We start from the raw sequence: 123937 nt of genomic DNA, 5'->3' as shown, positions 1-123937 counted from the left end.
GAGTGTAGAGCCAAATTAATTGTTCAAAGAAAAAACAAATTTTCGCTATTGATTGTATTGAACAGGTAAATGACGTCAGCATATTTGTTCCTGGAGCCACTAGTATGCACAGTAACACAGCAAGGTTATTGCTGCCATTCACTGAGCAATCATCCCATGTCAGGCCCTGTCCTAAGCACTTCACATACAGTTATCTTATTTAATTCCCACCACAGTCCTTCAATAATTATGTAATTGTCATATTTCACTTTTTCCAGCAAAGGGAGAAAGTTGTGGACCAAAAGTGGAACCTAGACCTACCCACTGCAAAGCCACACTCTTAACCCAAGTTGTCTCTTGCCCACAAGTGGGGAGAGACAGAGATGAAAAGTCATTGATTGTGCCAATAATAGAGACCCCAATTTTAAGAAACTTATGACACTTTCACTTTGCATTTTCAAGAGCAATTTTTCATCACTTAAACTGTATTTCAATTATAGCGTATACACAACATTTCTATTTTGTCAGCAAAGACATTGTCAAGTTATAATTTACAGAAAGCTTTAAGATTTACATACACTTTATTTCACATAATGAGTGACGGGAAGAGTCAGGGTCCATATGGTGACTCAAACACATTTGAATTATTACTTTATGACTCTATTAAAGTCTTGGACTCTCTTTCCAGTAAGTAGAAAAATTGAATAATTTCATTTTGACCTCTCTGACCCTGTTAGTTCTTGGTAAAATTCCTGACATATAGTTAAAGAGTGAATGAAAAACAGCAGGCAGAAGGAAGAAGGCAAAAACAGAGACTCTGACATTCTGACAAGTGAGTACATGGATTTTTTTTAAGAGTTCAGAATGGGCTTTATTTGTCAAAATTAAATAGAAATGTCTATTCAAATACCTTGACAGTATTTTAAATTGAGTTGTTTGTCTTTTTATTCTTAAATTGTAAGACTTCTTTATATTTTGGATACTAGTTCCTTATCAGATATATGCTTTGTAAACATATTTTGTATTCTGTCCATTGGCTTTTCACTTTGTTGATAGTGTCCTTTGAAGCACAAAAGTTTTTATTTGGATAAAGTCCAACTTATCTATATTTTCTTTTATCATTTTGTGTTTTGAATATGGCATCTAAGAAACCATTGCATGATCAAAAGTCATGGAGACTTATGACTATGGGTTCTTTTAGAGTTTTATAGTTCTAGCTCTAAAATGTAGGCATTTGATCCATTTTGCATTAAGTTTTGCATATGATGTGAGGAAAATGTCCAGATTTATTCTTTTGCATGTGGGTATCTAGTTATCCCAGCACCGTTTGTTGAAATTTCCCCATTGAATGGTGTCATCATTTTGTCTAAACCAATTGACAATAAATATGTGGTTTTATTTCTAAATTCTTAATCCTATTTCATTATTCAATTTGTCTATCCTTATATTTATACTACATTGTCTTGACTAATGTAGCTTTGTAGTAAGATTTGAAGTCAGAACGTGTGAGCCTTCCAACTTTATTTTTTTCTGGATCACTTGTATTTCTATATAAATTTTTGGATTAACTTGCCTATTTCTGTGAAAAAAGGCAACTGGGATTCTGATAGGAATTGCCTCGAATCCGCAGATCAGTTTAGGAAATATTGCTGTCAAGTCTTTCAATCCATAAACAAAGGATATCCTTCGAACTACTTAGGTCTTTAATTACTTTCAAAGTTGTTTTGTAGTTTTCAGTGAACAAGTCTTACACTAATTTTATTCAATTTATTTCTACGTAGTTTATCTTTTTGTTGTTATAGTAAATGGAATTATTTTCTTAACTTAATATTTGCATTGTTCATTGCCAGAGTATAAAATACAATTGAGTTTGTATAATGATCTTGTTTCTTGCAAACTTGCTGACCTCATTTATTAGCTCTAACATTTTTGTTTGTTTGTCTGCTTTGCAGATTCCTGCAGATTTTCTATTTAGAAGACTGTGTCACCCACAAATACAATTTTACTCTTTCCTTCCTAATCTAGGTGCCTTTATTCATTTCTCCTAACAATTGTTTTGGCTATAAACTTCAGTACAATGTTGAATAGAAATGGTGAGAGTAGATATATTTATCTTGCTCCTGATCTTAGGTGGAAAAGTTTTCAATCTTTCACCTTTAAGCATGATCTTAGCTCTGGACTTTTTGTAGATGCCCTTTACCAGGTTGAAGAAAGTCCCTCAACTTTTAGTTTGTTGAGTGTTTTTATTGTAACAGAGTGTTGGATTTTGTCAAATGTTTTTTCTCATCTATTGAGATGATCATGTGGTTTTATTCTTTTTTTTTTTTTTTTTTGCGGTACGCAGGCCGCTCACTGTTGTGGCCTCTCCCATTGTGGAGCACAAGCTCCAGACGCGCAGGCTCAGCGGCCATGGCTCACGGGCCTAGCCACTCTGCGGCATGTGGGATCTTCCCGGACCGGGGCACGAACCCGTGTCCCCTGCATCGGCAGGTGGACTCTCAACCACTGCATCACCAGGGAAGCCCTGGTTTTATTCTATTACTGTGGTGTATTACATTGATTGATTTTTGTGTGTCAAATGAAACTTGTATTCCTGGGGTAAATTCCATTTGTTCATAGTGTTTGATTCCTTTGAATAAGTTACTAGATTCAGTTTGCTAGTATTTTATTGAGGTTTTTTACATCTATATTTATAAGGCATATTGTTCTGTAATTTTCTTGCTGTGTCATTGTCCACCTTTAGTATCAAGATAACACTGGCATCATAGACCTAATTGGGAAGTGTTCTTTTATCTTTTAATTTTTTAAGACTTTCTGGATGGAGGAGTCAAGATGGCAGAATAGGAGGAGGCAAATTTGCCTCTCCTCACAAGTACATCGAGAATACCTCTACAGATGGAACAGTTCTCACAGAGGACCTGCTGAACACTAGTGGAAGATCTCAGACACCTAAAAGTACAAGAAAAATTCCCACACAACTGGGTGGGATGAAAGAAAGAAAAAAAAAAGAAAAGAGGAAATGGGAAGGGACCAGCACCCCTGGCGGGGAAGTGAAGGTGAGGAGAGGTCCCCACACTCAGAAAAGCCCATTCACAGCAGGGAATTCAGCTGAGACAGCAAAGGACCTTCAGGGAATCAGAGAGGAATGCAGCAATCGGTCTGTGGAAGGCAGGACAAAGTAGGAACCACACATATGGTCCATGCCACAGCCCTGCACACCTCCCAGACTGAGTCATGTGTCTCCTGGTGTGGAGGGGTACTGGGTGCTGGAAAGTCGCACTTGGAGAGTGGACCCAGGGAGGGGACAGCTGTTGGCTGTGAAGAGACGGTCTGAAGGGACAGGAGTAAGGAGTTCTACAGCCAGGAAAGTTTTTGGAAGAAGCCCGGGCCACTATCGAAGCAAGGTGCCGTTGTTGAGTGGCGCATAAGGGGTGGGGCTGCTATTGCAACCCCCTCCTCCACCCACTAGCTCCATGGGCATGGGGAGGGGCACCCCTCAAGCCAAGGCCTCCTCTGACTGCACAGGCTCCGGCAGGCTTGCACATGCTGCCCATGCCAAGGCCTCCTCCAGAATCAGACCTGGGCACCCCAGTCTGAGACGGGAAGCCGCCAGTGCTGGCAGGGGCTGAGTGCTAAAGTGTGGGGTTATGAGAGCAGATCCAAGTAGAGGACCACTGTTGGCTGTGCAGAGACAACCTGAGGGGATGGGAGTGAGGGGCTCTGCAGCTGGGAATGTTCCTAGAGGAAGCATGGTCTGCCTTGGAAATGAGGTGCCATTGTTGAGTGGTGTTCAAGGGGTGGCACCACCACTGCGACCCCCTTCCTGACCTACCAGCCCCTGCCTTCACGGGCACTGAGAAGCACTCCCAACAGAGCGAGTGCTCCCCAGTATGTTGCAACTTCCTGCCAGTCTCTGTCACTGGCATTTCACGCACACCCCAGTTGTGCCCACCTTATCCCTACCCAGCCTGAATGAGTACGTGCCCCAATGAGCTGCTGCTTTTGACACCTCTTGCCTGGGTGGGGAACAGAGGCCTGAGGGTGATGCACATGCAGAGGTGGGGCCAAAGCCAAAGCTGCGCCCCAGGGGTTGTGAAACTAAGGAAGAGGAACCGAAATCTCTCTGTGCAGCTGTATAAGCCATGGATTAAATCCCCATGATCTGCTTGGTAAACCCTGTGTCTGTGGAATACTTGAATAGATAACAAGTGCTCCCACAACTGACACTGGACTAGCTTTAGCAGCTGACTTTGGGGACAAGTACACATGGGAGTTGGGCGAGGTTAGAGTCTGTGCTGCGCCCACAGTGCTCATAACAGTTCCAGAGACCTAGAGGTATTTAAGACCCAAGAGGGGATGTGAGGGTTGGCTGTGGCTCATTGTGAGTGCAAGGATATTGACAGCAGAGGCCTCAGGAAAATATTATTATTACTATCATTATTTTGTTTTGTTTCATTTTGTTCTGTTGTTGGTTTGGGGATTTTTAATTTATTTTTCTTTTCTTTTTTAAAATTTTTATTAGATTTTTATTTTTCTATTTTTATTTTATTTTTTTGTTGCTTTGTGTTTTATTTTTGCTTTTGGTCTTTGTTTTGTTTTTTGCTCTTTTTGTTCATTTTTGTGTGTTTGTTTTATGTTTTCTTTATTTTAGTTTGCTTCCTGTTTTTGTTTTGTTTTTGTTAATTTTGTTTTTATTGCTTGTTTTGGTTATGGGGCTCCTCTGTTTGTTTGGCTGTTCTCTTGTTTTTTGTTTTCTTTGGGTTTTTTGTTGTTTTTGTTGTTGTTTGATTTTGCTGTTACCATAGGTCTTGGGTTTTGTTTACCTGTTTGTTTTCTTTCTTTTTTTTTTTTCTTTTCTTTTTGGCCAAACCATGCAGCTTTCCAGGTCTTGGTTCCCTAGCCAGAGGTTGGGCCTGAGCCTCCAGGGTAAGAGCACCGAGTCCAAGACGCTGGACCTCCAGAGAATTCTCAACCCCAGGGAATATTAATTGGTGTGAGCTCTACCAGAAGTCTCCATCTCAACACCAAGACCCAGCTCCACCCAACTGCCTACAGGCTCCAGTGCTGGACGCCTCATGCCAAACAACCAGCAAGACAGGAACACAGCCCCACCCATCAGCAGACAGGCTGCCTAAAGTTGTACTAAGCTCACAGACACCGCAAAACACACCACCTGATGCGACCCTGCCCTTCAGAGGGACAAGACTCAGCTCCACATGCCAGAGCTCAGGCACCAGTCCCTCCCACCAACAAGCCTACGCCAGCCACTGGACCACCCCACCCACAAGGGGGCAGACACCAGAAGCAAGAGGAACTGCAACCCTGCAGCCTGCAGAAAGGAGACCACAAAAACAGTAAATTAGGCAAAATAAGATGACAGAGAAATATGTTGCAGACAAAGGAGCAAGGTAAAAATCCACAAGACCAAATAAATGAAGAGGAAATAAGCCATCTACCTGATAAAGAATTCAGAGTAATGATAGTAAAGATGATCCAAGATCTCTGAAAGAGAAAGGAGGCATGGATTGAGAAGACACAAGAAACGTTTAACAAGGACCTAGAAGAACTAAAGAAAAACAGTGATGAACAACACAATAACTGAAATGAAAAATACACTAGAAGGAATCAATAGCAGAATAATTGAGGCAGAAGAATGGATTAGTGACCTGAAAGGTAGAATGGTGGAAATAACTGCCATGGAGCAGAATAAAGAAAAAAGAATGAAAAGAAATGAGAACAGTCTCAGAGACCTCTGGGACAACTAAACACACCAACATTCAAATTATAGGGGTCCCAGAAGAAGAATAAGAGAAAGAGAAGGTGTCTGAGAAATTTTTGAAGAGATTATACTTGAACACTTCCCTAACATGAGAAAGGAGATAATCACCCAAGTCCAGGAAGCACAGAGAGGCCCATACAGGATAAACCAAGGAGAAACACACCAAGACACATATTAATCAAACTAACAAAAATTAAATACAAAGGGAAAATATTAAGAGCAGCAAGGGAAAAGCAACAAAGGAATCCCTATAAGGTTATCAGCTAATTTTTCAGAAGAAACTCTGCAGGTCAGAAGGGAGTCGCAAGATATATTTAAGTGATAAGAGGGAAAAAACATAGGACCAAGATGACTACCCGGCAAGGATCTCATTCAGATTGGACAGAGATATCAAAAGCTTTACAGACAAGGAAAAGCTAAAAGAATTCAGCACCAACAAACCAGCTTTACAGCAAATGCTAAAGGAACTTCTCTAAGCGGGAAACACAAGAGAAGAAAAAGATCTACAAAAACAAACCCAAAACAATTAAGAAAATGGTAATAGGAACATACATATTGATAATTACCTTAAACATAAATGTATTAAATGCTCCAACCAAAACAGACTGGCTGAATGGATACAAAAACAAGACCTGTATATATGCTGTCTACAAGAGACCGACTTCAGACCTAAGGCCACATACAGACTGAAAGTGAGGGGGTGGAAAAAGCTATTGCATGCAAATGGAAATCAAAAGAAAGCTGGGGTAGCAATACTCATATCGGACAAAATAGACTTTAAAATAAAGACCATTACAAGAGACAAGAAAGGACACGACATAATGATCAAGGGATCAATCCAAGAAGAAGATATAACAATAGTAAATATTTATGCACCCAACATAGGAGCACCTCAATACATAAGGGAAATGCTAGCAGCCATAAGGGAGAAATCGACAGTAACACAATAATAGCGGGGGACATTAACACCCCACTTACACTAAAGGACAGGTCATCCATACAGAAAATTAATAAGGAAACATAAGCCTTAAATGACACATTAGACCAGATAGGCTTAATTGATATTTATAGGACATACCATCCGAAAGAAGCAGAATACACTTTCTTCTCAAGTGCACACAGAACATTCTCCAGGATAGATCACATCTTGCGCCACAAATCAAGCCTTGGTAAATTTAAGAAAATTGAAATTGCATCAAGGAAAAATTGATAATCAATTACAGGAAAATTGAAATCAATTACAGGAAAAATACCCTGCAAAACATACAAACACAGTGGGGCTAAATAATATGCTACCAAATAACCAATGGATCACTGAAGAAATCAAAGAGGAAATCAAAAAATACCTAGAAACAAATGACAAAGAAAACACGACAACCCAAAACCTAAGGGATGCAGCAAAAACAGTTCTAAGGGGAAAGTTTATAGCAATACAATCCCACCTGAAGAAACAAACAAACAAAAAAATCACAAAAAAAACCCTAACCTTACACCTAAAGCAAGTAGAGAAAGAAGAGCAACCAAAACCCAACGTTAGTAGAAGGAAAGAAATCATAAAGATCAGAGCAGAAATGAATTAAATAGAATTGAAGAAAACAATAGCAAAGATCAATGAAACTAAAAGCTGGTTCTTTGAGAAGATAAACAAAATTGATAAACTTTTAGCCAGACTCATCAAGAAAAAAAGGGAGAGGACTCAAATCAATAAAATTAGAAATGAAAAAGGAGAAGTTACAACTGACACCACAGAAATACAAGGCATCCTAAGAGACTACTACAAGAAACTCTATGTCAATAAAATGGACAACCTGGAAGAAATGGACAAATTCTTAGAAAGGCACAACTTTCCAAGACTGAACCAGGAAGAAATAGAAAATATGAACAAACCAATCACAAGTAATGAAATTGAACCTGTGATTAAAAATCTTCCAGCAAACAAAGTCCAGGACCAGATGGCTTCACAGGGGAATTCTGTCAAAAATTTAGAGAAGAGCTAGCACCTATCCTTCTCAAACTCTTCCAAAAAATTGCAGAGGGAGGAACACTCCCAAGCTCATTCTACAAGGCCACCATCACCCTGATACCAAAGCTAGACAAAGATATCACACACAAAAAAGAAAATTACAGGCTGATATCACTGGTGAACATAGATGCAAAAATCCTCAACAAAATGTTAGCAAACAGAATCCAACAACACATTAAAAGGAGCATACACTATGATCAAGTGGGATTTATCCCATGGATGCAAGGATTCTTCAATATATGCAAATCAATCAATGTGATACACCATATTAACAAACTGAAGAATAAAAACAATATGATCATCTCAACAGATGCAGAAAAAGCTTTCAACAAAATTCAACACCCATTTATGATAAAAACTCTCCAGAAAGTGGGAATAGAGTCAACCTACTTCAACATAATAAAGGCCATATACGACAAACACACAGCAAACATTATTCTCAATGGTGAAAACCTGAAACGTTTCCTCTAAGATCAGGAACGAGACAAGGATGTCCACTGTCACCACTTTTATTCAACATAATTTTGGAAGTCCTAGCCATGGCAATCAGAAAAGAAAAAAAAATAAAAGGGATCCAAATTGGAAAAGAAGTAAAACTGTCACCGTTTGCAGATGACATGATACTATACATAGAAAACCCTAAAGATGCCACCAGAAAACTACTAGAGCTAACTGAATTTGGTAAAGTTGCAGGGTACAAAATTAATTCACAGAAATTGCTTGCATTCTTATACACTAATAATGAAAGATCAAAAAGAGAAATTAAGGAAATTATCCCATTTGCCATTGCAACAAATAGAATAAATTACCTTGGGATAAACCTACCTAAGTAGGCAAAAGACCTGTACTCAGAAATCTATAAGATATTGATGAAGGAAATGAAAGATGACACAAACAGATGGAGAGCTCTACCATGTTCTTGGATTGGAAGAATCAATATTGTGAAAATGACTATACTACCCAAAGCAAATTCAATGCAATCCCTGTCAAATTACCAACAGCAGATTCAATGCAATCCCTATCAAATTACCAACAGCATTCTTCACAGAACTAGAACAAAAAAATTTCACAATTTGTATGGAAACACAAGAGACCCCAAATAGCCAAATCAATCTTGAGAAAGAAAAACGGAGATGGAGGATTCAGGCTCCCTGACTTCAGACTATACTATAAAGCTACAGTAATCAAGACAGTATGGCACTGACACAAAAACAGAAATATAGATCAATGGAACAGGTTAGAAAGCTCAGAGATAAACACATGCACCTATGGTCACCTAATCTAAGACAAATGAGGCAAGAATATAAAATGGAGAAAAGACAGTCTCTTTAATAAGTGATGCTTGGAAAACTAGACAGCAACATGTAAAGGAATGAAATTAGAACTTTCCCTAACACCATATACAAAAATAAGCTCAAAATGGATTAAAGACCTAAATGTAAGGCCAGATACTATAAAACTCTTAGAGAAAAACATAGGCAGAACACTCTTTGACATAAATTGCAGCAAAATCTTTTTTGAGCCACCTCCTAGAGTAATGAAAATAAAAACAAAAATAAACAAATGGGACCTAATGAAACTTAAAAGCTTTTGACAGTAAAGGAAACTATAAACAAGACAAAAAGACAGTCCTCAGAATGAGAGAAAATATTTGCAAACAAAGCAACTGAGAAAGGATTAATCTCCAAAATATACAAACAGCCCATGCAGCTCAATATCAAAAAAACCAACAACCTAACCAAAAAATGGGCAGAAGACCTAAATAGACATTTCTCCAAAGAAGACATACAGATGGCCAACAAACACATGAAAAGATGCTCAACATCACTAATCATTAGAGAATTGCAAATCAAAACTACAATGAGGTATCACCTCACACCAGTCAGAATGGCCATCATCAAAAGATCTACAAACAATAAATGCTGGAGAGGGTGTGGAGAAAAGGGAACCCTCATACACAGTTGGTGGGAATATAAATTGATACAGCCACTATGGAGAACAGTATGGATGTTCCTTAAAAAACTAAAAATAGAGCTACCATATGACCCAGCCATCCCACTCTTGGACATATACCCTGAGAAAACCATAATTCAAAAATATACATGCACCCCAATGTTCATAGCAGTACTATTTACAATAGCCAGGACATGGAAGCAACCTAAATGTCCATCAACAGGGGAATGGATAAAGAAGATGTGGTACATGTATACAGTGGAATATTACTCGGCCATAAAAGGAATGAAATTGTGCAATTTGCAGAGGCATGAATGGACGTAGAGACTGTCATACAGAGAGAAGTAAGTCAGAAAGAGAAAAACAAATATCATATAATATTGCTTATATGTGAACTCTAGAAAAATGATACAGATGAACTTATTTGCAAAGCAGAAGTAGAGACACAGATGTAGAGAATGGACTATGGATACCAGTGGGGGAAGGGGGTGGAATGAATTAGGAGATTGGGATTGACATATCTACACTATTATATATAAAATAGATAACAAATGAGAACCTACTATACAGCACAGGCAACTCTGCTCAATGCTCTGTGGTGACCTAAATGGGAGGGAAATCCAAAATAGAGGGGATATATGTATATGTATAGCTGATTCACTTTGCTGTACAGCAGAATCTAACACAACATTGTAAAGCAGCTGTACTCCAATAAAAATTAATTAAAAAAATAGTTTCTGAAGGAATGGTGTTTATTCTTCCTTAAATATTTGGTAGAATTTGACAGTGAAGTCATCTGGTCCTGGACATTTTTGTGTGGGGATTTTTTCTGAAATACTAGTTCCATCTTCTTATTTCTTATAGGTCTATTCTACTTCTTGATTTGGTTTTGGCAGTCTGTGTTTTTCAAGGAATTTGTCCGTTTCATCTAGGTTATCTAAATGTTGGCATAAAAGTCTTCATAGTACTCCTTTATATGCCTTTTTTATTTCTGTAAGATTAGCAGTAGTTTGGAATTTGATTATATAAGTTTTAAATCTAGAAACAAAACACTGAGATATTTGTCACTTATTTATCAAGAAGAGCCATGAGATACAAAGACCTCTCTGGCAGAGTCCAGGGGAGAGTAATAGTAATAATAACATATACAACTAATACTGAACACCAACAAGAATTGACATCCAGAAGAGACTTTACTCCAGTGGATGAGCATGGCATCAGGAACTTCTAGGCACCAACACAATATAATGTGGGAGTTTAGTCTGTTTTCAAGTAGCATTTCTGATAATGATTGAGAGCATTGTAAGTGTCTGAGTACAAGTTACGTAGGGGCTTAGATTCTGGTCCAGACTGGGAACTTAGAATATATGCTTCTTCACTTGTAGCACTTAATGCAAGACAGAACAGCATTCAGAACTGTAACTGAGGTGAAATCACTGAGCAAAAAATCATATGAAATATAGCCTATGGGAACAGAAAGAGATGAGAAACTGGGTTCAAAATCCAGGCTCTACTAGAGGATGAAAAATTAAATTAGCAGTGTCTCTGTAACAAAAAGGATTCTCTAAGCTTATAAGCAGCAGGAAGCCAGACTCTTAGAATTGAGATCAGAGGAAGAAACTGTTAAAAAATAAAATAAAAGGTTTGGGCCTCAGTTTAAAGAGTAGACTCCTTGGCCAACAGGGGCCCTTTGTTCTAACAAATGTCTCTAAATTCACCTCCTTTTTTCAGTTACCATGGAGATGGTAGTTGTAAAGACAGTCTATCCTTCTATCACAGATCAGGATCTCCATGTGCCACTAACATTTAATCAAACCTTTTTTCTCTCCCATCTTAAAACAAACAGCAAATAAACTTTATTAGACTACTCACATAATCTTCCACCTACTGTTCCTAGCTTCTCCACCCCACCATGGCCAAACTTCCTGAAGTAATTTCCTGCCTCCACTTCTTTCTCATATATTTACTTTAGCCTATTTCAATCTTGCCTTCACCTTCCTCTTCCCAACTCCACTGAAATAGTCCTTCCCAATAATCTTATTGCTGCTAAATGCAGTGAACACTTTAGCTTTTCCTTTTCCTGGATATCTTTTCAGAATCTCCTTTGTTGACCACACCCTTCTTACTGAAAAACTCCCTTGTGTTCTCCTACTTTTCTTGTCATTCTTCTTCAGTTTCTTTTACCATTTCCTCCTCCTCTGACCTTTAAAGATGAACTTTCTCAGGGTTTGATTCTAGAATCTCTTTTCTTATCATGCTTCAAACTCTTCTAGGAAATGTATGACTTTAATTCTCATCCACATACCAGTGACTCAAAATTGTATACCTCTCACCTCACCTTTCTTTTGACTACCATACCTGGACTTCTTACAATTTTCTCAACCACATCTAGAAGTGAATCATTCATTTTTCACTCTAATGTTTCACTTCTCTTCCAATGTTTACTACCTGAGTAAGTAGCAGGGCCATTTACCAAGTTATTCATTCAAGAAACCCCTTCCTCTCTCTTCCTTTCCATCTTTTCCAACCAACTGCAAAGTTCTGTCTCAATATCATAGGTATTTTTTCAAATCTTTCCATTTCTATCTTTCATACCACCTCCCTAGACTGAGAAGCTATTATCTCACACCTACGTTACTGAAGTACCCTTATTACCAAGTCTCCTCACATCCACTTTTGTCCCCTTCAATCCATTTTCCAGGAAGCTTTTAGAGTAATCTTTTGGAACTGCAAATGCCTGTCTGTAATACTCCTACTTAAAACCCTTCAGTCTTATGTTCATTACACTTAGGATAAAGATCAAATGTCATAATACAGTCTATGAGGTCCTGCACTGTCTGCCTCTACCTACATCTTCCATCTTGTCCAGACCCATCTTTCTCTTACCACAGTTCAGCCACAATGACCTTCTTTCAGTTCTTCAAAAATGTCACTACTTTCTGCCACAAGGACTTTGTACCTGCAGGGAGGCGCACTCTCTTCTCTCCCCTTACACACACACACACACACACACACACACACATTCCCTTTTAAGCTTCAGTTAAAATTGTCACTTCCTCAGCAAAATCTCCGATTTTCCAGAGTAGGTGCGCCCTCCCATCACAGTCTCTCACTGTGCCGTACTTTTCTGAATAGTGCATATCTTAACTGTAAATCAATTACTCATGTTTTTGTGCATTGTCAGTCTCCATTGCACTATAAGATTCAATATGCTTGTAAGATTTATGTTTGCCTTGTTCATAACTATATCCCCAGCAACCAGAAGAAATCCTGGCCCACAATTGTCTCCCAAAAAGTATCTAATGATTAAACAAATGAATAGATAAGAAGAATGAGTCCATTTGTAGTCCTATTTGTGCTTGGGTACTTTCCATTAGTTTGACTAATTCAAACTCCACCTGCTAGAGGGAAGAAGACATAGAATAGGGCTATCTCAAGAAAGGTGGAAGGATGGGTATCTCTAAAACTAGTCAGGGCTGAGACTTCCAAATTGAGAATTTCCATGCCCAGAGGAAAAGAGGACAAGAGAAGACAAAGGCTGGCATATAGTATTCTTTGTTTTTCTCCTAAATGAGGAAATAGCTGGCACTGAGCATGTGAGGTGAAGGGAAACCGAACATGACTTTGAACTAATAGGCAAACTAACTAATAATATATGAACACCTTAATGTGTATATAGACCAGGCAATAAACTATAATGGTGTTTCCTATGCTTGAGAAAGAATGTCATTATCTGTGAGGAAGAACAGTGTTGGAAACCAAGTGATGTCAGAAAAGGAAACTGGCAGGCATACTGCAGTTCACTTAGAATCTGAATCAAGCCTTCATCCAGCGGAGCTCAGGAACAAAAAGCATTTTTCTGTGAGAATCTCTTCAAATGAAGAGCTTCCCTATAAGTTCTTTGCCTTTTCTCCTTGTGTGTGACCTTGGGATTTGGACTGCAGATTAACCTAAAGGTTTTGTCTGTTATGAGTGTCTGACTCATAGAGTAATTCATCTATGTGTGGCCATTTTCCTGACTTTACACTTATTAGGAACTAATCTCAGGAGTCCTATTTGCTGTTCTCTGAACCTGATTTCAGCTTTTTCCTTTCTCTTACTCTGAGAGCTGGTTTAGAACTTGCCTTACTATGCAATGGAGATAAAATACTTTTAAGAGATCACTCTTTTGTTCACACAGTTCCCATTGTCTAGCAGATCCTTATCCTTCATTTAAGCTACCTGAAAAACTTATTTTTAAAAAATCAGAAGTCCAGGATTGTATTTTCCAATTAAGAATTCCAAGAACTCCTTAAGGCAGAATAAATTGCTTCTTCTTCCATATACTTAGAGTATAATATAATTCTATGTGTTACTGTACTTGTGGCATCATACTGGTTACTCCTTAAGTCAGTGTCTGGATTGCCTTCTAAATCTGAGTTGCTTAAGGACAAGGATAGTAATTCCTTATTTTTCATTGTAATATATATCTTCCAGCCTGTGGTAAGAATTAAGAGAGAAAATATGAGAGGTAAAAAATTTACCATGATGCATTCCACATATTTTCCCTGGGAAGGAAGAATTTAAGACAAGAATCTGGACAGAAGTATCTAGGAACATATTCTCTTTTTTAAAAAAATCTCACAGTTAATTCACAAGTACCTATTTATCCCCAACCAGGTAACCATCAGTGAGCCAAGAGATATGAGGGATGAAAGAATTAAGAAGCTGTGCTCCATAATGGTTATAAATGGTGGTTACAATGAATAATTATACCACCATTCATTATCTTTATTTAAACCATCTCTATTTACTAAGAAATTAATTTTAAGAAAACATTATTCATCATAAAATGTACTTAAAGAAATATTTGCATTGTTATCCAGCCAGATTAAATGTGCTTTTGTCACCTACCTTAGAAAAAACAAAGTAATACATTTTGCTCTACCATATAATATTGGGACTTCCAAGCTCTGAGCTCCAGTCTCCCCAATGTAAGATGCTGAGATTAGTTATGTCTGAGATCCTTTCCGCTTAAACATTCTGTTGCAATATTCTGCTGAACACTTTCTTTTTTTTCTTTAACATCCTTATTGGAGTATAATTGCTTTACAATGGTTTGTTAGTTTCTGCTTTATAACAAATTGAATCAGCTATACATATACATATATCCCCATATCTCCTCCCTCTTGTGTCTCCCTCCCACCCTCAATATCCCACCCCTCTAAGTGGTCACAAGGCACCGATCTGATCTCCCTGTGCTATGCGGCTGCTTCCTACTAGCTATCATTTTACATTTGGTAGTGTATATATGTCCATGCCACTCTCTCACTTCGTCCCAGCTTACTCTTCCCCCTCCCCGTGTCCTCAAGTCCATTCTCAACAACTGCATCTTTATTCCTGTCCTGTCCCTAAGTTCTTCAGAACCAATTTTTTTTTTTTAGATTCTATATATGTGTTAGCATACGATATTTGTTTTTCTCTTTCTGACTTACTTCACTCTGTATGACAGACTCTAGGCCCATCCACCTCACTACAAATAACTCAATTTCGTTTCTCATTATGGCTGAGTAATATTCCATTGTATACATGTGCCACACCTTCTTTATCCATTCATCTGTCGATGGACACTTAGGTTGCTTCCATGTCCTGGCTATTGTAAATAGTACTGCTATGAACATTGTGGTACATGACTCCTTTTGAATTATGGTTGTCTCAGGGTATATGCCCAGTAGTGGGATTGCTGGGTCGTATGGTAGTTCTATTTTTAGTTTTTTAAGGAGCCTCCATACTGTTCTCCATAGTGGATGTATCAATTTACATTCTCACCAACAGTGCAAGAGGGTTCCCTTTTCTCCACATCCTCTCCAGCATTTATTGTTTGCAGATTTTTGGATGGTGGCCATTCTGATTGGTGTGAGGTGATTCCTCATTGTAGTTGTTTTGTTGTTTTTTGTTTTTTGTTCTTTTGGTATGTGGGCCTCTCACTGTTGTGGCCTCTCCCGTTGCAGAGCACAGGCTCCGGACGCACAGGCTCAGTGGTCATGGCTCACAGACCCAGCCGCTACACAGCATGTGGGATTTTCCCAGACCGGGGCACGAACCCATGTCCCCTGCATTGGCAGGTGGACTCTCAACCACTGCACCACCAGGGAAGCCCCCTTATTGTAGTTATGCTTTGCATTTCTCTAATGATTAGCGATGTTGAGCATTCTTTCATGTGTTTGTTGGCAATCTGTATATCTTCTTTGAAGAAATGTCTATTTAGGTCTTCTGCCCATTTTTTGGATTGGGTTATTTGTTTTTTTGATATTGAGCTGAATGTGCTGCTTGTAAATTTTGGAGATTAATCCTTTGTCAATTGTTTCATTTGCAAATATTTTCTCCCATTCTGAGGGTTGTCTTTTCATCTTGTTTATGGTTTCCTTTGCTGTGCAAAAGCTTTTATGTTTCATTAGGTCCCATTTGTTTATTTTTGTTTTTATTTCCATTTCTGTAGGAGGTGGGTCAAAAAGGATCTTGCTGTGATTTATGTCATAGAGTGTTCTGCCTATGTTTTCCTCTAAGAGTTTGATAGTGTCTGGCCTTACATTTAGGTCTTTAATCCATTTTGAGTTTACTTTTGTGTATGGTGTTAGGGAGTGTTCTAATTTGATTCTTTTACATGTAGCTGTCCAGTTTTCCCAGTGGCTGTCTTTTCTCCATTGTATATTCTTGCCTTCTTTATCAAAGATGAGGTGACCGTATGTGCGTGGGTTTAGCTCTGGGCTTTCTATCCTGTTCCATTGATCTATATTTCTGTTTTTCTGCCAGTACCATACTGTCTTGATTATTGTAGCTTTGTAGTATAGTCTGAAATCAGAGAGACTCATTCCTCCAGCTCCGTTTTTCTTTCTCAAGATTGCTTTGGCTATTCAGGTCTTTTGTTATTCCATACAAATTGTGAAATTTTTTGTTCTAGTTCTGTGAAAAATGCCATTGGTAGTTTGATAGGGATTACATTGAACCTGTAGATTGCTTTGGGTAGTATAGCTATTTTCACAATGTTGATTCTTCCAATACAAGAACATGGTATATCTCTCCATCTGTTTGTATCCTCTTTAATTTCTTTCATCAGTGTCTTATAGTTTTCTGCATACAGGTCTTTTGTCTCCTTAGGTAGGTTTATTCCTAGTATTTTATTCTTTTTGTTGCAATGGTAAATGGGAGTGTTTCCTTAATTTCTCTTTCAGATTTTTCATCATTAGTGTATAGGAATGCAAGTGATTTCTGTGCATTAATTTTGTATCCTGCTACTTTACCAAAATCATTGATTAGCTCTAGTAATTTTCTGGTAGCATCTTTAGGATTCTCTAGGTATAGTATCATGTCATCTGAAAACAGTGACAGCTTTACTTCTTCTTTTCTGATTTGTATTTCTTTTTCTTCTCTGATTGCTGTGGCTAAAACTTCCAAAACTATGTTGAATAACAGTGGTGGGAGTGGGCAACCTTGTCTTGTTCCTGATGTTAGTAGAAATGGTTTCAGTTTTTCACCATTGAGAATGATGTTGGCTGTGGGTTTGTCATATATGGCCTTTATTATGTTGAGGTAAGTTCCCTCTATGCCTACTTTCTAGAGGGTTTGTAACATAAATGGGTGTTGAATATTGTTGAAAGCTTTTTCTGCATCTGTTGAGATGATCATATTGTTTTCATTCTTCAATTTGTTAATATGGTGCATCACATTGATTGATTTGTGTATATTGAAGAATCCTTGCATTCCTGGGATAAATCTCAGTTGATCATGGTGTATAATCCTTTTAATGTGCTGTTGGATTCTGTTTGCTAGTAGTTTGTTGAGGGTTTTTGCCTCTATATTCATCGGTGATATTGGCCTGTTGTTTTCTTTCTTTGTAACATCTTTGTCTGGTTTTGGCATCAGAGTGATGGTGGCCTTGTATAATGAGTTTGGGAGTGTTCCTCCCTCTGCTATATTTTGGAAGTATCTGAGAAGGATACGTATTAGCTCTTCTCTAAATGTTTGATAGAATTCACCTGTGAAGCCATCTGGTCCTGGGCTTTTGTTTGTTGGAAGATTTTTAATCATAGTCTCAATTTCAGTGCTTGTGATTGGTCTGTTTATATTTTCTATTTCTTCCTGGCTCAGTCTCGGAAGGTTTTGCTTTTCTCAGAATTTGTCCATTTCTTCCAGGCTGTCCGTTTTATTGGCATATAGTTGCTTGTAGTAATCTCTCATAATCCTTTGTATTTCTGCAGTGTCAGTTGTTACTTCTCCTTTTTCATTTCTAATATTATTGATTTGAGTCTTCCCCCTTCTTTTCTTGATAAGTCTGGCTAGTGGTTTATCAATTTTGTTTATCTTCTCAAAGAACCAACTTTTAGTTTTATTGATCTTTGCTATTGTTTCCTTCATCTCTTTTTCATTTATTTCTGAACTGATCTTTATGATTTCTTTGCTTCTGCTAACTTTGGGAGTTTTTTTGTTCTTTTTCTAATGAACACTTTCTTATAAGCTATTTGTAGCATGCAAAAATCATCTTAAAACAAAAGATAATTCAAGGTTCTTGTTATACATTTTCACACCTAATATAATACTGAACACAATAATAGATCCACAGTAGCCTCACAAAAAAATCATTGATTTAAATTATGAAATCATCACTGCTTTGTTTAGCTTAGAATGGTTACTCTTTTTTCTCAGTAAATCTATTTACTGTATGTGTGTTCTAGTTTATTTTTCCTTTTCTTCCATTTGTAGTGGTGGCTTTCTGCTTACCCACAATATGTCACTTTCCTCTCCTTGACTAAGCCATCTCCTCTCCTTTTGGTGGATTCCAGGAAGTCTTTTCGGGTGGCTAAACAAATTTAAGAATTTATATAAGCCTTCATCAAACCAGCAAAAGAATTTGTCTCATTCTAACGGGTGGCCTGAAGAGTTTAATGGAAAACAAAATCATTTAAATATGCTTGGCTTGGACAACCCATTTTGCTCAGTCTTGGTCGATTCACAATGCTACCTTGCCAACCACAAATTTCCTTTCATTTTGCACCACGATATTTTTCAAGATTTCACTGTGAGAAATCTTCTATGTTGTCATTACATTAAGTAATGGATGAAATTAGATATTGAACAATTCAGTTTTATTAATTAATTTCTTGATGAATTTAATACTCCTAGAGAAACTCAGTGCAAAGAGCAGTGTTTTAGGGAGAAAATGCCATTATCATAATGAGATTTCTTCCTTTGACACAAACCATTAGGTGGAATCAATATTTATGAAGCTTTTATCCTGACGTATAATTTGTAACTCCTGCCAGGGTATGACTTTTTAGCTCAGCTGTTCTTAAGTCCACTAAATACTGTAACAGGATGAACTCAGAATTATTGCCACTATTGGAAGCTTTGCTAGGAAATGTGAGTTGAGAGGAAAATAGTCCCTGGAAAGTGAGTTATGTAGAAGCAATCAGTTTTGTTGACTTCTGAGAGTCAACTCCATACTTACCTTTGTTATGAGACATCTTCATCAAGCATCCCTTACAACTCATGAACAGATTAATGTCTCTGGGGAGGGAAAATTTGAGACAAGAAGTGGGACAGTAGTGTCTAGCAATATATTCTCTTTTTAAAAAAAATCTCACAGTTATTTCACAAGTACCTATTTATCCCCAACCATGTAACAACCAGTGAGTCAAGAGACATGTGGGATAAAATCATTCAAGAAGCTGTGTTCCATAATGGTAAGAACCTATTACTAAGATTCAGAATGCCCAAGTTCAATCTGTGATGCACCACTTGTGAATGTCATGATAATTGGTGAGTCCTGATTTCTTTATCTTCTTCCTCATCTGCTGTTCTTCCCAGTATTTCAAGCTGATGGTACAATCAACAACTGTTCATTGTCTGTGGAGTATTATATACATGTTATTGACCCACACCAAAGCCCTCTGGAGTTGTAGTTTTCTGTGTAGCCAGACATAGAATAGGATGGGACATATTCATTTAGGTCCAGCTTGGTGAAGAATATATTTCAGAAGAGAGACTTAGCTGATGACTTTAGAATGAAATCTAGTAGAGTTCCTGAAACAGCCTTCATCCAGTGAAAGGGATTTGAAAAATAGTTATGTTGGTTTTCTTGACCTTGATTGGGAAAACTCTGAAGAATGTACTTCACTGTCATCCCAAATTCCCTAGTGGATTTTACTCCAGTTGTCCACGATCGTATCTTGCTTGATAACATACTCTATCGGCTTTCTTCCCTTCCTAAGCTCACTTCTCCTCTCCCCATCAGTCTCTTCTGGTATTTCCTCCCCAATAAACTACCTATACTTGAATCCTTGTCTCAAGGTATGCTTCTGAAGAAAGAAAATTAAGACACCTCTAATAAAATATAATATTCACATATTGTTTTTAACCTCAAAACTCCATTGTACAGAAACTCAACAAACACAAGATATGTGTGTACTGCTTACCTTTTCCCTCACTTACCATATAAGACAAAGAAAAACTACATTGCTGTAAAAACATAAAGAGCACCAATTAACTTCAGAGACATATTCAACCTGCTCACTGATTTCATCATCTATAGATTAGGTATAAAGACGATTTAACTCTAACACATTTACAATTTGCAAATAATCTATTTGGGCTAGTAGACATTTGGTGCTATCTAAAATATCCATCAGCATATTTGGTCCATGCCAAATGGCTTTGGACAGGATCAAATAGTTCTAAAAATATAAGGACATTTTGGCATAGACCAAATATCTAATGGACCAAATGTCTTACGGACATTTTGGACAGGACCAAATGTCCTGCAAGGATCTACTTGTCATGTATTTTGTTAGTTTATGTCTATTCTTGTTTTATCTTGTATGCAAGTCAGAAACATAAAATAGCCACTAGACTCCATTGCAGTTTCAGAAATTGCCTAAAGCACCGTGGAGATATTTATAATAGTTCAAAAGACCTGCTTTGGGGTTCTTTAGCTGCTTGAGCACTAAATAGTCCCCTCCGGTAAGCATGGGGAAATTTCATGCTTATAGTTGCTGCAGATTTCTCATTAACTAATTCCCTAAAGAAGCTTTGCTTCACCTCTGGCAGACCTTTCCTCTCCAGCACATGAGAGACGGGCTACTGACAGGAACGAGAGTGCAACCCATGAAATTAAATGAACGAGAGACTCATAGGAATTATGTGAAGAGAAAGAATCAGCAATCTTCACTTCCCATTTTAATTAGCTAATGAACGCCTGGACAGGCACTGAGTCATTTATTGAGGCAGAATTCTGTTCCGACCACTCTGTGTGAATACAGAATCATAGATTCTTGGAACCTGAGCTTGCTTTGAATACTAAGCTTGACTTTGAAGGCTCTCCATATCTAGCCTCAACCTATCCCTATAGTCTAGCCTCAACCTTTCCCTATAGTCTCCTTGCTGACCACATTTCCTCCATATTCTAGTATACTGTGTTTTAGCCTGGGCACTTCAGAAAAGAAAACCTGAGGCAAAATTACATGCTTATGTTTTTTTGGAGGGTACTGAAGGGTGACAGAATATGCCACCTTAAAATATGCCATTTTGACATAAGGATTATTTTGAGCTAAAGACATCTGAAAAATAATCAGGTGAAAGAAGGGCACTGTGACCTCCTCTTTTTCTTCCTGAAAGCAGGAGATAAACCCACTTATGGAATACGCCCTCCTAATACCAAGAGGAAAGTAGCATTCTTAGCACTGAGAGAAGCCTATAAAAATAAACCTTGTTAAACTACATTTATCTTTCTGGTCACTTTTCTACCCAATGAACTATCCTAGTTCTAGCCCCACTACCTTGCCACATTTTCACCATTTACTACTCTTTGCCCAATACAGTATATAGATGCGTTCAAATCTAGCTGCTTCATTGGGTCTTCATTTACTTATGAGGGCTCTCTGTCATGTAAAACTCATATTAAATTCACTTTTATGCTTTTCTCCTGTTAATCTGTTTATGTCAATTTAATTCTGAGTCCCAGCCAAAAACCCTAAGAGGTTTAGAGGTACCATTTGCTTCCTGAATGGTACAAAGGAGCATGAGACAAAAAGGGAAAGTAAGGCATGGAAAGAGGGGAACCAAATACAGAGTAATGTGTTGCTGTGCTGGCCACAGTCTCCCATTACTTACCTGAGTCTTGCAGGATATATCTGGACTCTCTGCAAGGAATCACTGCACCTCAAAAGAGTCCTTGGTGGATTGGTAGGGCAAGGGATTCTCTGTTACCTCCATCTCATCTCTTGGTCTTATTGGTCTCTTGGTCTTACTATCTTATTGGTCTACTCCATGGAGTGTTCCCTCTCCTGAACATTCAGGCTGTGTTATTTCCTGAGGCTTCCGGTAGGGAAGCTAGAACCTCCTCAACTTCAATTCACCAGTAAGCCATGGCAGTTGTTTCTCCTTGTTAATCAGTATGAAACCGAGCAGGGCCTTGTGAGGCTCTTGGGCATGGAGGCCCTTTTGTCCCCCATTTCTTGTAGGCAAGACTTCAGCCTCCATAACGTTCCCTGAGTTCCAAAGGGCAGATTCAAACAGTTTCTTTCAAGGTAGGAACAACCAAGAAACCACCTGAACCAAGATTAAAGGGACCGGAGAAGCTCATCAAGGTTAGGAGACTGCCCACCTATGATGATATTTAGGGAGTACAGGTCCTGCTCACACCTTAATCTTGTCAGCAACCCCACTCTCAAACTATTACTATAAAACCCTTCACCAAATCCACCCAGGTGGGGACACGTAGTTTTTGAGGGCAGGGACCCGCTGGGTCCCCCTTTGCCTGGCAAAGAAATAAGGCTATTCTCTTCTGCTTCACCCAAACCTCTGTCTCCCAGATTAGATTCTGCAATGGTGTATAGAGGCTGAGATTTCGGCCTCAAGTACCTTATGCAGGGGGTCATTCATTTGTGTTTGTGGGAGAAGTAGAAATAGTTGTACCTTTATCATCATGGGAATGGCAAGAGCTATTGCTAAAATCTCTGTGGCTTGGAAGCAAGTGCTAGGGCCAGGGATAAAGGTAAAGAGGAGCCACATAAAGATGTGACAGGGCAGCTTGAATTGCAACATGGACCCACTACAGAACACTCTCTTGTACAGGACCACAAGCAAAACGTGCAGCCTCTAAGTCACAGTTAAAGGTCACAGTAGTATTGCCATTTGCTATAAATGTTACTGCCAAAGTTTAAAGGGGCTCACACGTGCTATATCTCTTTTGTCATGTAGGAGTTGCAAGAGGCAAAATCATATTTATTACTTTCATTTAAAGCAATCTCAATCTTGCCATTACTGAGAATTAGGGTTGAATACTTCTTTGTTGGAGGAGGCTTTCTTGTGCATTGCAGCATGTTTAGTTGCTTCCATGGCTTCTATCCACTTTAGCTATTTCCCCGACTTCTACCCCTGATGCCCACTAGATGCTACCCACTCACCTTGATTTTTGAAAAACAAAAATGTCTCCAGACACTGCCAAACGTCTCTCGAGGGCAAAAATTTTCCCCGGTTGATAACCATTGCTTTAGAGGGAAGGACTCAGTGTGCCCCAGATCACCAGACCCAAAACACATGACTCCTGAATCTTTGTAGGGTCTCTTTCCACTTTCTGGTATATATGTGTCTTACTAAAGTATTGAGAATACTTGTTCACTCTTGCTTACCAGGCCAATCAGAATGATTAGAGTGATGTCATCTATAGATAGACCATTGGGATATTCTGTAGAATGTGAGAACGATCATCATGGTCAAGACACTTGAGGACTAGATCCCGAAAGAGTATTGCAGTTAACATAACCATGTAAAGGCAAACTGTGCTTGATCTTCTATGCTAAATGGATCGTTAATTTGATAAGAGCACACCAAATGTCAGAGACTGGGTTAATAAAGATAATAATTAGCTATTGGGAGTCAATTCTCAATGGGTATCTCACATATCTGCATAACTTGTAAGCAGAGACACTGACTGTTTTTTTTAACATCTTTATTGAGTATAATTGCTTCACAATGGTGTACTAGCTTCTGCCCCACAATAAAGTGAATCAGCCATACATATACATATATCCCCATATCTCCTCCCTCCCTCGTCCCCCTCCCACCCTCCCTATCCCACCCCTCCAGGTGGTCACAAAGCACGACTTTCTTTATTCTAAACTATCTTTCAAAGGATGATTGTATAGTAGACAGCTTTGGAAGACAGAGAAAGCATCCCCTTTCAGAGCCAACAGTAGGTTTATTTACAGTCCAGTCTAAGAAAGACAGTATCTCCCATCAAGGCAAAGGGCAACCAGGCTTACTTCCCATTATAAAAGATTCAGGATCCTTAAGCTTGAGGTTCCTTTCCTATAATACACCCCATTGAGTGTGAAGGAATCACCTGGTTGTCTTTGTATCATCCTGTGTGAACTGGGGTTTGGGGAACTGGCGCAAATGTTGATACACTGTCTACTGCTATTTCTGTAAGTAATACACTATTTTTGTCTCTAACCCAGGAATCTCCTATTTTCTGCCAGTGTCCAAGAAACTGTGACAGTCTAACTTATTAGCTTGCAAGTGGAGTAAAATCTCACACTTCCCAGTTCTTGATGTCTTGTAGGATAGCAATAATTGGAGTTATAATCTGGTTAAGGTTACAGCAGTCTCCCATCATCCACCATGACCCATGGTTTTTACAGAGGTCAGACAAATGAATGGATCAGAAAAATGCTCATGGCTAATTTTGCTACATCTTTTATATATTTGATGGTGGCTCAAATCTCTTCAATTCCTTTGGAATGTGATACTGTTTCTTACTTATTGTTTTTGGGGTGTTGCTATAGGAAACTGATTTAAATTTTTTTATTCTTTAATTGGTGCTAGTATATAAAAATACAATTGATTTTTGTATATTGACCTTGTACTCTATGCCCTTGTTAAATGTATTACTTCCAATAGTTGCTTTGCTTCTAAATAGTTTCTATGTAAATAATCATATCAACTATAAAGTTGACTTTTTTTCCAATCTGAGTGAACTTTATTTTCTATCCTTCTTATTTCACTGTGGAGTGTTGCACAGTAAAATGTTGAATAAAAATAGGGAGAATTGATATCCTTTCACTGTTCCCAACTTAGGAGGAAACAGTGCAATATTTCACCAAGCTCTTTATTTTTCATAGATACCTTTTACAACATTGAGGAAGCTTCCTTCTATTGCTGGTCTATTCCTGGTCTGGTAAGAGTTGATTTTCTTAAAATTATGAATTGCTGTTCCATTTTGTCAAAATTGTTTTTGATAATCTCTATTGAGATGATCAAGATGTTGAATTACAGTGACTGATTTTTAAATATAAAATTAATTTTACATTCCTGGGAGTAGCCTCAATTGTTGTTTATGTGTTTTTCCTTTTGTATATTTCTATTGATTTACTAATATTTTGTTGAGAAATTTTGCATCTATCTTCACCAGGGATGTTGGTCTATATTGCTCTTTTCATATAATATCTCTATCAGGTTTTGTACTCAGTGCTATGCTAGACACATAAAATAAATTGGGTCATGTTTTCTCCTCCTGGCTTATTCAAGTCTTTCCACACCTAACATCATAGCACTTTAATTTCATTTTTGCATCCATTACTTTGTGCTTCTGTTGTCATGAATCTTACTTTTACACACTTTATAAACACCACCTTATAATGATTTTTTTTTGCTTTAAACAATAAGTTGTCTTTTAGAGAAACAAAGAAAAAAAAGAAAAGAAGTTAGTCTTCTGAAAACCTATCCTCACATTTAGATCTTCTTTCTTTCCTTTAAATCTGAAATTCCATTTGTTGTCCTTTCCTTCAGCCTCTTGAACTTCTTTTAGTATTTCTTGTAGTGTAGACATGGTGGTTACAAATTTTCTGAGCTTTCATTTTTCAGAAAATATCTTTATTTTATTTTTATTTTTGAAGGACAATTTTGTCAGGTATTGAATACTCATTTGACAGGTATTTATTATCACTTTACAGTTGTAATTTTATTATTTTCTGGCCTGTATTGTTTCTGGTTAGAAAGGCAACATTTATATAACTTTTCCCATGTATAAAATATGCTATGTTTTTTTGGGGGCTTCCCTGGTGGCGCAGTGGTTGAGAGTCCACTTGCTGATGCAGGGGACATGGGTTCGTGCCCCGGTTCGGGAAGATCCCCCATGCCACGGAGCGGCTGGGCCCGTTAGCCATGGCCGCTGAGCCTGCACGTCCAGAGCCTATGCTCCGCAGCGGGAGAGGCCACAACAGTGAGAGACCCGCGTACCGCAAAAACAAAACAAACAACAAAAAAATGCCATGTTTCTTTAGATACTTTGAAGATTTTCTGTTCCTCTGTGGTTGCTGTCCATTTTGACTAGAGTGGTCTAAGTGCTTTTTCTTTGTATTTCTCCTTCTTGGGGTTTCCTGAGCTTCTTGGACCTGTAGACTGAGGTTTTGAAATAAAATCTGGGAAACTTTCAACCATTATTTTCTCAAGGTTGTTTTTTTTCCTGCCTCATTGTCTTCCTCTCCTCTCCTGGGTCCTTATGTACCTGTGTTATAAACAGTATGGTATTATTCCACTAGTACCTGAGGCCCTTGTTTTTTTAATCTGTTTTCTGTTTTTTCATATGAAATAATTTCTATTCATCTGCTCTCAAGTTCACTGAGTCTGTATGTGCCATCTCCAAAATATTATTAAGTCCATCAGTGATTTTTTTTTCACTTCAGATATTGTACTTTTTGTTTCAAGGATTTCCATTTATGTTTTTGGTTTTAATCTGCTAAAATTCTATATCTGTTCACTGTTTTTTGTGTAAGTTCTATTTCGCTGAGAGTTTCTAGTCGTTTATTCATTATGACCACATATCTTGCTTTAAGTCCCTAAAAATATTTCTAATAACAGCTAAAAATAGCCTCTTTACGTCCTTGCCTGCTAAATTTAACATCTGGGTCACCTTGGTGTTTGTCCCCTCTGATTGCTTTTTTCTTGATTATTCATCACATTTTCCTACTGCTTTACATGTCTAGTAATTTTTGGTGGGAAAACTTTTTTTCCTGAATATTTTGAATGCTACTTTGTAAGGAGTCTGATTAAATTGACTTTTTTTTTTTTTTTTAATGATTGTTGAGTTTTGTCTCGGCAGGTGGTTACTTGCTAGAAGCTCTTCTTCTGTCAAAGCTTGGTTTTAGGCTGTGTTAGGTTAGCTACAGAATATCCTTTGCAGGTAGGCTATCCACAAAACTTATGGCCTCTTTGGTAGCTTACCTGAATACCAGATGTGTTAATGAGGTCTCTCCACTCTGAGTGGGTCTTTAACATTTCCCAGCATCTAGTGCCCTCTAGAGTGCCCATTCCATCCTCTATTCTGTGGAAACTGCTTTCCGTTAGGCCTCATAGGGTTTCATCTGGCAGATATGCAGTGCAGGCTTTGACCAAGGACTTGGGAACTCCTGTGTGCAGCTCCTGCTTCTTCAGTCCCCTACCCCACAAGTTCTAATTGTATCAGCAGCCCTGTACTCTATTTTATGCCTCCCCAGAGAGACTCTGCTTGGACTCCATTCCCTTTATAAAAGTTGGAAAATTGTACAAAGCTACAAAGTTAATATGAGCATAGGAGCCCACTTCATGTATTTCTCTTGTCTCAGGGATCATACTCCCTAAAGCCTAGGACTTGTCAACATTGCCGCATACATTTTCTCCAGCTTTATACTTGTTTATGGATGGAGGACATGTTTGGAACGATTTACTCTATGCTAGCAAGAAGTGCAAGTATAAATATGCTTTTAAATTTGAAATTATGAAATATGTAATATTTTGTATGTAAAGAAAAAAATGGAAAATTTTCCATATTTGTCTCAAATATGTGGCTTTTCAAAGAACTGAAACTTTACAGATATAATTGAAACATACTTTTTTGATTATTTATTGCTATATAATATACCACTCTACAGCTTCTTAGCTTTAAATAGTAACATTCATTTCTTTGTTCAATATTCAACAAATTGGCTCAGGTCAGTGAGGACAGCTTACCTCTGTCCCACCCGGCTTCATCTGGAATGTCTCAGCTGGGTTTTGAAGATCCATATCCAAAATGCTTGGCAATCCTCTTGGTGTTGGCTGTCATTTGGGAGCTCCACTGGGGTTCAGGCTGGGGATCTTTATTCCCTTACAGATAGCCTCTCCACATGGCTAGTTGAGCTTCTCACAGCAAGGAGATATTAGGATAGTCAGATTTCTTACAAGGCACCTTACTTCTTTCAGAGCATCAAAACAGAAATTGCCTAGTCTTCTTAATGCCAGAGCTTTCAAGTTTCAGAATATTACTTCTGCCATGTTTTACTGGTCAATGTAGTAACAGATCCAGCACAGATTCAATGCGAGGAGAACTGGACTCTATGTTTTGATGGAGCTCTACAACATCATAGTGCAAGAGGGCATGTGATAGGAATCAATATTGTGGTCATTTTTGCAAATGTAATCTACTACTCACAGTTTCCTGCATCCATTATTCTTTCCCCTTCTCCCACCACTCAGAGGTAGCCACTGTAATCAATGTGTAAACTTCTTATGCATATTTTTATATCTTTAGTACAGCTCTCTCTAGCACTGAACAGCTTTCATACTTCAAGCATTCTCCACATAGAGCCAAGCAAAATAATGAAAAATCTCATAAATGTGTTATAGGACAGGAATTCCCTAGATGTGTTTACCCAAGAATCTACTAAGACCATTACACTGCTGACAGCTTGAGTTACACAGGTTCATCCTGTTTCCTTCTCTCAATTTGAATTTATAGTCCTGCCCTTTTAGTTATAGGTATCATGGGGAAAATAACATGTGGAAAGAAGATTCCTAAATTATGGGTCTCCTGGAGAAAAACTGACTATGTGGTTCATCTTTAAGAGTGGATTCCAATCTTTTCTAGGTTGAAGATCTCCTTTTAATTAAGACCTTCCTCCATACATAATATTTTTTAGTCACCTTTGGTTGAAAAAAGTACATAATCACAGAAAGCTATGCTGATCTTAGTAACATTTGTAAATAAATTTTTGTATATGAATCACAAATGCACTTGAGTTCATTTAAAAACTAGAAATATGCTTTATGAGAGATTTATAATTTATGCAATTTGCAGATAATTCCTTATATATACATACACACACATATATATGTATATATATATATATATATATATATATAAATTAGTGGAACTTATGAAAGTAACTCCAGCATACAGGTATTTGTCCCCCAGAGGTTAGAAACCTTTTAACATAGCTCACACTGTTGAATCTTGCTTTAGCTCTGTATTAGATCATGATCCTCCTTGCACAAGTCAGAACCTATGCCAGTGTGCTTAATATCTCTGGATATGAAGACTGTTGACATCCTACCTTAGTCCCTGCCAAGTCTCTTGGATGAGAATCCCTTGCTCTGGCTCCATATAGATTCACTTTCTTCATTACTGTCTCTTGCCTGCACTCTCGTGGTAGTCATGAAAAATCTCCCAAATGACAGTGGTATCCATACTTATTTTTTATTTTCCTTATTTTTTCACACTGGAAATGTATTTATATGTAACAAATAAATACCCTGTAAACAAAAGTTAGACTTCAGGACATGGAGGTATATAAGCTAACGTTTCCTCTTGGCAAAACGAGATTTCTGTCTTTATGCACAGCCTCAGCGGCCATGGCTCACGGGCCCAGCCGCTCCGCGGCATGTGGGATCTTCCCCGACCGGGGCATGAACCCGTGTCCCGTCTCATCGGCAAGCGGACGCTCAACCAATGTGCCACCAGGGAAGCCCAAGATTTCTGTCTTTTTAACCCAGTTGTTTCTCCAACTTTTTTTTAATGATGTCTACTATCTAGTAAGGTCTAGATTTTTTTCTTAAAACTCAGTTTTTAAAAACATTAAAAAATTTACTTTCAAAAATATTGTTTGATCAGCACGGTCATGATCTGCTTTAATACTTCTTTACCAAATGCTTTATTCAACAATGTATTCAATACATATTTTGTGAACAGCTATTATGTGCCAACACTATTCTATGTACTTAGGACACAGTAAAAATTCACATAGGCAAAGTTCCAATCCTCTTACTAGACTGGACAGACATAATAAATAAACAAATAATATCTGCAGGAATAACTAACTGACTTGGAGAGAAAAAAGAGACAAGATATGGAATGACAGGGATTGGATTACTATTTTAGATAAGGTCAGGAAATGTCTCTCTGAGAAGGTGGCATTTGAATAGATCCTTGAGTGAAATTGGGGAAGCACATCATGAGGTTGTTTGGCAAGGGGTGGGGTGGGGTGAAGGCTTTCCAGGAAGAGGGACCAGTTAAGTGAAAGGTCCTGTCGCAAGAATATGTACAGCCTAGGAGGAAAATCAAGGAGGAAGGGCAAGATGCCAGGGTGAGAGAAGGCCAGTGAGTTAGGGTACAAGAGGAAGGAAATGAAATCAGAGTGCTAGGGGTGATTCTAGCAGATTATGGTAAGCACTTTGGATTGTATTCTAAAGATGAGATACCACTAGAAATTTAAGTACAAAGGAGTGACATTCTCTGACTTGTATTATAAAATGTAGGTGATTCAGCAGATATAGAGAACAATCTAGTGGTTACCAGTGGAGGGGGGGAGGGGCAACATAGGGGTGGGGAATTAAGAGCTACAAACTATTAGGTATACAATAAGCTACAGGGATATATTGTACAACAGGGGGAATATAGCCAATATTTATAATAACTATAAATGGAGTATAACCTTTAAAAATTGTGCATTACTACATTGTACACCTGTAACATATAATATTGTAGATAAACTATAACTCAATAAAAAATTTAAAAATTGATTGATATTTCAATGGGAGTGTGGCTTTAGTGGGTTTTCAGGAGAGAATGAATTAGATACATAGGTTCAATCCACCATCTTTACTGAAACACCCTCATTCATTTTTTAAACTTTGTAATCTGGTTACCGGCTCTCAACTCTACAATTGCTCTTTCCTTGTGAATAACCTAGATGTCAAATCAAAAGTCCTCTTTCCCAGTCCTTGTTGCCCTTATTTTTTCAACAGTGTTTGACACCACAGCCAATTAAACCTCTGAATGAATATGAAACATATGCAGTAGGATACATGAATATGGAACTCACGGGAGAGTTTGGGTTGAAAATATAAATTTTGGAGTTGTCAGAATATTAGGTTGAACCATATTAATTGTCAGTCAAAATGGTTCCATATTGGCAATTTCATTTACCCAAGAGTTAATAATTAAAGCAAAGAGACTGAATGAATTACCCAAAGTAGTAAGAATAGTTAGGAAGGAATAGTTTGAGAACTGAAGTGCTGTCTGAAACACTCCAGCATTTAAAGGTCTAGGAAGGGACTTCCCTGGCGGTCCAGTGGTTAGGACACCATGCTTCCACTGCAGGGAGCTCGGGTTTGATCCCTGGTCCAGGAACTAAGATCCTGCATGCCTTATGGTGTGGCCACAAAAAAAATAAATAAATAAAGGTCTAGGAAATTGGGAGGAACCCCCAAAAAATGTGATATAGGAGTGTGTGTGTGTGTGTGTGTGTGTGTGTTTAGTTTTGGTGTACATTCTAGGGGTGGTCAGTTGCCTAACTAGGAATACAAACTGCAGGTGTTGTAACCTAGGATTTTACCAGAAGGCTACACTCTAAAGAAAATTATGAGAACTTAAGCTATTTTTTAAAATCTTAGATTAATAACAGAACTTTTATAGCATAATTTAATGAATATTAGAAATGCATTTAAAATCGGGGGCACTTGAAATACGTAGATATGTGGATTGACTGAAATATTTTAAAGAAATTCCCCACTCTTGTTTGAAGAGTGTATAAGAACCAAGAGAGCCTTTCAGCCTTTAATCTGTGCAACGATACCCAACGCATGATTCCAAAATTATGGCTGTGTTTGCACAAATCTTTTATGGACTGTGTAGTTAGAGCCTATAAAAGGATAAAGAATTGGGACTGTATTAAGTTTGCAGAGCAGGTTTTATGACTTTGTACCTATGTGCTAATAAATGTGTATATATATGAATTTGGACATACTTTTTTTGTAACCTAGTAGAAACATTTTGGGTGGAGCTGCTAGTCTATAGCTATCTCCAATAACTGGCAGATACCACTATCCAGAAGAACCCTCAAAATGAGCTTTCATTGGTTTGGATAATTTTTGAACAAAGCGGCTAGTGATGTAGAATTGTCTTGGGAGCTAAATGAGATAAGCAAAAATACAAAAACCAAAACAAAAAAAATGTTTCAAGAAGATGAATAGAATCATATCTATTACATGGTAATAGTCAGCCAATAGGAGGAGGGCTGAGAATTGACCACTGGATTTGGCAATATGGAGGTCATCGTTAATTCTAATAAAAACAGCTGTTTTTGGAGCGGTGAGGCTAAAAAGTATGATTGGAATAAGTTGAAGAAAGAATGAGAGAATAGGAAGTGGAGATCATATGAATAGATCAATATGGCTTATGATCTTATGAAGATCATAAGAAATGTAGATATTTTTAAGGAAAACAAAGCAATGACTCTTTGGCATATCTTAACCATATTAGTCAGAGCCTAGGCAAGAAACAGAAGTCACACTCAAAACGGTTTAACTGGAAAGAATAAAATGCAGGGACTACTTACCAAGGCGTGGGTATGGTTAAGGGAACAGCAGTGAAGCCATTACTATCCTAGGCCTGAAGGGGCACTGGAAAGAAATGGTATTATTAGAGACCCATGAGAGCTGGAACAATGGGAAGGAGGGCTCTAGACAGGCATTGTAGTCAGAGGGACACAGTATGACCAAACTTTTGGCCTAGCATAAAGGAAAGGGGTGTAATACACACCCTGATATTTCTCTCCTCCCTTTTTTGATCTTCTGCCAGTGCTGTGCGTTCGTCTAACTCAAAAGGAAGAAGCCACAGGGCAAGGAGGCCCTGGTGACATATTCATAAATGTCAGCCTCCGAGGGCAGAGCATGACAGAGCAGTGAAGACAATGGGTTTTGGGGAGGGAAACAGACAATACTGCTATTATAAATATTCTCTATGACCACAGGAAGTTAAAAAAAAAAAGTCACAGGAGGCAGGCAAGTTAAAAATCCTCACAAAACTACCTTTCTAATAGTACTTCCTTTCTATTTACACATTTAATTTACTGGGTGTTCTTTCTGCCTAGTAATAGGGTTGTCTAACCTTTTCTGAAAATGGTCCAAGAGTAAATATTTTATAATTTGAGTCCTAAGAGGCAAAATTGAAAATATTATGTTATTTCTATAACCACTTAAATGTAATCATTTAAACACATAAAAAGCAGTCATTCAAATCCAGTGGGCTGGATTTGGCCTATGGGCCACGGTTTGCCACCCTCTGGCCTAGAAAATCTTTCTTAATTTTTCTCTGGCCTTAGTCAATGTCAAGTCCAAATAAAACCTCCTACATATGGCCTCTCATACTGTGACTCTGAGCTGTGAGTGACAGAAAATCAACTTTTACTAGTTTAAGATAGTAAAATTACTAGCTTAAATTGAGAGGATGCTGGGGGTAAATCCCAGAATGCAGAGCAGCAGGAACCCCAGCTGCTCCAGGGACCAGCTGGTTTGCTATTGTGGTTTGTGTCTTCAGTTTGGCTTCATTGTCTACTAGGAAGAGCAAACCCTCCCCACAAGAAATAGAATGCTTATCTGTCCTTCTTTATATAATAACCCCAGAGAAGTATTCTGCTTGACCTGTCTCGGTCACACACCCATCCTTAGATGAATGTATGTGGATGAGGGAGGAAGCTTGCTGATGGTGGAGAGGTTCTCCGGTTGTACAAGCTTGTGAGAGGAGGCCCTCCTGAGGAGGGCTTCCCATAGGGAGGGAGAATTCTGTTGCCAGGAGATGCAGACAGGAGATGCTGTCTATTTCGAGGAGATAAAAATGTCACAATTATAGACCAATGTGTGACATGCCAGAAGAGAGGGATGTCTGACACACGTTGTTACCACCCTCAGAACCTAAAAATCACACTTGGTAGACATTCATGCATTTCTGATGAATGAATGACTCAGCTCCCCCGGCTGATTGTGAACACTCTCTTCTCCTAACTGGTCCAGATTTTGATCAGCTGCTCTTTAGTTCTGTAAGTTGTAGTAGAGGTTTTTAACGCCCATGTATTACCTTTCCTCTAATCCCAGGAGGCAAAGAGTGCCCGAGAGCGCCAGTCTCACAGAAAAGCATCCTGTGGAAACAGCTCACAGAATGGGGACTACACAGGAGACAGTAACGACTGTGTTCTGGGGGGCCCGTGCGGCCTTTTTGAGGAAGCCTTCAGCCCCACACCGACAGACACGACCCTTCGTCGAGAGGGAGGCAGGGCGCGGGGGCGGGGGCACCGCCGGGCCCCAGCCTCGGGCGCGCGTCACTCGGCACAAAGGAGACAGCAGGGAGGCGGCCGCGGGAGCCGAACTGCACTCGCCAGCCACTCGCAATTGCGGTTACAGACCTGCAGTTCCCCTCCCCCTCCCCCTCCCCACCCAGGCCCGCCTGCCCGCCCGCCGGCCTTTCTGTCTCCTCTCTCCCTCCGTACTGGCCGGCCCGGGTCCATTTCCGGGCTCGGGGTATTTGGTATCGATCTGGGCCGGGGGCGCGGGAGCAGGTGGCTGCGGCGGGGCAGCTGGGCCGCCAGCCTGCTGCGCCGGGGCCCGTCTCCCGCCGCCTTTGTCGCCAGTCTTTGCCCGGCGGCCCGCTCTGTCCTCCGGACTCGGCGCGCGCTGCCGGCCTGACTTTGCGCCGAGTCGGGCGCTGCTGCTGCTCCTGCTGCGCTCCGGGCCGCGCTCGGTGCCGACGGCCGCCGGGCAGCGGGAGGCGAAGGGCAGCCCGGAGCCCGAGCCAACATGGCTGAAGTCACCATCGACCAATCCAAGCTGCCGGGAGTCAAGGAAGGTAGGGGCCGGGCGGTGGAGCGCGCGCCGGGGCCCCTCCGGCTCCCAGCCCGGCGTCCCTCCCGGCGGGGGCGTCGTCTCAGCGTCCCCAGCGGCGCTCGCTTGGCGCCCACCTGGTGCCGGCCCGCCCTGGCCGGGAGGGAATTGAATTCAGGCTCTGCTGTGGGACCTTGGGCAAGTCACTTTCGTTCTGAGCCTCAGTTTTCTCCTACGTAAGGAAATTGTGCGAGAGAGGTCAGCACCACCCTCATCAAGTGGTTGTGCAAAGGTTCTCGGGAAGAGAAATGCCCTTAGTGAATGCTCCAGAGCTGGGAGCTGTGTCCTAAAAATTCAGGCCCAGTCTAGCTAACTTGAAGGCTAGGAAGTGGGGAAGGGTTGACGCTCAGTTCCTTGTGGAGCCTTTGTTTTGAAACTTGACTCTTTCCCTTCTTCTGTCTACTTTTCCTAGCCCTGCGTCTGGCTGGCTGACTTTCCCACCTTCCTCCAGGTTTAAAAGTTTAGTCTGGGCACTGCCCAGCGCGGGCAGCGGATGGGAAGCTGCTATAAATGAGCATTTTCTCACAAAAAGCACTAAGCAAAGGGGAGCAGGGGACTCACTGTGACCTTGATTTTTACTGGCTCCGTATATTGAGGTCCAGAAAAATCAAGATTGATTAGTATTGGTCTGGCTTGGGTTCTAGCAAGTAGCCCACTGACTTCTTGTTCCTCGTCTTCATCCAGACCTAGTTTTTTTTTTTTTTTTTCAACTGAGATCTTGGGTGCTGGATCGCCTTAATCTTTAGTGATTTTTGGCTGTTATTTTGACCTTGGGAAGCATGGAAGTCCCAGAGTGCTATCCGGGCTTGCAGAGATTGTCTTTGTAGTGGATGTTATTTGTTTCAGCTGACTCTTGTGGTCTTAGTTGTCTTGGGAATATGGAATTGAAAATAAGAATCTTTGCTTTCTTGGAACTGCGTGTTTCATTGCCAACCTGATTTGATTCAAAGGGGCTTGTGGGTGCTCAGGCTGACCCCAGAATCCGAAGAAAGCTTGCCTACTTTATGTCCCAGAGTTCCAAACACTAGGCGATTTTATGTAGAATTTTTAATTGGGCTGGGCCTGTCCTGTTGTTCCTGAAGGATGTTAAGAGTTTAGGCCTGAGATTTTTATCAAATAGTGTTTTTCAACCTTTCAGTTCCTAACCTGGCTTTGGTGAAGATTCTGGCATTCATATGTAAATGAACTTTTCTTAACACTGTCAAGTCTGGAGCCTGAGTGATAGGAAAGGCAAATTTACACTTTGGAAGTCCAGGTCTTTGAGATTGTCCTTAACCTTTCCGGTATGAGAGAGAGAGAGAGAGAGAGAGAGAGAGAGAGAGAGAGAGAAAACAACCTTAATATGTAAAGTATTAGTCAGGTAGTGCTAAGATTTTACCCAGCTCCCTGTATGTCAGTGACCTGAAACAAACTTGAAACTCACTTTCTGTGTATGCATTTATATTACTCTTAGGTCTTCTGGTTTCTAACCGAGACATGAATGGTTTATTCTAGTATATTCTTTCTTAAGGGTTTCAACAAACACTTTCCATCTGTAAATGCAAAATTTTTCCATTGCTAAACTCCGGAGTTTAACACATTTGGATTGCTTTTATTTTGCACAACATGGTGTTTGGCAGTCGGGTTTACATGATATGGTAAAGTGGTAAGGACATTTCTGTGGCTGTTTCATTAAGTTAGAATTAAGTATTGATTTACTTTGAAGGTGGTCCGAAATTGTTGAGAAGATTATTGTCTATGTAAGCATCTGATTTTTCTAGTTCAAAGATCATCAAAGGAAGTGATACACTATACTAGGAATGTGCTAATGGTGGTGTGGTTTTTGATCTGGGAAGTATTCACATCGAATAAAGTGTATCTTTCCCTAATGTAACTCTTAATTATGGCCAGTTGCTCCCTAACGATGTTTCTGGACCCTAATTAAAGAAAATAAAGTTGGTGTCCATGATTGGGTAAAACATACACAAACATTGAGACTTTTTAATACTGAAACTCCAACTCAGTTTGAAAAGGAAGTTTAGCAATAATTCACTTAATATTCTGGCACAGATTTTTAAACTCCAGTTTTAAAAATCTGTCTCCTCTACTTCTCCTATCAATCTAAACCTTTATATACAATTACAATTTGGGATCATGGGGTAGATTCCAATAGAGATTGAGAAGAATAATGCAGTGGATGTCTGTGCTTTCCCACTGCCCTTTTCTTTAGGAGAGGATGGGGAGCCCTGGGACTTTTGTTGTGAACTTCTCAACAGAGGTCATGGGTAGCAGCTGACATCAGGGAAAGAGACTATTTGAAAACTTTTTTTTTCTAGGTTAAAATCGAATGCTTGCTTATTTAGTTTTAAGATGGCCAAAGATATTCAACATTTGGACAGACCTTTGAAAAAAATAACTACAGCAGTATTTTTACTTTGGGAAATCTCTTTTAAAATAGGAGACAAAGGGACATGTGTGAGTTCTTATGCAGTGAAAAGAATTAAGTCTAACTAAATGTCAACACACATTATTTCTGGCTTAAAACCATATTTGGAACATCTAAATACTTTTTGTAATGGAAATACTGTTGCCATTGTTTGGTAGTAATGCTTTATTTCTTCTGAAACATTTGAGGTTCTTTGCCACAAGATTGGAAATAATTATCAGCCACTTTTTATCAGTAGATGTGTAACTCAAATGCATCATGCAATTTGTGAATGCTAGACAAAGGTATTCTCAAATAGACAAAGGTTCCAACAATATTCCGAAAGTTTTTTAGTTTAGATCAGAGCTCCCCCCCCAAAAAAAAGAGCACTTTTCATTAATTAACAAGCTTAGAGTTTTGGTAAATTTTAGCTTCTTCGCTGAATCTTCTTTCTGAAACCACAATCCAGACTCCCCACTTTTTTTTGCTCTCTCCAGTCTGATTCCCATCTTTCTACTTAGTTTTAATTGCTCACCAATCACTAATCTTGCCCTTTCCCCCACCTAACAGAGGTTCCACGTTATCTTCAAGTTTTGGTCTGAGTGCTGTAGCCTGTCCATCAAAGCCATTTCTAGACCCTTTAAAGTTTATTAACTCCTTTGCAGTTTTTTAGTCATTAGCGTTTTCCCACTTTTAGCCATTGAGCACTTATGTATCAACCCTCCCATCTTCTACCAGGGCTAACCTTCTTTCTTTCCTTTCAGCAGTAAGAAATTTTATTATGTGTTATATATCCTTACTGTCCTTCAACTGGAAGTTTCCACCGTCTCCAAAGTTAGTTAACTCTGTGTGTGTGTGCAGGCACGTGTGCACCTGAATGCAGTCACGATTAGCGTCTGAAATTGGTGCACTTAGTAGGACGTTTCTTGAAATAAAGGTAGCTAGGTATTATGAGAGCAAATCCTTTTTCTTTCGTGAAAGACAAAAGTTAATACATTTTCAGAAGTATGCCTAGAAAGCACTGATTCATTTTAGGTCCAGGACACCCCAGTGGCATAATGGGGTAAATTAAGTTAATGGCATAAATCCAGAACTTTAAGGGGAAGAATACAAAATTATGTCTGGTGCAGTGAGTAAACCAAGTAGTCCCAGAGATCTAAAGCATATCACACGCACACTAGGTACCTAATGCGATGGTGATCTCTGAGAGGTGCATTATCTGGCTCCAGGGCAAACTCACTTTCTGTTTTCTGCAAAATTCCACAGCAGTTTTTTGTTGTTGTTGTTATTGTCTTTTAATGAGACCACGGCTACATCTTGAGTTAGGAGGTTTGTGTCTTGCTTTTCCTTACCCTCACCTGGCTTCAGGTCTTTCACATAGCCAGCAAAGATTCAGCAAATATTTGAATGTGTGAATGAATGAATGAGTAAATCATGAATACTAGATGCTCCCTTTTAGTTTAGGAATCCTACCTCTGGCATAATTTCATATTCCTTCTCAGAGCATAAGCTCTTTTTTTTGTATTTTATTTATTTATTTTATAAATTTATTTTTATTTATTTTTGGCTGTGTTGGGTCTTTGTTGCTGCGAGCAGGCTCTCTGTGGTTGCAGCGAGCGGGGGCTACTCTTTGTTGCTGTGCACGGGCTTCTCATTGCAGCGGCTTCTCTTGTTGTGGAGCACGGGCTCTACGCGCACGGGCTTCAGTAGTTGTGGCAGGTGGGCTTAGTTGCTCTGCGGCATGTGGGATCTTCCCGGACCAGGATTCGAACCTTTGTCCCCTGCATTAGCAGGCGGATTCTTTTTTTTTTTTGGCCGTATGCGGGCCGCTCACTGTTGTGGCCTCTCCCATTGCGCAGTCTCTGGACACGCAGGCTCAGCGGCCATGGCCCACGGGCCCAGCCCCTCGGGCCCAGCCCCTCCGTGGACCGGGGCACGAACCCATGTCCCCTGCATCGGCAGGCGGACTCCCAACCACTGCGCCACCAGGGAAGCCCTAGCAGGCGGATTCTTAACCACTGTGCCACCAGGAAAGTCCTCAGAGCATAAGCTCTTAAAGGGCAGAGATAATGCCTTTTAACCATGGGCATCATGTATCTTAGTGCCGCTATTAACTTTATAAAAACTTTTAATCTATTTTTCTAATGTTTTTTTCTTCTCTGATCTTCGCTGTGGTGGAGAGGCAGTCCTGTAGAATTCAAGGAGTTTTTGTAAAGAACCCTTGAAATTCCGTACGTGCATCCAGAATGCCTCTCACATAAGGGAAAAAAACATCTTTCAGTTTATTGCTATATGCAGGTATGCAGTACCTTCTTAAATGAATCAGTGATTTTTAAAAAATGAAATGAAATAGCTGTTAATTGTAAAATAAAGATTATCTTAATGATTTGAGAAAAGCTTTTTTTTTTTTTTTTAAACTAACAAGTACATAAAGGACAACTTCTCCCTTGTGGGAAACTGTAAAGTTAATTGCTATTTTTAAAAAAGGATCTCAGAGTAGAAAGCATTAAAAACCACTGATCTAGGCCAGCCAGATTTTCCAGATGAAAATCTGAGAGCCAGGATGGGAGAGTGAGTTGTATCAAACCGCTGAGGCTAAGTATCTAAAAATTGTCACATGGGGCCTAGACTTAGAAAAGTTCAAAACTGAGTATTCACACAGCTCAGTCTTCCCTGCTCTCTCCTTTCCCACCTTCCCCTTCCTTTCCTGTCTCCTCCCTTCCTCTCTCTTCCTTTGTTCCCTCTCACTCTTCTTCTCTTTCTTTTAAATTATTCTGTAGATGCATAAGAATCATTCCTCATGTATTCCGTTAATACTGTCATTTAAAACAGTGGAATAAAAATAATGAATGACAAAACAATTCCAGAGATTTTTCTCAACTTATTTTAGGGATAATGTTTGATATGAATGTTAATGAGTTAACATAGGTTTCATTTTATTTTTTAATTAAAAGCTTTTTTTTTTTAGGTTTTTATTTCGATTCAGCAAATGAATTACTGGGTGAACTACAGGAGGTCACACTCCTACCTCAGTGTTTTTTTTTTTTCCTACCTAGAAAATGCATTTCTTCTCTGGTACACTCAGCTGAAGGGGCTAATGTTTAGAGGCTTGGACATTTTAAGAAGTTTAAACATATTAGGGAAATAAAGAAAGCCATAGGCTATGTTTTTTTCTCTAATTCTTTTCAGGAACATAGGAGTTTTGATTGAGATAAATGAATTTTTGCCTCAGTAACAAAAAGCAGTGTGATACCATAAAACTTAAGTAAACTCTGCTTGAAATCCCAGTTTTCTAAGTACAGGAGTGTATTTTAAAATTAACTACCCTGACCTATAAGGGGAAAAAAATAAACCTTATCACAGCTACATTTGCAGTTTCAGATGTAGCCACTGGAAGGGCTGTTGGATTAATGTTTTTAACTGATGACCTATTTAAAAGTGTCCTGTGCTTCAAACCTGTAAAATTAGGATACCCTAGATCCTAAATAAGACCTACAAAGGATCATTGGTCTTATATACCTTGGGGATTATTTAGACTATTTATTCCCAGATGTTTGAATTTAGAAACCAGTACAAAAGAGTTCCTAGATACTACATTTAAAAGGACACAACAAACATGCACACTCAAAAGAAATATCTTTTTGGTCATTATTATCATTAAAACACATAAACACACACACATTAAGATACGTAGGTCTTCATATAATAGTTGGTAACCATACACTGACATAAAAGCATTGAAAACTTTCTGATAAACCAGAACCAATCTAAAACCAGTCTTGCTTGTTGTATATCAGTGTTTTTTTCTTTTTAGTCAAATTCATTGATGTATAATTCACGTACAGTAAAAACGCATCCTTCTTAGTATGCAGTTCTGAGTTTTGACAAATGTATAGTCTTGTACCCACCACAGCAATCAAGATACAGAACAGTTACATAACCCCCAGACTGCTCCACCCTTTTCCCCGCCTCCACCAACTGCTGATGTGTTTGCTTTCCCTATAGTTTTGCCTTTACAAAAATGTCATATACATGGGATCATCCAATAAGTTGCTTTTTGAGTTTGGCTTCTTTCGCTTACCATAATACATCTGATATCATGTGTGCATCAGTAATTTTGTTCTTTTTTATTGCTGAGTTCCAGTGTACGGCTGTACCACCATTTGCTTATCCATTCACTGGTTGACGAACATTGGGGTGTTTTCACTTTTGGTGGTTATAAATAGTCTCTGTAAACATTTGTATACAGGTTTTTTTTGGGGTGAACATGTTTTCATTTCCCTTGGGTAAGCACCTAGGGTAGTATTACTGGGCCATATGGTGAATGTATGTTTAGCTTTATAAGGAACTGCCAAACTTTTTCAAAGTGGCCTGTACCGTTTTGCATTCCCACAAGCAACGTATGTGAGCTCCAATTGCTCTGCATCCTTGTCTGCACTTTACATTGTCAAGATATATTTTTTTAAATTTTTAACTATTTTTTTAAGGGTTTAAATTCTGGTGTTGTTTCGTAGCTGTGTGATCTAAATTTTAACAGTGTAATATCATCTTATGTGGCTTTAATTTGCATTTCTCTAATGACTAATGATTGGAGCCTCTTTTCTTGTGCTTATTTCCTATTCTCATATCGTTTGTTGAAGGAGTGTGTGTTCTAAGCTTTGCCTTTAAAAAAAAATCAGACTGTTTTCTTTTTATTGAGTTTTGAGGGTTCTTTACATATTCTGAATTCAAGTCTTTTATCAGATAGATATTTTGAAAATGTTGGTGGTCTTTAAACCTTGGTGCAACATTAGGATGATGTGGGGAGCTTTGCTATAAACATATTCCTGCCCAACTTGATATCAGCTGAATCTCTTGGAGATGGTCCCAGGAATCTGTAGTTTTTTATATCTAGATTATATTCTTGGACTTAGAATAGACATTTGGAACATATGACTAAGAATACTGTGGCCACCCTAATGCAGGGATTGATCCTACCCTACTCTGATTTTTTTAAGCTTTTGCATTGGCAACTCATTTCTTTATCAGGGTTAAAGAATGGGCAGCATTTTTTTTTTTTCCTTTTAGTAATTGAAATTAGTTCCTCTAAGATAGGGGTTTGCAAACTATGGCCTATGGGCCACTGCTTGTTTTTATACAAGTGAGCTGAAGACAGTCTTTACATTTTTTAATGATTAAAAAAAAGAGGAAGAAGAATGTTTTGTGACAGGTAAAAATTATATGGAATTCAAATTTCAATGCCTAAAGTTTTATTGGAACATAACTTTGCTCATTTGTTTACATATTGTCTGTGGCTGCCTTCACGCTGCAAATGATGAGATGAGTGTCATTATAACAGAGACTATGATCAGCAAAGCTTAAATTCTTTACTATCTGGTACTTTGTAGAAAACAATAATTTCTTTGGGACCATTTCAGTGAAACCGTTTAAAAAACTTCCCTATTTAATCTTTTTTGCTATTTCAGTTATCACTACGAACATTTATCAAAACTTTTCTTTAATTATAGTGGTGCCCTGTTGGGGACTATTATTGGCTGAACTCGTGTAGCATGTTTTATTTTTGTAGTGACTTTTAAAAATACAGGCTTACATCCTGATTTTTATTTTACTTTTTTTTAAGAAGAAAATGTGCTCTCCATATAAATTTCTAGGGACTTCACAATTGATTATCAAGGTAGAAATCTTATGTAAAGTGAGAATAATCCATATGCCAACTCTGAGTAAGGATCTGTGGGGCTTTCATGAGTGAAGTGAATGAGTAAACAAGTTCAACTTCTAAAAAGTTTGCTTATGATTCTTAGCTTGTTACTTGTTACTGGCTGTCTTCAAAACATGTTACGAACACTTGCATGAATGAAGTGCCACTTTGTCTTCTTGGAAACTTGTATCAGAAGTACCTAGGTTGATTTACCACTAAACTTTGAAGGCCTAGTGTGTGATGGGCATTTCTAGTCCTGATACAGCTTCTCAATGACCAAACACCAGGGGAGTCCCCACTGGACTTTTTTGGCTTTTATTTTTCTAATGAGTCATAAAGACTGAGTCACTTTCCATTAGCATTACTCCAGGACTTTTAACTGCATATAGTAAAAGCACGAATGACTTACAAGGATATCTTTCCCTCTTCATTGCCTCCCCATCAACAAATTTTTTTGCCTATTGACTATATAGAGGAGTCCATGATTCACTTTAGGTATTAAATTCACTAACTTTTGAGTAGCACTTCCCACCAAATACTTTAAAATATTAGCTTTGTCTTTCATATTATGAAATTCAGCAAAATACAGAATGTCAGGGTTGGCAAATACTTTCAAAACGTTTTTAATGTCTAGATGGGAAACCAGAAGTAGAGGAAGAGAAACAAGGGACTTGATTAAGATTCATATCCTGTCATCTGCACGTTGAGATTGGCCTGACATCTGCCAGCAGCTATTTTGGAAAGGACTATGCACTCTCAGTGTCTGCATTTACAGATCACTTTCTGGCTTTGCTTACAAACGGTTCCTTATCCTGTCAGTGATTGCTGGACTCTAACTTGCCATGTCTGCTTCTGTTGTTTTCCCAGTTTTCCATGGTCAGACCTCATTATTTTAAATTGGGCTTTAGTGTACCCATGAAGCATTTCTTCTTTTCTTTTCCCCTTGTAAGTTACCCCATTAAAACTCCACAGAGCTAATGTTTGAAAGATCATTTTGGCTATGTGTGTATATTGGAAGGGACAAGCTGAAGGTTTAGAAAATGGCTGGGGAGCTATTATTGATAGACTCCAGTTTACTGTGCTTTTAACATCCCTGAATTCCAGGAACGTGGTTGCAGTGGCACTCAGGCTCCCCCAAAATAGGATAATCACTGAGGCTTAAAGGCAGTGCTGCCAAATAATTTATAGGCCAAACCCAGACATTTTGTGAGTAAAAAAGGTGATTCTAATAATTTTACCAGAATAGGTGTATGCTGGTGACCACACAACTGCAAGACACATTGCTGAAATACCACAGGCAGCTGGATATGATGAGTAAGCAAGGTCCTTGTTAAAAAACCCTTTCTAGATATGAAATGTAAAGTTTTTGTTGACACTTAAAACCTGAAGGGTACCTGTTTCCCATATACTATCTTGAGGTTCTTAATGTGTTTTCTATTTCATAATTGATTACTAAGTGAAATCTGCTCAATTGGAGGTAGTAGGAATAATTAAGTTTTCATTTAGCTCTTCATATGTGGGTTTCCGAAAATTCTACTTTTTTTTTACGCGGGCCTCTCACTGTTGTGGCCTCTCCCGTTGTGGAGCACAGGCTCCGGATGCGCAGGCTCAGCGGCCATGGCCCATAGGCCCAGCCGCTCCACGGCATGTAGGATCTTCCCGGACCAGGGCACGAACCTGCGTCCCCTGCATCGGCAGGCAGACTCTGAACCACTGCGCCACCAGGGAAGCCCCTAAAATTCTACTGTTAATTAGTTAGTTTTCTTTTTGTTTCCTGTTTATTGGTTCTCCCCATTTATTCCCTCTGAATGTGGAGAATGGGTGTTGAAAAGATTTGTGTAATTGAAGGGAGGTAAGAAATGCACACATTTCTGATTCCTACTTACTTGGCAGTATGTAATATAAGTATCATTTTCTTCATCTTAAATAGAGTAGGAGGCTACCATTTTACTCTGTGCATTTCTGCTGTGTATCTTTTAAGTAATTGAGCTCCTCCTAGAATTATTTTGCAGTATTTGCTCTTGTTTACTGATACATTAAATAATTTGTCCAGATTGAAAGGAAGCTTGTATAAAATTTAACTTAAGCAGACTGACTTCTTTGGAAAGGGGAAGTACTTTGAACCTAGACTTGTTAAGCCTTGGTTTCACATCTCATCTTTCCTACTTATTTGATGTAAGGACTCAGAGAAAACACTCAGTATCTCTAAGCTTCACTTTCCTTATCTGTTTATTGGAGATAATATTTACTGTGTCTAATATATGGACTTTCCATGAGAGTTAATTGAAGAAATGGATATGAAAGTATTTTGCAAAATGCAGTGTTATACATTCAGTCTCAGTGATATTACTGTTCAAGTTACCCTAAAATACTCCAACTTTTCCTTTTTCCAGACCATTGTTATTTGAGCCCTAATCCTCTGCATGGTATTTCCTTCTATACTATCTAAATATAGCATATTTCTATCCTCTCACTACCTCCCCAGGCCCAGCTCAAATGCTGATTCTCAGTTAAGTCTACCCTGTTTCTTTCCTGTGTATCTTTTTAACTTACTTCCTTAAGCAACATGTCTCATCCTCTGTATTGGTCTGAAAGCTCTCCATCAAGACAAGACTGGTAGCTGACTCATCTCAGTACTACTTGGGGATCCTTACCCATAGGAGATACTCCAGAAAACTTGTCAGAGTATCTGACAGCTTATGTTCAGTGGGCAGACTGACCTGAGCTAACTGAACTAACGACACTAGAATAAGGGCTATGATCATTTGCATGAATTCACTGGGATAGGAATAGAGGATTAGAAGCAATCACTTTTACTTTTTGTTGCATGAAATTTCCCCATCTCTCACATGTCTGTAGGGGACTGATTGGTGTTAAGGTTAACTCAAGGCCAAAACACATAGTAGGCTCCTTTGGAAGCAATGATCTTACCTGTTTATGGATTGATTTTAGTTAAGTAAGACCCTGTTCAAGTGTGTACATTTTCCAGGATTGTGATATGGTATCATTTTGTTGCTGTCACTAAAGGATCCAATTAGTTTCTTAGATGGTATTGGATTCTATTCAGACTTTTTATGTTTACTGTTTTCTCCTTTAGATTTATTTTTAGGTAAAGGGGTCAAAGTTCTTATAAAGTTTTAACTAAACAGGTCATATGTAACATGTATTTTTTAAGTTCTTAGTTATAGAGTTCCTGATTGTGAAGAATCTGAATATTTTGAGTTGGAAACTAAAAAGATGAATGTACAGATTATAAACCTGGTATGGTTTATGATCAAGAGAGGGTGGGAAAGCGTGAGCAAAAGAGCTCAGGAATTTTTGTTTTGGGGGTGGATACGTTTAATTCATACTTATTTTAGGATGGTTTTCTAATTTAGGGCATACTGCGTAGTCTCTTTCAGCTTCATGTGGTGTATTAGAAGTTAACACTGTTTTAAAAACATGCAGTGCTACAAAAACCAATTTATACTTCTAAGTAGATATTATAGCAGTTTTTAAAAATCATCAAAATGACTTTGAATTCTTAAAAAACAAGTGAGACAAGTGAATCAATCCTCTAGAGCAGAAAGGTGTTTGGACAGCTTGTCTTCCTGTTCACAGATGCAGGCTGCCCCTGATTTTCTTTCACTTCCTCTTCAGGGGAATTACATGACAACCAAATATACTATAGGATAACCAAATATACCATACTGAAGCCAGTTTCAGTAACGATACATAGAGAAATCCAAGGCATTTAGAACACATTCTAGTTGAACTTAAATTTGGTGATCTTCAAGAAGACTTCTGAATATTGAGGGTGTTCGCTTTCCCAGGCTGTACTCTGTTCATCGGGCCCCAGGTTAACCTTTTAGTAAATAGTACAGTCCACAATTGCGTTCATTGGACAGTGAATGAATGATAACATGGTCTCATTTTACCATGATACTGAAGGCTCTGTGAGAACTGCTAGTTGAGACAGGATAAATCTACCTTTTTATAAGTCACTAGATTGAACAAAATGGTTATTTTAAGACTTATTGGTGGTTAAGGCTACTATACATAAAATATGATGGATAAAAGCGGATGTTTGCCATTTTGTATGGTAGAAATGGTAAAACCAACAACAGCAATGAAGAAAGCAATATTTGGTACAGGAGAAAGTTAGCATAACAGTCATCCTGTATGGATAGTCTTTTATATAGGCTGTGGTTATGACATTTTAGATGATGTGCTTGTATCCAAGAGACAAATATATATTACTTATACTGAATCAACTAAATTTCATACTACCCTATATCTAAGTGGGAGGAGTTCTTAAAAATAATTTGGACTGTTTCCTTATAGGTCAGGACACTGAAGTTCTGATTTGGAAAGTGACTTGTCAAAGGTCACTTGGTGAGCTGCTCACAGAGGCAGAACTAAAATTCTGACCGGTATCTGGAATGAAGAACTGGGCTGTTTTTACTCAACCTGTTTGTTCGTTATATGCTACAATAAGGCCATTATATTTCTATAAATTGGGAAAGAGATATCTATATTTCTTATAGTAAGATACCAAAATGCCATGTGGATTTGGCAGAAAGCTTTTACTAGCGTATTCAAGGAACAGAAATTAGGAAAATTCATCTGGTTTTAGGCATGCTGTATTTTAAATTTACATGTTAATATTTTGTTTAGATTTTGATGGCTGCGCTTCTTCTCAACAGTCTACCATCCTACCATTCTTAATGGTGATACTTTGATGATTCTTCTATTTTAGTAAACTATAATTACATGACTTTCACATAGAATTCTACTTTGCTTTCTAATCCTGGACATTTAACTGAAAAAAGTTTGGAGTGGTGGAGCTTATTAAACATTCTAGACACATTGATTTCCTTTTAACCCAGGCCCACAATGCATACATATAGGAAACATGTTCTCCCTCATGGGAAAACATATGAAGTTAGAAAGAGCTATTGAAATGTAGTCAACTGTTGATTATATTGTAATTCCTTGCCAGGAAACATTTCCATACATTCATAAGAGGAAGTAGTGATTGCTTATTCCATTATAGATTCTATACTACAGAAGTGATATATCTGTGTTAATCAGGGACTTAGTGGGACCTGACTAAAAGAAGTACTTAATAGAAAATAATTATAAGAATTCATTAACTCTGATGATGCCAGTAATAATTGGAAGTTCCGTTTATTGAACTTCCTTTTACTGAGTGACAGATGTTTTCTTAGGCCCTTCACTTACCTAATTTAGTCCTCACAACATTTATCCTCATTTTGCAGCTGAGGAACTTGAAGCTCAAAGAGATCAAATAACTTGCCTAAGATCTTTTAGCCAATAAGAAAGCAATTTTGAATCCTGATCTGTGTAGCTCCAAAGTTGTTTTTTCTTCTCTTTAAATACTCTTTAAACATTAGGCAAAGTCCAAATCAGAACCATCATGCCATTTTATGTACTCTGTTCACTTTTGTATAGTTGAAGAAATCTCAGCTTCTTTCTTATTGGAGTTTATTACTAAACTTCAGTTTTTGCTTCTCTCTTCCCACAGCACTGAGTGTCCAACCTTCTTTGGTAATAGAGAACCATCAAAAGTTCACATCTAACTTAAATACCACTAAGGTGAATACAGGTTTCCTTCTCAAAAAGAAAAGAAATAAAGTAAAATATCCCCTCTGATGAACTACATGGAGAACCAAAGTGGTTGACAGAATCCCTTCTTAAAATCTATGCACAACTCCTTGTTACCTGCTTAGGAAGTTTCTGGGTGTACTTTGGAACACAGGCTTGTTTTTTCCAGTTTGCTGTTGGGTCATTACCTTCTTCTGTATAGAGTATTTCTAGGAGACAAAATCTGCATTTAATGTAAGCCTGCTTGTAAGAGAAATCTCCTGGTCTTCTGGGGAGGCATTCCCCTAGTAAGTGTAAAAACTGAGTTGATCTTAGGAATGTACCCATGGTCTCAAGATACCTTTTAGAAAAACACAATCTAGTCAGTAAACATGACCAATTATTGAGCATACGGCAGCATATCAGAGTAGAATTCCAGAAATCTCAAGACTTGCCCATTTATTTTATGTGCATACTTTCAGATTTACATTATCCAAGATTACTGGTAAATGAGTGTAGAGTTCTGACAAATGGTTACCACAGTGGAACTGTGAGTGTTGCAATTTGTTTTATGGGAACAAGATTGTAAGAGAATATTTTTCCCATACCTGCTTATCCCATGAGCAATATTTTAAGTTTGTTTTTTTTTTAATTTTGAGTATTACTGTACTCTCAATCTTTTGAAATCGAAATGAGTTTACTAATCCTAATAAGAAAGAAAGTGCTAGCTAAAGTATCTACTTGCAGAAGAGAAGTTGAAAGTTCAAAGATAAATAGAACTTGCAGTAGCTAGTACTTAAGGAAACTTGTCATATGAAGCCAATAAACCAAAATGGTTTTTCTTCCCTTGGTGTAAACTTGTACTTAAGTTGGCTTGATGTGATCTTTTGGGTTTTAATGGGCATGACTGGGTTTATCCTACCGAGGTTTAAGGAGATGGGTGGCTTTTCTTTCTCGGCTAAGGCAAACAGAGAAACCAAACCATTTGAGGGCTGCCAAACCATTTGTGGGCTTAAGTGCCAGGAAAAGTGCCATTCAAATAGAGGGACAGAAGGTCGGAGTTTCTCTAGGGATACATGGGGTGAAAATAAAAGAAAGAAATTTTTACTACCAGGATATTCATAGTGGAAAATTGCTTTGAAAAAAATTGCCTGCTACTGCTTGTCTAAGGGTTTTTACCCTTTTGAGGACCCCTGTGGTTATCAGTGGTCTGTTGTTTTCTACATAGAAGGTTTATCTCCATCAGAATAATTTGTGAGTACTTTTTTTAAAGAAGAAAATTTCCTGCAGTGCTTAAGTACTTACAGTTGTTATTATTACTCTCATATTACAGGGGAGCAAATGTAAGTGATATTAATTTGTTCAAGATTATTCATCTAGTGAGTGTTAGAGCCAGGATTAGAATCTAGGTAAGCGTACCCTTGGTTATACCGTAGTACCTCTGTATGCAGTAAGTATTCACTGAGTATCTCATTACCAATGCTCTGTGCAGTGTACTACAGAATTCTAACACTGTTTAAGAGTTTCATTTTTTCCTAAGTGTAATTTTGATAGTCATCTTTCTATGTTTAATTATGAAATTTTATAAATCTATTTAGAAATCAACTGAATCACTTTAAACCAGGAGTGCTTCCTTTTTAATCATTTTTATGATAGTAAGAGTAATTACGTATTTAGCTGCTGTGTAAATTCATATATTCCTGAATTGTTCTGAAGTGGAACACCCATGTAAAATGTAATTGTTCTTTAAGGAAGGCACCAAAGACAGTACTTTTAGGAGAAGGCTCCTCTGATTATGATCAGTTTAATTTTACATGCCAATTGAAATTCACAAATGCATAATTTGCTAATGAGAATCCACAGTTCTTTGGTAAATGATCTGTAAAGTATTAGAGATCTGATAGGTTATTCAGTAGTAGTTGTACTTCACAGAATCGAATTCCCTTAACTATATTGAATTAACAGCTCACTTTCCTTTCCAAGAGGATGCTTGTTCACTTTGTTTCTGTGACTGTATCTGCACAGTGGTTACTTGATAGATGTACAACAACTCTTATTCTTTTCAACTGGCTGAGGTTAGCAAAACTACCATCACCTTAAGGCTGAGAAAAAAGAAGCATAGGAGAAAAAATGTACTCTGAAGTTAAATCAGTAGCTACTACAAGGCTAAAAATATATTGGTTGTCCATACTGGCAAAGCGAGTTATATCTGTTGGTTAAAATATAAATATGCATTCTCTCTCTCTCACACACACACATGATTAAAATGGTTTTAAATGCTGCTGAGTGGTCCGGTTGTCTAAATTGACACTGCCCTTTCTGTCATACTGTGATTATTGTTTAGGGCAGTGTTGTCCAACAGAACTTTTGTGAAGGTGGAAATACTCTGTATCCCTCACTGTCCATAATGGTAAGCACCAGCCTCATAAGGCTATTTAGCACTGAAAATGTTTTTAGTGAGACTGAGGAACTGAATTTTTATAATTTAATTTTGGTTAATTTAAAGGAATAGCTATGTGTGACTAGTGGCTACCATATATAGTGTGAAAAAAATTTTTGTGACCCTAGTGGATAGAATAATGATGGATGGATAGAACATACAGATTTGGTTCAGTTTAGGGCAGTCTTTTCTAATATGTGTTCCATCCAACATTGGACCATGTGAATGCACCTCACTTGGGGTTTTGGAAAGTTGTAATTTTCCTTGGGTAACTTTTTTCTTCTGTTACTGCCAACACAAAAAGGTTTGGCTTCAAAGCACCAGTCCATAAAGTTGATGCCTGTAGCCCAGGAAGCTTGTGAGGTGGTTTGTGTTTGTGGGTATTTTTAATCATTTATGAAAACATGAGTCAGATATTTCCTAATGGAAAGTCTTATCTCTATCCAGCAGTTCTACCAGGATGAGTAAAAACTGCTGTTTCCACCCTGCTACCTTCCTTCCCTTTTTCAGTATTCCTCTCACCCTCAGTCTTTTACCCTGTCTGATGGAAATTTCTGACTCAGCCATTTTCACTTTTCCAATAAGTTACCCAGTTACTCTGTGGTCTCTGATAATGATGCAGATGGTCTGTCATATTAAAGTAGTACTTCTGATTTGAGGACTTATATTATCTCAGCATTTTCAAAACCCACTTGCCTGCAATCTAGTGTGTCTGTGGTTAGCTATAATATATCTCCTTGCCAAACAAGTGGTTTGGGTTACTGGGGCTTTCATTTAACTTTGAATTGGGGGGATTAGGGGAAAACAAAAGCTCAGGAACCTATTTTGATAAATTGCATCAGAGTTAAATGTTGGGATTAAATCAGTTGTTTTGCTTTTTAAAATGTCTCCTTACTGAGCTCAGTCTTGTTCTTTTGTTGAAGGTGTGTGCATATGTTTGTGTGTATGTAGACACGTGTTTAAAACTCATGCTTGAACTATTGAGTAGTACATTATATAACTCAGTGTTTTCTACTTAAGTTCCAACATGGTGGCTGAACTTGCTTTTGTGTTTGGTACTAGTTAAACATTTCTCTCCAGTCAGGAACTGGTGTTATTTCTCCTTTACAATAATGAGAACTGAACAGCTTTTCATATTTCCCTGATTGCTTTGGTTCTCAGGAAGATCAGATGCAAATTTGGGGTCTTACGTAGACTTTGTTTTTGTTAGCATACATTTTTCCTTAAAAAAAAAACAAAACTTATTCTCTAACCTTAAGGAAACAGTATAATTAAATTGAATCCATAACATTGCTACTGCAGCTTATTTTTTTCTGTAGTAAATATTTGCTGCTTCACTGTTTAGATGCTTAAATTAGATTAAAAACATGCATTTTTTTAATTATAAAATGTTATGCAAGGGATTATAAATAATAAGATTCCATTTCATGGTAGATAAATTGGAAAATATAGAAATGTTTTAGAAGGAAAATAAGCTACATTATAGTCCCACAGTACCTGATCAATGTTAAGATTTTGATGTTTATCTTTTCTAGTATTTTCTAAATAAAATTTAACTTGAAAAATCAAATATTTCAGCTATAGTCAGTGTACACTATAGAAAGGCTCAGAAATCAGCCCTGGGCTCTGCCCATATCATGGCGAGTACCTTCAGGACTTCACCTGTGCATATAGCCCATATAATATGCCATGTGGATGGTCATCTATCGTGTGTATAAAACAACAGACTGAAGAGTGCCAGTGGTTTGTACAAAACACCCACATACACTGTAGGGAATGTGAGTGCACTCTGAGGCTGGAACTAGGACCAGGGATGATATCTCTAGATTGGCAGGTTTTGTCCTTCCACAGACCATTTTATAGTTACCCGAAAGGGAACTGTGTTGAAAGGAAGTGGGCTTCCTGTGGTTATATATTTATGAGGAGTCCAGATGATTATTTGGACAGGATAAAGCTGGACTTAACAACTACTCAGACCCTTTCTGATAGTCAATTTCTATAATTTTAAGAAAGTGATGAATCAGCACCTTTTTATGAACAGTGACTGAAATTTAGAAATATTTGAGGAAACTTGGGAACCCAACCTGTCATCCAGGGCCTTTATTATTTTCAGAGGTATTTTGGATTAAAGCCTCTTGATGCTCTAAGACATTTTAGACTTCTAACCAAGGTGGTGACTTTAGAAGATCAGGTATTTGGTAGAACTTTGCAGAAAATCCTGGGTTATACTGTTCTGGTCTTTGTGGAGCTTTTTATGAAAAGGGGAGCTTTCTATCATTTTGTAATGTTGATGGAAGGATAATTAACCCTGAAAATGTCTTTCTGTTACTAGATTTCTCAGGACTTTTCTCTCCTCCTACTTTTTTTTTTTGGTTCTGTCATCCTTGACGTTTTTCATTCACCTTACACTTAATTTATTAACATTTTCTAATTTTCGGGACTATTTGGCAGCCTGCAACTATAGAGGACTTCTGAGGACATGAGACAGTTTTCTCAAACAAATAGCTCAGGGGACTAGCTCCAGATTCTGAAAATTCATGCCAGCACCTTAGCACACAGTGCATTCTGCTTTAAAATACCACATACATCCTATGTACCCTTTCAGGCTGTTTAGCTTAATAAACATGTCCTCATGTATACAGACATTTTTCATAGCCCTGGGGTCTAATCTTGGAAATGCCTCATATTTAACTATGTGATCCTTGGCATGTTATTCTAACTTTCAGAGCCATTTTGAGTGATGTACTTAATTGTCATCTAAAGGAACCAAGAATTGACCACCTGCCTGAGTGTACAACTTTTCTAGGTGTTCTAGGAGTCTATCAGGTAATTATCCTTTCCATTATAATACATCTGAAATTTGGGGTGTTGGGAACAGAAACACTTTGCTGTCATTTAAGGCATTGTGGGTAGATGTGCAGCTTCTTAGCTTTGTTTAGGTAAGCTAGAGAATGTGGAAATGCAAGATTTCATGGTGCATCATTTATACTAGTCATCATTTTTCTCAGGAGCCCTCCTTTCCACAAGGATTTATTTGAAAATCATCATCCCAGGCATTGAGATAAATATTGGAGAGAAAATGATCCATAAGATTTTTCCTACCTTTCAGGATCTTGAATGTATAATGGGGAAACAAATGAGTACATGTATTTATATGATTAGTTCTCCAGTGTTATATTTACTACATATTATGAAATCACTGGGGGGAAAAAAAAGCATAAGTAAATCTGCTGGGTGTGTGAGAGTATCAGTTGTGATGGTTTTGGTTCTGTGTCCTATAGGATTGGATTAATAGAGAAGTAACATTTGAATGAGGTTTCTGAAGGTTGATTATGAAGTTTTTGAGAGTAGAGAGGAACCACTGGCAGATAGAAAAGGGTTCTTAAGCCCATCATCTGTGTAATGGTGACTAAACTTCCCTCAGACTTGCAAGACTCCCCCATTCTCTGTGTTTCACACCCACACCAACCACCCAAGAAAAACATAAACCAAAACCAATAACCATAAAAATCCCCAAACAATTGAAACAGTGGTTAATGATACTCGATGCCCCAATCATTTGTACAATATGTGGAATGAAAGTCTTTGTCTTTCATAAAGGAATTGCAGAAATCTGTGTGTACTTTGTGGGTAGTTTAGTAAGGGGGGATAATTATACTAAGGACAATAAGTACAGGAAGGTGGATCTGACTTAATTATTTTATAGATCTCTGCTCAGAAGGCTCTTCTATCTCCCAGGCAGATGGAGTAACCATAGTATGTATATGGGAAAGAACAGGGCATTTGGAGACTTGATCAGAAATGTAGCCCACCCATTGGCTACTTTAACTAGGAACAAAGTAAATGAGTATGGAACACCTGTGTTGTTTACCTCTTTAGCATCAGCCAAAATTAGGTGCCACTCTATTTCCTCTGTTATACTGTACTTCAGTTTTGTTCATTTCAACAAGATGGAAATTATAGACACTAAAAGTCAGAGAAGGATCAAAGGTTACCTTTCAGTTACCCTTTATCCCTAATAAATTAATTGCTCAAACATCACTTGGGTATTATTCTAATTGTTTTCAGCTTTCTGCCTGAAAGTGGGAAATTTCAGTTGTCAGAGTGACCAGGGGCTCAAAGCTGTGTTTGTTGTTTTGGGGCTCATAATTGGGGCAGGTGGTTAGGAGAGTGTCTCCATTCCATAGCTGAGCATCTCTAAGAAGCTCCCACTGATGGTGGTGGTGATGGGGTTGGAGACTGGTTTTGGTGTTGGTGTTAGTGGTGGTGATGTTGATGTTATCTTAGTCCCTATATATAAACTTTGCTGGGGCTGAGGAGGTGGAAGATTTGGCATTAGGATGAGGTCTATTCACAGTTTACCTGCATCCCATTTCTCTTCTACTGAGGCAGTTTTATTAAAGCTTTTAATAAAGGGAAGAGACTTCTTTAATAGGTTAGCGAGACATTTCTCTTGTAGGGCAGCAGACAAAGGCTTAGGGGTTTTACCTATGTTATCATTTCTTAGTTAAAATTGTCTTTAACAACTCTGAGACACATTAGTCAGAATTCATTAATGCTCTCTTACCAAAGGGAAGAAAAGCCATTGATTTTGGATGGAGATGGGGGAAAGTGGTTAGATCCCAAAGGGAGATTTTCCTTGGAATTTCCCACTGCAGTTACTACCTAGGGTTTTTCTTACAGGTCATCTATGAAATACTGTGCAAAATTTTTTTGTCCTTGCTTTTCAGAAGTGAACACAGGCCAACCGTGATAGCTAGAGACTTCTTCTTGGGAGATAGTGAGACAAAGTAAACTATGTCAATTGTTATTGCTCTGTTTTAGGACCTGGAACCCACCTTCTGAACACATGTACCACCCTTACCTAAATTTTATTTCATCCTCAATTTCAAAGAAACTAATGCATATTTGTCTTATTTAGTATTTAATAATATCACTCTTTTCTGACATACTTAAACATAGGCCCATTTCTTCTAGGAGTTCTTTGAGCAGAAATATTGGAGGCCAGAAGAGCTCAGGTTGGTTTGCAGTTCATTTGCTCATTTGTTGGGTTATCTTGGTCAAGCCAGTTTATTTCTCTGAGCCTAGTTTCCTCATAAATAAAATGAGGATATTGATAAAAACCTTCAGACCCTCAGACAGTTAGGAGGAATAAGTGTGAAAGTGCATTGTAACCTACAGAGTGTTATATCAATGTCAGTTGCAGTTGCCTGTCATTACCAAACTTTTCAAGACAAAATCTGTGTCTGGAACATCTTCCTCATTCATAGAGGATGTTTCCATGTGAACAGAACAAAGGAAAGTAAGCATAAACCCAGCTCTCAAAGCAGTGAGTATGTATTCCATCTGCTACTAATAGCATTTACACTAAAACAGAATAATTCACAAAATTATACCAGAACATAAAAGGCAATACAGACACAGCTGAAAGAAATAGTTTCTAGTGAATGTATTAGTAATCCAGGCACTTTTTTTTTTTTTTTTTTTTTTTTGCTGTACGCGGGCCTCTCACTGCTGTGGCCTCTCCCGTTGCGGAGCACAGGCTCACGGACGCGCAGGCTCAGCGGCCATGGCTCACGGACCCAGCCGCTCCGCGGCATGTGGGATCTTCCCGGACCGGGGCACGCACCCGTGTCCCCTGCATCAGCAGGCGGACTCTCAACCACTGCGCCACCAGGGAAGCCCAACCCAGGCATTTTTATGTGGGAGGAAGCTTGCTCAGTTTTCATAGCCATTTATTTTCAGAAAGTTTGGGGATGTGGGTAAAAAAATGACACAACAGGAATGACTTCTTCACTCATCTTCTAGTTTGTATAGAGTTAGTTCGTCCCTCTGCTAAGAACGCTTACCACTTCTGCCCTAGGAGTTTTAACCTTCTTTTGAGGTCGGTTTTGTATGTTAACTACTTTAAGGTTTCCTGATACAGCTCTGCCAAGTCACCCCCACTCCTTACACCTACCCCCAGTTCATAACAAGCACAACTGCTCCACTTTTATGCCTTCAAGGAATTTTCTATAGGTCTTTATAAACTTTATTACATTTTATATTATGCTTATTTACCTTTCTGTCAACTCCACCTTCCTGATGGCTTGTAAATGCCTTATTCCTCCTAATAATAGAATTCAGCAAATGTTTGTTGAATAACTGTGTTTACTAGGTGCGTACTATGCTATTTGTTTATTTAGAGGGATCCACAGATGAATGAGAATCATCTTTCTCTTCAAGGAAAATAGGTGGGAGACATATAAATCCTACTTCCCATTCCTGAGACTTGCTTGCCTTAATATAAACTAATCCACTGTATATATGTACATATCTGGATTTTAAAAATCACTAAAGCTCTGTTCTTTTCATGGGAAAGGGAGAGGTTTCTAGTTTTTATTTGAATGTCTGAAAAATTTTACAAGTCTCTGTGATGCTGTCAATAACGACAGAGCTTAATTCTATTCATAACATTGTTTTCCTCCTGTCTATGGAACTCTGTTCTTTGACTTTATTGACCAGTATTTCTTCATTTTTTCTATTAATGAGCATCTCCTGAAGTCCTACTAAATTTATGCTACATCCAGCACTAACTGTGTGGAAGGTGTAGTGATTGCAGGGCTGGATGGGAATGGAGAATGATGGGGTTGGCTTAATGGCAAGAAGATAACCTGAGATTAGGGTGAATGAAAGCAAACATAGGAGGGAAAAAGTTTGAGAAGTGGCAGGATAAAAGCTCAGGGTCCAGTAGTTCGTCTTAAATGTGCCTGCCTGGAAACGTAGTGAGATGAGTTTATGCTGTTTATTATCAGTACTGTTTATAGCCCTTTGCTTCAAAGTAGAGTGGATTAGAGCAGGAGCAAAGCTCCTGGCTTTGAACTTGTCCTGGCTGAGAATTGTTTTCTGTAATTCCCAAACTGGTTACTGATTTGCAAGGTGGCTGGGTGTGTGACTTTCCCAGCTTGCATTAGATTAGCATTGCAAAGAATACAGGGGCTGACTTTGAAAGCAACTAGAGTGGATGCATAGGAAATTATGGATTAAGTAAGTAATATTTCCGCATAAATGAGATGATATATTTGGAAGTTTTTAGTAAACTTTGAAGGGCTAAATCTGTGTATTGACAATACAACCCTGTGCATGTATGAGTGTGTGTACATCTTTGTAGTCATGGAAGATCTTCTAGGTTCTTTTCTAGTGCAGGCCTTACCCATATTTTGTGGGTACCAATTCAGCCTCTACTGTAATAAGATTCAGGGTCAAATCACAATAATTAAATATACTTCAGCCTTGCTTTTTACATATTAAGAAATAATTAAGAGTCATTATTAAGGCAATCATAAATTCATAAATTCCTTGGTGTATTATGATATGTCAAATGCGTCATCATGTTTATGGTTTATATGTGCTGCTGATGAAATAAAGATGTGAATTTTAAAAGTTTTTATATTTAGCTGTAGAATTTAAGTGCAGTATATGTAAAACATTACAAAAAGCACAGAAAATATAGAAACCCAGGAACCTATCACCTAAATTTAATAGATGTTAATATTTTGCCTCACTTCCTTCAGTCTTCTCTAGTTTGTTTGTAAAGCAGTGGAACAGCATATATATAGTCAAGGCACACCTGCCCCTTTGCTTGTGTCTCTAGGGGTCACTATGTCAGTGCCAGATATTAGACCATATATTTTTACTACAGGTATATGTATCCATAAACATTATATTTTTAATGTCATGCTGACTGAAATAAAAAACATGAAAATATTGCAGTTATTCACATGGAAAACTGTAGTAATTTTATAATTTTTATTTTATTCAGCATAATATTAAAAGCATATAAAATATATCGTTTTGGCATACCTTTCTGCTCTAATAACATAAATTGAAGTGGCTTTCACACTTTTTAAAATATTCATTCTGAATATTTGTTCTCTGTGAACTAAATCCATACGTGTCTTAGACATTTAATTAATTAATGTCAATCAGCTAAGTGTTTTAGAGAATGCATGTTGGTCAGTATAGAATATCTTCTTTCAGTCTGTTCCGACTGTGGTTTACCAGAGTCCAGGAGGGCTGGTTGCCATGAGCAGGAAGAGCTCTTGCTTGCTGAGAAACTGACTCCCAGCCCGGCCACCGGCAAACTATGTCTACAGCCTTCATAAGCCCTTTCTTTCTTCTGGCCCTTATTTTCCTCACCTGTTAAATAAGAGGTTTAACTAGCTCTTCTTGAAAGCACTTTCATTCTGTGAAATATTGGGGAACTTTGACCTGGGCCTCAAGTTGTTAGAATTTGCTGAGAATATATTGGATGTAAAAGAACAGGACTTTCTATTGAAATTGCCGGTTTTGTAGTTGCATTTGAGCCAGGGCTAAGTAGCTCATATTCGGTTTAATATGATTTTGGGGCAGAAATGATTTTTCCATCATAAAACCTTTTCAGAGTAATCTTGACGTCTCCAAGCCCTGCCTGCTTTTTTGTTGCATTATCTCTCAGCGAGGGACAGGGCTGTGTGAATGTGTATGTGAACATACATAAGTGCTAAGAATGGCAAAGGAATGTTTTTTCATTCTGTTTTAATTAAATGTCTTCACAGACAAAGTCAGAGCTGCAGAAAGAAATCTGTAAACTCTGGTAAGCCCTAGAGGACAGTTTCATGAGTCCTACACATTGCAATAGTCTGAGGCTTTGGGAACTTTCCTCTTTAATGTGACGTACATGTTTGGAATAGAGTAAGGATATATCACCTAAACTACACGTCCTTAAAACAAACAAAACAGCATTTTTCATGATAAGAGTCCTTCATATGTATGTTTGTTTTAAGAAGCAGAAGTTTAAATTACAGTTTGGAGTGGAATGGACCTTTAAGACCATCTCTTCCTATTTGTGTCTAAGAAAGTAGTTCAGGAAATGCTCTTGCCTGGCTCTCCAGATGGAGGCAAAGTTAGGGGCAGATGCCTGGTACCCTCCAAGGTTCCCACTGTCTTTTGGTTTGCAGGCTCTCTTTAGGCAGCTCTATATTTATAGAGACCTAGAGAACCAGTTCTAACTTGTGTCTGAGGGTGTGAACCCATTGAAGAATGTGACTACACTTAAAGTAGAGATCCGCTCCTGCCTAAGGGACTAATAAAGGTGTGTTTTTCCTTTAGAGCACCAGGATACACATAAGTCTCTGGGAAAGGATCCTCTGAATCCCAGATGGCTTAACTCCTCTGACCATGCAAAAACTCAGATTTTTCTCAGCTGCAATGTGTGAAACATTCTTGTCTCTTATTATTACAGCAGTCCTTTATAGAAGTGGGTTAGAATTTCTGGGCCTCTGCCTTCTGATTCTGTGATTAATTTCCATAGGCCAGGGACCTAACCATTATTTTGTGACACCTTGTTCTTGGCCCTGAGCAGGTACTATGTGGATTTTTGTGAATGAAGACTTTATACTAACTAGTCACTGTTTTGTGCATTGCGAGTTATAAAGTTGATCATCCTAAAATATTAGGTTGGAGTCTTTGAAGTCCTGAACAAGATCTTTTTCTTTTTATGTTAAAGTAGTACTAATGAGCCTTTCTGTCTGCCCTTCTCCCTCATCCTCTGCAGTGTGCCGAGATTTTGCTGTCCTGGAGGACCACACCCTGGCCCACAGCCTGCAGGAACAAGAGAGTGAGTAATAGCCCTCTGCGTGCTCCTTCAGTTTTCTTTTTTAGTGGTAGCTTGAGGCAGATTTCTCAGAGTGAGGCAGGGAGAAAACAGAGTCATCGGGTTATATCACCCATCCATCCTGAGGGATCTGTCTAGGCAAATGACACCTCAGTGAAGAATGAAGTTCTGGGTGTTTTGAAGTCAGATAGCTGCTAGGGATGAGAAGACTGTTGGATGTATCAGAGGAAAAGAGGGACTTGAACCATTTCCTTTGCCTTAGTGCTATAGGAGGGAGATAGTGGTTATACATGCATCGGGGGTGTGTAGAAGGCTGGCAGAGGGATGGGTTCCTTCCCCTAGAATAGGAGGCCTGAACATCTTTTCCCAGGCGAGGGCAGTGTCTAGCTTGTAGATTTTTCTGAATTTTTTATGTATGTACTCATGAATAGTAAATCTAAGTTATATGTGTTATACAGAAGTACGTAAGTATGAATTTGTAATTTGTGAATCATTAATTCGTGTGTCAGTATTGAAATAGTATTTTATAAATAAGGTGGCAACTTGTAGAGCAGAAAGAGCACTGGCCCTGGTTTTAGATTATTTGAGTAGAAGTCCTGGCACTGCCACTGTTTTATCTTGTGCCCAATACAAATTACTTTAACCTGTCTGATTCTCTTTTTCTGCAATGCAAAGATGAAAATAATAACTCCTGTGCTGCGTATTATATAGTGTTATTTAGAGCATAAGATGAAATGATGGATGTGAAGCCCTTTTTAATGGAAAGGCTCTTCTTAAGTTTATTCTCAGGTTTATCATTAATAAGCCAAAGCATTATAATTCCTCTCTCCAATTTTACTATCCAGTTGAGCATCATTTGGCATCGAATGTTCAGCGGAACCGTTTGGTCCAGCATGATCTCCAGGTGGCTAAGCAGCTTCAAGAGGAAGACCTGAAAGCTCAGGCTCAGCTGCAGAAGCGCTACAAAGACCTGTGAGGACTTGGGGACTGGGAGGGCATCATGCCCGGACTGGTTTTCTCTGTGGAGTCAGCAACCAGGGCAGGGAAGAGGACTCTCCATCTGTTCCTCTGATTCCTTTCACTATTAGATTACAAATCCTACAGTGACTATCCCATAGTTTTCTTTGAATTAAAAAAATTGTCTTTGTTGTTGGAATACTTTACTAGGTTTTGGGACATGTGGTTTCTAGTGTGGACCCAACACTCTTCACTGATGACTTTGAGTCATTTGGTCCACCTCTCTGACTCAGTTTTCCTTACCTGTACAGTGGGCAAATGATCTCTGTCCCCTCTGCCTCCTGGGCTTTTGGGGGGAATCCAGCGAAATACTGGATGTCAAAGAACTTTATGAGGTCTTTTGGGTTCCTTTATTGTTTCCTAGCAGTGTTTGCTACTCCTATTTTCCTCGAACCCCTGGCTTTTCTTTTTGTGTGGCTGCGCCGCACAGCTTGCAGGGTCTTAGTTCCCTGACCAGGGATCAAACCTGTGCCCCAGCAGTAAAAGCACCACGTCCTAACCACTGGACCGCAGGGAAGTCCCAAACCCCTTGCTTTTTAAGTAGAGGCAGAATCTTTTGGAAAGCTCTGAATCGTACCCGTAGTTCTCTTCATAACTTCAGTGTCTGACCAAAGTTATTTCTCTGTCTCCTCCTAAATGGAGAGATCATGTCTAAGGTTTCTTCCAGCACAATGACTTTTTATTCTTTTTCATGTTTTAAAGGCTCACAGAGTACCTTTCTTCTTTGAGAGAGGCTCCTATACCTAAATCTCTAATGGTGGATTTAACCACAAAATTGTTTTGAGGAGGAAGGGGTAAAGGAGGAAGTGAAGGGACCCTTCTATTTACTTTCGTTGTCATGTTTAAATAAACAGGATAGCCTATTATTTTTGCTGCCTTTGAGGAAGGGTTTTTCTATTTTATTATTTTCAGAGAGGACTTTATTCGTGATTTTATTCAGCTTCCTTATTTTGTACATAAACATTCTTACTGACTCTTGCTAATAACTCTGCCACCATGAAAGGCACCAGAGAGCACAGATATGAATAAAACATAGCCATTGCCTTTAAGGGACTCAGGGGAAATAAACTCTGAGCGTTTGCCAAAGCAACACTCAAATTTGTGAAACATTCCATATTCTTAAAACTAGATTAATAAACACTTTTTGGTAAGTTTAAAAAAAAAGTAAGTGAAAAGAGGGTATGGAAATAAAAAATGAGTATATTTTTATTTTCAATTCTGTGGTTTGAATGGTTCAGAATCCTTGAATGTTAGACCTGTAATATGAAGTCATTAAGTCCAAAAACTTTTATAGCTGATAAGACGACATAAGAGTGCATGATTCACTGGTTAACAGTGGCAGGACTGGAAATCAGGTCTCCAGGCATCTTGTCCAGTGATTTTTCTACTGATTCTAAAAAAGCTTGCCATTTCTGCTTCTGGCCTGTGTTCTCTATCTTGTATTCCCTTCCTCCCTTTCTGTCCTGTATGTGTGTTATACACATACATACATACCCCCATGTGTGCACACATCTACTTTCACCTACATCTATTTCCCAACATGTTGAAAGTGACCAGTTCTTTATACAAATGAGAATAGTCTTCATCCCCTCAGTTTTGTTAGAATAGAATGTATGGATTTCGATTCCTCCAGAGAAGTTAGGATATTGCCCCCAACACCCAACACTTTTCAGTTATAAAAGACTGCCATTAAACATGGAATATACAACCAAGACTAGATTAACTGAGTACTTTAAGTTCAACTGGCAGGGGGAGAATAAGAGGAAATATTTGTGTAGCAAACGAACTGCATATATAAACCACAATTGTAATTTTGTTCCAGCATCTTTTTAGATAGTGAACTCTAAACGTGCTCTCTCTCTCCTAGTTAGCAGTTAAAGGTTGTAAAGGCTGTGTAAAGGTTGGCTGCCCAGCACTATCACACTCTAGAGTTATAAGCTGCCCAGTGACTTTTCTTGAAATCTGCAGCCAGAAGACTGGTGTACCTGTAGCCATCTCTGAGAGATCCAAACCCCATTTTCTGTTGGAACCACTGTTTCATAGGTCCTGTTTTAAAGGATCTATTTCTCCCACCAAAATGATTTGTCTTGTTTCTCCCACCAAAATGTACTGTCGGCTTCTGAGTGCAGGATGGAGATTTATTTATTTTCGTATCCTCAGTGTTGAGCGTGGTGCCTGGATGATAGCAGGTGTTGTTTGAATCTTTTTGAATGCACAAACGCCAAAACAAAACAAAACTGTGGTAGCAGCCGTATTACAACATTTGGGCTTTTTAGTGGCCAGAGTATTAAGAAAACTGGCATCAGCCACAGAGGTTTCTCCTGGGACCTAAAGCTAGGGAATATACATTGGGTTTCTTTTCCCCCCTTTTTAAAAGTTTTATTGAAACTGAAAAAAAATGCCTCTAATTAAAAAATTTATAAAAATCATTTTAAAGTCATACCACCACCTCTAGGTGGCCACAGTATTATTGACATTTTAGTGAACTCACTCCCAATTTTTTTCTGTACGTATTTGGTTATTTGTGGACCTTATTCTCATAGTATACATCTCCTTTGAGGGAACATGCCTGTCTCTGTAAAGCGACCCCAGTAGGGTGAGGTGATATGGTAGTATAGAAAAAGCCTGGAGCTTTCCGTTGTAGTGTCTGGGTATTACATTCTGATTCTACCACTTATTTTCTCTGCAATCTTAGGGAAATGATTCCACTACTCTGGGCCTCAAGTTTTTTCATCTGTAGGATATGACAATATCAACCTCTTTGCATCATTATTGTGAAGATTAAGTGAGATAAAAATATGCACTGGCTCATAGTGAGTATTCAGGAAATTGTGTTTAGGAAAAATCATTCCTTATGTTCTTTATTCATGCTGTTTTCACCTTTGTGTTTTAGTGAACAACAAGACTGTGAAATTGCTCAGGAGATTCAGGAGAAGCTGGCTATTGAGGCCGAGAGACGACGCATTCAGGAGAAGAAGGATGAGGTACAACTTAGTTAATGCCCCTCCACCCCACAGAGGAGGGCTGCTCAGCTCCAGAGCTGTGACTTTCTGTATTCACGGGCTCAGTGTAGGGTTGCTGGATGCGCAGAAGAACTCTCCCCTTTTGGGGTGCATAGTCCAAGTGTCGCCCTCCATGAACCACTGTTTATTGCCCTTTGACCAGTTGTTTAAGTGGTGAAATCTTAAAAGATGATAATGGATAATTTGACATAAATTGTGAATTCGTTTCCATAGGGCTACTGTAACAAATTACCACAAACGTGGCTTAAAACAATAGAACTTGGGCTTCCCTGGCGGCGCAGTGGTTGAGAGTCCGCCTGCCAATGCAGGGGACACGGGTTCGTGCCCCGGTCTGGGAGGATCCCACATGCCATGGAGCGGCTGGGTCCGTGAGCCATGGCCGCTGAGCCTGCGCGTCCGGAGCCTGTGCTCCGCAACAGGAGAGGCCACAACAGTGAGAGGCCCGCGTACCGCAAAAAACAAAACAAAACAAAAAAAAAACAATAGAACTTTACTGTCTCACAGTTCTGAAGGCTGCAAATCGAAATTAAGATGTTCGCAGGGCCATGCTACCTATTAGGAAAGATCCTTCTTTGCCTCCTCCTAGCTTCTGGTGGCTCTTGGCTGTCTGGCATTCCTTGGTTTGTAGTTGCATCATGTCAGTCTCTACCTTTATTGTCACATGGCCTTCTTCCCTGTATCTTTTTGTCCTTTTGTTTTCTTATAAGGACACCAGTCTTTGGATTGAGGACCCACCCTAATCCAGTATGATCTCCTCTTAATTATATCTGCAAAGATCCTATTTCCGAATAAGATCATGCTCTGAAGTTCTTGGTATAAATGAATTTTTAAGGGACGCTCCAGCTCAATACTGGGTGTCTGTCTGCGGGTTATTCCCACAACTTTAGGGAGAGCAGACCTTGAGTGTAGCCTGAACAGGAGTCAGGGACTGTTCATTGCTCTCATTCTTTTTTGTTAATGGTTTCACTCTCCTGCGATATGCTGCCTCAAAACAATGATCTGTTTGATTCTGTATATATTTTTAAACTGTGTTGTTTTTAAAGCTGAAAATGGTTAAAATTAGCAGTAGTGTATGGTTTGTGAGAAGACTTGAATTTGCGCTTAATGATCACTTGCTTTTGTGTTATGTTTTCAGCATTTCAAATGGTTCCTTTTCAATTTACATTGATTCTCTGTCTGCTTTTTTTACACCTATTGTGCTGTTCTTGGCCATTGTCTTGATTTATAATAAGGAAAAAATGATTTATTATTTTTAATAGTAGAACGACCATATGGTATTTTGCATACTCAGAAATACTTTTCAGGGTTAAAGTGGGTGCTATTAATAAGTACATAAACTGGGACTCTCCTGGGCAAACTGGCACATACGATCACCCTATTAAATAGATATAATCAGGGTTATCAGTGAACCAGCCTGCATCTTCTGTTCCTCCACTGAGCCATCCTTGTTCCTCTGGAACTCCTTGTTCAATGCCAGGTGAGTGTGAGACGCCTGGTGTGAGCGTATTAGCTATTTCTTTAAGAAACAAACCATGATTATGTGATGATCAGAGTTGTAAGTAGGAATTAAGGATTCCTTTTCATCCTTCCTGTTAGCAACACAGGAGCTCTTTCTTACTACAGGATGTGTTGCATCTCTATAGTCAAGACTGCCTTGGAGATGAAACTGGCAACCGAAAGAAGTGGTTATGTTTTGTAGACAGAAAAGCTTCTATTTTAAATATCACAGAGTAACGAAGTCGGCTTCTTATAAATGCTACTGGTGTCCTGTAATTCCCCCCCCTCCCCCCACCCCTTTCGGGGAAAAACAGTATTCGGGAAACCAAAATACTTTATTTTACGCATGTGGAATCTAAATAGCAGTCACAATAATCTCATTGTTACACTATATAAAGTGTGTAGTGTAGTGAATAACTGCGTTTATCAGATGAAGAAATTAAGTCTTGAAGAAGTAAATGACTGGTCCCAAGCTACAATAAGATGCCAGAGAAATGTCTGTACAGTTCAGTCTCCTGACTGACCGCCTCTGACCTGGATGTACTGAGACACAACATAGAACACAGAGACTTTGGAGTTAGACTATCCTGGGTTTGAATCTTATCCATTTAACTTTTAGCTGAGACTCTCAGCATCTCACTTAACCACGTAGAGCCTCAGGTTCCAAATTGAAGAAGTCCATGGTAATTCCACACTTACCCCAAAGGGCTGTTGTGAAGTTTAAATAAAATTAAGTATATAAAGTCTCTGCCACATATTAAATTAATAGTTGCTCTTTCCTTTTTGCTTTCTTGCCAGGTGTTTTCCCCACCATTCTGCCCCTTACAACAACTCTGATTTCTCTTACAGGGAGATAAGCGTGAAATTAGAAAGGGGAAACAATACACAGGCTTAGGTGTGTTCTAGTGTGGTCTGATCTGAGGGATCTTCAGGAGTTTATGCTTTGCTGCTGTCCTACTACACTGCCTTCCACTATTGTTTGACCTACTGCAATGTTCCCCCTTCCCCAGTGCAGTGCAGTGAGAGATGAGAAATCCAGTTGTGGACGTTTAGTGAGACTAGCCTTTAAAAAACTGCTTTCAGACTTTTTTGACTTTTCACTGATGCCTTAGATTAGATGGCTGTCCCGCCAAGATGTTCTTCTGTTGTAGAAAAATGTGACTTCCAGCTGACTAGTATGTTGTAATATTAAATAAACAAAATCTGCGTTAGTAAAGTTTGATGTTGAAGGATGTATGATAATCCTTATTTATTTTAGTCCAGGGTGCCTAATAGGGGAGACTAAGACAATTGTGCTGATTTTTCTGTCCAACTTTGCATTGCCTGTTACTCATCAACGGTCCGAATTCTCCCCCCTCGTCACCGCCCCCATGCTCTTCTGCTTCCTTGTAGAGTCTGCCTAGCTAATGAGTTCTTACTGAACCGCAGGGCTGTGGAAAATTCCTCTCTGGATTTTCACCCAAATCTCTTTTAGAGATTTTTGGGGTCAACTCTCTTGGGTAGTTCCTAGTCCCCCAAAACAGATGTAGATCCAAGGCCCCTTTCCTCTTGGGACAGATTTTTTTCTGAACAACATTGTTCCTGAGTAGCGTTATACGACTTTGTGTGGGTGAATTAGCATGTCTAGCTTTGTTATGGTATAATTTTATTGTGTTTTTTAACAGAGCACAGATGTAAGGAAGGTAGCATTTCCATTGGGGAGACAGATGTAGAAAAGTTTAAAAAAGATCCTTTGTATTCTTACCAGCATTGTGGCCTCTCCCTCCTTCCTTTCCCTCCCTCTTTTCTCTCTTTCCCTCTTCCTTCCTTCCTTCCTCTCAGTGCCCTGTTGAAGGGGCTTGTAGCCTTTGGTAATACTGGACTGTATGAGTTTGTGATTAATATGGGGGGATTAATTTTATTGGGATCTTTCTCTTTGGTCACAGCTTTAGCATTTGTCAGTGTTGTTTAATGAAGCCAAGAAATGTGTGTTTAGTTGATTTAACTCAGTTATTCTTAAATAAAACTCTTAACTAATTGTGTGTGAATTTATACATATGTGTGTCTTTGAACCTAGGTCCAAATATATGTGAATATGAAACTATTTTAGTGAAAAACTTTTTTTTTTTTTGCGTAAATAAACAGTAGCATGGCCAACCATGTTATGAAAAGTCTGTGGCACTAGTCCAACAATTTGGAGCCATTTATAATGTGAACTGTTCAGGGATAAACTTAGTAACCAATTTACATTAAAAATTAATCTAGTGTGAGGCACGGTACTTTTTCATAGCATTCTTAAGGTCATTAGTAATTTGTGTTCTAAAAAAATATTTATATAAGTTGGTAATATCTAGAGAATAGCTCAGATAATAATAATTTTAGCAACTGAAATTTTTTCCTATGTTTTGGCACTTTAGAAATAGGTTTATACATATATAGCCAGATGGGGAGTGAGTGGGTTTCTTCTGGTTGAGAAAATTCTTCTCTCTTTTTATCCTAGTTATACTGATGTTTTTATAGCAATGGAATTGGTGTTACCCTCTTTTTCTGGTCTTATAGAGTAACCCTTTTGGGATTATTCCTGCTTTGAGTTCCCTACTGAGTTAGATGTTAATATATTAATTGCTAGTTAATAAAAGAAATTTAGCAATCTAATGGAATGGCTTCCTTTTTTTTGTTCTTCTGACAGTCATTTGACAATCACATTTTCAGATCTCCTTTAGCTTGTCTTTATACCCAAGATTTTCTCATTTTGAATCCCAGTACTATTGTATGATAGAGGCGAAAACTTTAAGGGGGAAGTAACCCTGATATAAAATCATATAAACCATAAAAATACCCTAAGGGATCCAGCACCACAGTTCAGTAATTTGTCTTCTACTTGAGAAAGATGCGTGGGGTTCCTCTGGGTTCCATTGCACCTTGATTGTATGAATGCTTCTCTTAGAGCACCCATCTTTGCGTGTCTTACATTAGGTTAATCACTTTTCTTCTAGCACTTAATAGATAAGAACATTAACGATATTGACCACATATCTTGTTTCCCTATAGGAGGTCTCTAGCAGAATGTTTGACCCATTGAAGGGAATCAGTAAATCTGTGTTTTTCTTAAAATAACTTTCCTCTAGCATTCCAGGGATCCTTACCTGTGCCCTTACTTATGCTCACAGCTTCCAGTATTCCAGAGTTGAGTGTTGTTTCAATAAAGGTATTTACTAGAAAGTCTTGTATGCAACAGAGTTGTTTCTACATATTAACCCAAAGTAAGTCTACCTGATTAATTAAAAAATAATTGAATGTGACTTCAAAAGGGCTTATGAGTTCTTTTAGATTTTTTCCCCAAGTTATGTTTTATTGAACACTAGTTTCATAAGGTTTATATTTTTTTATGTAACAAAAAGGCATCTGTCACGAAATAAATTTGGAAATTCCTGGGTTACAGGAAGGTAACAGGTTACTTTTCTTTTATCAAAGTGTTAAAATGAGCTAATGTGTTTAAAGAGTTAGATATAATACATGTTTTCTGTTGAATGCTTTCTGGTTTATTTGGAGAAACTTTTGATACCAGTGTTCTCAGAAACAGAGCTTGAGAAATGCTGTTCTAGACTAACCTTTAACAGGAAGGAGGCTGAAGACTAAGGAGGTTGTTTATGTCAAGGGTGACTAAGCTGCATCCAAGCATTGTGACTAATAATTGCCATCTTTAGCTTGTTTCAGGGGAAATTTTTTTATATTGAAATCACCTAACTAAACCCATTGTGCAGTAATGTTGGAGAGCAGGGAAGAAAACTGACTTGGGCTAAAGCACAGTTTATAATATAGCAGCAATTTTCCTTTCACTCCTCAAGTCTAGCTAGCTGTTCTTCTCAGACAGAAGAAGCTTACTCAGAAAAGAGCTGAGAGGTTAAAACAGCAAAGGGTTTGGGTGCTAAGGTGCATGACACATTATGATTATTATTATTCTACTCGGTTAAAAGCCCTCCTTTTGACTAGCTAATGCATTGTACAAAAGAGGCATCACCTTTGTTTCTCTTTGGTTCAACTTTGGCTCTTCACATTGAGAAGGCTTATTACTATGTATTAATTAGGACCAAATTCAATAGCAGCAAAGCAATTATAAAGTCCCTGGAGTAGAGTTTAATAATTTCTACTGGCAGTTGGACCTGGTAATTTTCCTTTATATTTTTATTCAGTTATATCAAGGGAAACTTTTTGTTTTCAGTAAAACAAACCACTTAGGAAAATGAATGTTGGGTGCTTAGTAAACATGAAAACTCAGGGAAGTGTTTACATTTTCTTCCTACTTGTGCAGTAAAATAAATAGGGATTTGGGAAATTCTGTAACAGGTATTACTTTGGCGAGAATAAATTATCTTGTCACACCTCTCTCTTTTCCTAACTGACTGGTATATTGCTTTGCAAGACATCAAATAGAATGAACCTGGCACAGGGGATGGCACCTGGTAACACTCTCAGATTTATTACAATGGTGCATTAGGGTGTCAAGACATTTGACTTTAAGGTTGAGTAGTTCAGACTCTATTTTACAGATAAAGAATTCAGGCCCAAAGAAATCCATTTTAGTAGTCAATGTTTCTGTCCCAGTGTCTCTAAAGCATCTCTGACTTGAACTGGAAGAGCAAAAGAAAATCATCATATTCTTTAGGTTTAGGGGATTTTTTTCCATCAGAGTATTAGAAATTCAGATTTCTTTGCATGAAAATTATACTTGTGTTTTAAGTGGGACTGTGTTCTTTACCTTTCATTCTGAGCTGCGGTATTTTGTGAGTGCTTTTACATGGATTACTTATCAAATATATATGTATATATTTTACAGACTTATGAGAAGTTTCCAGCATAGAAATCAGTTAAAGGATATATGTTAATAGTATATTTATAAGTTTGAATTTAGGCATGTACTTAACATAAAGTCAGGTTTGTAAGGCTATTTTGTGAGCATTAAAAGCCAAGTATATGGATAACGTTTGCTAATTTACCTAGCCTCAGTATCCAACTTACTGCTCCACTGATATAAGAGAAATTGAGTCATTCAGATGAATTTTATTTGCCTTGCAGTCTTAGTATATTCTTCACATTGACTTATTCAGAAAATTGCAAAAAGAAGAATAGTGATTAATTCTTGCCCCAAAATTTGCACCATTTACATCTGAGCACATCTTATATTCCTCATTGTAAATATAAAGAAGTTAGCCCCTCAAACTACCTATGGCTATTATTACCATTTGCATCGGTGAGTATTGTTGTCATATTTGTAAGATCTTTAAGAATCTGATAATGGCTAGGGATCTTTTTTCCAAAAAAGTGTACATGAATAAAGTTTATGTGCTATTTTATTGGGTCTTTCATAGAAATAATCTTCAAATTCAGAACACTGTCACTTTCTAGCTCAAAACCTTTAGGAACCCCTCATCCCTTACATTACAGATGCCAGACTTCTTAAGATTGTCTGTAAGGGGCGCCTGTGATCCAGCTTCTGCCTGGTTTTTTAGCCTCACCTTTCTCTGTAACACCCCACATCCAGTGTTCTAATTGGACTATTGGTTCTTCCCTAGATTGATGCCCATTAAAATATTTATAACTTTGCTGATGCTGTTCTCTGTTCTTCCCTTACCCGTTGGAATCCAGTTCTTTGTTCAAAACCTAACATTAATGCAAAGCCTTGAACTAATCCGTTTGAGTAGAAATAATATTCCCTCTTTTGTGCTCCCATAGACATTTTACCCTCTTTTTTGAGGCATTTATAATTCAGCTGTATTGCAGCTATTTGCATATACCTTTGTTTTCATGGGGGACGGTAATCGTTTAGGGGACGCAGTCAGAATGTTATTACTCATCACTCAGTAACTGCTAAAAACTTGCCTGGAGATAGAGCAGAGGGGAGACAGGAGGAAGACTGTTTTCTCTTTTTTATTAGTTAAGACGGTGGTCCTCTAATGCAAAGCTAAATGAGAACCAACTGAAAAATTCTTTTAAAAAAGTTTTCAAATTACATTGTAAATACAGTTTATAAAAGTTTATAGATTATGGTACTCTTCCTCATTCAGACTTAGTGAATCATCATCTTGGAAAAAGGGCCCATAAATATGTATTTAAAAAATTCTGTTCTATAACCACCTTTAGGAACATTACATTTGAATGTCTTCAAGTTAAGTTAGATTTAAATTCAATTAAAAAAAACCTTTCCCCTTTCCCTCTCATCTGGATCTTGTGCCCTTCCTATTGAGCAGTCATCTGTGGCATTTGGACAGAAGGAGCTTAATATCAGGAAGTCTAGAGAGCCTAGCTGGAGGCAGAGCCACAAAAGCCTGGCAGTGGAATGTCAAACCATTGACCTGTAGGGTCACTGTATGGAGTTTGTTCATTCTCTGGTAATGTTTATTTCCCTTCTCTTTGTATTTGCAGGACATAGCTCGACTCTTGCAAGAAAAAGAGTTACAGGAAGAGAAAAAGCGAAAAAAACACTTTCCAGAGTCCCCTGGAGCCAATGCTTATGGTGATAGTTACTATTATGAAGATGGAGGTAAGTTTTTGCATCATGACCTACTCTATCCTTAGACTCAGTTGCAAGACACCCCTTTGAATTTGTCTGTAAAGTGACCCTAGGGCCCCTTTAGATTTGTGGTGGAATTTTATCTTATCTAATAAATTCATCTGTTCTTTAGTTGGATGACCAGAGCCATTTTTATGGCTGTTAAAACTTGAATATAGTTTAGCAAAATTTGTCATGCATTCTTTTGCACTATTGCTACTTGGAATGTTGTATTACATTCTAAGCACATAAACTGGGGTGTGGAAAAGTGGTATATGAGTCTCTGGGCTTGATCTTTCTCAAGGAAATCTGGACAGTACTGTTTGAAGCAGCAAAGTGGCGCAAATAATAAAGGAGGTACAGCATTTATCAGTTACTGGATACCAAAGCTTTTTTTCCATGCTTCTTATCTTTTAAACCTAGGCCAATGGGTTAACCTGCTGATGACAAAATTGAATTTTAAGATTCTCTGTTCCTTTTTTGCTCTTGATGCTTTCTTTGCTATTTGATTACCATATAGAAAAATTTCTGAAATAGAGAGATCCCTTCTCTAGTGCTTGCTTTTGCAGTGGTGGTGGTGGTGATGGTGTGGTGGTGGCACTTGTGGTGGTGGTGAATCTTTATCTTAAAAGTGTGTTGGGAAACGAGTATTGACAAATATTGTTCAGTCCTTTTTAAAGGTCTGTCAAAGGAAAGACATTTCCTATGGTTTTTAGTGTCAGTATTTATTGTAGTTCAGCTTGGAGACTATACTTAGGATACCAGCTAAATAAAATCTAAAAGCAGCTTCTAGAGAGTAAAGATTTTTAGGTCAGTAATCCCCAAGTCCCTTGAAAATTAATTGTCAATTGCTTTTCTATAATTTCATTGTAAAAGGTAAGTAGGTATTTGTCTTTGATGAGTAGAATGAAAGATACATATATGTAGGTGATAGGATTATTATAGTTTGAGTCTTGCAGTCACAGTGTTCTAAATCTATCCTAATCAGTAGAGCTCAGCTCTATAACACAATCAGTAAGCAGGTTGATTCTCTACTTATTGCTTGGCGTGTTGTTCTTCCATATGTAAAATGCTCAGCTCTTTGTTGATAGCCATTTTCCTTATGCTGGTCTTTCTAATCAAATGTAGTACATCATTTAAAAAGAAAAATTATTGCCGTATTTTTCTGTACTAGAGGTCAGAAGGTAAAGAGTTACTCGTCAGCTTTAATTAAAATCTTAGAAATGTGGTCTGGCATAAAACATTAGGGTGGTAAGTAAATTAAGTACACTAAAGTACTAATTTTAGCATTCCTCTATTAAAACCTTATACTAACTTGAATTGGGACTCAAGCCTGGTGGTTTTGACCAGACTGCTGACATACTGTTTCATCTCTCTAGACTATGTTAAGAATTCCATGGATTTTCAGGGACACCTAAAATTTTTACAAATCTCTATTTAACTGCTTTTGTAAAGTTATGGAGAATGGCATATATGCTACTTTTTTGGAGTTGGGGGGGATTAGTAAGAGAAAACAATGACCTTCTGAGCATGTGCCTGTAAAGTACTGTTGGAATTTCTCTTCAGTTGTGTTGTTGTTGGGAGACGATATATTGCTGAGCACATGATCTTCATTTATATGCCTTTGAGTTAGACTAAGTTGAGTTCCACAGAAACCGTATTGCAGTCCAGCTCATATTTACAAAGCAGCCTTATGTTCTTTACAGTGGTCCTTTCCCAACACGTAAGGGATATTCTTTAATTGTACTTCTTTGCGTGCAATATGATTTTTGTCTGTCTTATAATAATCACAGCAAATCATTACAGAAGTGTTTGTTTTAGCTTTCATTTTACTTAAACTTTAATAAATTAATCTTTTAAGAATAATCATTTATAGATTTTCTACAAATCTGAAATTATCCAAAACATCTGTCAGATTTATATCGATTGAAATGGTATATCTTATTCATTTATGAATCCATGTTTTTTTTTCAAAGCCACTTACCTGTATTGCAAGCATATTAGAGACTTTAAGTCATGGTCTTTGGAGTCATTAGACCTTGATTCACGTTTCATCCATTCCTTAGAAAAATTGTACTGTTCAGGAAGTTATCTCCTGTAATCACTCTGAGCCTTTTTCTCATCTCTAAAATGGAGATTCTAAAAATAAATCCTTCGCATGGATGTTGAGAAGATTAAACAACATAATTTTTCTGAAGACTTACGAACTCTAAAGTACTATTATTTATACATATATTAATGTAATATGTGTACTACATAGTATTTTGTCTATTTAAACAAAAACCATTTTATTTTGAAAGACAAACATGGAAGCACACAAATCAAATGTTTGCATATATATGCATATATATATATGCAAACATATGTGTGGGTGTATATATATGTATACGTATATACATGTATATGTATGTATGTATGTATTGACTATAAGGAAGTTAATTATATTTGCCAAATAACTTGGTCTCAAGAAACATAAAAGTCTCAATCCTTAACTGAACTGGGTTTTAAAGGATTCAAACAGATTCCTCCACCCCGTCTCTTTTTTTTTTTTTTCTTTCCCAGGTTTAAAGATATCACAAGTGATCACAATAAATATTTTTTCCTGTCAACTCTGTAAAAACATAGTGACAGCTCTGTTCTAATTCTTGCAACACACTTCCCTAAAGTAAAACTACTAATATTTGTTAACTTTTTAGAAAGAAGTAAAAATAAAAAACAAAACAGTCATAACTTGACAAATCCATGTTGAAAACAAAACCTTTCTTGTCTCTTTTTGGGCTTAAAGGCAGGCTTCGCTCCTGCAGTTTTCTGTGGGAACATAGGTATTAACACTAAACCATTGTCTCCTAGTTGGGGTCATCATTTATGTAGCTGGTCAGTATTATGTTAATTTACAGCAGTAGTGAAGTGATTCTTTCCCAGCTGTCAAGATACTCCTAAAATAACAGTTTGGCTAAAAGAGTAGATACTTTATTTTATTACAGAGAGTAATTGTTCTGTTTCACTTCTGCTTATGTAAAAAATAAGTTTTCCATAAATTATGAAGATAAATACCTCTACAGACTTTTTAGAAGACAGATTTTAATTTAGATGTCATCTCTGAGGCAAATGTTCTTTTCTTCCGGAAAGCTCAAGAGGAAACAATTTGGAGTTTTTAGTGGAAGCTTATGGCATAAGAGATACATATAACACATCTCCCCACCTCTGTTCCTTCATTAGATAACAATAACACACTTTAACAAAAACAAAAAACCCAAAACAAGCAAACAAAACCCGTAATAACTAAGGAAATGTATGGTCGTTTATTTTTTCTACATCCCACCCAATTACGGTAGCTGTTTCAAAAGCAGTTCAGCAAGTGACTAATTCCAATTGGGAATCTTGGCTATCTTAGCAATTTTCCACGGAATTAGGATTTCTTTTTGTTACTTCCCAATTAAAGTAAAAGTCTTAGAAAACGTTAAAATAAATATGCTCTTGCAATGTGCATTGTTAATTTACTTCCTTTGTTTTCACAGTTTGCTTGTTCTTAAATGAGACCTGACAAAAAAGCACCCATCTGTGTGCTGTTTCTGCAGTTTGTGTTAAACTTAGGGACTTGTATATTTAGCACATATTGTATTTTTATACCCAGAAAAAAATATCATAAAGTTTTTTGAAATGTATTTAGGAAGTGACTCCTTTTTATGTATCCTGTTATGGCATCTCTTTTTAAACTTTTTCCTCTGAAGAATTTCAAGTGAGATTAGGAAGAGTTATCCAAAGATAATACGGTCATTTACTCACTTAAAATTCTCCTTTACTCCCTCTTCTTCCACACTGAACTCTAACATGGCTGGTATCGTTGGCTTTGGCCACCTATGGGGAAAGGACAGAGGAGTATGAAAATCTGTGGCTCATCACTCTAGTGGACTGAGTAGAAATTAGCAATATTCTGACGGATTTATTGTTATTTCCAATAAGAATATTTGAAAGTCTCTGACTGGAATCACAAAGCTTAGTTCTTTTTCTATTTTATAAGACTCCCTCAGCTCTCAATTTTCCCCCATATACTAGTTCCAAATTGGTTTTGTAAATAGAATTAAACATTTAATGACTAGAATTTTTGTTATTGGCAAATATTAAAGTATGTGTTAGCTCTTCGCTAATCATGATCAAGCTCTTCTTTCAGATTTACTTTTTTTCACTTACTTTCATTTTAGTTTTCTACCTTTCTGGCTATGTACCCAGAATCCTTCACGTACGCAGGGACCATTCCAGCAAATGCTCATCCCTTCGTTTCAGTGTGTTAAATTGAAAAAGTAATCTTCTTCATTTTAAAATATGTTAAACTTGGGCCCTGTCTCTGTCCTGTAGTGAGCTCATACTCATGAAGTTAACTTGCATTTCTATTTTTCACATTCCTCCACCTCCGCTCAGACCAGCCACGGTCAAGGAGGGCAAGGGAGTTGGGTTCTGGCTTCTCAAAGTCTTACAGACTCCAAAGTGAGGAAAAGACTGTGAAGCAGAGAAAGCAGAAATCGAAACCTCCACAGGAGAACTTGGAAGAACTGGAAGAGCATCGTTCATCAGAGAAACCTCTTTCGTCCTCTAGCTTGGGTAAAGCGAGGGACGATCCCCAAATTAACACTGAGCAGCCTGAAAGGAAACGATCTGGTCATGAGAGGCTCCGAAGACCTCCTCTCCCCAAGATCAGTGGTGAGGTGTTTCTGAGCACTGAATCGGAAGACTGGGAGGCTAACCATAGCTATCGAACTCGGAATTGGGAAAAACAGTCCAGGCACCAAGACCAACTTTCTCCCAAGGCCCCACAGAAAGCGGGGCTTCACTGCAAGGAAGCTGTATATAGAAGCAACCATGGGCAAGGTGAGCACAGAGAGAGGGAGCACAGGCCCAGGGCTCCTCCCATCTCAGAGAGTGAGGCGCGGCACCAACTCCATGATGCAGGTAATAAAGGACAGCCTCGTTGGAAGTTCTGGTATCGTGTATGTACATACAAACAACTGTATTTAATAAGCATCGTAAACAACCTGTCCTTTCTCTCTGGCTTGTGCTCCTGGCTTGGAAATAAATCCTGGAGCCAAATATTACAAAAAGGTATTCACTTAATCTCAAATCTCTGCCTTCTAAGAGAATACACTCATTCCTTACAACATTCTTCCAGCTCCAGATTGCAGTGGAGGTACCCATCCCAGATACAATTTTTAATTTGCCACGACCATATATCACAGATTCTGATACCAAAGCAATGCTCTTGAGTTTCTGGTTTTGATTCAGTGAACCCAGAAGGTTTAGGAATACCACATTCATAGTATTTGCCTAACTAGAAGACCTGCGGGGCTGGAAGTACTGGATTTTCTTGACCTCATCTTTCCCAGCTCTAAAGTGAGAGATGGGAGAGGCAATCTCTTAAGATAGCGTTTTTCAAATAGTGAGCCTCAAGTTTGTTTTCATCAGAATCAGCTGGGCTATTTCCTAAAAATTCAGATTTCTGGGTCTTACATATGTTATCATCTCTGGAGTGCAACATGGCAATTCGGGTTTGTTTTAGACCAGGAGGTGATTCTCATGTACTTAAAGTTTGAAAACAATTGCCTTGAGTTCCTTCCTGTGCTTTAACCATCTTCAACTCTAACTCTACAGTTGGGTGTTCTGAAGTGCCAATATGAGGTAAGTTCTTGGTACTTATATAAGAACGAGGTGAACATTAGTCTTAAACCTCAAATTTCTGGCATCCATGAGGCCTAACTCTGAAGTCTGTCACTGACATAGTAATGGTTCTCTCTATTCTTGTCTGGAAACTGCCACTGTGATGTTTTCCGTGTGGCTGTACCACTGCAAGTCATAGTACTGCACTGTCTGGTGTTTTAATTAGACCATACTCATCTCCCTAGTTCTGTTTTGCTCTCATGGAAGTTTTACAGAGATACGAGGATTATTGGGAAAAAAGTACCAAGGAGATGACTGTTCTTACTTAACTTCCATTACTGTTGCCCAGCCAACCTCTACTTTTGGTCTGGAAAGTAGTTTCTAGATTGCAGGTTCAGGTTGATCCTTTTGGTTCCTCCTTTCATGTTATCTCTTCCTATCATGTTAGTCCTTTAAGTTTTTAAAGGACTTGGTGATAAAGGAAATGAAAATTCAGCTCAGCAAGCCAAATGAGTGTCTGCCACAAATATTCTTGCCTCAGGCTTTATGTTTGGGGATGGATGCTTGGATCTGAGCCTCAGAAGTTTCATGAGTCAAGCCAAAAAGATGGATATGTAGACAAACAATTGCAAATTTGATATTCTTTTAACAAAGAGCTGTGGGGCAGTAGAGGAGGAAGTGATAAAATCTACGTGGAGTAGGCTTTATGAGTAAGTTACACTGGATCCAGATTTAGAAAGACATGTTGGAGTCCAAAAGATACCGGGGAGGAATGGTGATTACATCGACCTCTACATTGCTGATTCTGTGACTCCAACCTTCTAAGTGTGCTCTGAGGGCTGGTTAAATCTTTATGGCTTTCAGTACACTTGAGGGTATCTTAAACAGGCTTAGAAAGGGTGGAACTAATATGAAACAAACACTGACTCACAGGCCCTAGTACTGGAGTTATAGGCAAATGTTTTGTTTGTTTTATTTTAATAGCATAAGGGTTTAAAAACAGTGTGACTAGGCAGCTACTAAAATGGCTACAACATAGCTGCTAGCGTCTGTCATTTTATATTCAACTTACTTTGCAAACTTTACCGACGTGGGCCCTGTAGGCGTCTGAATTTGTGATGCCCTTCCCCCCCACCTACCCAGAATAGGTCAGAAGATACATGAAAATATAATTATTAGATACTGGTGTCTATTACTGGTGGCTGTTGTGAAAGCACAGTTCTTAAAGTTGTTAGCATAGGCCAAAGTTTTATTTAACTTAATAATGAAGAAACTAGCAGGACAGCAAAGAGCATTGATCTGCAGGACGTGGTTTTTTGTTTTGTTTTGTTTTTTGTTTTGTTTTGGGTTTTTTTGCGGTACGCGGGCCTCTCACTGTTGTGGCCTCTCCTGTTTCGGAGCACAGGCTCCGGACGTTCAGGCTCAGCAGCCATGGCTCACGGGCCCAGCTGCTCCGCGGCACGTGGGATCTTCCTGGACCGGGGCACGAACTTGCGTCCCCTGCATTGGCAGGCGGACTCTCAACCACTGAGCCACCAGGGAAGCCCAGGACATGGTTTTATAATTGGTTGAAAATGGAACACAGAATAAAATTGTTAAATTAAATATAAGATTGGTTAATTTTCTAAAGGGCAGTAAATCCGTACCACCTTTGAGGGTAAACACCTCTATTGAGCTATTAAATTACAACAGCTTATTAATTTTCTGCCGGTCAACTTCCAACGTCTCAGAGCCATTAAACACCATGCTGCTATGATATTCCCCAAGTGTCAGAATGGCTTATTACAAAATACTCTTGAATGGTATCAGGATCCATGTGTCATCAGATTACCTTATTCCATAGTTTGGGATAAGTTTATCTTGAGTACCAGTACTTTTAACAGTTTTATTTTATCAGAATTTCTTGAAAGGTAAGCTTTGTTTGTGTTTATTGAGGGAGATTCTTGTGTCCTCAGACTGGAGAATGATGAACGGAAAAAGATAAGCAAGAATTTGATTAAGAAATGAACATGGAACTCTTGAAAGTATGGTTCACCTGGTTTTTTGAAAGCTAGTTTCCAAATTATGTTTGGGTTTCCAAAAAGAAGGCAGCCATCTTGGTAATTTCTTTGAATTAACTATGTTTAATAACATTTTAGAGCATCTCTGTTTTCTGTAATGACAGCCTTACACGGTACTATCTGAAGTTCCTCATTACATACTTACAAAAGCTCTTTTCACCTTTGGTACGGCGTATACTGCATTTAATGGGCAGTCCTGTCAGTCCAGAAATCTAGTATTCCAGGCTGTAGAAATTTTCTACTTATGAGACGTGCAAGTTCCAAAGATATATCAAGAGTTCAAATAAACTCTTCTTTTTCCCTCTAAATATTTGACCTAGAGAGATATTACCTCAAAATATAACTGTTTGTTTTTATTGGGGTATAGTTGACATATAACATTATATTACTTTCAAGTGTATATTTGTATGTGTTGCAAAATGATCACAATAAGTCTAGTTAACATCTGTCACCATACATAATTACAAATTTTTTTTCTTGTGATGAGGACTTTTAGGATCTGTTCTCTTAGCAACTTTCAGATATGCAATGCAGTACTTACAGTCTCCATGCTGTACATTGATTGCATCCCCATGACATTTATTTTATAACTGGAAGTTTGTATCTTATGACTCTCATCACCCATTTTGCCCACCCCACCAACCCCCACTCTGGCAACCACAAATCTATTCTTTGTATCTCTGAGCTCAGGATTTTTTGTTTTGTTTTAGATTCCACATATAAGTGAAATCGTACAGTATTTGCCTTTCTCTTTCTGACTTATTTCACCTACCATGATGCCCTCAGGGGTCCATCCCTGTTGTCATAAATGGCAAGATTTAATTCTTTTTTATGGCTGAATAATATTCCTCTGTGTGTGTGTGTGTGTGTGTGTGTGTGTGTGTGTGTGTGTATCTAACATTTTCTTTATCCATTCATCCATCAACGGACACTTAGGTTGTTTCCGTGTCTTGGCTATTGTAAATAATAATAATGCAGTAAGCACAGGGTGCATATATCTTTTTGAGTTTGTGTTTTCATTTCCTTCAGATAAATTCCCAGAAGTGAAATTACTGGATTGTATGGTAGTTCTAACTTTTTTAAAATTTTTGAGGGACTTTTGTACTGTTTTTCATAGTGGCTGTACCAATTTACATTCCCACCAACAGTTCACAGGGGTATCCTTTTCTTCACATCCTTGCCAACACTTGTTATTTCTTGTCTTTTTGATAATAGTTAATTCTAACCAGTGTGAGGTGTGATACCTCACTGTGGTTTTGATTTGCATTTCCCTGATGATTAGTGATGTTCAGCACCTTTTCGTATGTGTTGGCCATCTGTATGTCTTCTTTGGAAAAATGTCTATTCAGATCCTCCGCCCATTATTTTAATCAGATTGTGTTTTTGCTGTTGAGTTGTATGAGTTCTTTATATATTTTGGATGTTAGCTCCTTATCAGGTATGTGATTAGTGAATATTTTCTCCCATTCTGTAGGTTGCCTTTTTATTTTGTTGATGGTTTCTTTTGCTGTGAAGAAGTTTTTTAGTTTGTTGTAGTCCCACTTGCTTATTTTTGTTTTTGTTGAGTTTTCTTTTGGTGTCAAATCCAAAAAGTCATCTCCAAAACCAGTGTCAAGAAGCTTACTGCCTATGTTTTCTTCTAGGAGTTCTGTTGTTTGAGGTCTTATATTCAAGTCTTCAAACCAGTTTGAATTAATTTTTGTGTATGGTATAGGTTGGTGGTCAAATTTCACTCTTTTGCATGTGGCTGTCCAGTTTTCCCAGCACTATTTACTGAAGAGACTGCCCTTTCTCCATTGTGTATTCTTGTCTTCTTTGCCATAAATTAATTGAACATATATGCATGGGCTTATTTCTGGGCTCTCTGTTTTGTCCACTGATCTGTATGTCATTCTCTCTCTCTCTCTTTTTTTTTTCTTGGCCATGCCGCGTGGCTTGCGGGATCTTAGTTCCCTGACCAGGGATTGAACCCGAGCCCTTGGCAGTGTAAGTGCGGAGTCCTAACCAGTGGACCACCAGGGAATTCCCATGTGTAATTCTCTTTTTAACTGCCAAGAGGTCACAGTCTTAACACCTTTCAAACCAAATAAGACTCTTTGTTTGACTGTTTCATTTGAATGCCTTCCAAGCATCTTTGATTGATATTAAAACAAAATATTTTCTCAGTTAATTTTGTGGTGTAGAGTAAGAGGCATAGTAGTGGAGAAAGTTTAGTTCTCGAAATCTGAGCACATTTCCATTGTACTTCTTTCCCCAGATGGCAAAATTGAAAGAGCAGGGCATAAATGTGTCTCCCCTGTCGTCCTCAGCTAGGCTTTGGGTTGCTCGTGGAAGTGCCATTTCTGTAGGAGGGCATATGGTATAGCAACCTATCTTGTCCACTGACTTTTCCCAATGCCAGCTTCCCTATCTAATTTTACTTATTTTTCCCTGAAATCTTCCCTTCTAGTTATGACTAAGCTAAACATAACTCAAGGAGTTTTATCTACTCTTGGGAGTGAGTATACCACTGTTTCCTGACTGTCCCAGACCACTCAGAAATCTGCGTTAAAACCAGCCCAGCTTAGCATAAGATTCAGTAGCTCTAGAGATAATGTGAAGTTGAAGTAGATTCTGTAATTCTGGGTAATCAGGTGCTAATAGACCTGAAGGTAGGAAAGCCAGGTTTAATAGTCTTTATTTGGGGAAAGGCCGATGAGTCTGTGGCTTTTGGATTTACCACAAAGCTAGGTTTAAAGTTCAAAAAGAGGCTTCACCAGATAATTTAAACTCTTCATTTGCCCAGAATTTAGTCATATTTTTTTCTTTCCTTTTTCCTCTTTTGTTTAAAGCAAGTGAATCATGTGCTGAGGCATTTTAATAAAAATTATATTCATGTACAGTTAATTTGATGGACATAATACACCAAACTAGTAGTTCTAATGGTAATTGCAATTAAGAATCAACTGGTAAGATTTAAAATAAACTAACAAAGGCCAGATCTCACCCAGGCTACTTATATTAGAATCTCAGGGGTTTGGATCAAAAATTTTCATGTGTATGTAAAGTACTCCAAGTGATTCTAATATATAGACATGATTGAGAACCTCTAATGTAAAGAAATAGGCAACTAGGAGTAAATTTTCTTTCTCCCTTTAGTAATCCATTTACTGAAAGTCACTATTCCAGATGGTTAATCTTATTCACTGCATTAAAATTTTTTATTATTTTTGAATGTAATACAGTCACATTTTTGAATAATTGTAATTTATAAAGGATACAAAGAAGGAAATACCCACAATTTTAGAATAACCATTAGCATTTACCACTTAATTGAAAGTTATAAAAGGAATATATGCTGCTTATAAAATTTCAAAGTAAAAAGCCAAAATTCCATACCAGTCCCCGTGTTCCTTTCTCCTCAGAACAATAGAACTCTAAGGTCATTGTGCTCTCTGACATTTCACTTACATTACATCTTCCCTAAAATTTAGCAACGTTAAGCTGATCAGAGCTATAGGAAAGCTCTAAAGCAAGTGGGTTTGGAGGCCATAAGAGCAGAAGCCACTTGGCAGGGCCACTGACTGGTTAATAGGGACTGTCACATAACTCACAGGTGATGATGCTGTTTCTGTTCCCTCTGAAGTAAGGTGTGCAGGGCCAAGGTAAAAAGATGGAAAGCCTCTCATCTCCTCCAGCCTTGACAGTTTAGTCTCTTTAAAACTCCAAATAACTTGCTTTTCTCTAAATTCTTTTTATTTCAGGGACTTAATCTTTTTTCACTTCCTGTTTTGCAAAAGCCTCACTTATAGTTCCTTGTATGATTTTCTACTGCTGGAGAAACTATGTGAGAGGGCAGTTTTTACCAAGCAGGTTTGGGTAGGTAACTTTGTTTTAAATGTGTGGATTACCTGTATCACGTCTTGCATGCCTAGGGGAAACAATTATTTCCAGCACACCCTACGTTGAATTTTAGAGTGGAGGCAGTATTGTCACTGTTAGATACTGAAGAAAAATTTCTTTATCATAAATTTTGCCACTTTTCAGAAAACACACTCAGTAGCCTTACTGCACTGAGCTTTTTCTAGGAATGAAGCCCAGAGGGATGAAGGAAGTGGTCTCTACTCCATCACGAGTGACCAACAGGGATCAGGAATGGAATGATGCTGAAATTGCCAGAAAACTGCAAGAAGAAGAAATTTTGGTGAGCAAACTTTAATACAGAATTTTAGGTGAATTAGTGGTTTTTTTTGTGAATTGAATCAATCTTGACCTTATATAATAGGCATCATAGTCCTCTCTCTGTCAAGAAACTGATAACTTTTTTATGGGTGGAAAAATCAAGACAATAGGAATAACGTGTCCAGTTGTACTCACTGAGTAAGCATTAGCAACAGAATTCCATATCCCTGTCTCTCCTTTATTGAGTTCTGATAATTCTCTAAGAATCCGCTGTAGAATTTGATAAAAATAGACCCTGCTCTGGCTAACAAAAGTATACCAACTGATTATCATCTTCAGAGGTGTTAATCACCACTAGTTTCAAATACCAATTTATTTTTATGAAGATTTTTTTTTTAAATGGACAACACAGATTCCAATTAAATTATACTTTTTTGTATTTTCTATACCGTAGGCTACCCAGGTGGACATGAGAGCAGCTCAGGTAGCTCAGGATGAGGTGAGTTCGTGTTAGTTAATTTGTTTAGCTGATACTCTTTGGAAATATCCCAGTTTTTATCCCAATTTGTCCCAATTTTCTACCTGCAACTTTGCAATCAATGATATTGACTGGACTTTGTTTAGGAAATCGCTAGACTTCTAATGGCTGAAGAAAAGAAAGCTTACAAGAAAGCCAGGGAACGGGAGAAATCATCTTTGGACAAAAGAAAGCATGACCCCGAGTGGAAGGTAGGGTCTGTCTGTTTGTTTTTAATTAGAAATACAATTAGAACTGAAATGGGGAGACCTTTTTTTAGGGTAAGCTCACAAATATATTTAGGGTATACAAATTATCTGTATTGCATATGTGAATCTGACTTGTAAAAGTTGATTCACCATGAAAAATCATATTGAATTCTTCAAAGTAACTATGTAAGGAGTTACTGCTAAGGTCGGAAAACTCATGTCCTTCATTTTAAGACCAACTGAGATGCAGGTAGGTGCCTCTGGCCATGAGCAATAGGTTTACTATGCTTGCCTTACAGGAGAATGTAGTGTTTTCACTTGCTCTTAAATTTCCACAGTGCCCTTCTCTTCTTCTCTCAACTTTCCCTGTTTGCGTATACTGCCCTTCCTCCTTGATCATGCGCAGGTGTCTCTGTTTCCTCTGACATCACTTGACCCATGGCAGACTGACGGCCATTCTTACCACCAGCAATCATTGCGTATGAAATCCTCTAGCATGAGCTTGAACTGTAAGCATCCCCTCGTTAATCAGAAATAGTAGACATAATAGTCAGTGACTGCTGTTCATTCTCCTGTAATCTAATTGTTGTATATGGTGATTGCAAGTTTAGTTGAACAGATCTTACTCATTAGCTACTGTGTGCAGAGGACCACTCCGGACTTACAGGGAAAGACAAAGATAGATTTTCCCCAGAATAATGTGTAATGTAGAGAGGAAGATAAACTATAGACAGCTAACAGATACAAGGTCAAGCTGGCTGAAAAATGCAAAATGGAAAAACAACAAAGGAGCGGGGGTGAGAATTCATATAGTAAAGGCTTTTAGGGAGGGAGTTTGTACTATGCTGGAAGGATGGAGCCAGGGTGTGTGTCCATGATATGGTTGATGTTTAGCACTGTTCTTCCCCTCCCCCCTTCCCTCCCTCTCTCAAACAAAATCCTCCCTTGGGTCTCTGATCCTGTCACAGTCTCAGCATGTTTTGAGGAAAACAAAGACAGAGAAAGCATGATAACGGTATCGCTCTACTATTGCCTGTTGCTCAGTTACCTAGTTGTGAGTCTGAAAGCAGATGAAAACATTATTTGCATGTTAATTATTTAATTTATCTCCCTCCTGTACTCTCTTAGTAATGCATGATTTTTCCTAACAGACATATTTCATTTTGGTAGAAGGGTTCCCAAATGCTTCTGTTACGTAAATTAAACCATAAGTAGTTGACCAGGAGTTACTCAGGTTCTTTGTTAACTGTGAGGGAGTAGGTATTTTTAAAGATTGCAAACCAGGAAAGGAAGAGGGAGTAGACCACATTTCTAGCAGTATCAGGACTTCTGTCATCTCTAGATTCTGTAACTGGTGCTGGAATTGTTTCTCTCCTGGAAAAGTTGGCATGAATATGCCTTAGTTTCTGAGCTTGAAAATTAGCATCCCTAAGTCAGGTGTTCAGAAATAAGCTTAAGAGCATGAAGCTAGATTCCACAGACTCTGGGAGTCCGCCAGTTATGTTACTGAACCAAACTTGGGTCCGCTCACCCATGTGCAGTAAAGCCACTCTACTAACATCGGGTTGTGGGGAAGGAAAGCGCAGCGTTTACTGTAAGGCCCCATACTAGTAGTCTGGGACTGCTAGTACTCAAGAAGCCCGAACTCCCCGGTGGGTTTCAGGAGAGCATTTTTAGAAGGCCTGGGGGCTGTGTGCTCATGGTCATCAAGTAGTTAACATCTTCCATTTGGTGGGGGTTTTCACATCTGTAAAACCACTCAGGAAATGTGCACCAGATACTATTACCTAGGTACTTCAGAGAGGAGCTAAGGCAGAGAATATGGGGGAGGGGGGTCTGTCCCTGGAAGGCGTGATAGGGTCCTGATCAGCTATAGTTCTCGTCAGCTGCTGTGCAGCTGTTTTGTTAATAATGGGTGGCCAAGCGCATCTCTATGGGGGATCGTGTTTGTGTGTGTTTAGCCCACTCATCTGGCTGTACTGAAAACCTGCAACACACTTTCATGATTATATATTTTTTTGTCTCTGAGTGGCTGTATTTAAAAATATTTTAAGTTGCTCAACTGGATGTAAGTAACCTGAAATTACTAAAGGAGAGTTTCATATCATTTAGATAATTAATAAATCTAATCTTTCTCTGTTTGTTTGCTGTTTTCTGTATGTGTGTGTGTTTTTCTTTTCTTTTTTTCCCCCATAGCCCAAGACAGCTAAATCAGCACACTCAAAGTCAAAAGAGAGTGATGAACATCACCATTCTAAGAATGACAGGCCAGCACGGTAAGATGACACCTGAAAAAGGGAGTGAGGAACTTGATCTTGGGGTGAGTAAGGAGATGTTGGCTGCCTGAAAAGAGTGTTTGTTCCTTGGAAAGGAGATCCAGAAATCTGCAGTTGTAAGGTGGTATCAAGTCTTGCAGGGTTATTTTCAAGCTTTGTTTTCAGTTTTAAATTGGGTTGAACAAGGCAAATCAGGAAGACGGAGAATTTTACAGAAGCTGGGGTATAGAAGGAAAGATGTACTTTTGGTTAGGACCAAGTTCTTGTCTCTGGAGTCACTGAATTGACTGACCTCAGCTAGGAAGGGATGAGATTAACCATTTTCCTAAGTAAAATCTCAGGTTTCAAATTTTTTCTGAGTTTCATGGTCACATTAGTGTGTGCATGACATTTACATACACCTAAATTCATTTCTATGTGAGTCTCAACGTCCTAGGCAAATACTCATTTGAGTCATTGCAGATTGTTCTAAATCCCACTAGATCAAATAGCTGTGGCTATGCTATGTATATACTTTCTGACTTCTCTCAAGCAGTCTTGGGTCATGGTTATGGAGCATCTGCTGTTTTTCCACTGCAGATTCTCAACATTTAAGTCTCTGGGGAAGCAACCTTTATTTTTTATTTCTTTCTTTCTGTTGCTTTTCAAAGGGAAATTGATTGGAAGAGGAAGAGAGAGCATTAAATAGAAAAAGACAAAAGTAACACTAAATCTAATATTTTGAAAACTCTAAATTATTGAAACTTTGTATTTTGGTCCTGATTATTAATAATATATTCATTCTTTTTTTTTTTTTTTTTTTTTGCGGTACGCGGGCCTCTCACTGTTGTGGCCTCTCCCGCTGCGGAGCACAGGCTCCAGACGCACAGGCCCAGCGGCCATGGCTCACGGGCCCAGCTGCTCTGCGGCATGTGGGATCCTCCCAGACCGGGGCACGAACCCGTGTCCCCTGCATCGGCAGGCGGACTCTCAACCACTGCGCCACCAGGGAAGCCCTTCATTAATTATTAAAGCAAAAATTTTATCACACTGAAAAATAGACACTGTTGTTGCCACTCATTGCTCACACTTAAACTACGAGACTTGTTTCCTTAAAGAGAATATAGTGTCCTTAAAATGCCATACTCTACTTTTAAATCCATGGGCTTTCAGAAGATAAATACGTTTCAGAAAACTATATCAGGTTGTAAAGCTTTTAGGGCAACAGTAGTGTAGTTTGTCTAATTGTATAAAATTGGTTCCTCTTCCAGCTTTTAGTTATGCACATGCCAAATGCCTTTTAAAGCAAATTTTAGAACTACATACTTCAGCTTTACTTACATCCCTGCAACAGCCAAGTAAAATAAGAAGTAACTAAACTGTTCTCAGTAGGTAAATAGGTGTGGCATATTATGCTTTTTTTAATGAAGGGAATTAAAATCATCTTTAGAGTCAGTAATTTTGCAGTCTTCGAAGTCCTTGGGCTTTTTAGAACACCTTGGGCTTTTTTAGAATAACTTTGACAGCATATGATTGAACAGTCTGGAATGTCTATTTAAAGGATTTATTAAAGTTGAAAACAAGTTTCTGGAATGTAATAGGTACTCTTTAAAATATTTGATGTATTTGATTATGAATAATCGAATGATCCTGTGTTAAAAATGTCTATTGTAAATGAGTGAGAAGTGGCCTATGACTAATAGAAGTGAATTGAATTAAGAGGAATGTTTGTCTTTAAATAGCTTTTGCAGAAAGACTATATATGGCAAAACAAAAATGAATAAGAATTTTATGAAACCTATATTTTCATAGTTAAAACTTAAAGCCTATTATCTTATTATAGGTATCTTATACAATTAATATCAGAATGTATGCTTTCTGGTTAGAGTCTGTGGTTTCCTCTTTCACATTTAATCATGGTGGAAGTTGAGTTATCCATTTGTACAGAAAGAGATGGTTTCAAGGGTTGAGAAACACGGAGCTTACTAGTTCAAGACGTTTACTTCAGTGTAACAGTCATGGTTAAAAGTCATTTTCATTGTCTATTATAAGATTTCTAGTCTAAAAAAATAGAGAACCAGTAGGCAATCTGAGTTAATTCCAATTCTTTGTAATTGGAAAAAGTTTCAACCCAAGTTCCAAATTGTTTTAACTCTAGGATTGTATATTAATAATACTACTTGGTATTTTAGTTTTGCATTTTTCCCTTAGAAAAACTTAAGGATTTTATAAATCTCATTTAGTTCCTACAGTATTCTTATGAATATGAAATATATTTGTCTCCCTTTCCTCATTTATCAAGTATTTATTGAGCACCCTAATAAATTGTCCAGAGCTAAAGTAAGCAGCAGTCAAAAAAAGTTGTTTCCTGCTCTTATGAAATTTATAAACTAAACAGATAATTATACAAATAACTATTATGATTGTGTTAAATGCTAAGGATGAAAAATACAGGTTGTTAGCAGAGCATAAGGAGACACTTAAACTAGTCTAGGTGTCTAGGCGGGCTTCTCGAAGAAATGAATTTTGAGTGAATTCTGAAGCATATTTGGCTTTATCACTATTAGCTTAAAGATACAAATCATTTCATACGAGCAGTTGGAAACGAGTAATCCTAATACATCAAAAACTGTAAAACAAACTATTAGTTAACAGGATTTTTCCAACTTTGGATATGAATACCCTTAACTGAAGTAACTGTCTCCAGTGCAACAAATAATTTGGTAGGACCCCTGGAAGCAGTAAGCCCAGATTTGTTCTCCGTGTAATCAAATATTGAACAAAACAGCACACCAAGAGAACTGAGGGCATTCTAGATTCATTTGTTTATCGTTATAGGGGGGATCCTAGAGAATTCGTTGATGTCCTATACTTTGTTTTACTCTTTAGCATCCCTTTCCTTGATGATGAGTTAATGGTGAGGCAATAAACATAGAGTTTTTTGTTTTTGTTTTTTGCGGTACGCGGGCCTCTCACCACTGTGGCCTCTCCCGTTGCGGAGCACAGGCTCTGGACGCGCAGGCTCAGCGGCCATGGCTCACGGGCCCAGCCGCTCCGCGGCATGTAGGATCCTCCCGGACCGGGGCACGAACCCATGTCCCCTTCATCGGCAGGCGGACTCTCAACCACTGCGCCACCAGGGAAGCCCAACATAGAGTTTTTTTGACAGTACCAGTTGGCTTGTGTTTCTCCAGTTTCCAGTCACCTAATGAGGGTATTAAAAAGAGTACAAAATAGAGCCTGCCACCCTGATTACCAATCCTGTTTTCTTGAGCCTAAGCTACTTCTTTAGTTAACTTTCTTAATTCTGGAGTCAGACTGCTTTGTCTCAACTGTTCCTGCCAAGTCTTATGTTACTTTTTAAAGGCGAATGTTATAAATATCCATGAATAATGAAAGGAAAACACTGATTTGATTTCTAATATTTGTAAACAAATGGTTCAAAAAGAAAAACAAGAAAAATGTCACGTTATTTGTTACACTCATATTTATCATATGTGTATAAAAATGTAAGAAAGTATAAAAACATATGCCATGTACCATTTGAAAGTATAAGGAGTATGTGTGCTTGTGTGCATGTGTGTGTGTGTTTGTATAATCTTGAATGCAGATAATGCTAATGATAAAAACACACACCTATGTAGCAGAGCATAGTATAGTAGTTAAGAGCACTGGTTTTGAAGTCCAGTTGAGTTTGAGCCCTGGCTCTACCACTAACCAACTGTGTGAACTTAGATCGCTTACCTGATCTAACCTAATCTAACTCTAAAATATGTGGATGATAGCTACCATGCAAACTCATCCTGAAAGTTGAGATTGTCTCTGTAGAGCCCATAGCGTAGCCCTCAGTATATACACACATTTACTTCCGATGCTGACCTCTTCCAGACACTGACTACCCAGGGAGATACCTACTGCTTGGGTCAGGGTGAGAAATTTGAACACTTGTCCTCATTCTTATATGACAGAACCCATTATACCCAAACCGACCATAACTTTCCAAACTTCAAAATATTTATGCTTTCCATATTGCATATATAATTACACGACACATCCTACAACGTGGCTGTATATTTGGCAGGTCTTAACCTCATCTGGTTCCACGCTTTAACACAAATGTTGAGCACACCTTTAGGAAACAACAACCAAAAAAAGGGAGAGATTTTGTTCTATCTGTATCAGTGCCAGATGTCTGCAAAAATCTATGTTATATAAGTAAGATAATACAAAGTTTGGAGTATTAAAAACGTCCCAATTTTTTTTTACAGTTTGTCTTGTTTTGACATGAAAAGTTGCACATGTATTATTACTGCCCTTTCCTTCTCTAAGTTCTACTCTGCCACCTAGTGGTTTAAGGAACTTTGCTCTAAATTTTCTGTGTTGGCCAGCGTCCCCTCTCTGTCCTCCCTTCTTACCTGCCTCCCTCTCTCCCTTAATTACTTTCTTCCCTTCTATCCTTTCCTTTCTTTCTCTTTTTCTTCGTAATACCTACCAAAACAAAGTATACTTCTCATTAATGGCAGTGATAACATTAATCTTTGTTTCTCTAGCCCTTAGCACAATGCCTCACACATATTAGGTGTTCAGAAAATATTTGTTTTCATTGAATTATGTGCATCAGAACAAAGGAACAGTAAGATTAAATAATTTATCCAAGGTCATGTAACTGGCCAGGAACTAACATGAGGATTCTAAAATATTCTGGCTTTGTATTTCTACCGAAAATGTCTTTGCCAAGTGATCCAATGAGAGGTGGAATTGCTGTCATTACTCCTTGGAGTATCTCTTTAAATTGTAACTTTTTTTCAGGCCACTACCACCTACCATGACAGAGGCTGAGGATTTGGATTACACTCATTTTACAAACCAGCATAATTCCACACGTCATTTCTCAAAGTCAGAGTCTTCTCATAAAGGTAATAAAAATATATATGGTCAGGTTTCAGATCCGTTTTAATCATCCTCATGCTGTGGTGGAAAAGCCAGATGCTGTCTTATAGATCACTAGAGTGGAAAAATAAGTTATTCTTCCTCTTGGCAGATCATTATAGTAGTCTTCATTTTTTGGAAAACAAACAAAAATGATTAAAAAACAGAAAGCAAACACCTTAAGCTGAATACAGGACTTTTCTATGTACAGTTAGTTCACCCTTGAACAACACAGGTTTGAACTGCGCAGGGGTTCATTTATACATGGATTTTTTTCAATAATAAATATTACAGTACTACACCATCCATATTGGCTGAGTCTGCAGATGTGTATACAGAGGGCCAACTATAAATTATACATGGATTTTCAACTGTGCAGAGAATCAGCATCCCGAAACCCCACATTGTTCAAGGGTCCAGAGAGAGTTCATTCATAGCTTTTATCAGATCCTTAAAGGGAGACTATGTTCCCCACTTAGATCTACTGGGCTTTTCCTGTCTTGGCTCTTGTTTCTCATCTGCCCGTGATTCTCTTAATTAGATTAAAATACGCACATACATACACACATCACACAAAACACATCACATGGAAGAAAAATGGGACAAAGAAAATGAGAAAAAAATATGAGATCTAAGTTGGACCAGATCTTTAAAATGAAAGGAATAATCGGGTCTAGTTCCTCTACTAACCATATGTGTTCCCTTAGATGTATTTTTATGACAGTCATAAAATGAGTGAGGAAAATGTAGTTTCTCATATTAATTTGCTCATCTAAAAATGGAGGTGATTTTAATGGTATCAGCACGGTCAGGATTATATGAGTAAAATATATGAAAGCAGATTGCAACAGACTTTACAAAGATTAGGTCTTATCAATTGATGTTTGGTTTTTTTTATGGTTTTTGAAGTTTTATTAGGTGATGTTTTCATTATCCTTTCCCAAATCTAATGATTGCCTTCCCAAACTTACTTAAATTTTCTTTTCTGAGGTGATTACAAGATACCATTGCACAGGTGCAACTCTAGACTAATTAAATTAGAATTTCCGGGGGCAGGTTTTGCCAGACATTTGTATTTTTTTAAAAGCTCTCCTTCTCCTGCTTCCCTATCATTCTGTCATTCATCCAATGTTGACATTAAGACAAAAAACATTACTTAAAAGATGAGATTAGTTGAATATTAACAAAACAACCCATACACTACAATTTCCATTAGTTGGTGGCCTTTTTACCATCCCTTGTTTAACTGGAGGAAGTTCATGAGGTTCTTTCTCAAATTATATACATGCATCACTTTTAGGAGGTGCCTTCCTGTCCTTGACATACATTTGATACATAATATTAAAATAACACATTGATTCTGAATGTAAATACAACCTGGGTATCTGCAGGAGATTGGCTCCAGGACCCCCGAGGATCTCAGAATCCTCAGATACTCAAGACCCTTGTATAAAATGGCATAGCATTTGCCATGCGTCCTCCCCTAAACTGTAAATCATCTCTAGATTACTTACAATACGTAATACAGTGCGAATGCTCTGTAAATACTTGCAAACGTATGGCAAATTCAAGTTTTGCTTTTTGGAACTTTCTGGAAATTTTTTTTCTGAATATTTTCAGTCCATGGTGGATGGGGAACCTGCAGATGTGGAGAGCCAATTGTATTCTTACAACCAAAAACAAACAAAATATGAACCACTTGAAATGCATATAAATATAGGTAAATTATTTTACCTGGGCAGGGAGAAAAAGTGTCTCAGAGATTTTTCCTTCATCGTTTTTCTTCTTTTTTCCTTCTCTCTCCAGGTTTCCATTATAAGCCGTAAAAACCTAGGAACCTGCCTTGAAAACGGACTCACTGTAGCAAAATTACTGGATGATACAGAATGCATTCCATGCTTATTTTTTTCTCCTATATTTTGTATTCCTCAGATTTATCCTCAAATGTTTTTTAGACCATAAATAATTTTCATTCATTTAAAATGTTTTGGTTATTCCTGATCACGTGGGCAGTACAAGAAAATCTAGCTTCTGAATATTGGCCACCTTTATGCTGCATATGCTTCCTGGGATATAGTATCTAAGAGCTCTATAAAATGCCATTTTCGTTAGGTATGGAGTATTGATATCTAGGGAATAGGCTTTATTTAGCAATTAGAATTTTGTGGAGATAATGATCAAAGTAACACAATGTTTGGATGCAATGCAGAATAAAAGAATATAAGAAATAGCTTTTTTTTGGTTCATTAGTGTATGATATATTAAAAGAGAGACATTTGCTTTTTACTATGCAAGGAAAGAAAAAAATCACAACCATAAAATATTTTAAAAAACCCCAAAAAACCTGGAACAGTTGAAATATGTAACAGACTACCAGGACTGTAGAGGTTTTACGTATCCTTACACGACCTCCTGGGAAGATTGGCTTAGATGTCGTTCACTAACACTGTCGCTGCCATTGCCTCCTCAATAGCAAGGCTTTCTGAAGCCTCTGGGCATTGGACCATTTATTAGTATTTACTAGCAAAAATTTAATTCTGTGAAGTTTTAACTAAAGTCTGTGCAAAATCAACTGAAAATCGAAAAACGGAAAATGAAAAATTTTGTATCCCTTCTCTTATTTTACATTTACTTATAAAGCCGAAGGGAATGGAATTGGGAAAATGTTTATATACATGGTGCTGCCATCATTTTCTCTAGCTGTAAGATTGATCATAGCAGCATATGTTGACAACCTCTCAAAAATATTTTGTGTATCTGTCAATAAGTAGATTAATTGGGCATGAAGTTGATAAAGGGGTTCTTCATCCAACTATTTGGTTCTACACATTTGTTAATGACACATGGGCATTGGATTCCTTTTGTGCCAGACCTTTAAACCCCTCTTCAAGAAATATGGAATTTTTTTCCATCTTCTAACCTCATGGAAATGCCTCTTTTCCCATACTAGTTAGTTAACATAAATATCAGTCATGCTATATATATAAATAATATCCTTTCAGCCTGACTTCCTGTTATTTTTCATTGTATGAATCTGACGTTTTTGGCATTTTAGTGTGATGTTTGTTTAGGAAAGAAATCTGTGGGTGACTTGAGAAAAATGGTTAATCCATTCTTTTCTGGCTTCTGTTTGCCTTATCTTTTGAGATAGTCTTTAAAGTTGGGCAATATTCAGGAAGCTTTTTAGACTAGTTTCTCAGAGCAGATTTGGGTTTTTCATTTTGAGAAAGATCTTTCGTTTCATAAAGTTTTTGGACTGTGTGAACTTAAGTAAAAGATATCTAAGAATTAAGTTTTGGGAAAATGATAATCTAGAAAGAAACAAAACCCTTAAGGATGTAGTCATTTCAGAAAATTGGGGAAAGGAAGAATAACAGGACTTTGAATGTCCAGGATGAAATGAATGAGAAAAAGTCTTTATTTAAATAGGCAAGGGCAGACCGAACGGAGACCCTAGCCTTAAATCAAATTCCAGAGGGTGGTTTCAATATCCAAAGTTTAGGTATTGTTGATTTACAGTAATGCTATATTTTTCTTTGTCTGCCCTGTGATTTTGCTTCATGTTTCAAAAAGTTTTTTATGGTAGCTTTAAAGAAAAAAAACAGTATATTTTTACTTGAAAATCAGGCAAATGGGCAACATTTGCCATATTTTTATTTTATAAATGTTTATTTTTCTATCTCATACAATGATCAGTTCTTCTTTTCAAATTCTCCGTTTCTCTTGCCTCTCATGTATTACTTCATCCAGTCATATTTATTATTGTAAAATGCTAACTGGATATATTTTACTCAAAACAAATGTCAGGTGAGTTAACACGTGACCAGGATGTTAGTGTTTCAGCTGTCTTAGTGAGTGACCAAAGGTGGTATTTCCCTCGTGACACACAAATTCAGCATCTGTATTGAAAATTTGTTATTTTTCTTAAGGTTTTTAAAAGATTAGAATTTTTAAATATTTTAATTTAATTTAATTTTTTTTGTAAAGCAAACACTTTAAGGAGTATCAGAATAATTCTTTCCCTGTAAGGAGACAGATCAAATTCAACCAGCCGAATTCCTCTTACTCTCATTCAAATAGTGTAATTGTTATCTTTGAGACTATAGAAGCAACTAACAATTGTATTTTAAGAAACTGCCAGACATTCTTCACTGTGTCCTCTGCTTTTCACTTTGTCATTTTTATATAAATATGGAAGCATTTATTTTGTTTCTGTTCCTACTGCTGGAACACACGCAATTTAATTTTTAGGCCCACAATGTATTATGCTTTAATGTTGTGATGTAAACTAATACTTCTGGCCTTTAGAAAATCTTTCTGTTTCCATACCTCTGTCCTGTGGAGACCAGGCCTCATTAACATCAGTATCACTGAATGAGCACAGTGTGTTGTGGAGCCTTATCGTAAGGCTACTGGACATGCACACCCCATTGCCACAGCCTAACTTTTTGTAAGTCATCGCCTGGAAGCAAGGTTAGATAAGGGTAAGATTAAATGTTCTGAGTTGGAAATAATGTGACTCTGCTGTCTAACCATTGTTAGACATAATTTTATGTTGGGAGACTGGACGGTTGCTACACATGCTTTAAAATAACACTGCAATTTTTAGAAGGTGACTTTGCATACAAAGTCTTGGACTTACTATTTCCCAAGTGACTTTACAACAACCAGCAACAGACTAATGAACTGCAGAAAAGACTATATGGTTTTTGATCATAGAGAAACATCTAAATTAGAAAAGATACGGATAGATGCTCCCAGGAGGAAAACCTTTTTAGAATGGCAGTGGCCACTTGGATCTAGATCAACATATTCCATAATGTGTGAACTTGGGCCTGTGTTCCACTGGACTCACGAGGAAATTAGGAACCAGACCTGTTTAGCCCTTTTCTTCTGTACTGTGGCCCACAGTGGGACTGGACCATGAATAAATCCGTTGCAGACATTGTCCGTACCTTTCACACAATCTTGGGACTTTTCAGTATAAAACTAATTAACTTTCAACTGATTATTATTTTTCTTTACTACTGTCAAATGTTCTCTGAATTTTGTCTTGTGCCAGATTGCTCTTTGGAAACACCTGGTATAATATGGTGCATTTAGTTTACCACATAAGTGGTTAACACTCTAGGGCCTTGATTTTTAATGAGTGTTGTCTTTATATAAAAATCACGTTGGGGAGTACCAAGATTATTCATTTATTCAGTGACGATTTCCTGGAAAGATAACTGTGGTGATTGGCTGTAATATCCTCAGCCACATAAAGACGTAAGACCCCTGTGTAAGCAGCTTTCTGAAGGACTGAGAACAAGATAGGACTTGCACTCAAAGGCTTTTTTCCCTTTTGGGAAAGCACTATTTGTGTTGGGGACGTTAATACGGAAAAGGGAATCCTTCAGGTAGATTTCACTGTTACATAGTGTGCCATATTCTGATAATACTGGCTTTTTAGAAACAAGCATACAGAAGTCAAGACCTGCTCTTTGAGTGAAAAGGAAAAGAAACAAAGACAAAAACAGATTTTTAGAGTACTTTGTCCATTGCTTACTGCTTGGAGTCAGAGAAAAGTTAGATAAAATGATCCCATTTTTCCTCCTATCTGGTGGTGCCTGTGAGTCTTAAAGCCATAACTGCTTATCTTACTGGTGATAGGATCCTTTTTTTCTCCCTAGTCCATAGTAGGTCATCTGGGCAGGGAGAAGCAAACTGGAGACTGGCCTGATAATGCTGCACGGGGCACCCAGTGTCACCCAGAGTTCTCTGGGAAGAGTCTCTTTTATCCCTGAGGATACATAAGACTGTTAAAGGGAAGAGTTGAGGCTGGTTGTTACTCTTGCCATTTAACTCTCATTAGAAATGCTGAATTTATTTCTAGAGAAATCAAGAAGGAAAGGGTAAAGTAGGAAATCCTCACTTCTACAGTCACTTTTCTTAGGAGACCTGCACTGTGTGCCAGCAACGTCTGTGAGGAGCAGTATTGCCTTAAATTAGTTTGATTCTGACCAAGGTCAGTGTACTATATTTCCTATATGTGAACGACTGTCAACTCTCCATTGAGATATAAAATTCACAGGTGAGCCCCAGACATCCTCACACCAAGCTGTGAGTGACGTCCACACTGATAGGTATGTCATTCCATTTCAAATCGCCTCTCAATCTATGAGCAGTGGCATGACCAAGAAGGCTGGTAGTAGGCGAGAGAGAATTTCCTGACCAGATTCTTCAGGTGATCACTTCCTAAATAATTGAGAGTTGACTGTCCTCCTTCTCTATGGCTACTGTGTAGAAGATATTTCCAAAGGTTCTCTTATGCAGTGTGAAGTCATTATGTTTTGTAAGAATTTCACCAACACTCTTATGTATTAAAATGCGTACATTAACAAAAAAAGAAAACCAAACAAAACAGAGACATTTACTCAAATGGGAGATTTGTTGATATGAAGAGTGTTTGTATTTTATTACTTTGAAGAGAAAATCAATCTGAAACTTTTGCTATGGTAGGGGAGACACCAGAGTGTGTTTTAGGGTTGTATTTGATGCTACAGACTAACACAATCATCTAAGTAATCATGTTGATTTGTGGAAATGTCTGGTCCTAAAAATCATTCTCTTTGCCCTTAAATATGTGTGAACACTGCCTAGATATATGTTCCTAATAGACTTAAATGTTTTTGTGTATTCTCAGCAAACTAGAAAATTTTTCTCTCATCTTGAGTAACTTTTTCATAGCATAAGGCATTTCAGATAAGAACAGAACTAATTGTGTAACTTAGTGCCCCATGATTCATTGCTGAGTTTCATATAGAAAGAATGGAAGAATTGAAAGACAGGAGTCAAGTGACATTTCCTTCACAAAAGAGCAAGGATTAAGGACAGCAAAGAGAAGACAGTTGAGAGAATATACTATTACACATCATACATATACTTAGGATAAATTTTTGTTGCACTGAGTTTCAGACCATAATTGCTAAAAGAGTTTCTAACTCTTTCTAAATTTAGTGAGAGGGCTTTTGATATCAGAATTTCTAAAATTTCTTATTGAATTAGCCTCTGAAATCCCCATAGGCTATACCTTCAGCTTTGTCATAGACTGAAAGCCAAATGCCCTTTCTCGGATATAGCTATATTTTTCACCTGCCTCTTAAAGGCAACCCAATATTTAGTTCATGAAGTATTATGATAGCATATAAAAATGATGTTCCAAAATGAGAATTCTCTGTAATGCAGTTTTCCTTAAGAAGAATCCATCCCAACACTATTGTATTTTGAAAGGTGCCGAATTATAAAGTATAGGAGTTTGTTCATATAAATCAAGTTGCTCAGGAAATTTGAGGTGGTGCTGTCATTTGTCTCAAAATTTGGAAAAGTATCCTCTTGCAAGAGGTAACTGCACAGTGCCCAGAGGTTTTGGATGCTTCGGTAAGAAAGCCCTTTGACATTTGGAAAGTAGATGTTTAAAAAACAAGTGAGATGTTATCTCAAGTGCTCATCAGTTTGTAGCCAAGCCCCAGAGGGAAAGGCAGCTTTGAAATAGTTACTTCATGGAACTGAACAGAACCTTAATGGAATAGAGTTGCCAGTCTGAGGACAAAAAACAAGGAGGCCACCTCAAATCACATGCCTATCTAGAGATTAAGTGAAACTGTGAGGGACGCTGGATGCCTTAAGGTGACTGATGTTGGGTACCAGTGGGTATGTGTGCACGCTTCTGGAAGAAGTTGATGGAAACGGTCTGTTTCAATCCACCTTCATACAGCACAGGTTTCTGCTCATGACCTCATTGGGGAAAGTGAGAAATGTGGTGCTGGAGACGTTCTTGTGTCTTGGGCGGCTGAGGTGCTAACGTCATTCAGAATCCAGTGCTCAAGTCTCCCTTCAGTGCCAGTTATACATCTTCATTCATTCATCTATGCAAGCTTGTGTTTCAGTGGTTCGTTTTTTACACCTTGTGACCGATTGGATTCTTTCAATATCAGGTTTAACATTGATATTATGAATCATTTTTAAACCAAAGTATTGTATAAGTCCGTGTGCTTGTTTTCCTGAACGGATGGAGGCAAACACCAATCTTGTCCTTTTCTCTTAATACAGTCATCCATTTATTACGTTAATGGTCTCTGTCTCATGTTTTCTTTACCACATTCAAGGACTTGGGAAGATCTGGGAATATTCATTTGTTTTTTCTTCTTTACAGAGTTAACCCTAATGTATCTTTGTTTAATAACAGTAGTTTTTTATCTTATTCTGGTTACTGTAACCATGTATAACACTATACTTCCTAGTACATTAACATTCTCAACAAGTACTCCCAAGTCCAAATCCGTTAGGAAAAAAAAAAAAAAATCCATTAGAGAAGTGGCTTTGTTTTGTGTGTGGTGATTGGTGGCTTGGTTGATGTATTTGAAAGAAAAACAGGTAAGTGGATGTTCACACAATAATCCGAATGATTATAGGCTCCATGAGGCCAAAAACCAAGTCTGCACCACACATGCAGTCCATGGATGTTAAAAATAGACAATAATAACCAGCATTTAACATTTTACCTTTATATGGTGTTTCTTTATCTAATTTTCTTTACTAGACTAGCCATGATGTGGAAACTGATTCTGCAGAAATTTAGCAGGTTACTTAAAAATAAGATACGGGCTTCCCTGGTGGCGCAGTGATTGAGAGTCCGGCTGCCGATGCAGGGGACACGGGTTCGTGCCCCGGTCCGGGAGGATCCCGCATGCCGCGGAGCGGCTGGGCCCGTGAGCCATGGCCACTGGGCCTGCGCGTCCGGAGCCTGTGCTCCGCAACGGGAGGGGCCCCAGCGGTGAGAGGCCCGTGTACCGCAAAAAAACAAAAACAAAAACAAACAAAAAACCCTCATAACAAAAATAAGATACTATTTTCAATGACTGTTAAACTGATTTTTAAAGAGGTAACTAGTGGGTTGGCCACAAAGTTCGTTCGGGGTTTTCATGGCGCTACAGAAAAACCTGAATGAACTTTTTGGCCAACCCAATATTTAGTTTCCTTCGGCCAGACACAAGACCTCACTTCCTTCTCTGGCAAATATTACAGGGAATCTAAGTGATCTCAGTTATACATCTATACTGTTGTGAAAACGTGTTAAGGAAACCTAATCCAAAATTGGAGTTGGGAAGCCACGAAGGGAGGGCTCTCACACGTGCCACGCGTTGCAGCTTGTATAGTTCAGCAGGAAGGAGGAAGAGTTCCTCTCTCACCTGGCAACAGTAAGCTGCCCTAATCTTCAGCCAATGAGAAGCCGCCACCACTTCAAAATCTCATTCTCCTCCAGTGAACTTTTGTTCAAAACAACCCCTCCCCATTTGTTCTCCAGACTTGCTTATGTTTCAATATAGTTGGCTTGTCCCAAATTGTCCTTTGCTTTTCCCATATAAACTAATTTTTGCTTAAGGAAAATTGCTTTTTGCTCTGTTTAAGGTTTACACTGTGTATCACTACCAGACACCTAAGGAGCACTGGTGATATGCAGACATTACAGTATTTTTTAGTTGAAGAAATGTGATGTGTTGATTTCAGTTTCTAAAGAATGGGTGAAAGTTGCCAGGGATAAAAGTTTGCATACCTAAAAGTCAATTAAAAAATTAAATATGTAATTAAGGCAGCTCCTCTTAGTCTGTGGCAGGAGGTACCCAATATGCCTGGGTGGGTTTTGTGGGTATGGCTGGGTCCGAGTGTCAGGCTGTGGCCATGTGGTGTGGAGAGGTAGCACACTAGAAAGCTCCTCAAAGACAGCCGGGAGAACCTTAGCTGCCTTCTACTCCTTGGAAATTTAGAGAAATCTCAGAAGGCTTTGGACTCCTACATGTCACAGGGTAGGGATTTGAAGAAATTTCACCCACATATCAAGGGGCAGAAAGATCACGTGTTTCCTCCCCATTGTATCTGAGTTACGTGCTTAAACAGACATGAACTAAACACTGCAGTAGAGCCAATGACTAAGGAAATCAACAGGAATAAGGAGGTCTGAGTCCTAGTCCTGGCTTTTCTGTGAACTTGGTTCAGGACCTTGGAACACCACTTATCCTTTCTACTAATAAGCTCATTGCAGTGAGAGTTGGCAATCTGTAAGTACTCCTTCAGGTCGAATATTCTAGGATCCTGGCTGTCAAGATGTGCTGGGTTCCTCTAAGATACCTCAAAAAGAGAAGAGCCTCATGCCCTACTGGGAGCCTGGAAAATCCCGAACTCTTCCTAGGCATTCGTTTGAAAGGCCTCATTCCTGAACTCGTGTCCTTTAAAAAGATTTTTTTTGTTTGTTTATTTTGGACAAAAATTATATATGTTTCAGGTGTACAATGTGATGTTTTGATGTACGTATACACTGAAATGATTACCACAATCAAAGCAGCATACCCATCGCGTCTCATAGTTACCTGTGTGTGCAGGTGTGTGTGGTGTGGTAGAACGCTTCGGACCTACTCTCTTAGCAAATCTCTAGTATATACCGCATTACCATTAACTGTAGTCACCATGTTGTACGTTAGTCTCCAGAACTTATAACTGAGTGTTTGTTCCCTTTGCTGATCTTGTGTTCCTGACTGCGCTGTTCTGCTCCTAGCTCCGCACCCAGCGCATTGCCCTCAACTTAACATGTGTTCCTCTAACCAAATCTGTCTCTTTCTATCCCCAAGCTTCAAATATGACCCTCTTTCACTGAAAGGTCTTTAGATATTCTTGTGAACTCTTGAACCTCCAGCTAGTATACCTTACTTTTCATACTCCCGAAATGTATATTTCTGACCGATTCCTGAGCCTTTGGTCATGTGCATTGTGATGCGCATCTGCCACACTTGATTATTTTGTGTCATTCCTTTCCTGATCTGTGCCCTCACGAGCAGTGCTCTCAGTGTCTGCCTGATTTTGAGGAAGATTTTCCAGCTGACCCACCAAGCACCTGCCCTCAAAACCCTGACCAGGCCTTGGGGGCTCTCAGACGCAGAGCTGGGGGCAGTGTGTGTGTGTGAGTGTGTGTGTCTGCAGATATATCTGCCATTGGCAGATGTGTGTGTAAATGACAGTGGACTTTTCTGGCCTGGAGAGGTGGGTACCAAGTGATATATCTGAATTTTTCCTTTTATGGATCATGCTTTTGGTGTCAAGTCTTAAGAACTCTGCCTAGTCTTACATTTGTTTTACGGTACACGGGCCTCTCACCGCCGTGGCCTCTCCCGTTGTGGAGCACAGGCTCCGGACGCGCAGGCTCAGCGGCCATGGCTCACGGGCCCAGCCGCTCCACGGCATGTGGGATCTTCCCGGACCGGAGCACGAACCCGTGTCGCCTGCATCGGCAGGCGGACTCTCAACCACTGCGCCACTAGGGAGGCCCTTCTTTTGTATTTTTTTCTACAAGTTTGTAGTTTTAAGTTTTATATTTAAATCTTTGATCCATTTTGAGTTAATTTTTACATAAAGTGTGATGTTTAGGTCAAGGTTTATTGAAGTCGTGACTAACGGAGATTAGGCCTCCTTTTATATCATTCTAACAAGAAAGGGGAGGGATGTCTTGTTGCTGCCTGGTGTGGAGGAGGTCCAGACTCCTCACATGGTCCCCACTGACACTGTGTATGTGTGTGGTCAGGGAGAGGACATGGTGGATGGCTCATCACCTTGGGGATGTAAGTCCCAGCTCCCTACTCTGCCTTCTCTGACACCACCCTAGTATGATAGGGGGTCGAGGGTCCTCCCTACAGCCTAACAAGGCTGAAGGTCTAAGCTTCCCACCAGGCCGTTGCTGGCAAGGGGAGTCATGGAGCCATGCCTTTTCTCTGTGGTGTTTGGCTGGAGTAGAACTGTTGTTGTCTAAACGTATCTGTCTTGCCAGATTGTCCCTTTCCCAGTTCCCTGGCTAGAGATAGCAGGCCCTTGGTTGGTGCCTTTTGTTTTCTGGGCCTCTTGGTGTTTCCAGGTTCCTGGCTTCTTCAGATCCAAGTCTGATATATACAAGGCAAAAAGAAAACCCAAGGAACTCAAAATCATGTTGTTCCTGGGGTCCCCAAATCCCTCATCTTTTTTTTCTCTACCATTTTAAGTCTTCTTGTGTTTGTTTTCTATATAACATAAAAGGTTTTTTTGTTTGTTTGTTTGTTTTTTCTTGCATTTAGTGGGAAGAATAGGGAGAAGTATGTTTATTTCATCTTCCTACAAGTGGAAAACTGCACTATTTACTTATATATTAATCTAGCATTTTTATGCTTTGTTTAGGTTTTGATGTTTAGTTCACCTGGAGTTTGTTTTGATATAATTTAGCTTTATTTTATTTTCTCACTTTGTTGGTCCTTTCTTCCTATGTCATTTATTAAGCAACACACTCATTTCCTGTGGATTTGAAATGCCACTATTGTAATGATTCAAATTCTGTATTTCCTCATTTAAAAAAATTTTTGTCTTAGTTCCTAGTCTAGTACTACATTTTAAATCATGAAATTAACATCTAGTGAGACATTTCCCCTTGATTACTCTTTCAAAATATGTCTATGGCTATTCTTTCATATTTATTCCTCCAGGGGAAACTTAAGATCACTTTGGCGATTTTCTTTTTTTTTCATCATTTCATTGATTTATTTATTTAGTTGGTATATTCTTTTATTGCTAAAATGGCATATTTTATGTTATGTATATTTCTTGTGTTTGATGGAGATTTTCTTGAACATCAGAGGTGAAAAAAAAAAGAAAAGGAAAAAATCTCTCCTAGTCTTTGCAGATTGACTCTGTTCTGAAGCCCTCCTTTAACACTTAGCCAGACTTTCACTGAGTCTAAGATCTACCCAAGGTCAAAGCTTGAGTTCTTCTGAGGTCTTTTCTGAGCATGCATCTTGCCCTGGGCATGTGCCTGGTTTTCTAAATTTCTCCATACATATGGGTGCTTTTAATTGCTCCAGTTTCACAAAGAAACTCTCTCCCCGGTTTTTTTCTCCTAAGACCGGCTATCTGTCGTCTCAACTGTAATCTCTTGCCCCAGTTGCCTTTGAATGGTTTATCTACTTTGCAATGTTTTCAAATGATGCCCACTGCTTTTCTAGCCTCGGTGAATTCCAACTTAGGCAAAACAGAGATGAGCATTTTGCATCACTTCTTCAGGTAGCCCCCCAGTCAAGTTATGAAGATTTACACAATAATTTGCAAATAAATTCTGCTCTGATTCCTTTGGAACCAGGGACTAGGGTGACCCAACTGGGAATGGAGGCTACTGTCTTCAACTGTGGCTGAGCCAGAGAAGGGGGCGGGGCGATGGCGAGTAAAATGCCTAGAAGCTTTTCTACTGTTTTTAAGTTAACTTTTTCTGGATTCTGCGTTCACTTGGTTAATGCAAACCTATGACTATTTTCCATAGTTCTGACAAAGTTTCTGCTTATTTCTAGGTATTTCTGTGGCAGAATTTGGAGCTTGGAGGTGCCTACATAGTCACTTGGCTGCCATCACTCTGGGCAGTTTCTTAAAAAGCAAATCTGAGTCATTTTATAGATTAATGTTGGGAAATTTATCTTACTGTGCTTTTCATGAGTAACGAGAGGAGTAATAAACAGTGGAGTACAATTTAGCTGTCAAAAGGAACGAGGGAAATCTCAGCCATGGAGTCATTTCCAGGATATATTTTTAAATGAGAAAAGGAAGGTGGTGAAAGCATAAAGGTTTTGCATCATGTATCTGGAAAAGGGGGTGTGTGGGGATGCTGCTATGTATGCATGTTTCCTTATAATAAGAAAAAATGGAATGTTTATAAAAATTTTTAAAGTTAGCTATAGGGAGGGAGGAAATACATGTGTAGGGGATATGTAGAAGCTAGACGTAATGGGATATACCTTATCTTGTAGATTTGATGTTATAACCAGATACTTATTTTAAATCACTATGAAACAAAATTTTACAAGTAAAAGGAAAACTATAAAAGTGAAAGTAAAATAAAGCAAATAGACCTAGAAACAAAGAGCACCCTGGTAGCGATTAACATCCTTCATGCACAGATTGCGGTCTTTTATTCTACCAAAAAAAAAACCCAATCAGACTTTCATAGAGAAATGGCTAATTTTAGATATTTAAATTTGCAAGATGAAACTGCAATATCTTGTATTACCAGATAGCAAAGAAGCTATCAAAGAAAAGGTTTTGTCAAAATATCCCCAATCAGCCAAAGACAGGATAATTTGTGCATCAATAGGGATAATAACTGAAATGGATAGAAAGACATAAAATATGTTTAAACCCATGTATTTAAAATGATCTTTATCCCCTTAAAATAACCCTTACTGATCACCTGTGGCAGATGCTATGGACCAGCTCATTATTTTGAAAACTGGTGAATATGGAGAATAATCAAGCATTTATCCTGCCTGTTGTTTTTTTCTTTTTAAAATAAGATCTGTGTCTTACTGATGAATAAATGAATAGCTAATCATGATAAATTTCCCTTTATAGAATATTTTAGCTAATAGTCAAATTTTAAAAATGATAGAATCATTTTGCAACCCTCAAAGAATTAATAGATCTACACAATGATCACTAACAGTTGGTATCATAAAAAGAGAGAGAATTAGATATTATGTCCCTCCAAATGAAAGTAACAATATTATCAACAAAATTACCAAGTTTCTAGATTTATCTACTAATATATAGGAAGTATAGGGCATTCAGGACAATTTTAAATAGCAACATAAGATTGCAATCTGCAAAATCTAGACTATGAGAAACGTTATAAAACAAACAACAAAAATTCTTCAAAATAAAATATATTTGTAAAGAAAATGGAGAAGGGGAACAGTGTAAGACACAAGCAATACTTTTAACTAGTTGAAAAGACTGAAATCTATAAGGTGATTAGGGAAATGTGAACACTGACTGTATATTTGTTGATATTAAGAATTTAGTGTTAATTTTTTAGGTCTGATAGTGAAATTGGGGTTGTGTTGTAAACAAAAATTTCTTATATTTCAGAGATACACACTGAAATATTTATAGATGAAATGATACGGTGTCAGGGGTAGGACATAAATGAGTATAAAAAAGAAAAGATAGGCCATATATCAATAACTGGTGATGAGTAAATCAGATTTATTATGCTATTCTCTCTACTTTTATATATGTTTGAAAATGTCCATAATGAAGTTTTAAAAATGACAGGGAAATAAATTTTCAAACAAAAACTATGAAAAGCCACACTAAGGATGTATGTGTACTTCAGGCAAAAGTGAAAAGATCTTGGATGAAAGGTCAGAAATACAGAAAGGAATAAACATAAATGAAAAGTATATATTTGTTGGTAAATATAAATGAATATTGACTGTCTAAAACAATGATTAGATATCTTGTGGGTTTAAAACATAAATAAAATACACCAAAATTGTATATGAATTATGATAAAGTAAATGGAGTTAAAGTGCCATAAAGCAGTATTTCTCAAATTTTTAATATATGAATCATCTAGGGATCTTGTTAAATTGTAGATTTTGACCAAAAGGTCTGGAGTGGGGCTGGAGATTTTAAATTTTAATAAGCTCCCAGGTGATTTTTATGCCGCTGGTCTAACAACACACTAAGAAGCAAGGTAAAGGAAGAGGTAAAAATACTAACTTTTATTAGACTTTGATATGTCAAATATGCTTGCTGTAATCTTTATTATAACAACAAAAAGAGTGGTAAAATAATGTAAAACTACTAAGATAGATAATAGTGAGAGAAATGGAATAATAAAATATAATCAATCTAAAAGGAACATAGAAAAAGTGAAACAAGTAGAAAGCCAGTAATTAGATGGTAAATTCAAACCTAAACATTTCAGTAGTTATATTAAGTGTTTGTGGACTAAATGTTCCAATTAAAAGACATAGATTGTCAGACTGAGAAAACCCAATTATATGATGCTTATAAGAAATATTTAAAATACATGATACAGAAATGTTGAAAGTAAAAAAAAAAAAAAAACACAAAAAGCAAACAAAAACGTTCCATGAAAACACTAACCAAAATAAAGCTGTGATAAATATCAGAAAAGTCAAACCTCGGTAAAAATATTACTGGCGAAAAAGAGGAACATTTTATAAACTTGCAGACTTCATGTTACCAGGATGATTTCGACAAAGTGGACAAGTGAACTTTTCTAACAGTTAAAGCTGTTAGGCTGCCTCAGGAAGTAGCAAGTTATTCATTAAACTATGCTCCAACCACTATAAACTCACTTTCTCCAAACATACAGGCTCCTTTGTAATTCTATTTAGATGTAAACAGAATCTTTCTAAAATGAAATATTTCTCAAGGTGAAGTGGGCTACACTGGGAAATAGTGATTTCTAACCACATATAACCCTGGTTAGGACTGCATCTTATTCTTGCTTAGCAGAGTGCCTGACACATAGTAGGAGCTCAACGTAGAAGTTTCTATGTTGAGTAAATTGACGGATGGAAAGGAAAGAGGGCTCCTAAAGCTCTCTCCAACCTTGACATTCTTGGGATCCCCATTTACTATGCAGAGTGTTAAAAAATGATTAAAGAAGACAATTTAGGTGATACTAACAAACTAAGGGGGCAAACTATGAAGTGGAGTCTTCTTTCAGAGAACTGCAGAATGGGGTGGAAGGCGGGAAGCTTTTATAGGATAAAGAATAAAAGAACAAGGGAGAACAATGTCAGCATCATGGCAGAGTGAGATGTTTCCTTTGTCCCTCCCTTTCAATCTACAACCAGTAAAACATCCACAATTCAAAAAAGGGGCCTCTGTCCAAAACACCAGGATGCCAGATAATTCCACATATCTGTACATTTAAAGATGGGTGGAACAGATAGAGGAGACAAAACCATGGGAACAGTGGAGGCTGTGCCTGCAATCCTGGTCCCCTGGCCATGGCAGCTGAGCCTGAAGCCCCAGAGAATCCAAGATCAGCAGGAAAGGCGGTGCACACAACTCCAGCCCCCTGACGGTTGCCTGCAGTGGTGGCATCCAGGAACCCGATAACACCGGACAAGGCAGAGGCACCCATGACCCTGGCTTCCCCTCTCCCCATTTCTCTCTCTCTGTGGCAGCAGAGCCTGCAACTCAGAAGATCTTGAACGCTGCAGAAGTGCCCACCATCCTAGTGCCCCAGGCAGCAACGCCAGCAACACCAGCCGCAGCAAGGCACCAACAATCCCAGGGGCACAAAAGCAGTGATAATAAGAGCACTTGGTGAAACCTCTGACAGAGGTGGTGGAGGGTTGGAAAGTGAGGGCTTTCAAATACAACCAGAGACAGCTCAGATAAGGGAAGCCAAAATGTTATGCTATAGTGCCACTTACTGAGAAATAAAAGAAAGGCCTCTAATTTCTAATCTGTTGAATCTTTAGATTCAAGTTAGGAAAAAAGCTTTATCTAAAGTAGAAACATGTTCACTACTTTAAAGGCACCAGCAAGGGAACAACTCATCAAACACCATGAGGCACCACAATAACACTGTATCACTAAAAGAAAATGACAATTCTTCAGAATCCAAACTTAAAGTCATGGAATATCTGACTTTTTGAATCTGTTAGAGAGTTCAAAATAGCTGTCATGAAGAAACTTGACAAACTACAAGGAAACTAAGAGAGGCAATTTCATGAGCTCAGGAATAAAATTAGTGAACAGAAGTAATACTTTACCAAAGAAATTGAAATTCTAAAAAAGAACCAAACAGATATTCTGGAGCTAAAGAACTCAATAAATGAGATGAAGAATGCATTTAAAAGCACTGGAAATAAAGCAGGGCATATGGAAGAGGGAAATAGTGAGCTTGAAATAGAAATCTAGAAATGAGACAGGTAGAAGGGAAAAGATAATTAAGATCTAAAAATATGAGGAAATTCTCTAAAAACAATCTTGACTCTTTTAGAAAGGGCAACATTAGGGTAATGGGTATCACAGAAGGAGAAGAGAGCAGAGAGTTTATTTCACGAAAAAATAGCTGAGAGCCTCCCAAACCTTAATTTTTTTAAGCTTAATTTTTTCCCACCATAACTTCTGAAAGAAGGTGTGTATTTTACACTCACAAGGCCTGTCAGTTCAAACTAGGTATATTTCAAGTGTTCCAGAGTCACACGTGGCTAGTGGCTCCTCTTAACAGACAGCACAGATCTATTACATACCTCAGTTCAAACGGAGACAGGGGGGAGTCCCATTTTAACATGTTAACTAGCTCATACAATAATGCAAGTGAAAACAAAATGATTGATCAATACGAATTGGTGTTTTCTAACCTTCACCAAACTGTAAATTCCGCTTATTTGTCTGTTGTACCCACATTTTACCAGAAGAGGGAGCTCGGAGCTGGCAAGACGGCTTAAACCTTGAAGTACTAGAGACTTAGCACTCATCAACTGGATTGGCTGGATATAAAAACCAATACACTGGTTTAGTTAGGAAAAGTCATACTCTTTACAAAAAACAATACCTTATGAAAGTATTAAATGCTAATTATATAATTTTTTAGAATTGTGATAAGTAGAATTTAAATCAATTAATGCATCACCCATAGTCCTACGGAAACACAATTACAAACGCTTTTTACTACATTCTGTTCCAGGCCCTTTTCTGTACATAGGATTTAATTCCATGTAATTGTAGTCATATTAAGGAGAATGTAGGGTTCAGAGAGATTTGAGCATGTTTCAAAGCTAGTGAGATTGATCAACCAGGGTGAAAAAAAGTTTGAAGAACTTGCACTATTAATAAAGAAATTTCAGTACTGATAGAATAAAATTTCTGATAAAGTGAGGAGCCAGAGACACATAGTCATATGCATTCTATGTGTATAACATACACACACACACACACACACACACACACACACATATATATGTTCGTACTTGGCCTTGGAGATCATATTATATAATAGGTTATATATAATATGAAGGCCAGAGAAAATGGAGTGTAGATGACATAGATTTGGTGGTAGGAAGTGGATAGAGTTTCTATCTTTCATTTCTTCCTTCCTTCCTTCCTTCCTTTTTTCTTTTTCCTCCTGTGTAGTAGGAGAGAATTTCCTGTGCTGAGAATGAGAATGAGGGGGTAAGGTTGGAAGTCTAAGGAGTGTGAAATAAGAAGCAAAGTTCTATTTTACAACCAAAAAGTGAGATTTAGAAGCCAGTGGAGAATGGTGACAGTTTGGAAACATGGCCAAGGGGAGTGATGAAGGGGACTGACTAGGAACTACTGAGCACTGTGGATCGAGAGAGCAGCTGGGATTGGATTCTCTACATTTATGGTGGCATCAATCTTCACGAATGCTTGCTTTTCAGCAGCTGCATCAGCAACCCATACGTAGAGGCAGAAGATCTGAATGGTTGGAAGTGATCCATTGTTGGAGTTTAGATGGGCATGTGTAGCAGAGTCAAAGGGCCAGAAAGAAAGAAAGAGAATAAGTGAGGTACCATGACATCTTGATATGAGGCCCAGGAGTAAGGGAGTAACATTCTTGGAGAAGAGGGAAAAGTTTTCCAAGAGTTCATAGGGATCAGGGTGCAGGGATCAGGAAATGAGGGAGGGAGTGTAAAGAATAAAAGCTTTGGGTCAGAAGGAGGATATTTTAGACATGGAGAAGGACTGAAGCCCAAGGAGTAGTTGAGAAGTGCAGTGCAAAGAAAGATGACAGTAGTTTAGGGTCAAGGACTTTGAACACTTGGTGGTCTAAAGTGTCATTTACGTGGGCCTTGAGTCCCAGAACATGACCGAAGGCGTTGTTGTGGAGGTTTACATTAACAGCAAAGAAAAACAGATCTGGGAAGGGCAAAGATTTTATGATGCTAATCTTGAAGGAATCCTTGAGTAATCAGGAATTTGTGTCAATTTCTAGGCATAGAATTTGGTAATGCCACAAAGGCTCCTAGAGCAAAATGAGAAAAAGTATTCTTTCAAGGTAATAAATTTGAACTGTTTTCAGGCCTCGCACCCTGGGATTTAAGTGCATCAGATAGATTTGGGTTAGAAATAAGTTTTTGATTCTCTTGCTAGCTGTGTGGCTTGAACAAATTACATATCAACTCTGAAACTTAGTTTCCCTATCTGTAAAATGGGGATAATAATATAATCTATTTCAAAAATTTACAGTACCATTTTCATAGAAAATATCCGATAAAAGATAGTTGTCGTAGTCAAAACTAAGGGAAGAAAAACAAAAAAAAAACCTCAGACATGTTTATTGATAAAAAGCAGAACATATTCAGACTGGAAGGATGTTCTGAGTTTATCAGCAATAACAACTTCAATTATGGGCAAAGAGAAACAGAAAGAAGCCAGGAGTTGTTCCAGATCAAACTGCAGGAATATCAGGTTCTCTAACTCTTTGCTAGAACCTGTAGCGTCCTCCCCTTTCCTTCCCTTCCCCTCTCCCTCCTCCCCTCCCCTCCTTTCTTCTCTTCTCTTTTCCTTTTCTCTTGACAGGTTTAAGGGTTAACAGTTTTCTCTTTATGCAGCATAAATCTGGTTTCCTTATTTCTAAACATTTGACCTTCTTATGCCCTCTAGCAGTTTTACTTTCTCTTCTCATGACAGCTCTTCAGACATTTGGAGACAGTGACTATCTCCCTGATGGTTCACTTCTCCCACATAGTCGTCCCTGGGTCTTCAGTGTCCTTTTACAACACAGCCCAGGGCCTTGGCACTTCCAATCACCTCTTTGCCGGTGTTAGTTCGTCTCGGTTCCTATGGGCACCTCACCTCCAGGCACGGTCTGAGTTCCACAAAACTGAGTAGTATGGACCATCTGAGGTATGGACGCAGTTCACGCAGTTAAAACCCACATCGCTCTTTTATTAAGCTTTCCGTTTGTTTCTCATGCAGCATTTTTATGGGCTTCCCCAGAAGTGCAGATGGATTTTACAACAGAAGGCAGGGTTTGCTCTTTTTCCAGGTTATATTTCATTTCGTAGGTTTGCCTATCATTTACCTTTGCTGATTTTGGGGATCCTGATTCTGGCAAATTGAATGTATGTGCAGGTTTGAAGAACACTGGCTAAGGCTCAGGTGACTCCTGCATCATTTAGAAGCCTGGAAATTGACTTCACAGTCAGAGCCCCTGAGGTTTGACTCAGGGTGGGAAGGTGGGAGGGAAGGGGGCTATAGACAGCAAGGAGCTTCCTCCTTAGAGAAGATGAGCTGGAGAAAAGGGGCATGCGAGCTCCAGGGTTTGTCCTAACACTGACCCTGACAACGTTTTTCTCATCAGAAGCAAAAGTATTCCTTTTTGAGAAAGATTGTTTTTACTTTTCAAATTGTACCCTTTCTACTACTTTGAATTTAAGCATTCTTTAGTTTGCAAGGTAGTTGTGCTAGTAAGTGGATTTTTTTTTTTAATCTGCTTACTTGGGAGAAGAAAATTGGGCAATCTGTTGATCTACCAAATTTGAGAGCATTGGTCTCTAACTTATTTGGATACATTAAATACGTTGAGTGAACAAAAAATTTATTTTGTCAGGAAGGGAAAACTTTTCCTCTACCCTCTTAAGGTCACTGGCAGGGTCTGAAAATTAATCTGACAAAGATAGATTTAACAGGAGAAAATCATACACGTTTTACTGAATTTTCACATGTCCAAGGGAGCGTTCACAAGAGAATGAAGACTTGAAGAAATGACCAGAGCCAAAAGCTCTTATACCTTTTAGACAAAGAAACAATAAATCTGTGAAAAATTGACAAGAAGAAGGTGTTTGGGCCTGAAGTACTAAATGGTGAAGAAGTAACTGGGAAGATAAGGGCGAGTTTAACAAGGTTTGTTTATACAGATTTCTCGGCTCCAAACTCCCCATCTCTAGGGATAAGAATATCTCCCTTCCTCCTGATACAGGGAGGGAACCTTCACATGAGTTTTATGACCTGTTTCAGGGAAGAAGGACAAGGGGGGAAGGTCAGGAGAATTTTCTAATTCTGCTCTTTTCTCGAACTCCTTCAGCCTCAGATATTCAATACGCCCAGGTGCCATATTTCGGGGTTTGTCCTGAACCCATCAACCTCCTCTGAAAACTAATTTCCACATAAGAAAGAGTCTGTAAGTAGAACTCACTGTGTGTTCAGACCGGAGAGCTTTGTCAACACTGACTGTCTTACTGCTGTAACTTCCCACCTTACAGAGGAGGAAGCTAGTAAGTGGCAGGACCAATGAGGCATATTAGGCTTGGCTTTCAGCCCCGCATGTAATTGCCTCTCTAGGTCTTAGACCTGGTTCTTGAGTCAAGGAGAGCCTGGGAACGTAGCTGTGCAGTGAAAGTGTGCATCACCTAGAAAGCCAGGTAGGAAGGAGAGTGTCTGTGTAGCCTTGCGCAAGTCAGTTCAGCTCTCTGGGCCTCTCTGTTCACTCATCCTTTAGACTCTATGTAGCGAAGCCCCCTTGCAGCTCTAAAAATCAAGGTTTTAGCCATGACAACAGAATGTTAATAGGAAAGAACAAAGGACAAATAGGTGAATGAAAAGAAATAGGGCTTCTTCTTTTGTGATATTTGTGTGTGTAGTCTGGGGAGTTCTCCTCTCCTGGAAATATGTAGGTAGCTCTAAGGACAAACCCTTTTGCTAAAGAACAGAACAAATTATAGGAGAGAGAAAAGTCTGCTCGAGCAGGGCAAAGGAGACAGATGCTGCCATCAGTTGCTGTATTCGTAGTGTTGGTGGGAAATGACGTGCCCGTTAATCAAGCGGGGCCATGAGGCATAAGGAAAGCCATCAGCCCAGCAGGAAATGGGTTGTCTTCATAAATGCCAGATCTTTTCTGCCCTCTTCCCCTCTATTTTAATTGACATGTTCAGTACTTTTTGATCTATAGCAATTAAGAGGCAGCTTCTGCCGGTATGCCGGTGGAAGCTGGTCAGGGCTTTGAATCTGACACTGAACGAGACGGAGAGGTGCCGTGGGAGTCTGGGCTGTCAGGAGATGACAGCGGCCTGTGGCAGGACTAAGTGCTTTTCACCCAGAGGCAGCGCTGCTAGTGAGATGAGAGCAGGGTGCCCCAAGTTTGCAGACGCAGGGGAATGAGCTGGCAGAAAGAATCACATCACATCTGCCAGAGAAAGTGATCAAAAGCAACAGGACTCAGGCAACTGGCAAAAGGTGACCCTGGATACTTGTCTGCTTCAAGAGCACAGATGATCCTGAAGATTGTGAGAAAGTGAATGCATGTGCCAGGATAAGCCTCGACCAAGTTAAACGATCTCTCTGTCTGTCTCACAGTTTAAAAACTCCATCCTTGCCATTTGACCACTTGCAGATTACTAGGAAATAACGTTTTGTACAATGTCTGTAATTTTGGATTTTCAGTGTTCCAGTTTTATTCCTTGGGGAGCTCTGCCAATACTCATCTGAACACTTCTTCAAGCAAGAGACCCGACACTTGATTTTTCCTTACCTCCCATCAGTTCCGAGCCAGATGTTGAAATGAAATAAAGGAAAATCTGCTTCATTCCAAATTCAAAGTGTATATATTGCTGAAAGCCATGCCTGAGGCAGAAAAGCAGTGTATCCATTTCTACATTTTAATCTCCTGGATCATGTTTTTTTTGGCCACGTTCTTTGTTTACTGTTTCATTCGGTCTGTGACTTCGTAAAAAGAAAGGGTCAGTTTCTCATGGAGGTAATTTCGTTTTTCATTTCTTTATAATCACGTGGTAACTATTTGAGATTGCACTCTCAGCAGGAAAACATTTACCATTTTTAAATAAATATGTTCACTGCAGTTAAATCAACTTTAGCTTGTTCATCCTGAAGCCTTGAAGTTTGTTAAATTTTTATTGAAAACATACCTTATGTCCTAGAAAGCAATTCGCTCTTCTAATGCAGGTTTCTACATTGTGGAAACAGAGGCCCCAAATGATTAAAGGATCTATCCATGTTACCTAGCTCGTTGATGGCAGACAAGTCTTAGATTTCTTATCCTGACCCCACCCTTGTGCCCTTTCCCACCTGCTGTTCCACCTCCATTTTCAAGGAGAAAAACCTATTATCCAGCGGTAAGCAATCGATTTCTATGTTCTTATTCAAAATGTGGTCTGGGAATCAGCGCCATGGATCCCCCCCATCCCCGGCAGAATGTTCAAATACAAAATCCAGCCCAAACCCATGGAATCAGAATCTGCATTTTAACTCAATTCTTGGAAGAGACATGTGCACATTGAAAGCTGTGATGCACTAAGCTCTCAGGTTGGACTTTGACATTTAATTGATAGATCTATTTGGTTAGGGTAGCCTCTCAGGCTTTATAGGATTGGAAAACAATATATGTGCATATGTTTTCATTTCAACTAATAAAGCTGTTGCTTATTCTTTAATTTAGCTTGTTACATGACAAAAGTTTAGCATTATAAAAAAAAGTTTAGCATTATAGATAACTAAATAGATGATTACTTAAAATCAAGTACAAATCTAGGGATGATCTCTAATATTACTCTGACTATGGGATAAAGTAAAGCATTTAGGGCCTGTCTTAATTTGGTGTATAATAATAGGGACTGTGACGGTATAAAAAGATTTTTAGAAATAAAATGGGAAACTAGGCTATCTCCTTCCACTGAGAAGTAAGCCACCCATTACAAACTCGATCTTTTTGGGGTTTTTTTTAACATCTTTATTGGAGTATAATTGCTTTACAGTGTTGTGTTAATTTCTGCTGTATAACAAAGTGAATCACCTATACGTATACATATATCCCCATATCCTCTCCCTCTTGCATCTCCCTCCCACCCTCCCTAACCCACCCCTCTAGGTGGTCACAAAGCACGGAGCTGATCTCTCCATGCGATGCAGCTGAGAAAAACATAATTCAAAAAGAGTCATGTACCACAATGTTCATTGCAGACTCTATCTTAAAACATCCTTTGCAAGCATAGGTTAAAAACAGGGAACGTTTCTTGTCCTGTCTCTTATGTGTGAATTTTCATACCAGTGATAAGAGAAGGTCTGGCATCACAAATTTAAACTGTTTTATTCCTATTGTGGAATGTAGGAGTGGCGCTTACCTTTGCACACTGGATTTTGGTCCATCTCTTATTTTTCCTCTTCATCCATACAGTCTCCACCTTGTCCTCTTTCCTCTCATGATTCCAGGAATTTATTAAAGTGCCTTTTTCTGTAGAACCATTTTCTGTAATATTTCACCAACAGAAATGCCTTTTAAAAAACAAAACGAAACAATCTCAGAATCTTCCCTCCTCCTTAAAACCCCCAATTTTTATAAGATTAAGTAAAAACTTCTTAATAGACCTTCATCTTTTTGAAAAATATTTATTTATTTTTTTAATTGAAATATAGTTGGTTTACAATGTTTCAGGAGTACAGAAAAGTGATTCAGTCATACACACACACATATGTATGTGTATATATATATGTGTATATATGTATGTGACTTTTTCAGTTTCTTTTCCATTACATGTTATTACAAGATATTGAGTATAGTTCCCTGTGCTATACAGTAGGTCCTTGTTGTTTATCTATTTTATATACAGCAGTGTGTATCTGTTAATCCTAAATTCCCAGTTTATCCCTCCCCCACCCTTTACCCCCTTGGTAACCATAAGTCTGTTTTCTGTGTCTGTAAGTCTGTTTCTATTTTGTAAATAAGTTCATTTGTATCATTTTTTTAAAGATTCCACATATAGGTGATATCATAGGATATTTGTCTTTCTCTGAATAGGCCTACATCTTAATGTTCACCCTGATCTGGGTCTTACCCAATTCACTGACACAATATGTGATTGGTCCCAGATAAGAAAAAGAAAATTCATATTCTATAAAAGATTTTAAGGGACAACCGGAGAAATTTGAATAAAGTCTGTATATCAAAAGTATCATATCAGTGTTAATTTCCTGCTTTTAATCATGGTACTCTGTTTATGTAAGATAATGTCCTTCATTTTAGAAAGTTGCACACTAGTGTTTAGAGGTAAAGGGGTGTCACCCTGTCTGCAGCTTACTCTTAAATGGTTCAGGAAAAAAAGTATAATTCACAAACATACACACACACACAGAAAGAGTGAGAGAGACATTCACACAGATAAAGTGCAGTAAAATAATATTTAGGGAAATTAGGTGAAAGGATTTTAGGATTTCTTTGTACAGTACTATTATTGCAACTATTCTGTGAGTCTAAAATTTCAAAATGAAAAAATGAAAAAAAATTGGACAGATGGTCATGTAGATCATCCTGTTGCTATTACAATTACATTATAAAATCTTAATCTGTAAAATATTGTCATGATTTATTTTTTAATGAAATGAAGGCTTATAAAACAATAGGCATACTATGATCCAAGTTATATAAGCTATGCGTACACATATATTTTAGAATAGAAAACAGACTGAAACAATAAGCTTATAAATGTGAAGGATAGTCATTCCTTAGCAGTGAGATTTATGGGTAATTTTAATATATTTTTCCTTTTGCTTGTCTATTTTTTCTTAATTTATTCAAATGGCTGTTTTACTTGTTAAAATGAGAAAACAATAGAATTATTATACTTGCAAATTCTTCATTAGATTTTATTCCATCTTGTTTAGAAATTAAGATTACAAGTAACGAATTTATTTTGCATCTTAATTTGCAAAACATTAGTGCCTGTTTTAACCTTGCTGAAATCAGAAATACAATGGTTTCCCTTGTATTTTGTTTTTCTTGTTGACATGGAAAAAAATTGAAAACATCTCTTGTTCTTTCTCATACTTTAACCAATAGTTTTCACCTATTTTAACACTTGAATTTTAACTGAAACTGCTAAACAAGGACAAACTGAGCCATTTGGATAAGTATATGTACACTTGTCTTGAACCCACTTGGCAAAGGTGCTAAAAAGTGCCAAGTCAGGCTCAGGAGAAAAATCTAAAGAAACAAAGGCCCTAGATACTGTTTCTATTGAAGGGATAAGTTTGGTTACATTTTTATTTAATGAACAATCAGGGCAGCAATATTTCTCCTTCTGCCCACCTCTGCTTCTATGGCTCGGAGCCACCTTGTCTTCTTCCAGCTGACTTTACATTTTCGAAGTTGAGGCAGAAGGCATCTAAAGCCTTCAAATGCCATAGAAAACTTCTGCCATATTGTTCAGCAGCAAGCTTAGCAGTAATTTCTCATCTCTTCCAGAAAATAACTGTCAATCAGTTAGTAGAAAAACATTTAAAATTTAATTAAATTATTGAGTGGGCACCTTCAAGATGGCAGAGGAGTAAGACATGGAGATCACCTTCCTCCCCACAAATACATCAAAACTACATCTACACGTGGAACAACTCCTACAGAGCACCTACTGAATGCTGGCAGAAGACCTCAGACTTCCCAAAAGACACCTTCAGGAGACCTACACACAGAGGCGGGGCCAAATCCAAAGCTGAACCCCAGGAGCTGTGAGAACAAAGAAGAGAAAGGGAAATTTCTCCCAGCAGCCTCAGAAGCAGCGGATTAAATCTCCACAATCAACTTGATGTACCCTGCATCTGTGGAATACCTGAATAGACAACGAATCACCCCAAAATTGAGGCGGTGGACTTTGGGAGCACCTGTAGACTTGGGGTTTGCTTTCTGCATCTAATTTGTTTCTGGTTTTATGTTTATCTTAGTTTAGTATTTAGAGCTTATTATCATTGGTAGATTTGTTTATTGATTTGGTTACTCTCTTCCTTTTTAAATTTTTATATATATATATTTTTTTCTTTTTTCTCTTTTTGTGAGTGTGTATGTGTATACTTCTTTATGTGATTTTGTCTGTATAGCTTTGCTTTTGCCATTTCTCCTAGGGTTCTGACTGTCTGTTTTTATTTTTTTTAGTATAGTTTTTAGCACTTGTTATCATTGGTGGATTTGTTTTTTGGTTTGGTGGTTCTCTTCTTTCTTTCTCTATTTTTTCTTACTTTTCTATTTTTAATTTTTAACAATTTTTAAAATATTTTAATAACTTCATTTTATGTATTATTTTTTCTTTCTTTCTTTCTTTCTTTCTTTCTTTCTTTCTTTCTTTCTTTCTTTCTTTCTTTCTTTTTTTCTCCCTTTTCTTCTGAGCTGTGTGGCTGACAGGGTCTTGGTGCTCTGGACGGGTGTCAGGCCTGAGCCTCTGAGGTGTGAGAGCTGTGTTTAGGACATTGGTCCAACAAAGACCTCCTGGCCCCACATAATAGCAAATGGCGAAAGCTCTCCCTGAGATCCCCATCTCAACGCTAAGACCCAGCTCCACTCAATGACCAGCAAGCTACAGTGCTGTACAGCCTATGCCAAACAACAAGCAAGACAGGAACACAAAGCCACCCATTAGCAGAGAGGCTGCCTAAAGTCATAATAAGTTCACAGGCACCCCAAAACACACCACCCAATGCAGTCCTGCCCACCAGAAAGACAAGATCCAGCCTCATTCATCAGAACACAGGCACCAGTGTTTTCCACCAGGAAGCCTACACAAACCACTGAACCAACCTTACCCATTGGGAGCAGACACCAAAAACAATGGGAACTACAAACCTGCAGAGTGCAAACCAGAGATCCCAAACACAGTAAGTTAAGCAAAATGAGGAGACAGAGAGATACATAGCAGAAGAAGGAGCAAGGTAAAACCCACCATACCAAACAAATGAAGAAGAAATAGGCAGTCTACCTGAAAAAGAATTCAGAGCGATGATAGTAAAGATGATCCAAAATCTTGGAAATAGAATGGAGAAAACAAGAGGTGTTTCACAAGACCTAGAAGAACTAAAGAGCAAACAAACAATGATGAACACCACAATAAATGAAATTAAAAATTCTCTAGAAGGAATCAATAGCAGAATAATTGAGGCAGAAGAATGGATAAGTGACCTGGAAGATGAAATAGTGGAAACAACTACCACAGAGCAGAATAAAGAAAAAAGAATGAAAATATTTGAGGACAATCTCAGAGATCTCTGGGACAACACTAAATGCACCAACCATCGAATTATAGGGGTCCCAGAAGAAGAAGAGAAAATAAAGGGACTAAGAAAATATTTGAAGGATTAAAGTTGAAAACTTCCCTAATATGGGTAAGGAAATAGTCAATCAAGTCCAGGAAGCACAGAGAGTCCCATACAGGATAAATCCAAGGAGAAACATGCCAAGACACATATTAATCAAATTATCAAAAATTAAATACAAAGAAAAAAATATTAAAAGCAGCAAGTGAAATGGAACAATTAACATACAAGGGAAACCCCATAAGGTTAACAGCTGATCTTTCAGCAGAAACTCTGCAACCCAGAAGGGAGTGGCAGGACATATTTAAAGTGATGAAAGGGAAAAACATACAACCAAGATTACTCTCCCCAGCAAGGATCTCATTCAGAGTCAATGGAGAAATTAAAACCTTTACAGACAAGCAAAAGTTAGGAGAATTCAGCACCACAAAAACCAGCTTTACAATAAATGCTAAAGGAACTGCTTTAGGCAGGAAACACAAAGAAAGAAAAGACCTACAATAACAAACCCAAAACAATTAAGAAAATGGTAATAGGAACATACATATCGATAATTACCTTAAATGTAAATGGACTAAATGCTCCAACCAAAAGACATAGACTGGCTGAATACAAAACAAGACCCGTACATATGCTGTCTACAAGACCCGTACAAAAACAAGACCCATACATATGCTGTCTACAAGAGACCTGCTTCAGACCTAGGGACACATAAAGACTGAAAGTGAGGGGATGGAAAAAGATATTCCATGCAAATGCAAATCAAAAGAGAACTGGAGTAGCAATTCTCATATCAGACAAAATAGAATTTAAAATAAAGATTATTACAAGAGACAAAAAAGGACACTATATAATGATCAAGGGATCAATCCAAGAAGAAGATATAACAATTGTAAACATTTATGCACCCAACATAGGAGAGCCTCAAAACATAAGGCAAATGCTGACAGCCATAAGAGAGGAAATTGACAGTAACACAATAATAGTAGGGAACTTTAACACCCCAATTTCACCAATGGACAGATCATCCAAAATGAAAATAAATAAGGAAACACAAGCTTTAAATGATACATTAAACAAGATGGACTTAATTGACATTTATGGGACATTCCATCCAAAAACAGCACACCACACTTTCTTCTCAAGTGCTCATGGAACATTCTCCAGGATAGATCATATCTTGGGTCACAAATCAAGCCTTGGTAAATTTAAGAAAATTGAAATCATATCAAGCATCTTTTCTGACTGCAACACTATGAGACTAGATATCAATTATAGGAAAAAACTGTAAAAAAATACAAATACATGAGGCTAAATAATACACTACTTAATAACCAAGATATCACTGAAGAAATCAAAGAGGACATGTACTCATGCAAGCTACCAGGACAATGACAGTTTATTCACCACGAACTGGGAAAATTCCAAGTAAACCTGATTACTGCTTTCTCCCTCCCTGTTACTAACTCTTTAGAGAAGGTCTTAACATTTGGAGCAGGTTCCCAGACTTAATTTAGTCTGACATGTAGGAAAAATCAGGGAAACCAGGATTATAGTTTAATCACTGACTTCCGTATGGCTAAAGTTGCAGGGATATAGAGAACAGTTAGTTCAGTGCTTGTCAGACTCAAATACGCAAACCAGCCCTAAGACTCCAATTAAAAATTCAGGTGTGGGCTTCCCCGGTGGCGTAGTGGTTGAGAGTCCGCCTGCCGATGCAGGGGACACGGGTTCGTGCCCCAGTCCGGGAAGATCCCACATGCCGCGGAGCAGCTGGGACCGTGAGCCATGGCCGCTGAGCCTGCGCATCCGGAGCCTGTGCTCCGCAACGGGAGAGGCCACAACAGTGAGAGGCCCACTTACCGCAAAAAAAAAAAAAAAAAAAAAAATGCAGGTCTGAGGTGGGGACTTATGCTCTGCCTTTCTAGTATTGTCCCTAGGAGTGTCCAGGCTTCTGCTCTAGGGCGCACACTTAGGAGCAAAATCTGGTTCAACTCCCTTATTTCAGAGACAAATTCCTTGAAACATAGAGAGGTGAGGACTTCTATTTTATTTACCTGTATGGCAGACTATACGACCAGAGCCCCACCTCCACAACACACACACACACACACACACACACACACACAACTACCTGGGATGCCAGATGAAATGTAATTGATATCCTACTGAAAGCACACAACTGAGCTTGAAGTAAGAAGTCTTCAGGAACACCAAGGATAAAGAACAGAAAACTGGAGAGTAAGTACATGAACTGCCATGGGACACACTGAGAACTACTCACCTAATTTTCTAAATGTGTTCCAGAGAGGGACTGTGACCTACTCAAAATTACATTTGTGTAGGACCATGACTTGCTCAAAATTCCATTTTTGCAAACCCCGTGTAAGCACTATATCATTAGCCATAGAAACTAAAGAAGATATTTTGTATTATTTTTCAATTAAAAAAATATAGAATTTTTAAACGTTACACTCCATTTACAGTTATTACAAAATATTGGCTATATTTCCACGTTTCCCAGTACATTCCTGTAGCCTATCTTATACTCAGAAGAAACTGAAGAAGGCTTTGACAAATAATAATGAAGACCTACATATCAGATTTAAAACTTACTATAATGCTGGTATGATTTAAGAAGAAAAATAGGAATAGGCAAATACATCAGTAGATCAGCATAGAGAGTAGAAACAGAAT

The 123937-nt window shown here is 38.2% G+C and overlaps 1 protein-coding gene across 1 annotated transcript; it reads left to right on the top strand.

The window, feature by feature from the left end:
- Positions 1-34505: 34505 nt before the first annotated feature.
- CCDC50 (coiled-coil domain containing 50) lies at positions 34506-100434 on the top strand. Its single transcript, XM_022569547.3, has 12 exons — positions 34506-34680; positions 60418-60480; positions 61323-61449; positions 64388-64478; positions 72417-72534; positions 76963-77490; positions 84320-84435; positions 84868-84912; positions 85038-85142; positions 87336-87415; positions 92204-92310; positions 94130-100434. The coding sequence occupies exons 1-12, from the start codon at positions 34632-34634 to the stop codon at positions 94147-94149; spliced, it is 1449 nt and encodes a 482-aa protein (XP_022425255.1). The 5' UTR covers positions 34506-34631; the 3' UTR covers positions 94150-100434.
- Positions 100435-123937: the final 23503 nt, after the last annotated feature.

This window comes from Delphinapterus leucas, chromosome 4 (assembly GCF_059928025.1).
Source record: "Delphinapterus leucas isolate spDelLeu-1000000601 "Yukka" chromosome 4, BTC_Dleu_Yukka2, whole genome shotgun sequence".
Classification (NCBI taxonomy): domain Eukaryota; kingdom Metazoa; phylum Chordata; class Mammalia; order Artiodactyla; family Monodontidae; genus Delphinapterus; species Delphinapterus leucas.
The sequence above is the reverse complement of the archived record's forward strand: the minus strand, read 5'-3'. Positions and strand labels throughout refer to the sequence as shown.

What these genes read in the sequence shown, in the direction of transcription:
- CCDC50 (XM_022569547.3), top strand. Translation starts at nt 34,632, where the DNA reads ATGGCTGAAGTCACCATCGACCAATCCAAGCTGCCGGGAGTCAAGGAA. An exon ending in GCACCAACTCCATGATGCAG is followed by an intron (nt 77,491 to 84,319) that starts GTAATAAAGGAC and finishes AGCTTTTTCTAG; the next exon opens with GAATGAAGCCCAGAGGGATG. An exon ending in AGCATGACCCCGAGTGGAAG is followed by an intron (nt 85,143 to 87,335) that starts GTAGGGTCTGTC and finishes TTTCCCCCATAG; the next exon opens with CCCAAGACAGCTAAATCAGC.